Consider the following 144179-nt stretch of genomic DNA (forward strand, 5'->3'; position numbering starts at 1 on the left):
TGCCAGTTTAACTTGTTCTTTGGCCAACGATGCGTCTTTTCGTGCTACTTGCGCTACCAATCGCACTGTTTTGGCATCGCGCTTCGCCTGGTCCGCGACGTCACGCGTTTCTGCTGTCGTTTTCTTGACATTCTCTAGTTCTTCCTGGATTCCTGCCATCTCTTTCTTCATTCCATCTATACCGTCTGTGACCGTTCTTGAATCGTGAATTTACTTTCAAAACTTTTCTTAAGAATTTACTTTATTTACTAGCTATTCATCAAGAACATTAACACATTTAATGTGAGCGTGGAAGTAGTTACCAGTGGGTAACTGATGAAAACAAATCAAATTTCTTTCAACAAATGGAAATTTTATTCCTAAAAGCTTTTTTTTTTTAGAAACAGATTCAAATTCAAAATTATAAGCAGAAAGCACCCTCTAAGTATCAACTTACAATTTATTCAGAGGCCGAAAGAACAAATTTTCACTGTATGAGCTTTCGGGCTGAGAACCTTGCCGCTCCCTTCTGACACGGCCGTAGTCACGACCGCTCACAACAACCTCCGAAAGACTACACTGGTGCAAATCTGCAACACGCCAGATTACTTTAAACTAAAAACTTTAACAACTCACACAAGCACATGAACTATGCACCGTGTAGGAGGGATGGAAATGGTACAAAACACTAATCTTTTGATTAACTTGCCACCGAAGGTGCAGCTTGATTTTTAAAAAAAGTCTTACGGTTGAAGGGTGATAACTTTATATACTAAAATCACCATTTAAATAAAAACCCATGAAAAGCAGTCTTACATAAATATACAAGGTTGGCCAAACATGCTCTACATTACACACATACCGCCTCTCAAGATGATAGGCAAGATAAAAACATATTTCAGGAATTCGGCCGTTACACATCAAGTAATAAATTCGTTAACACCGAATCCGACAAACATGACACAGGCAGCTATTAACGTACGGCAGGTCCACACACAGACAGACAAGACACTAACTGCCTAACAAATGCGGACGGCAGACAGACGAGCAAGCTGAAGACGAGAGACTGACCAAGAAAACAAGTAGAATTTAACAAGTAAATGAAACAACGTATCACGAACTTCTAACAAACTGAGATGTCTGGCGAAGACCTGGCGCAGAACCTCCCAAAACGCTCTCCCGAACCGTCCGCTGCCAGCCGCTTCAACGGACGCAGGAAGGCGCGCCGATCTCCCGTCTCACGGCGTCACAGCTCGCACGGGCCAGACCGAAGTCTTGGGTTGACTCCTGTTGCTCTCGTGTCGGCCGCGAAGCCACTACCCCTCGCTATACGGCGCGGCCCACTGGACACACGTGGGGACCTCACACGCGCCGACGCTCAAGACAGACAAGTCATCTTGTGTCCCAGTGCGCGACCGACCGACCGACCGATCGATCCAACCGCCAATGCCCATTGTCTGAACAAACTCGAGCAGACTGGAGGCCTAACACATACTAGCACTCCGGACAACAGACAGACACTGACTGCCCCACACTGACCCCACTGACCAACGGTTTATTGTTATTTTGAAACCTGTATTACAGGCAGGCCTGCAGCAGCATACGACGCCGCTCTTTGGCCGCAGAGAAACACAAATATACAAATGAAGACATTTAGATAAAAAACATGGTGGACATATAAACGGAGACAAACACTTTTTAAAATACAAGGTGCCGTTCACGGGCGTAGAGTCCAAGATAAAATTGTTCAGACACTTGGACACAGACAGAGACGAAAATTGTCACGCGTGAACGTAGGTGTACAAAACGAAAATGACTGAATCACTTAAGCACAAAACAACGGCACACACAGAACACGAGGCGTTGATCACCGGCGCGCGAATGTTCACTAACCGTGTACGAGTCGAGTGACCTGCCAAGAGAGGAGGAGGGGGGGGGTGAGAGAGGGGGAGGGGAGAGCAGATGCCACGGGCAGGGGAGATAGGGGGAAGGGAGGAAGGGGGAGGGGAAGCCCGGAGGAAGAGGGAAGGAGGGAGGGGAGGGGGGAAAAGGAAAGAGAAGGGAGGGAGGGTGCCTAAAGGAAAGGACACAGGAAGTGGGGGGGGGAGGATCAAAGTTGATAGGAGGGGTAGATGGAGGGGAGGAGGACATCATCAGGGAGGGGGAGCTGGCGGAAGCCACCTTGGGAGAGGGTGAGGAGGGTGGAGAGATGGAGACCGGGTGGGACGTGGGAATACAGGCGCGGCAGCGGGCGGGGGTGGGAGAGGATGGGTGAGACAAGCGGATGAGGAGGATCGAATTTGCGGGAGGTGTACAGGATCCGTATCCTTTCAAGAAAAGGAGGAGGTGGGGGAAGGGGATGAGATCGTACAGGATCCGCGTGGGGGAGGGGAGACGGATGCGATAGGCGAGGCGGAGAGCGTGGCGTTCAAGGATTTGGAGGGGTTTATAAAAGGTACGGGGGCGGAGATCCAGGCCGGATGGGCGTAACAAAGGATAGGGCGGATGAGGGATTTATAGGTGTGGAGGATGGTGAAGGGGTCCAGACCCAACGTACGGCCGTAAAGTAGCTTGAGGAGATGGAGTCGGGAGTGTGCCTTGGCTTGGATTGTCCGGAGATGGGGAGTCCAGGAGAGGCTACGGTCGAGGGTGACGCCAAGGTACTTAAGGGTGGGAGTGAGGGCGATAGGAGGGTAAGATAGAAATCAAGGAGGCGGAAGGAAGGGGTGGTTTTGCCTACAATGATCGCCTGGGTTTTGGACCCTGGCGAGCTCATAGCGCCCCTTAAATGCACGTGAACAGACAACCTTTCCCACCAAAGGGAGATACCAAAGCTGCGATTGCCACAGCGGCGCCACCGCCAGAAACGGAGGACGACTGCTTCACACGACGCGCTGCGGCGCGCTCTTCAAAACAGCACTTTTTACCACGGCTCAGTTCTTATGACTAATTTGTGTCTTTCCTCCTCCTCCTCCCGTCTCTTTTTCTCTGCCTCTTGCATGAATTGCACGAGAGCCTCAAACTGAGATCCACCGGTAAATCGGCCAGGATTAGATGAACGAGATCCCACCATTCTATGACATTTCGATCGTGATTCTGGTCTGTGAGTCTCGCTGATGGTGCGTCTCTTACCAGCAGCGCCTACATCTCGTTCCGCTCCGGTCTCCCGCTCACTTTCGTCACCTGACTGAGGCATGTCGTCATACTCTGCAGGTTCTACGTTCGACATTTCTGCCCAGTCTGCAACCGCATTCACCTGAGAATCCAGTGTAATATCCGCGCGGTCACAGCTAATAATCTGACGTGGATCCATGGTTCACAAAACACAATTACTTCCGCTACTCTGTAGCAGACGTGCCTTGCTTCTTGTAAGTATGCGCTCTAATTCTGACCCAAACGAATTTAAACACCACACATTCCTACGCCACACAGATTATACTCTAAATTACACTCCCGTGAGCTACTAATTGCTAGTTCCTGACAACGAATTCAAATAACAGCACGGCTGTCTATACTCACAAACGAAAATCTCAATCCTAACAAATCAGCACAACGCCGTTCGCCATCATAAACAAACAATCAAGTGACACAGAAGCCTCAACCACAACATGAAAATACACACACACACATAATGAAACGTCCCTTAGAAAAATTAATTAATTACTGTGCTGATAAACCTCTTACATTATTTGCTTTTCAAACAGCTGAGCAGAACTGAACGCACTCAGACATTTCGCTCTTTTTTTATTCTGATCAACACTACACAATATTTTTAGCGCAACGGAATGTGACTTCGAAAAATCCGTGCAAAAGAATGGCCCTGACTAACATTAACCTATACCTTTCACAAATCACTAACCTCACCAAAAATCTTCGTTACTCGAACAACTGCAATACAGTGAGCGCCACTACTGCCAGCTAAATAAAAGATTCAAACTGCTGAAGGCACTAACTACTGATAGGGATAGTTAGCAAATGAAAGATTTTAATAGAGAACAAACAATGTATTTACCTTAATAGTGTTGAAAAATCATAATATACATAGCAGTTCAAGACATCCAGTCTTACAAATTTCAAAACTCCGCCATTTCTCTCCCCACATCCACCACCGCTGGCGGCTCACCTCCAACTGCTCAACGCTACGCGCTGTTCACATCCAACTGCCCAACACTACAATGGCAGACAACTATGCAAACTAGCCACAGACTGCACACAGCACAGCCAGTGATTTTTCATACAGAGCGCTACGTGGCGTTACCAATAAGAAAACCTAAACAGCCTACTTACAATAATAATCAAATATTAGTACTACATCTAGGCGCCAGCAACGGGTATCAACTCTACCCCGTGCCCCACATTTAACATAGGAAACATAAACTCCACTAGGCCATCATGTGTAGGCACATCTGTAGTGTCATCAACTCAAAATTCTGCGCAAGGGACGTTAAATTGAATGACTACGCTAGGCAACGCTATCTGACGGTCACAGAAGGTGCCATCAATCCGAGATCCTGGCATGGGACGCCACAATGAAAGGTAACCCAGCACTTTTGGTCGAAGCTGTGGCATGTGTGGATGGTACTTGGGACCTGTCCTAAGACTGACTTCACTTGCAAGTAGTTTGGACTGTGATGAACTTCTTACTGTACCGACAGTGTGACTTCAAACGTCTAGGGCTACTCGTTTGCCGAGGGCACAATTATTCCTTTTTTGTTTACCAGTCTTGACGTTCGGTATCGTTGTGCGTTCTGTCGTATAAGTGGGCCAAATTGATCCTTGGTACGACCAGCAAACGGGTGTGTCACACACGGAAATCTACCGTGATTTCAGGACTCAGGTAGAGAGTAAATTGCGATCCGTCTGCCTGATCGCTAGACCGTGAGATTTTTGCATTTCTTTTGTGGCCGCGATCGATTCACAGGTGCCGCCTCCACGTCCCACCTCCTCCGCACACGCCTCGCCATCTGCAAGCTACATCGCCGCACGAAGCAGACAGGCCAACGTACTGCCACTCTGGCATTGTCAGGGCGTACAGATCTCAATCACAACTTGCTCTCAGCTGCATCTGTGTAGAGAAACTTCAGTAGATTTGATCAGTCAAAGTCCGCTCAGCGTCAGATGAATTCAGATTGCGCTATCCACATCATTAGGGCCAGAGTACTTGACTCACTCCACTAGTTAAACTATCTCTGCCACCCAGGATCCTTGTCCAGTGTAGTCTTAAAACAACTGTTAGTTGTTTACGGTATTCAATCAATACCTTCTTTAGCATAATTTATGTCTGGTTCTTTTTGGAAAAATAAATGTTGTTGTTGTTGTTGTTGTTGTTGTGCTCTTCAGTCCTGAGACTGGTTTGATGCAGCTCTCCATTCTACTCTATCCTGTGCAAGCCTCTTCATCTCCCAGTACCTACTGCAACCTACATCCTTCTGAATCTGCTTAGTGTATTCGTCTCTTGGCCCCCCCTACGATTTTTACCCTCCACGCTGCCCTCCAATATTAAATTGGTGATCCCTTGATGCCTCAGAACATGTCCTACCAACCGATCCCTTCTTCTGGTCAAGTTGTGCCACAAACTTCTCTTCTCCCCAATCCTATTTAATACCTCCTCATTAGTTATGTGATCCACCCATCTAATCCTCAGCATTCATCTGTAGCACCACATTTCGAAAGCTTCTATTCTCTTCTTGTCCAAACTATTTACCGTCCATGTTTCACTTCCATACATGGCTACACTCCATACAAATACTTTCAGAAATGACTTCCTGACACTTAAATCTATACTCGATGTTAACAAATTTCTCTTCTTCAGAAACGCTTTCCTTGCCATTGCCAGTCTACATTTTATATCCTCTCTACTTCGCCCATCATCAGTTATTTTGCTCCCTAAATAGCAAAACTCCTTTATTACTTTAAGTGTCTCGTTTCCTAATCGAATTCCCTCAGCATCACCCGACTTAATTCGACTACATTCCATTATCCTCGTTTTGCTTTTGTTGATGTTCATCTTATATCCTCCTTTCAAGACACTGTCCATTCCGTTCAACTGCTCTTCCAGGTCCTTTGCTGTCTCTGACAGAATTACAATGTCATCGGCAAACCTCAAGGTTTTTATTACTTTTCCATGGATTTTAATACCTACTCCGAATTTTTCTTTTGTTTCCTTTACTGCTTGCTCAATATACAGATTGAATAACATCGGGGAGAGGCTACAACCCTGTCTCACCCCCTTCCCAACCACTGCTTCCCTTTCATGCCCCTCGACTCTTATAACTGCCATCTGGTTTCTGTACAAATTGTAAATAGCCTTTCGCTCCCTGTATTTTACTCCTGCCACCTTTAGAATTTGAAAGAGAGTATTCCAGTCAACATTGTCAAAAGCTTTCTCTAAGTCTACAAATGCTAGAAACGTAGGTTTGCCTTTCCTTAATCTTTCTTCTAAGATAAGCCATAAGGTCAGTATTGCCTCACGTGTTCCAGTATTTCTACGGAATCCAAACTGATCTTCCCTATGCCAACATTCACAATCATTGAAACAGTCCCCACCGAGCTACCTTTCATACTCAAGCGCCAAAGAAATTTGTACAGGCATGCGTATTCAAATACGGGGATATGTAAACAGAATTAGGCGCTGCCGTCGGCAACGCCTATATACGACAACATGTGTCTGGCGCAGTTGTTAGATCGCTCACTGCAGTTACAAAGGCAGGTTATCGAGATTTAACTGAGTTTGAACGTGGTGTTATAGTCGGCGCACGAGCGATGGGACACTGCATCTCCGGGGCAGCGATGAAGTGGGGATTTTCCCGTACGCCAATTTCACGAACGTACCGGCAGAGTACCAAATCTCTGATATCGCTGCGACAGGAAAAAGATAATGTAATAACGGGACCAACGACGACACAAGTGAATCGTGCAACGTGACAGAGCGGGCCGTGGTGGCCAAGCGGTTAAAGGCGCTACAGTCTGGAACCGGGCGGCCGCTACGGTCGCAGGTTCGAATCCTGCCTCGGGCATGGATGTGTGTGATGTCCTTAGGTTAGTTAGGTTTAACTAGTTCTAAGTTCTAGGGGACTGATGACCTTAGAAGTTAAGTCCCATAGTGCTCAGAGCCATTTGAACCATTTGAATCAACGTGACAGAAGTGCAACCCTTCCGCAAATTCCTGCAGATTTCAATCGTGGGCCATTAACAACTGTCAGCGTACGAGCCATTCAACGAAACATCATCGCTATGAGTTTTCGGAGCCGAAGACCCGCTCGTGAACCCTTGATGTCTACACGATACGGAGCTTTACGCCTCGCCTGGGCCCGTCAACACCGGCATTAGACTATTGATGACTGGAAACATGTTGCCTGGACGGATGAGTCTCGTTTCTTATTGTATCGAGCGGATGGATGTGTACTGGTATGGACACAACTTCATGAGTCCATGGACCCTGCATATCACCTGGGTACTGGTCAAGCTAGTGGAGGCTCTGTAATGGTGTGGGGCGTGTGCAGCTGGAGTGATATGGGACCACTGATACGTCTAGATACGACTCTGGCAGGTGAAACGTAAGTGAGCATCCTATCTGATCACCTACATCCATTCATGTCCATTGTGAATTACGACGGGCAATTCCAGCAGGACAATGCGACACTGCACACGTCCTGAATTGCTACAGTCTGGCTCCAGGAACACTCTTTTGAGTTTAAACACTTCCGCTGGCCACCGAACTCCCCACACATGAACATTATTGAGCATATCGGGGATGCCTTGCAACGTGATGTTCAGAAGAGATCTCCACCCCCTCGCACTCTTACGGATTTATGGCCAGCCCTGCAGGATTCATGGTGTCAGTTCTCTCCAGCACTACTCGAGACATTAGTCGAATCCATGCCACGTCGTGCTGCAGCACTTCTCCTTGATCGGGCGGGCCCTACACGATGTACCAGTTTCTTTGGCTCTTCTGTGTACTATTACGTACATGAGAAAATGTACCATCACAGCTGTACATTGAGGACGTCTTTATTGTCCCACAGGACTAGTTTCGGTGGAACATTAAAGCCGTCCTCAGGCCCTACCACTCCCAAAAGAGCGTTAGATTTCCTTGGCGCATTCATTGTGGAGTCCTTGTTACTAGAACACGTGGGCTAGCTTTCATCAGGAGTCTCTGTTCAGTACCGCGTTGTCTCGAATCAAACAACACGGCGTCGCCGAAACTAGTAGTGTAATAGAATAAAGACACTCTCAAGATATGGCTATGGTGATAATTTTTCTAATACATACATCAAAAAATGTTTTGCATCACTTCGGTTCCGAGAGTTCCGGAATCTGTATAGAAAATTAGAATAAAGATCAACATAAACATCATTTCCGCCCTTTCTATTGCTCATGAAAATCACACATTGCGTGTTGTACCACCATACAGTGAGACCTTCAGACGTGGTGATCCAGATTGCTGAACACACATCTAATACCCAGTAACACGTGCTCTTGCATTGATTCATGCTTGTATTCGCCGTGGCATCATCAAGGCACTGTTGGTCCAGAATGTCTCATTTCTCAACGACGATTCGGCGTAGATCCCTCAGAGTGGGTGGTGGGTCACGTCGTCTGTAAACAGTCATTTTCAATCTATCCCAGGCATATTCGATAGGGTGCATGTTTGAAGAACATGGTGGCCACTCTAGTCGACCGATGTCGTTATCCTGAAGGCAGTCATTCACAAAATGTGCACGATGGGGGCGCGAATTGACGTCAATGAAGACGAATGCCTCGCCAATATGCTGCCGATATGATTTTACAATCTGTCGGAGGATGGCATTAACGCATCGTACAGACGTTACGGCGCCTTCCATGACCACCAGCAGCGTACGTCGGCCCCACATAATGCCACCCCAAAACAGCAGGGAACCTCCACCTTGCTGCACTCGCTGGACAGTGTGTCTAAGGCGTTCAGACTGACCGGGTTGCCTCCAAAAACGTCTCCGACGATTGTCTGGTTGAAGGCATGTGCGACACTTCTCGGTGAAGAGAACGTGATGCCAATCCTGAGCGGTCCATTCGGCATGTTGTTGGGCCCATCTTTACCGAACTTCGTGATGCGGTGGTTGCAAAAATGGACCTCGCCGTGGACGTCGGGAGAGAATTTGCGCATCATGCAGCCTACTGCGCACAGTTTGAGTCGTAACACGACGCCCTGTGGCTGCACGAAAAGGATTATTCAACATGGTGGCGTTGCTGTGAGGGTTCCTCCGAGCCATAATAAGTAGGTAGCGGTCATCCACTGCAGTAGTAGCCCTTGGGCGGCCCGAGCGAGGCATATCATCGACAGTTCGTGTCTCTATGTTCTCCATGTCCGAACAACATCGCTCCGGTTCACTCTGAGGCGCCTGGACACTTCCCGTGTTGAGAGCCCTTCCTGGCACAAAGTAGCAGTGTGGTCGCGATCGAACCACAGTATTGTGAAACGTCTGACTGTGCTGATAAACCTCTTACATTATTTTCTTTTCAAACAGCTGAGCAAAACTGAACGTACTCAGACATTACTCTCTTTACTTATTCTGATCAACACTAAACTGACACACAATATTTTTAGCGCAACGCAATCTGACTTTCAAAAATCCCTACAAAAGTATACCTTTCATGAATGACTTACCTCACAAAAATCTTCGTTACTCAAACTACTGCAGCAACGGCCTTGCCACAGTGGATACACCGGTTCCCGTGAGATCACCGAAGTTAAGCGCTGTCGGGTGTGGCCGGCACGTGGATGGGTGACCATCCAGCCGCCATGCGCTGTTGCCATTTTTCGGGGTGCACTCAGCCTCGTGAAGCCAAATGAGGCTCCGGTCACAGAAAACCATCGTAACGACCGGGAGAGCGATGTGCTGACCACATGCCCTTCCTATCCGCATCCTCAATTGAGGATGACACGGCGGTCGGATGGTCCCGATGGGCCATTTGTGGCCTGACGACGGAGTGCTGCTGTGCAAACTACTGCAATACAGCGAGCGCCACTACTGCCAGCTAAATAAAAGATTCTAACTACTGAAGTCACTAACTACTGATAGGCATAGTTAGCAAATGAAAGATTTTGATAAAGAACAAACAATGTATTTACCTTAATAGTGTTCAAAAGTTATATATATATATATATCAGTTCATGACACCCAGTCTTATAAATTTACTGTCTCTGATGGACACATGTCCAGATCATCCGCTCTCAAAACTCCGCCATCTCTCTCCCCACATCTACCACTGCTGGTGGCTCACCTCCAACTGCACAACGCTACGCGCTGTTAACAGCCAACTGCCCAACACTACAATAGCAAATTCCAACAATGCAAACCAGCCACACACTTCACACAGCACAGCCAGTGATTTTCATATAGAGCGCTACACGGCATTACCAACATAAATACCTAAACAGCCTAGGCATGGTTGAACTACAGACGTGTACCTCCTTCCTGGTGGAATGACTGGAACTGATCAGCTGTCTAACCCCCTCCGTCATTCATAGTTGTTTACATCTTGGGGCAGGTTTAGTGACATCTCTAAACAGTCAAAGGGACTGTCTGATACAGTATCCAAAGTCAATGTCTGTCTTCAGGAGTTCTGGGAACCGGGGTGATGAAAAACTTTTTTTGATGTGTGTATATATCATCAGCTGAAGTCTCTCGCCCATGCAATGGGGTGGACATCCATGTACTATGGCGTATCAATAACTGCTTTACGCCACTTGGCATTTCAGCTTGCTCAGAGGAATAGTATACCGCACCAAACCAACAACGAGAAAAAGAAGGTGGACATGGATTCGGTGACATAGTTTAGAAAGAGATACCCTAAAATAACCCAGATTCCACTTCATCTGAGTCTTATTTTACCTTTCGCTGTTTGTGGTCACTTTTCCCAACCTACTGGGCATAGCGCCTATTCGCAGACTGTCACTCACTTTTCTAGTACAAGAGGAAGTTTTGAGTAATAGTACAATTGTGTCATAGTTACAGGATACATGTAGTTTATACAGCTATATCTCTTATGCTGGTCTATGACATGACGTCAGAGAAAGACAACATTTTCCTTAGGATGGCCGCTTCCCCAGTTTCTCCCTATGTCTGTTTTTCTCACCTACAACGACCTCAAAATTCACGTGTGGCCCAACGTTTGCGCTTCAGCAGCATGCAGATTTTGAATGTCATTGCCGGTACACAGCCAGTGCACACAAATCGCACTGTACCGTGGATTCTGTACACGCGTCTCGTAGGCATCTTACTGCCTTGCATTCGATATGTGGAATGAAGTTGGGTTAAAGTTTTGATGACATAAACGCGAGGACATTTTGCTGGTCTCTTTTTGTTTATAGGCATAGAGGAGGTAGCTAAAACTTATTTTAGGCTACGTATTGAAGGTTATTGTATTGCCGAATCTCTGTTCTAAGAAATTATCCTACACTGTTAAATCCCAACCGGTGCGTATTGATCACCTTCATGTACAAAAACTGATAACTTCATGTAAATCGATTTATATGTGAACGATATTCTTTGTGAACTGCTGCCTTCTTTCGATATGAACAGAATATTTTTGAAGTTAATTAAAAATCAATTTAACTATGTAAATTTGATAATATTTTCGCTAAATTTTGTTCCGTTTACGTAGAGAAAATAGGTAAAGTCAATTTAAGCACTTTCGGTGTGAGCAATGTAAAAGATTAGATACTTCATGTACAGTGTAACATCTTATCCCTCTAGCTTGGAGGAACAGTCGATGAAATCTGACACGCTACTGCGGTCACAAATAGCAGTTGGAGTTTTTGAACTCGTGTGGGCAGATGGAAATTATTGTGGAGCATTTGTTTGAATGTCAAAGAATTACAGAAGCTTAACTGAATGAACTTTTATTATTTAGTATTTAATGGCATCCGCTGTAGTATTTTGATTTTGTAAAGCTTCAGATTTCTTCGTACAGAAAAACAAATCGGCACAACGAACACACGGGAGACAGCATAAAACCAGCTAAGTACCACATATAAATTTTATCACTTCGGGCATGAGTTTCAATTTTAAGCTGAATGACACATATCAGTGAAAGAATTGCATGTCATTACAGACATGACCACTTTTGAAAATACATGAAACAAGTGCCATTTCGAAATGGCACTGGGTATTTTATGATTGTTGTAAGACAAGCACAATTGCTTGAATAAACTGAATAATACGAAGGAAATGAATCAGACTTTCATATATAAATGTTATCTTCGAATGAATATTGCTTTAAACGTGTATACATGTAACAGAGTAACTGGCAGAACTACCAGATTCAACTAGCACTTGAGGATAAGATGATAAAGTCAGACAGTAGCCCTATAATTTTATACCTTAACCATACTGTGTCTCGATATTAAGGAATACATAAAGCCCTCTTATTAGTGTGGTAAGTATAAATACACGTTTGTGGTACTTACCGACGTAAAGAAACTCTTCCTCCTTTGACTAATTTCGTAATGGATATCGCTGCAGCAACCATTCAGAATCATTCCTGTTACAAATAAATAAATGAGTGAAAAGCGGTCATATAAGTGTAAGATTAAAGTTTGTGTGTTGGTGCAAAATGCAAACAAAAATGTCAAATCGGCGTCATGTCAATTTTAGGTTTGTGCATATGTTCGCAAAGTTTTTCATAAGTTTAATGATAAACACAACAGTACAGATTTTATGCATCAATAATATAGTCTCCTTCATTATCTACGACATTCTACCGAAGCAGGGGTAACTATTCTACAGGGTGAGTCACCTAACGTTACCGCTGGATATATTTCGTAAACCACGTCATCAAATACTGACTAACCGATTCCACAGACCGAACGTGAGGAGAGGGGCTAGTGTAATTGATTAATACAAACCATAAAAAAATGCACGGAAGTATGTTTAACACAAACCTACGTTTTATTAAATGGAACCACGTTAGTTTTGTTAGCACATCTGAACATATAAACAAATACGTAATCAGTGCCGTTTGTTGCATTGTAAAATGTTAATTACATCCGGAGATATTGTAACTTAAAGTTGACGCTTGAGTACCACTCCTCCGCTGTTCGATCGTGTGTATCGGAGAGCACCGAATTACGTAGGGATCCAAAGGGAACGGAGATGGACCTTAGGTACAGAAGAGACTGGAACAGCACATTACGTCCGCATGCAAACACCGTTTTATTGGTCTTTTTCACTGACGCACATGTACATTACCAAAACGTGGAGGACGCATAAATTGGCCAGCCCGTTCTCCTGATCTTACACCTCTGGACTTCTTTCTGTGGGGTACGTTAAAGGAGAATGTGTACCGTGATGTGCCTACTACCCCAGAGGATATGAAACAACGTATTGTGGCAGCCTGCGGCGACATTACACCAGATGTACTGCGGCGTGTACGACATTCATTACGGCAGAGATTGCAATTGTGTGCAGCAAATGATGGCCACCACATTGAACATCTATTGGCGTGACATGTCGGGACACACTCTATTCCACTCCGTAATTGAAAACGGAAACCACGTGTGTACGTGTACCTCACCCCTCATGGTAATGTACATGTGCGTCAGTGAAAAAGACCAATAAAAAGGTGTTAGCATGTGGACGTAATGTGTTGTTCCAGTCTCTTCTGTACCTAAGGTCCATCACCGTTCCCTTTGGATCCCTACGTAATTCGGTGCTCTCCGATACACACGATCGAACAGCGGAGGAGTGGTACTCAAGCGTCAACTTTAGGTTACAATATCTCCGGATGTAATGCAACAAACGGCACTGTTTACTTATTTGTTTATATGTTCAGATGTGCTAACAAAACTAACGGGGTTCCATTTAAAAAAACGTAGGTTTGTGTTGAAAAACATACTTCCGTGCATTTTTTATGGTTTGTATTGACCAATTACACTAGCCCCTCTCCTCACGTTCGGTCTGTGGAATCGATTCGTCAGTATTTGATGTGGTTTACGAAATATATCCAGCGGTAATGTTAGGTTACTCATCCTGTACTCGTATTCCGCGTCTGTAAAAATCACGTTGTTTAGAGGCGAGGAAGTCATCGAGCCATGTTCGGAGCACATTTTCATCCGGAAAGGAAGTTCCTTGAAGGTTGTTCGATAGAGATCGGAAAAGGTGAAAATCTGAAGGTGCAACATCATGTGAATAAGTTGAGCGAGGAATGACTTCCCAACCCGTCTCCTGTATAGTGTTTTCTGTCTTGCAGAATTTGGGCGGCCGTTGTCGTGAAGTAGCATCTCTTCACGCTGTCTTTCAGTTCGTCGTTCTTGGACTGCGTCTGGAAAACGTCTCAGTTGTTGACAATAAATATCAGCAGTGGCTGTTACGCCACCGGGGAGCAATTCGTAGTACTCCGCACCGTCGCTATTATCTTTTGTGGATTCGTGCAGGACATGAAATGTGGAGTTGCTTCTTTCTTTGGGTTCAACCATTCCTTTCTTTTCCTTGTGTTAAGGTTCAAATGGTTCTGAGCACTATGGGACTTCTGAGGTCGTAACTCCCCTAGAACTTAGAACTACTTAAACCTAACTAACCTAAGGCCATCACACAAATCCTTGCCCGAGGCAGGACTCGAACCTGCGACTGTAGCGCCTAGAACCGCTCGGCCACCCCGGCCGGCTTTCCTTATGTTAGAATAAAGACTCCGTTGGGGTTGGGTTCTTCGGGGGAGGAGACCAAACAGCGAGGTCATCGGTCTCATTGGATGAGGGAAGGACGGGGAAGGAAGTCGGCCGTGCCCTTTCAAAGGAACCATCCCGGCATTTGCCTGGAGCGATTTAGGGAAACCACGGAAAACCTAAATCAGGATGGCCGGACGCGGGATTGAACCGTCGTCCTCCCGAATGCGAGTCCAGTGTGCTAGCCACTGCGCAACCTCGCTTGGTAAAGACTCCGTCACGAGTAATGACACAAGATAGAAATGATCGGTGTTGGTTGCGGGCCACCTGATGACGAACAAGCAGAGATGCACATATGTGGGTCCCGGCTGAGTTTTATAATCTTGGCTTACAGCATGCGCTAGCCTTTTTTTTTTTTTTTTTTTTTTTTTTGGTCATCAGTCTACTGACTGGTTTGATGCGGCCCGCCACGAATTCCTTTCCTGTGCTAAGCTCTTCATCTCAGAGTAGAACTTGCAACCTACGTCCTCAATTATTTGCTTGACATATTCCAATCTCTGTCTTCCTCCACACTTTTTGCCCTCTACAGCTCCCTCTAGTACCATGGAAGTCGTTCCCTCATGTCTTAGCAGAAGTCCTATCATCCTGTCCCTTCTCCTTATCAGTGTTTTCCACATATTCCTTTCCTCTCCGATTCTGCGTAGAACCTCCTCATTCCTTACCTTATCAGTCCACCTAATTTTCAACATTCGTCTATAGCACCACATCTCGAATGCTTAGATTCTCTTCTGTTCCGGTTTTCCCACAGTCCATGTTTCACTACCTTACAATGCTGTACTCCAGACGTACATCTTCAGAAATTTCTTCCTCAAATTAAGGCCGGTATTTGATATTAGTAGACTTCTCTTGGCCAGAAATGCTTTTTTTGCCATAGCGAGTCTGCTTTTGATGTCCTCCTTGCTCCGTCCGTCATTGGTTATTTTACTGCCTAGGTAGCAGAATACCTTAACTTCATTGACTTCGTGACCATCAATCCTGATATTAAGTTTCTCGCTGTTCTCATTTCTACTACTCCTCTAGCCTAATAGCGTGCAAATGTCGCACGGAGCTGAATGATCACATTTCATCACACTTGCCAGTTCTCGAGTACGATGACCGTGGATCACTGTGGACTAATGCGTTTAGACGATCTCCATCAAACCCGTAAGGTGTTCCTGAACGTGTAGAGTCACTGAAGTCAAAACGATCCTCCTTAAAACGAGGAAACTATTTTCTTTCCGTGCTCTATCGAATGGCACTATCCTCATACACGGAGCAAATGTTTCTGGCTGCCTGAGCTGCTGTCACCCCTATACTGAATGCAGACATAAAAATATGTCGGAAATGTTCCTATTTATCCACTTGGCACTCCATTTTCTACCGTCCACAGCTGCACTCACTGTTTCCAAAGGACAAAACGACAGTATGTAAACTCAGATACCAACAGGGAACCACAAATTAAAAAATTACAATAAATAAATAAACCAATAGCAAGAGGAATACCAATATGCAAAACAAAAACGCTGTCACCTTATCCACCAACCTAAGGTTTCAGTTTGACGTAGCGACATATGCAGTTGGCAACGCTGACTCCATAATACTGTATGGTGCTTCCAAACGAAATTTGTAAGTGAGTGGAGAGTTTGTTGATAAGGAGGGCACAGCACGTCATCTAGAGATTCAGAAGAAAAACAAAAACGCTGTGACCTTATCCACCAACCTAAGGTTTCAGTTTGACGTAGCGACATATGCAGTTGGCAACGCTGACTCCATAATACTGTATGGTGCTTCCAAACGAAATTTGTAACTGAGTGGAGACTTTGTTGATAAGGAGGGCACAGCACGTCATCTAGAGATTCAGAAGATAGTCCAGGGGTGGCCCAGGGATGTGTGTTGTGAACCTTGCTGTTCACGATGCGTGCTACTGAACTGGCAGACAATATTAACAGTAACAGATGTTTTGCAGACGATGTAGTTATCTAGAAGGAAACACTATCTGGAGAAATCTACACAAATATCCAGCGAAAATCGGTAAGATTTCAAAGTGGAGCAAATATTGGCAATCTGCTTTAAATCGTAAAAAAGGTAAAACTGTACGCTTCACCAAACACAAAATCATCACAGCGTTTAGCTATTGACGACACAGTGGCTTGTCAAAATTACACTATTTGAAAGTAGCAGTAATAACATTAGGTTACATTTTATACAGGGTGGAAACGATAAATCTTTACAAGGTACTGCAGAGGTGTAAGGGATATCGAGACGAACTACCTACACTCCTGGAAATTGAAATAAGAACACCGTGAATTCATTGTCCCAGGAAGGGGAAACTTTATTGACACATTCCTGGGGTCAGATACATCACATGATCACACTGACAGAACCACAGGCACATAGACACAGGCAACAGAGCATGCACAATGTCGGCACTAGTACAGTGTATATCCACCTTTCGCAGCAATGCAGGCTGCTATTCTCCCATGGAGACGATCGTAGAGATGCTGGATGTAGTCCTGTGGAACGGCTTGCCATGCCATTTCCACCTGGCGCCTCAGTTGGACCAGCGTTCGTGCTGGACGTGCAGACCGCGTGAGACGACGCTTCATCCAGTCCCAAACATGCTCAATGGGGGACAGATCCGGAGATCTTGCTGGCCAGGGTAGTTGACTTACACCTTCTAGAGCACGTTGGGTGGCACGGGATACATGCGGACGTGCATTGTCCTGTTGGAACAGCAAGTTCCCTTGCCGGTCTAGGAATGGTAGAACGATGGGTTCGATGACGGTTTGGATGTACCGTGCACTATTCAGTGTCCCCTCGACGATCACCAGTGGTGTACGGCCAGTGTAGGAGATCGCTCCCCACACCATGATGCCGGGTGTTGGCCCTGTGTGCCTCGGTCGTATGCAGTCCTGATTGTAGCGCTCACCTGCACGGCGCCAAACACGCATACGACCATCATTGGCACCAAGGCAGAAGCGACTCTCATCGCTGAAGACGACACGTCTCCATTCGTCCCTCCATTCACGCCTGTCGCGACACCACTGGAGGCGGGCTGCACGATGGTGGGGCGTGAGCGGAAGACGGCCTGTCGGTGTGCGGGACCGTAGCCCAGCTTCATGGAGACGGTTGCGAATGGTCCTCGCCGATACCCCAGGAGCAACAGTGTCCCTAATTTGCCGGGAAGTGGCGGTGCGGTCCCCTACGGCACTGCGTAGGATCCTACGGTCTTGGCGTGCATCCGTGCGTCGCTGCGGTCCGGTCCCAGGTCGACGGGCACGTGCACCTTCCGCCGACCACTGGCGACAACATCGATGTACTGTGGAGGCCTCACGCCCCACGTGTTGAGCAATTCGGCGGTACGTCCACCCGGCCTCCCGCATGCCCACTATACGCCCTCGCTCAAAGTCCGTCAACTGCACATACGGTTCACGTCCACGCTGTCGCGGCATGCTACCAGTGTTAAAGACTGCGATGGAGCTCCGTATGCCACGGCAAACTGGCTGACACTGACGGCGGCGGTGCACAAATGCTGCGCAGCTAGCGCCATTCGACGGCCAACACCGCGGTTCCTGGTGTGTCCGCTGTGCCGTGCGTGTGATCATTGCTTGTACAGCCCTCTCGTCGTGTCCGGAGCAAGTATGGTGGGTCTGACACACCGGTGTCAATGTGTTCTTTTTTCCATTTCCAGAAGTGTATATTAATATCATAATTAATGCGAAACTCTTTTTGTCTGTTACCTTTTCAGAACCAAACCGCTGAACTGCTTTCCATGAAATTCGGAATGGATATAATTTGACCACAGGCTACTTTAGAAAGAAAGAAAAAAGGAAAAGAATAGACCGCTAGCAGGGAATGGAAGATGTATTTTTTACATTAGTTAACATAAAGCATGTTTAAAAAATTACTAAATTTCTTGCATAATGTACACGTTGCGTTCTGCGTAGCTACTTCAAGAGCACGATTCATAGATGCGCGCTCCTGTCCACGACCATAGCGTAAAATTAATAGTTAAACCGTTTTGTTTCTCTGTGCTTCTCACTATGAGACTATTGCGCCTATAAGAGTTAAGTACGAATTCGAAAGGTAAGTACTTTTTGTATGACATGATCGAAAATCATTTCCTTTCGTTACCCTCACAGGATAGGTTAACTTAGTAATAGTTTTCTGTTGAGGGCAATCGCAGCTGAAGTAACCCACGTTTCGTACTAATGTACAGAAAAGTTGGTGACAAACGAGGATGAGAGGATATTCATCTCGCGTCTCACGCATGTGCACTTGCTTGGGTGCCCTTTGCAGACAAATTTAAGTTGTTTCCCGGCTTGACAGACCGCAAGTGCACATGGGGAAGGACTGCATCATACCAATAAAACGTTGGCAAATGAGCGTACCGTATTCAAAGAGCTGAAGGCCAGTACACCAATGTAACATTATGCGTCCCCGCACAATAATATTGGGGCTGTAAGTAAGTTCCGAGTGAGCGTGAAATGAAAACTACTGTGATAATCAGAAATATTTTATCTGCAACAGTTAGCTACACATTCTAGCCACTGTTCTACATAGTCACCACTCCGACTTGGAAATCTGTCGTAGCGTTGTACCAACTTTCCAGTACCCTCGTCATAGAAGGCAGCAACCTGTCCTTCCCGCCAAATCTCTACCCTCGTCTCCAGCTCGTTGTCTGTGTGAAAAATGTTGTCTTCATAGCCAGTAGTTAATGTGAGCCGAGATGAAACACAGAGGGAGCCAATAACCGTCTGTAATGCGGGTGATCAAACACTTCCCATCGGAGACGCTGCAGGAGCATTTTCATTGCCCCTCCATATTGCGACCGAGAATTGTCACGAAGTAGGAACCGTATGACAGTTCTATAATGTGGGCTGCATAACATCAGGCGAAATCTCTCACCAGGACCTCATACTTGGTGGGCGACACTATTTTCTATGCATCTTTATGTGCTCACAAAGCGCTCAGAACTGAAAAGAGCGAAGTGATGCAACCGACAGGCATACTAGAGACACTGTCGAACACATATGCAAAGCTTTATTAAATTTTCACAGTGGTTTCCATTTCTTGACCGATCGGAACTTACTTACCGAATGTCACTCGTATGTAGACCAAATAGACCACGTTCCTGGGTGCTTTACGTGTTCCCTGCTCTTGGCTTAAAATGGTTCAAATGGCTCTAAGCACTAACGAACTTAATATCTGAGGCCATCAGTCCCCTAGACTTAGAACAACTTAAACCCAACTAACAGAAGGATCTAAATATTCTGCGTGATGTCTGTTTGATCTATATCGTGTCTCCCTACCACTTTCGCGCAACGACGCTCTGAGCGTGTTTTTTAGGGAATTGACTAGTTTGAACCTGGGACCTGTTGCTGGTAAGGAGACGCCAGACCACACATGACATGTAGAGTTCAGAAGAGTTCAGTGAGACTAGCGATGATATAACCAAATACTTAATGATTTCAGCGTCAGCTCCACTGCACTCCCTGTAAAAGAATCTTAATACTAAATAAATTTAGTGGAAGGGGTTCAAGGCTTTCCTTTTTTTAGTTAGCTGGGAAAATAATGTCGATAAATCAGTTAAGTTTACCATTGGAAATTTTATTCTACTCACAAAACATCGTTTATAAATTGCACTATTGATAAAAGGAAATGTTTTAATACAGGATGGTAAAAACCAACTGCGTTCAACACAAATGTGAACGAATATTCCCTGAATGGGTTTGCAAGTTCTAAAATGGGTCGAAGGATGACTTATGCCATATCACATCTATAATCTAGGTTTAAATTAAGTTTCACAAGAGAGAAAACTATCAAAATGGTCTACAGTGACCCTCAATTAGCTTTAATTACTTATCTAACTTGTCGTAAATTACAGTGGCTGATGTGGCTTCTCAATAATTTTATAACACAAAAATCATCGCGTTTCAGATTTTTACTTCAAGTGGCAAATGTGAACACCATGAGCTTTAACTGACGATCGACACTAGTATTACGCAAAAAGGGGTTGTAACAGATGAGACTTTTGCAGTTCTGAGTGAAACCTTATGCACTAAAAAATGTGGCATCGCGTGCGTTCATTACCTTGTCAGTGTTCGTCAGGGGGCGGCGGCCGGCGCAGCTCCGTCCAGCTCGCCCTCTCGGAAGCAACTCCTTAGCAACTCTCTCCTAACTTCTCCTTACTATAATTTACCGAAGTCGGTTTAAAAAAAACTATCTGGCTGTGTTTTAATCTGACCAATCATGGTCTCAATGTTAACCTTAAGCTCCGCCTACAAAAATTCTGTCTGTCCCATGAGAAACGTTATACTTTTCGTGGTGGGGCAATGTTTTTAAAGTTTGCAACGTAACAGAGAAGCGAAAAAGTCTCACGCTAAAACTTGCAGCTGGTGTGGTCCTTTTAGCGTTATCGTAAGATCTATACTGTTCTTCTGGAGGGCTCTATCTTTTAACATGGGCTGGGGGGTGGTCCTAACATAACAGACGCGAAAAAGTCTCACGCTAAAACTTACGGGTGGTGTGGTCCTAGCAGTTAGCTGGCGACGTGGGTGTCCGTCCGTCCCTTATCGTAGGGCCTTCCAGCTTAACAAGGTTCTGCTCTCGGCTTCTGTTCTCGTTTCTCCCCTCGCAACTGCGTCTGTCTCATGGTCGGAAGATATGACATGCATTTAGGCATTCTTGTGTTAGTCTGTGGTATTCCATTTGCTCACTCGTTACTCGTATTACTTTGGTTAATTTAATGTCACGATTTATTCGGAGCTATGTGACATACTACTGGATTTGCTTATCATGTCAGGGTTTTCATGGAAGGTGTTGGATTTGCCTGACACCTTACAAGGACATAACACACATCCATGCCCGAGGCTAGATTCGAACCTGCGACTGTAGCAGCAGTGAGGTTCCGGACTGAAGCGCCTATAACCGCTCGGTCACAACTGCTGGCTCTTGGCATATCGGTGTACTTCTATCATGTCTCACATGATGATTTGGTTGTCCAGGTGTTATGGTGTGGGCAGACAATGTTACACGCGTATAATGAGCTCCACAACAATGAACGCAGTACAGTCAGCTGCCAACATTATTGTGGTGCTCTAGTCCTTCCCTATGTCCGTCTTCTACTTGTCAGTTACTTGTGTCGTTACGCTTTTCTCACCAGTGTAATACTGCTGATGCTACCGTCTAATAACGAGTTTATTTAAGACGGTCACTGTAAAAATAAAGAACGTTTGTTTCCCCAGACACTTTTTATCCAAAGTAATGAAAGAGAAGTTATTCCACAACATATTTTGATACCTTTTTGTTTGTGCATAAAGTGGTTGTTCAAATAAAAACATTTATCGTGACACTGCATAAACTTTCCGATGCCTTCTGCACACTCAGATGACGTCAAATTGTTGAACTTGTCACTGACACCCAATTTCAGTCCGTTGTCATTTCTATAGGTGCTTTCTCAGTAAGAGGTCACTTAGTTTATGAAAGAGACAGTAATTACTCGCGGTCAAGTCGAAGCAGTAAGGCAGACATACAACAGGTCGCTAACAAAGCACACGCGAGATTCAAACAAATGTAACCTATGCTTAACAGGCATCGCAGATGAACAGGACGGTGTCGAGATCCGTGTGCATGTCACTCATTTGATCACACCTCCAAGATTTCTGCTCCATGTACAGGTCATACAGGGTAAGGTGCTACGAATCATAAGCAATGCTCCAAAATGCTCACACACTGCAGACTTGCATAACGAATTGCGCCTCTAAACTCTCATGGAGGTATTCAGAAACCTCGCCACACAAGTGTACAAAAACTCGAGATACTCGAACAAAACCTTTACCCAGAATCTGGGGATCTACGACCACAATCATAGATCGAAACTATGCTGGCGTATGCTGTCGCCAGCACACCGTTAAGCAAAGATGTAGTGCGAAGAACGATAGTAGGCGCTGGATGAAACGCGCCTGTCACAAGAGAGACCAGGGGCATGCTGACAAGCAACGTGCCGCCAACGCTTCTCGACAGCACGTATTTAGGGCGCTGCCGCTGACGGGAGAGCCTCATTAACTCTCACTCCAGTTTGACGTCTGTCAGTTCAGTTACGGAGCGGGTATAGTTCGTCGCAAATTACGATAGCACGTAGCGACCAGAATTGTACTGTACATCAGTCTGCAAGAGGACTCTTACGGCTGAGCTTGTACCACGAACATGAACCCTATTCAGTTTAAGTAGCAGCTTCATGTAAATAAAGAACCGTATTAATCAACATGTCCATTTGCGTTGTACAACGAGGATACCGGTCTCCCATAACAACATCCTCTCTCTTGCTTCCTACGGAACAAGACTCTACAGTGGCGACAAGGATACTACAGAAGCCCGATCGACAACCCCCCCCCCCCACCCACCCACAAAAAAACTTTTCCTTACGCGAAAGTAACCACCTATGGGCAGGCTTAAATTAAGAACACAAACAGCAATATCGGCTAACCCCTGCATCACAGCACAATTGACTGCCATTGCCAGCTGTGCCCATACAGCTTACGAAATAGCACAGACGGGGAAGGCCGAACACACGGAACACAAACAAAGACCGATTTATGACCAACTGACCACTCAGTGCGCAATCTGTCACGTTACAAGTATGCTGACGCTGCAGCTGGCCCAAGAGACATCATCAGACACCAGCTATAACTGTAATACAGTAAACCTTGCTCAGATCGGAATCGCCTGGGACTAAAATAATTTTATTGGACAAGTTTCCGGATTACACAAAGCTCACTGGACTACGTAAAATTTGTCAGGTATCACGCACAGAAGTACAGCAAAAATGTTTAATTATGCATATACTGTATTTCCATATCTTCACTCCAGCACAGTAGATGTTCATTTACTGTATATTGGACAACAGAACATTGGACGATTACACTAATTGATAAATAACACGTGTAAGACGTAGGATTTGCCGGCGATGGGCGACGCATGACAGAATCTCTGACCAGAGAGTAGTTTGTCGTTAGTTGTTGCTTGTCGCTAGTCTGCACTTGTCTGCGCGAGTCGACGGGAAAGGAATGATCACGCATTTGAAATTCTTTAAATTAAAATGAATGCTTTTCTTTAAAATATTTGCTTTATATTATAAAAATTATTATTGGGGCATTTCTTTGAATAAATTAAATTACAATTAACATACATTATTAAATATGCGCAAGGCTGCTCCTTTACCTTCTACAACAATACTCATCCTCCAGAGTCCTGACCAGAGTCGCGAGCAGAGAACACAGCCGACACATGCCGACTCCCGCATCATTAATTGTTTCACACGTTTTAAAATCGCACAATTTAACACTGAACAACCGTCGCCGCTCATTGTTGCCGGAATAGTGCCGTCGCTGATTATGGAGGTTTGAGAGGTCTCTGGGACCAGGATGGACATCTACATCTACATGGATACACTGCCAATCACATTTTGAGTGCCTGGCAGAGGGTTCATCGAACCACCGAGACGAGGAATTACGCGGTTTATCAGATCAAAATATTCTCTCCTTTTAGTATGACCCTCCTGTTTATCGTATACGTCAGAGGCCGTATAACGCTTCCATTGGGGCACACCCGCGGCAAATTCCTTCTTATCCAATACGTTTTCGAGAGAATAACATCTTTCTTCCACAGAAGCTCATGTAAATTCCCAAGTCACCACAATACTGTATATTATATATTCCGAAGGAAAAATTCACAGGTCTAAAAAGCAATTAATGTAGAGTAATAAAATTTCGGGAATACATTTGTCTAGGTAACATATTTAAGTGTATAATGTTGCAAGATCACAGGTTCACGTAAGCGCGAGATAAGCGTTGAAAATTTGAAATGCTGATACATTAATAACCCATATAACCATCAGGACGTTGAATGCAAGCATGAAAATGTGGATGCATTATGTTGCACAGGTGTCAGATGTCAGTTTGAGGGACGGAGTTCCATACCTGCTGCACTTGGTCAGTCAATACAGGGACGATTAATGCTGGTCGTGGATGATGCTGGAGTTGTAGTCCGGTGATGTCCCATATGTGGTCGATCGGAGACAGAGCTGGTGATCGAGCGGGCCAAGGCAACGTGTTCACACCCGGTGGAGAATGTCAACAACGGTATGCGGACGAGCGTTATCCTGTTGGAAAACAGCCCCCGGAATGCTGTTCATCAGTAGCAGCACTACAGGTCGAATCACCAGACTGACGTACAAATTTGCATTCAGGGTGAGTGGGATAACCACGAAAGTGTTCCTCCTGTCATACGAAACCGCACCGCAGCTCATAGCTCCAGCTGTAGCTCCAGTGTGTCTAGCACGAAGTCAGGTTGGTAGCAGCCCTCAACTGGTCTCCTCCTAACCAACACACTGCCACCACTGGCACCAACGGAGAACCAGCTTACATCAGAAAACACAACACACCTCCATCCTGCCCTGCAATGAGCCCTCACTTGAACCACTGAAGATGCGGTGGTTTGGTGTCAGTGGAATGCATGCTACAGGACGTCTGGCTAGGGGCTGTCATTGTTGCAAGCAATATTGAAACAGTTCGTTGTGTCTCTGCCGTGCCAACTGCTGCTCATACTTCTGCTACAGGTGAGTTATTATGCATCAGAGCCATACGCCGATGGTCTTCCCTTTCGGTAGTGTCACGTGGCTGTCCGGTTCCCGTCTACTTGCCACCATACACTGTGGCAACTACTGCTGCCAGCAATCAAGTACAACGGCTACATTCGTGCCAAGTCTTTCTGCAGCAGCCGGCCGGTGTGACCGCGTGGTCTAGACACTTTAATCTGGAACCGCGTGACCGCTCCGCTCGCAGGTTCGAATCCTGCCTCGGGCATGGATGTGTGTGATGTCCTTAGGTTAGTTAGGTTTAAGTAATTCTAAGTTCTAGGGGACTGATGACCACAGGTGTTAAGTCCCATAGTGCTCAGAGCCATTTTTTTTCTGCAGCATCACATAAGGACAGCCAGCTTCTTGTAGCCCTTCTACATGACCTCGTTCAAGCTCAGTGAGGTGTTGTTAATGGCGTCTTTCTCGCCTGGAAAGCATTCTTGACCAATATCAACTCACCTCCGATTTTTTTTTCTCCGGACTGGAAAGAGATAGAAACATGCGCATTGGTTTAAAATGAGGCCGCGTTCATTGTCAATACGTCCCAGAGATGGCAGCACCATACGGCAGATGGAATTTTACCGCCAGCGGCGAGAATGAGAACTGTTTTAAATACTTAAAATGGCGACGTTTTCCTTACTTGAACAGCGTGCAATCATCCGTTTTCTGAATTTGCGTGGTGTGAAACCAATCGAAATTCATCGACAGTTGAAGGAGACATGTAGTGATGGAGTTATGAATGTGTCGAAAGTGCGTTTGTGGGTGCGACAGTTTAATGAAGGCAGGACATCATGTAACAACAAAGCGAAACAACCTCGGGCTCGCACAATCCGGTCTGACGACATGATCGAGAAAGTGGAGAGAATTGTTTTGGGGGATCGCCGAATGACTGTTGAACAGATCGCCTCCAGAGTTGGCATTTCTGTGGGTTCTCTGCACACAATCCTGCATGACGACCTGAAAATGCGAAAAGTGTCACCCAGGTGGGTGCCACGAATGCTGACGGACGAGCACACGGCTGCCCGTGCGTTATGCTGCCGAGCAATGTTGACGCACAACGACAGCACGAATGGGACTTTCTTTTCGTCAATTGTGACAATGGATGAGACGTGGATGCCATTTTTCAATCCAGAAACAAAGCGCCAGTCAGCTCAATGGAAGCACACAGATTCACCGCCGCCAAAAAAATTTCGGGTAACTGCCAGTGCTGAAAAAGTGATGGTGTCCATGTTCTGGGACAGCGAGGGCGTAATCCTTACCCATTGCGTTCCAAAGGCCACTACGGTAACAGGTGCATCCTACGAAAATGTTTTGAAGAACAAATTCCTTTCTGCACTGCAACAAAAACGTCCGGGAAGGGCTGCGCGTGTGCTGTTTCACCAAGACAACGCACCCGCACATCGAGCTAACGTTACGAAACAGTTTCTTCGTGATAGCAACTTTGAAGTGATTCCTCATGCTCCCTACTCACCTGACCTGGCTCCTAGTGACTTTTGGATTTTTCCAACAATGAAAGACACTCTCTGTGGCCGCATAATCACCAGCCGTGCTGCTATTGCCTCAGCGATTTTCCAGTGGTCAAAACAGACTCCTAAAGAAGCCTTCGGCGCTGCCATGGAATCATGGCGTCAGCGTTGTGAAAAATGTGTACGTCTGCAGGGCGATTACGTCGAGAAGTAATGCCAGTTTCATCGATTTCGGGTGAGTAGTTAATTAGAAAAAAAATCAGAGGCCTTAGAGCTTGAATGCACCTCGTAATCCTGGGAACTAAATTCATGACCCATAAATGATTTAGGCGACACAGTTGCGATTTGGTTAGAATAATGTTTATTCAGAAACCAAAGGCAAAGGCCTTGCCGCAGTGGATACACCGGCTCCCGTCACTTGGATGGGTGACCATCCTGGCCTCCATGCGCTGTTGCCATTTTTCGGGGTGCACTCAGCCTCGTGAAGCCAATTGAGGAGATACTCGATCGAACAGCAGCGGCTTCGGTCAAGAATACTATCATAACGACCGGGAGAGCGGTGTGCTGACCCCACGCCCCTCCTATCCGCATCCTCAGTTGAGGATGACACGGCGGTCGGATGGTCCCGATGGGCCACTTCTGGCCTGAAGACACTTAGTTATAGCGAAACTAGTAGCATTTTACTGTTACACTCGAGCGCATATCCATCTGACACAGTTCGATCATTCACAATCACACCGTGAGTTATAAGTTCAGTACTCCATCTCGTTAACTACGCGAAAAGTTAGAGTGGCGCGGCAGCTCACCGCTCACAGACTAAGTCCCGCGATACCAAACAACGCGAAATTTTCTAAGTAGTTTCACTTCCTAGCTACCTAAAGACCGACGGTCCGCTTTCACGTCTCAGTCCGAACTGTCCTCTTTGCTGTCTCTACCAGAACTGTCCGCCTTCGCGTCTGCGCTAGCCGTGTCTCCCCTTGCGCCGAATATCCTCGCTCAACTGACTAGGGCAGTTCGCTTTCTTAAAGCCGTCCATCTGATTGGTTACAGCATATTCTACATTATTTTACATTTTAACATATTTAAATAATCAAAGCTTGACCACTTTCAAGCCCTAAGTAAAGTTACAATAATATCCATTACATGATGATGATGAGTTCCCAAACTCCGAGGAGCCTAGGGGACGATGCGGGAGATCCGCACCGCCGACTACGCAAGGTCGTAGCGGAGGTGGTTTGCCGTTGCCTTTCTCCGAGCGTAATGGGGATGAATGATGGTGATGAAGACGACACAACACCCAGTCATCTCGAGGCAGGGAAAAGCCCTAACCCCACCCCGCCGGGAATCGAACCCGGGACACCGTGCGCGGGAAGCGATAACGCTACGTAAGACCACGAGCTGCGGACAATCCATTACATAATAAACGTTACATTCTTTTACATAAAACCATTACAATTTCCTTCTTAACTTTAAATGCCACGACCAGTAGACTTGCACCAATGCGCTTCCTGCTAAATAAATAAAGAACAAAAGTAACTATTATGCACTAAGCTTAACAACAAATATTCTATTACCTAATGATTAAATAAGGTGTCATGCTGTCATCGGTCAATGTGTTTTGTGTGAAGGAAATGATGATCTGATGCTTAACTGAAAATACTGATAATTTAAATTTACTATATCTGTTAAAGAAATGAAGTTACAGAGTTGACATTTACAACATTTGTCATTTTAATAATTCGCTTCTATATGAAATGTCGACCGTTAAGATCGACTAAGGCGTTCAGATTTTAGCATTCAGGTCTTTGTTACAAAAGTTGTGAATTTCACTTTAAATGGTTCAAATGGCTCTGAGCACTATGGGACTTAACTTCTAAGGTCATCAGTCCCCTAGAACTTAGAACTACTTAAACCTAACTAACCTAAGGACATCACACACATCTATGCCCGAGGCAGGATTCGAACCTGCGACCGTAGCGGCCGCGCGGTTCCAGACTGTAGCGCCTAGAACCGCTTGGCCACCACGGCCGGCAATTTCACTTTAACAGTAAATCCTAAACTATTATAGATATGATCAATATTCAAGTTTCATTGGGATCACCATGAAATTTATGAAGGATCGTAGAATAAAATGTGGCTTAATTCCCTGCATTACTACAGAATTTAATAGTTCTCATAAATAATCAAAATATCCACGGGTATGCTGCCGGTCTATAGTGTCCAACGGGCACAATATTTCGGCGATCAAACATGTCGCCATCATCAGGTGAACTGACGGACTGAGCTCCTGTGAACGTACCGGCACGGAGATCCGTACGCTATGGCTGCTCAGAGGGAACTGGGTTCGGTCGCGGCGGCGGCCGATTTAAATACCCTCCGCCCGCGGCGCGCTCCCTCCGCCGTCCGCGCCCAGCGCCACGGTCGCGCGGTGGAACAGATTGCGACGGCGTCTGAGATGACGTCGGTGTGATGGCTCTGTCCGCCGTGGTCGTCACAACTATACGTCTGCTCGATTTACTCTTGATTAACCCGATCGCTGGTTCCCAAGCCTTGCTAAGATTATAGCCACAGTCCCGGTTTATGAGGTCGTCATTGGTGCGAATTTCGATGGCCTCTCTAACAACGCTGTCCCAGTATCTCGACGTCTGTACCAGAATCCTCGTGCGGTCATACTCCATGGCGTGATTTTCCGACAAACAATGTTCAGCGACCGCCGACTTGCTCGGATACATCAGTCGAGTGTGCCTCTGGTGTTCACGGCATCGATCCTCGACGGTACGCATCGTCTGACCAATATACGACTTGCCACATTGACACGGAATCTGGTACACGCCGGCCTTCCTCAAACCGAGGTCATCTTTGGCGCTCCCCACCAGTGCACGAGTTTTATTTGGAGGACAAAACACAGTTCCGACCCGGTGTTTCTTCAGAATGCGGGCGATTTTCCCCGAGAGTGCGCCTGTGTATGGAATAAATGCAGTGCTTACCTCCTCCCTCGTGACTTCATCCATCTCAACAGGTTGTGCTGCAGTGGTTGGGCGGAGAGCACGTTGAATCTGCCACTCTGAGTACCCATTTTTTCGAAATACAGTTCTCAGATGTTCCAATTCCTGGGGTAGACTCTCTGCGTCAGAGATAGTGCGCGCCCTATGTACTAGAGTTTTAAGTACCCCATTCCTCTGTGAAGGGTGGTGGCAGCTGTCTGCATGCAAATACAGATCAGTGTGCGTAGCCTTCCGATACACCCCATGACCTAGGGTGCCGTCAGCCCTTCTCTTGACCAAGACGTCAAGGAAAGGTAATTTACCCTCCGTTTCAGTCTCCATAGTGAATTTGATGTTGGGGTGTATGGAGTTTAGATGTGTAAGGAAGTCAAGGAGTTTATCCATACCATGTGGCCAGATGACGAACGTGTCGTCCACGTAACGGAAAAAGCAAGTAGGTTTCCATACGGATGACGACAGGGCTTCCTCCTCGAAGTTCTCCATGTACAAATTCGCTACCACCGGTGAGAGTGGGCTACCCATGGCGACTCCCTCCGTTTGTTCATAGTATTCTCCATTAAAAAGAAAATACGTGGAAGTCAAGACATGCCTAAAAAGTTCAGTGGTCTTCTCATCAAACTTCTGACTAATCAATTCTAGTGACTCTCGCAGGGGTACCCTCGTAAACAAGGAAACGACATCAAAACTCACCATGATATCTGACTCATCCAACCTGAAGCTATCAAGGCGTTTAACAAAATCCACGGAATTACGGATGTGATGAGGGCATTTGAAATTGTTGTCTTACCAGCTGACAAAGGCAATGCTACAGTTGTTGTCTCCCATAAGGACTACACTGATAAGATGCAGAGCCTGCTAAATTACGCGTAATGGTACCCCCTCTTTGTGAACCTTCGGGAGTCCATATAGTCTAGGCGGTACCGGACCTTGGGGTAACAATTTCTTAGCGTCACCCTCCGGTAAATCTGCGTCTTTGAGAAGCGCCCTCGTCTTGTTCTCCACCTTCTTTGTAGGGTCAACGCTGATCTTCCGGTAGGAATCGTCATTTAGCAGGCTCTGCATCTTATCAGTGTAGTCCTTATGGGAGACAACAACTGTAGCATTGCCTTTGTCAGCTGGTAAGACAACAATTTCAAATGCCCTCATCACATCCGTAATTCCGTGGATTTTGTTAAACGCCTTGATAGCTTCAGGTTGGATGAGTCAGATATCATGGTGAGTTTTGATGTCGTTTTCTTGTTTACGAGGGTACCCCTGCGAGAGTCACTAGAATTGATTAGTCAGAAGTTTGATGAGAAGACCACTGAACTTTTTAGGCATGTCTTGACTTCCACGTATTTTCTTTTTAATGGAGAATACTATAAACAAACGGAGGGAGTCGCCATGGGTAGCCCACTCTCACCGGTGGTAGCGAATTTGTACATGGAGAACTTCGAGGAGGAAGCCCTGTCGTCATCCGTATGGAAACCTACTTGCTTTTTCCGTTACGTGGACGACACGTTCGTCATCTGGCCACATGGTATGGATAAACTCCTTGACTTCCTTACACATCTAAACTCCATACACCCCAACATCAAATTCACTATGGAGACTGAAACGGAGGGTAAATTACCTTTCCTTGACGTCTTGGTCAAGAGAAGGGCTGACGGCACCCTAGGTCATGGGGTGTATCGGAAGGCTACGCACACTGATCTGTATTTGCATGCAGACAGCTACCACCACCCTTCACAGAGGAATGGGGTACTTAAAACTCTAGTACATAGGGCGCGCACTATCTCTGACGCAGAGAGTCTACCCCAGGAATTGGAACATCTGAGAACTGTATTTCGAAAAAATGGGTACTCAGAGTGGCAGATTCAACGTGCTCTCCGCCCAACCACTGCAGCACAACCTGTTGAGATGGATGAAGTCACGAGGGAGGAGGTAGGCACTGCATTTATTCCATACACAGGCGCACTCTCGGGGAAAATCGCCCGCATTCTGAAGAAACACCGGGTCGGAACTGTGTTTTGTCCTCCAAATAAAACTCGTGCACTGGTGGGGAGCGCCAAAGATGACCTCGGTTTGAGGAAGGCCGGCGTGTACCAGATTCCGTGTCAATGTGGCAAGTCGTATATTGGTCAGACGATGCGTACCGTCGAGGATCGATGCCGTGAACACCAGAGGCACACTCGACTGATGTATCCGAGCAAGTCGGCGGTCGCTGAACATTGTTTGTCGGAAAATCACGCCATGGAGTATGACCGCACGAGGATTCTGGTACAGACGTCGAGATACTGGGACAGCGTTGTTAGAGAGGCCATCGAAATTCGCACCAATGACGACCTCATAAACCGGGACTGTGGCTATAATCTTAGCAAGGCTTGGGAACCAGCGATCGGGTTAATCAAGAGTAAATCGAGCAGACGTATAGTTGTGACGACCACGGCGGACAGAGCCATCACACCGACGTCATCTCAGACGCCGTCGCAATCTGTTCCACCGCGCGACCGTGGCGCTGGGCGCGGACGGCGGAGGGAGCGCGCCGCGGGCGGAGGGTATTTAAATCGGCCGCCGCCGCGACCGAACCCAGTTCCCTCTGAGCAGCCATAGCGTACGGATCTCCGTGCCGGTACGTTCACAGGAGCTCAGTCCGTCAGTTCACCTGATGATGGCGACATGTTTGATCGCCGAAATATTGTGCCCGTTGGACACTATAGACCGGCAGCATACCCGTGGATATTTTGATTATCAAATACGCCGGGAGAAACTCAAGAATCACAGTTCTCATAAATGTTTCCCTTTATAGCCGTGTTTAACACTGCTATGTCTCCTCGGCCACAAAGGGCTTGTACTGGGTTTCCCTATGACGTAGGTCCTCGTCTGTCTCACTTGCGCACTACAGCGCTTAGGTCTCATTGAGACAGTTTCCCCATCTAGTGGTGAATATGTTCGTTTCACAATTCCTGAAGGCTGGCCGTTTCTGCCCTGTACTTAAAATGAGAGCGAAATGCTCGTTAACTCACAACGTCCAGTCCCAAAGGTGACTAACGCTAACGACAGTTACAGTGTGTATTTAAAACAACCCACCTTTGTATCCTCATAGTGGCGCAACTAACGTTACTCTTATCCGACTGCCCTGAAATCAGAGTAGACGTCTTTCAGATATACACTCCTGGAAATGGAAAAAAGAACACATTGACACCGGTGTGTCAGACCCACCATACTTGCTCCGGACACTGCGAGAGGGCTGTACAAGCAATGATCACACGCACGGCACAGCGGACACACCAGGAACCGCGGTGTTGGCCGTCGAATGGCTCTAGCTGCGCAGCATTTGTGCACCGCCGCCGTCAGTGTCAGCCAGTTTGCCGTGGCATACGGAGCTCCATCGCAGTCTTTAACACTGGTAGCATGCCGCGACAGCGTAGACGTGAACCGTATGTGCAGTTGACGGACTTTGAGCGAGGGCGTATAGTGGGCATGCGGGAGGCCGGGTGGACGTACCGCCGAATTGCTCAACACGTGGGGCGTGAGGTCTCCACAGTACATCGATGTTGTCGCCAGTGGTCGGCGGAAGGTGCACGTGCCCGTCGACCTGGGACCGGACCGCAGCGACGCACGGATGCACGCCAAGACCGTAGGATCCTACGCAGTGCCGTAGGGGACCGCACCGCCACTTCCCAGCAAATTAGAAACACTGTTGCTCCTGGGGTATCGGCGAGGACCATTCGCAACCGTCTCCATGAAGCTGGGCTACGGTCCCGCACACCGTTAGGCCGTCTTCCGCTCACGCCCCAACATCGTGCAGCCCGCCTCCAGTGGTGTCGCGACAGGCGTGAATGGAGGGACGAATGGAGACGTGTCGTCTTCAGCGATGAGAGTCGCTTCTGCCTTGGTGCCAATGATGGTCGTATGCGTGTTTGGCGCCGTGCAGGTGAGCGCCACAATCAGGACTGCATACGACCGAGGCACACAGGGCCAACACCCGGCATCATGGTGTGGGGAGCGATCTCCTACACTGGCCGTACACCACTGGTGATCGTCGAGGGGACACTGAATAGTGCACGGTACATCCAAACCGTCATCGAACCCATCGTTCTACCATTCCTAGACCGGCAAGGGAACTTGCTGTTCCAACAGGACAATGCACGTCCGCATGTATCCCGTGCCACCCAACGTGCTCTAGAAGGTGTAAGTCAACTACCCTGGCCAGCAAGATCTCCGGATCTGTCCCCCATTGAGAATGTTTGGGACTGGATGAAGCGTCGTCTCACGCGGTCTGCACGTCCAGCACGAACGCTGGTCCAACTGAGGCGCCAGGTGGAAATGGCATGGCAAGCCGTTCCACAGGACTACATCCAGCATCTCTACGATCGTCTCCATGGGAGAATAGCAGCCTGCATTGCTGCGAAAGGTGGATATACACTGTACTAGTGCCGACATTGTGCATGCTCTGTTGCCTGTGTCTATGTGCCTGTGGTTCTGTCAGTGTGATCATGTGATGTATCTGACCCCAGGAATGTGTCAATAAAGTTTCCCCTTCCTGGGACAATGAATTCACGGTGTTCTTATCTCAATTTCCAGGAGTGTAGAAACATGCGAACCAACCTTCGTTTACGTCGCACAACTCCTTTTAATGTTGCGTTTCTCTTTACCGTCAGTGCACGAGGGTAATCCCAAAAGTAAGGTCTCCTATTTCTTTATAAGTACATAGACCTGTTTATTTCTACACTGGTTTACGTCCGTTTACAGCTTGAACATTTAGGTATTTTTCTACATAATCACCATTTATATCGATCCATTTTTGTAGACGCTGTGACAGTTTTTGTATGCCCATTTCATACCAGCTCGCCTCCATGCTCTTCAGAAAGTTATGAACCTCTTCTTTCACCTCGTCGTCGGAGCTGAATCACTTTCCGTCCAAATGTTCTTTTAACCTAGGGGACAGGTGATAGTCGCTGGGCGCCAAGTCAGGACTATACGGTGGGTGGGTGATTGTGTTCCACTGAAACTGTTGCAGGAGAGCAGCGGTTTGCCGAGCAATGTGTGGGCGAGCGTTGTCATGGAGAATGTGTACGCCCTTGCTCAACATTCCTCTTCTCCGGTTCTGAAATGCCCGCTTGAGTTTTTTCAGAGGCTCACAGTACCTGTCAGCGTTGTGTTCCCAGCGATTCAGCTCCGACGACGAGAGGTGAAAGAAAAGGTTCATAACTCTCTGAGTAGCATGGCGGTGAGCTGGTATGACATGGGCATACAAAAACTGCCACAGCGTCTACAAAAATGCATCGACAGAAATGGTGATTATGTCAAAAAATAGCTAAGTGTTCAAGCTGTAAACTGACTTAAACCATTGTAGAAATAAACGGGTCTATGTACTTATAAAAAATTAGGAGACCTTACCTTTGGGATTACCCTCGTATTTCAGCTTGTCTCATTGACAAAAATCGACGCCCGCTGGCAGCTAATGTCTTTAATTTCTTCGTGGCTTATCCGTAACTATTGACGAGAGTTTAATTGTAAGTCCATAATATGACAGCCGTGTCTCAAACCTTTTACTATGCAACATGTATTTCCGTCACACTTTCCTATGGGCTATACGCACCTGTTACCTACCTAGAATTTTGCTTCAGTATCTGTTCTAATTTTTCTATCGTACCAACTTGATAAGGACTCTAAGTGGCGAGAAAGAACTCTCGAACAGGCTGCACCCCCGTATTGTGTGATTTTCTCCTTTACAGATGCGCACCACTTTACGAGATTCCTGCCAAAACTCTGGTTTAGTTTTGTGTATTTCGGGAGGAACGTCGTAGCAGAGGGCGGATATCTAAGGTGGTTGCCAGCTGCGTCGTGTGGTGTGTTCACCCCTGATGGCTGAGCGATCCACCCCTGGCTTTTGCCTCCAGTAGCAGCCGTTTCTAACCACCCTCCCCACTGTCGCAAAACCTCGCACCCCTCGCCAAACAGACACACAGCAAAAGGGCGACTTCGTCAAGGGTCGTACATCATCTACATCTACATCTACATCCATACTCCGCAAGCCATCTGACGGTGTGTGGCGGAGGGTACCTTGAGTACCTCTATCGGTTCTCCCTTCTATTCCAGTCTCGTATTGTTCGTGGAAAGAAGGATTGTCGGTATGCCTCCGTGTGGGCTCTGATCTCTCTGATTTTATCCTCATGGTCTCTTCGCGAGATATACGTAGGAGGGAGCAATATACTGCTTGACTCTTTGGTGAAGGTATGTTCTCGAAACTTTGACAAAAGCTCGTACCGAGCTACTGAGCGTCTCTCCTGCAGAGTCTTCCACTGGAGTTTATCTATCATCTCCGTAACGCTTTCGCGATTACTAAATGATCCTGTAACGAAGCGCGCTGCTCTCCGTTGGATCTTCTCTATATCTTCTATCAAACCTATCTGGTACGGATCCCACACTTCTGAGCAGTATTCAAGCAGTGGGCGAACAAGCGTACTGTAACCTACTTCCTTTGTTTTCGGATTGCATTTCCTTAGGATTCTTCCAATGAATCTCAGTCTGGCATCTGCTTTACCGACGATCAACATTATATGATCATTCCATTTTAAATCACTCCTAATGCGTACTCCCAGATAATTTATGGTATTAACCGCTTCCAGTTGCTGACCTGCTATTTTGTAGCTAAATGATAAAGGATCTATCTTTCTGTGTATTCGCAGCACATTACACTTGTCTACATTGAGATTCAATTGCCATTCACTGCACCATGCGTCAATTCGCTGCAGATCCTCCTGCATTTCAGTACAATTTTCCATTGTTACAACCTCTCGATACACCACAGCATCATCTGCAAAAAGCCTTAGTGAACTTCCGATGTCATCCACCAGGTCATTTATGTATATTGTGAATAGCAACGGTCCTATGACACTCCCCTGCGGCACACCTGAAATCACTCTTACTTCGGAAGACTTCTCTCCATTGAGAATGACATGCTGCGTCCTGTTATCTAGGAACTCCTCAATCCAATCACACAATTGGTCTGGGATCATCAGTGTGCGTCCTAGGACTTGAGAGAACATTCATTTCCTCGATTATACATTCTACATTATAAATTAACAAAGAAGTCACAGTATCAGATGATCTGCTTTGTAATTAGGGACACTGAGAGAAACTACTGAATGCACACCGACAGGAAATAATGACGACGATATAAGTGGCGTGAACTACTTTTCATACAATAACCACTCTTTTCCTGACCGCAAGATTGACGATCAGTATGTGTTACTAGTTTACATTAAGACAAATGTAGACATCAAATTTGAAAAATCATTAAAAATTGCGGTTGCTTAGTAAGCAATGGTGAGATGCGTGCTGGGAATTATTAGAGGTCACTGGAAGACAAAAAGAAGGATGCGACATAGGGATAGCCGTTACCGATTAAACAGCCGGTTTTCAGCTGTATCGGATTAGACTGACTGTTACAACCGCTCAAATAACTGGTTTCTCAAATAACCGATTTTCGGTTATTTACATCAACATCTTCATCCACATCTACATGGATTCTCTGCAGATCGCACTTAAGAGCCTGGCAGAGGGTCCATCGAACCACCTTCACAATAATTCTCTATTATTCCAATTTCGTACAGCGGGCTGCAAAAACGAACGCCTATACCTTTCCGTGTGAGCTCTGATTTCCCTTAGTTTAGTATGGTGATCGTTTATCAGTACATTTTTGCATTCGGAGGAGAATGTTGGTGATTGAAATTACGTGAGAAGATTCCGCCGCAACGAAAAACTCCTTTCTTTTAATAATGTCCACCCCAAAACCTGTATCATTTCATTGACACTCTGTCCCCTATTTCACGGTAATACAATAATTTATTCCTATTATTCCCTGTAACAAACATAAAAACAGAACGAAGAATGGATTATTTTTATCTCTTTTAGTTTCAAGACACATAGAATCAAAATATTAAATTAAATGCGCAAATAAACGAAATCTTAGTCCGTTCACCGTTTGTTGTTTTTTTTTCGAAAATCGGCAATTGGTTGACCTCTACAGAAAAATCACCAGTGTTCTCGTATTGATTCTAATTTCTTGAAACTCTGCTCAAGAAACATGTTGTAATAGAGGATCGTATCAGTATTTGGGCATGTCGAATAGTCAGTGCCAAAATGTGAAAACTTAGGTTGAAGAAGTATATTTTTCGTGTTAATTTACCCGTCTTCAAGGGCGGAAAGTCGATAGACTTGTAGGGCCCCCGTGACGACGCAGAAGTGCCGTAACACGACGTGTCATGCACTCGACTAATGTTTGCAGTAGTGCTGGAGGGAGCTGACACCATGAATCCTGCAGGGCTGTCCGTAAGTCCGTGAAGTAAGAGGGGGCAGAGATCTCTTCTGAACAGCACGAAACATGGCATCCCAGATATGTTCATGTGTGGATATTTTGGTGGCCAGTGGGAGTGTTTAAACACAGAAGAGTGTTCCTGGAGCCACTCTGTAGCAATTCTGGACGTGGGGTGTCGCATTGTCCTGCTGGAATTGCCCAAGTCCGTCGGAATGCACAATGGACATGAATGGGTTCAGGTGATCAGACAGGATGCTTAAGTACGTGTCACCTGTCAGAGTAGTATCTAGACGTATCAGGGGCCTCATATCACTCCAATTGCACACGTCCACACAATTACAGAGCCTCCATCAGCAGGAACAGTCCCCTGCTGATATGCAGGATCCACGGATTCATGAGGTTGTCTCCATACCCGTACACGTCCATCCGCTCGATACAATTTGAAACGAGACTCGTCCGACGAGGCAACATGTTTCCAGTCATCAACAGACCAATGTGTGTCGACGGACCCAGGCGAGGCGAAAGCTTCATGTCGTGCAGTCATCAAGGGTACACGAGCGGGTCTTCAGCTCTGAAAGCCCATACGGATGATATTTCGTTGAACGGTTCGCACGCTGACACTTGTTGATGGCCTAGCATTGAAATCTGCAGCAAATTGCGGAAGGGTTGCACTTATGTCACGTTGAACGATTCCCTTCAGTCGTCGTTGGCCCCCCTCTTGCAGGATGTTTTTTGGTCGTAGCGATATCAGAGATTTGATGTATTACGGGATTCCTGATATTCACGGTACACTCGTGAAATGATCATACGAGAAAATTCCCACTTCATCGCTACCTCAGACATGCTGTGTCTCATCGGTCGTGCGCCGACTATAACACCACGTTGAAACTCACTTAAATCTTGATAACCTGCCATTGTAGCAGCAGTAGCAACAGAACTGCGCCTTTTTTTCCTTTATTGTAAGTTCATGCCCCTGACCAATACGGATAGGGGAAGGCTGGCAGTGGCACAGTCCACTGGTCTTCAGCTAAATGGTATTACATAAATACATGAGAGGGGCACTCTTATATAAAAAAAGAAGAGAAAAGAGGGACATAAAAACACAGTAAATGGAGATTGTGGGAGTTAAAATATACACTAATACAGACATGCAAAGGGAGTCCGCCCCTGGTAGCTGAGTGGTCAGCGCGACGGAAAGTCAATCCTAAGGGGCCGCGTTCGATTCCCGGCTGCATCAGCGGTTTTCTCTGCTCATGGATTGAGTGTTGTGTTGTCCTAGTCATCATCATTTCATCCCCATCAACACACGTCGCCGAAGTGGCGTCAAATCGAAAAATTTCCACCCAGCGAACGGTCTACCCAACGGGGGGTCCTAGTCACACATGCACTGGGGTACAATTAAGAAGTCGACATAAAGTTAAAAGAACAGAGCTGGCAAATCGGTGAGCACTTAAAATTACTTGGGTCAAACACAAGTTAAAAGTCGGCCACATATAAAAATCACACATACCGAGACACTTAAAAAACCACAGGAAATTTCGGACCATGCACAAGGAATAAAAACCACTGTGAGGGGCCTGTCGAGGGACTGGAGTCCGCAGAGGAGGGAGAAAGAGGCAAGGAAGGTGCGGATGGGGCTAGGGGGAGGGGGGCAGAGGAAAAAGTGGGGCAGGAGGCGCACCAAGAGGCAGGAGACAAAGAGGGAAGGCAAGGTAGGAGGGAGTGCAGGAATACAAAAGGAGCACAGGTGAGGGATTGGGTGTAGGAGGGGGAAAGGGGAACGGAGGGGGAGACATGAGGAGGAGAAAAGTGGGGTTAGAGTTGGTAGGAGGCATAAATGTCAGGGTGGAGCTCATTATGTGGGAGGAATAGGTGCTGGAAGTTGCGTCGGGAAAGGAGGTGGAGGGTGTGGAGATGGAGAGACGGCAGGACACAACGGTAAAGGCGCGGCAATGGGCTGGGGGTGCAGAGGAAGGGGACACCAGGGAGTGTGGGGGGGATTGAGTCAGCAGACGATATACAGGGTGCGGATGTCTTCGAGTAAAAGAACGAAGGTGGGGGAAGGGGATGAGGTCACAGAGGATGCGCATGGGGGATGGAAGGCATATATGGAATGCAAGGCGGTGTGCCTGGCGTTCTAGGATTTGGAGGGCTTTATAGAATCTGGAAGGGAAGAAATCCATGCGACGCTGGCATAACAAAGGATGGGTAGGTGTGAACGATGGTGGAAGGATGTAATCCCCATGTCTGGCCAGACAGGAGTTTTAGGAGATGGAGTCTGTTGTGGGACTTGTGTAGGATTGTAAGGAGGTGGGGAGTCCAGGTGAGGTGGCGTTTAAGGGTGAGGCCAAGGTATTTTAGGGTAGGAGTGAGTTGGGTAGGTCAACCATAAATGGTTAGACAGAAATCATGGAGATGGAAGGAGCCAGTGGTGCGGCGTATGGTGATTGCCTGTGTCCTAGAGGGGTTGATACGAAGACGGGTTCATCAGCAAACTGGAGGAGATGAACAGGTGGGGGAGGTGTGGGCTTATCAGCAGTATACAGGAGATAGAGGGGCCTTCGGGCATGCTGGCGGAGGTATGGAATGTACGGGAGTTGGAATTGTAGATAGTGACATGGGAGGGACGATGGGAGAGGATGGAAGCAACGGACGAAATTGGTAGGGAGAGCATAGGCGTAGAGTTTGGAGCCAGGGATGCCAGACAGGGTCATAGACAGTCTGGAATTAGAGGGAAACAAAGATAGCAGAGCGACAGGAGTTAAGTTGGAGGGAAAGAAGATTGGTAAGTTTAAGGAGCTGGTCGTCGGTTAAGAAGGAGTGCTAGAAGCCACAATGGGTAAGGGGGTGGTGCTCAATCTGGCGATGAATAAGATGGGAGAGGATGGACTGTAAGACCTTAAGGTGAGGCAGATGGGATGATAGGGTGTCAGAGGTGGGTATGTTTGGCTTTGGGAACAGCAGGACACAGGAAGACTTCCACGGGTCAGGGTAAAAGCCGAACTGCGCCAGACACTTGTTGTCCTATATAAGCGTTGCCGTCCGCAGCGCCGTATTTCTTTGGCGCTTCAGTGCAAAGGCATGTTATGTAGACGCAAGCAGCAGATCTGCTACTTTCTATTTTTATTGCACACTAAGAATGAACTGTTGTTAAGTTTTTAATTCACTACTGTGACCATAATTTCCTTCCTCTTTTATTATTTCACAGAAATGGCAGACAAATCTTTTAATCTTTTAAAGAGAATGAAGCATTGTAGTTGATTGCTACGACACTTCATAAAAATACTTCCGGCCTAAGTTTGGTGCCATCCTGCAATACAACGGATGTTTAGCAACAACAGTGAGAAACTACCGTATAGATAAAGTGGTGGCAAGTCTTATTCTCTGCACGTTTGTTACTTGTTGCTTGTTTCTGTCAGCATTATTATTAAAATAGCACTGACTACTTTCCCATTTTCTGAAACAGTGCAATATTTTAAACCAATGGAAATGTTATGAACAAAAATGACCTTTTTTTTTCGAAATATTCCCTTGAAAACAAAAAAAATTTGGTACTGCTGCTACGGCTAATTGATATTCCGGTCTTTTCACTCGGTTAATAGTAAAAAATAAACAACATCTGTTATAGCCACGATCAAACAAATACCGAAAAACAGCGGTTATTCACTATCAAAATACCTGTAAAGGTTTTGACTGTTCGGCTTTTTCGATCCCCAGTATCCCAATGAATTAGGATAGAATATGTAATTATGAGTATAATGAAAATGAAATTGAGGTTGGGGGGGGGGGGGGAGGAATTCATCCAGTCAAATGAATGGTAAATGGACCAAGGAAGTTGGATACTGGATTTCAGAGCTAAGAAAAGACTGCGACACTAACTTAAAAGAAGATAGGTATGCGACTTCGAAAACATAAAGGAATACAATGAGGAGCCATTTACCCAGCACTAGCTGTTGACTGGATGATGATGATGATGATGATGGAGAAGAAGAAAGAAACGTAGATTGTTAATGTGGTCTCCAGTCCAGAGACCGATACGACACAGTCCTCCACACTTCTCTGTCCTATACATTACTCTTCATCTCCGAATAACTACTATACTTGCACCTGTTTACTGAATTCCTCCCTCCTTTTGTCTCTGCAATTTTTAGCGCTCAAACTTCCATCCATTTCCAAATTCACAATTCGTTGATGCATCAGGATGTGTCATATCAACCGATCCCTATTATCAGAGATTTGTCATAAACTTATTTTCTCCCCAAATTACGTAGCTCCTCTTTACTAATCCGATGTACCTACCTAATCTTCAGAGTTCTCCGTCAGCACCGTATTTCAAAAACTTCTATCCTCTTCTTGTCGCAACTATTTACCAACCACATTTCGTTTTCGAACGACGCTAAGCACCTTATGAATATCTTCCAAAATAAACTCTCACACTTGAATTGACATACAGCTAGCGACTCGAGCCGGCTTCGCACGGATACTGCTAAGAATTTACACCTGGACGATTTGTCTGGCGTAGCGCTAATAAATTATGTACACAAACCTTCCTCGTCAATAAGTTTATGTATTAGTAAAAAAACCTCGAAATTAAGCTTTCCCTCCTGTCTGTTGTCAGCTTACGAGCCAGCAGCCGCTGCTTCTCAGTCAAGCAGTGCATCAGTCGGCTTCACAACAGCTGAGTGCGTACCGCTTGGCAGACGCGGATCGCCAGCCGACAGCGCTTAAAGTTGAGTGATTTTTTGCTGTCCATGGGGCCTAGCAAAAAGGGCATTCATGGCCAAGAGAAGTCTACTAGTATCAAACATAGGCCTCGACTGGAGGATGAAATTTCTGAGAATGTACGTTTGGAGCACAGCTTTGTATGAATGTGAAACGTGGACTGTTGGAAAACTAGAACACAAGACAATCGAAGCACTTGAGATGTGGTGCTAGAGAGGAATGTAGAAAATTAGGTGGAGTGATAAGATAAGGAACGAGGAGGCTTTGCGCAGAATCGGAGAGGATAGGAAAATGTGGAAAACACTAACAAGGAGAAGGGACAGGATGATAGGACGTCTGTTAAGACATCAGGGAATGACTCCTGTGACGTCTCCGGCAATACATTTACGAAATCGTTAGAATATATAAAAAATAATAAAAATAAACATTTATCTATATGAATGGTTGTAGATTATGTATAAAAGGAAATAACAGTTTTCAGTTTTATGTTTGTGCAATATTTATGTATTTATATTTCACAAATAACGTCTGTTGTAGGCGACTGTATGTATAGAAGCTGACAATGATAATTCAAAGAGACAACAAAGATGCATATTAAATTGCCTATAAATAGAGGAGGTTAAAACATTACTCTCTCTGTCTTCTCGTAGCCGTTAAAGTTGTAAGAGCCTGTGACGCTCGCTTGAATGCTTCGTTTGTCCTTTGATCAAGAAAGACGCCATTGGAGGCTGATATTTGTAAAAGGTGTGTACGTTCAATTTATGTTTTAATTTTTGAATATAGAAATTGTTAAAATTATCACCTGTAATAATTTGTTGCTAGCTCACCCAAGATTTCATTGCACATTCTTAGCCGTTTTCAGCATGTTAGGAATTTTTCATGACTCAGTGCCGTACAGCGATCGCGGGAGCCGCTGCCGCGGCAAATTCAAATTAAATTGAATGAATGCAGTTTTCCCGCAATATAGCGGGCAGGTAACGGTACATTAAAATTATCTCTTTCAGCTTCCTGGAGACTTCAGAGGGAAATTATGGATTTTATTATGTCATTTTCAGGTGGACATGGGCAGCTCCTATTATGTTATCAGTAACGCAAATAATTCATGAGTGATAAAATTTTACTTGTGTGTGATCAAGGACTGCTGTGCAAAACCTGTTCTGGCTAATAACATAATAATCAAACTTCATTTTTTTTGTTTCATGCTCTCATGTTAGTCGTGGCAGTTAATAGTGTTCATATATTTAAAAAGAAAATCCACTGCACCTTGTACGTTTAGTAACTGTAACTTGCGTACAGGTAATAAGATTAATTTTCTGTACATTCAAGAGATGAAAGTAGCTAACGGCATTTTCTTTTACTCCATACTTAGTTAATGATACCATGTTCCATATAAAACAAGCAAGATCAGTGTTATATAAAAATAATTTGCAAATTAAAGATCGTACGTCCACAGCAGGAAATTTTTCAGTGTTGTGCGTATCCCCACATAATAAGTCAAAGTGCATAAAGTTAAAATATTTTCAACTGCAGAAACTAATAGTGAGAATCGTATTTTATCTGTAGTGCTCGCAACAATAAGCAATATAAAATTAATTAAAATTTTGTGCCATATACACTGCATATAAAGTAAAAAGAGTGTGCGGTGGGGATTACGCGACGCGCCCATGGTACTAGAGGGAGCTTTAGTGGGTAAAAACTGTAGAGGAAGACAGAGATTGGAATACATTCAGTAAGTTCAAAATGGCTCTGAGCACTATGGGACTCAACTGCCGAGGTCATTATTCCCCTAGAACTTAGAACTACACTCCTGGAAATTGACATAAGAACACCGTGAATTCATTGTCCCAGGAAGGGGAAACTTTATTGACACATTCCTAGGGTCAGATACATCACATGATCACACTGACAGAACCACAGGCACATAGACACAGGCAACAGAGCATGCACAATGTCGGCACTAGTACAGTGTATATCCACCTTTCGCAGCAATGCAGGCTGCTATTCTCCCATGGAGACGATCGTAGAGATGCTGGATGTAGTCCTGTGGAACGGCTTGCCATGCCATTTCCACCTGGCGCCTCAGTTGGACCAGCGTTCGTGCTGGACGTGCACACCGCGTGAGACGACGCTTCATCCAGTCCCAAACATGCTCAATGGGGGACAGATCCGGAGATCTTGCTGGCCAGGGTAGTTGACTTACACCTTCTAGAGCACGTTGGGTGGCACGGGATACATGCGGACGTGCATTGTCCTGTTGGAACAGCAAGTTCCCTTGCCGGTCTAGGAATGGTAGAACGATGGGTTAGATGACGGTTTGGATGTACCGTGCACTATTCAGTGTCCCCTCGACGATCACCAGTGGTGTACGGCCAGTGTAGGAGGTCGCTCCCCACACCATGATGCCGGGTGTTGGCCCTGTGTGCCTCGGTCGTATGCAGTCCTGATTGTGGCGCTCACCTGCACGGCGCCAAACACGCATACGACTATCATTGGCACCAAGGCAGAAGCGACTCTCATCGCTGAAGACGACACGTCTCCATTCGTCCCTCCATTCACGCCTGTCGCGACACCACTGGAGGCGGGCTGCCCGATGTTGGGGCGTGAGCGGAAGACGGCCTAACGGTGTGCGGAACCGTAGCCCAGCTTCATGGAGACGGTTGCGAATGGTCCTCGCCGATACCCCAGGAGCAACAGTGTCCCTAATTTGCTGGGAAGTGGCGGTGCGGTCCCCTACGGCACTGCGTAGGATCCTACGGTCTTGGCGTGCATCCGTGCGTCGCTGCGGTCCGGTCCCAGGTCGACGGGCACGTGCACCTTCCGCCGACCACTGGCGACAACATCGATGTACTGTGGAGACCTCACGCCCCACGTGTTGAGCAATTCGGCGGTACGTCCACCCGGCCTCCCGCATGCCCACTATACGCCCTCGCTCAAAGTCCGTCAACTGCACATACGGTTCACGTCCACGCTGTCACGGCATGTTACCAGTGTTAAAGACTGCGATGGAGCTCCGTATGCCACGGCAAACTGGCTGACACTGACGGCGGCGGTGCACAAATGCTGCGCAGCTAGCGCCATTCGACGGCCAACACCGCGGTTCCTGGTGTGTCCGCTGTGCCGTGCGTGTGATCATTGCTTGTACAGCCCTCTCGCAGTGTCCGGAGCAAGTATGGTGGGTCTGACACACCGGTGTCAATGTGTTCTTTTTTCCATTTCCAGGAGTGTAGTTAAACCTAACTAACCGAAGGACATCACAAACATCCATGCCCAAGGCAGGATTCGAACCTGAGACCGTAGCGGTCTTGCGGTCCCAGACTGCAGCGCCTTTAACCGCACGGCCACTTCGGCCGGCTACACTCAGTAAGTAATTGAGGTCGTAGGTTCCAAGTCCTAACCTGAGATGAAGAGGTTGGGTCAGCAGAGAAATTCATGGCGGGACGCATAAAACCAGTCAGAAGACTGATGAGTCAAAAAAAAAACCGGGGTGTTGCAGCTCGGTTTGTAGCTACACTCATCGCTGAAGACAGTTCTACTCCCATCAATGAGATTACCGGCCGAACAAGTGTCTGGAGACTCACTGGACAGCGGTGGGTTACTAATCTCACTGTGGCCCGCCATATAGCCGACAGCCGGGAGTGATGGCCCGGGATGTCATTTCTTTTCGTAGCGACACCCCTTCGGTTGTCATACGGAGCACAGAGGTACGTTGACGGTATTCTACGCCCCTTTTTTGCCCTTCATGGCAAACCATCCTGGGCTTAAATTTCAGCAGGATAATGCGTGCCCGCACATTGCGAGAGTTTCTACAGCTTGTCTTCGGGCATGCCAAACCTAACCTTGGCCAGCAAGGCCGTCGGATATCTGCCCATCCATCAAACCACGTAACAGCATGGAACATAACAGCGTGTAACGGTGATTTTGTACTAGCTTCTAACTTTTATATCAAATAGACACTGGGCGAATTGTAATGTTGTGCAGTATGTCTCAAGACCAACAGTCGGGGAGGAAAGGGCATCGTTATTGCGCCTTGGTCGTGAACTACGGCGTAACAGTTCGCTTGGGGAGGGGGGGGGGGGAGGGAGGGAGGGAGGGAGAGAGAGAGAGAGAGAGAAAAAAAATGGCTCTGAGCACTATGGGACTTAACATCTGTGGTCATCAGTCCCCTAGAACTTAGAACTACTTAAACCTAACTAACCTAAGGACATCACACACATCCATGCCCGAGGCAGGATTCGAACCTGCGACCGTAGCAGTCGCGCGGCTCCGGACTGAGCGCCTAGAACCGCGAGACCACCGCGGCCGGCAGAGAGAGAGAGAGAGTGTACTTCTCACTAGCTAAGCGTAGCATGTCTGTATGTGGTAGCTTTGCTTTTTCTGGACGCCTGGACACCAATTGGTGGAAACGTTTTAGAAAGATACTGGACCGTCCCTTACGAGAAAGCTGGGTGGCGGCGGCCGAAGTCAACACTCATGTGTACGATGCCACACGTGGCGTTTATTATTCATCTGAGGTCTTAACTGCCACGAACAGTTGCGACTGCTCGTTAAAATTGATGCAGTGATATGAAACTGTGATCGATATTGTAATCGACAAGAAAAGTACGTAGTTTACTAAGCAGTCAGTCGTAATCGTATACTGGTGTGAAAACGTAAGAACGAAAACAATTTTCACATGACGTGTCATTGCCGAGTATAGTTCGATGAAGCACAGAACCACACATAAAAGCAACTGCTACACTATAGTACAGAACCCAACTCAAAGAAATATGCAATGAGGCGAACTGAAATGACATTTCTATTCGAAGACAGTAATCGATTTATCACGGTCCACTCCACATTACACACTGAAGCGCCAAAGAAACTGGTATAGGCATGAGTACTCAAATACAGAGATATGGTACCGCGGTCGGCAACGTCTGTATAAGGCAACAAGTGTATGGCGCAGTTGTTAGATCAGTTACTTCAGCTACAACGGCAAATTATCAAGATTTGAGTGAGTGAACGTTGCCTTATAGTCGGCGCACGGGCGATGGGACACAGCATCTTAGAGGTAGCGATGAAGTGGGAATTTTCCCGTACGAGCATTTCAAGAGTATACCGTGAATATCAGGAATCCGGAAAAACATCAAATCTCCGACATCGTTGCGGCCGGAAAAATATCCTGCAAGAACGGGACCAACCACGACTCAAAAGAGAATTGTTCAACGTGACAGAAGTGCAAACTTTCTGGAAATTGCTGCAAATTTCGATGCTGGGTCATCAACAAGTGTCAACTTGAGACCCATTCCACGAAACATCATCGATAAGGGCTTTCGGAGCCGATGGCCCACTCGTGTACCCTTGATGACTGCACGACACAAAGCTTTACGCCTCGCCTGGGCCCATCAGCACCAACACTGGACTGTTGGTGACTGGAAGCTTGTTGTCTGGTCGGACAAGTCACGCTGCATGGACCCTGCATTTCAGCAGAGGACTCTTGAAGCTGGTGGAGGCTCTGTAATGGTGTGGGAAGTGTGCAGTTGTAGTGATATGGGACCCCTGATACGTCTAGATACCACTCTGACAGGTGACACGTACGTAAGCATCCTGTCTCATTACCTGCATCTATTCATGTGCATTGTGCATTCTGACAGACTTGGGGAACTCCAGCAGGACAATGCGACATACAACACGTCCACAATTGCTACAGAGTGGCTCCAGGAACACTCTTCTGAGTTTAAACACTTACGCTGGCCATCAAACACCCCAGACGTGAACATTATTGGGGATATCTGGGATGCCTTGCAACGTGCTGTCCAGAAGAGATCTCCACTCCCTCGTACTCTCACGGATTTATGGACAGCCCTGCAGGATTCATGATGTCAATTCCCTCCAGCGCTGCTTCGGACATCAGTCGAGTCCATGCCACATCGTGTTATGGCACTTCTGTCTACTTGCGTAGGCTCTACACGATATTATGCAGGTGTACCGGTTTCTTTGGCTCTTCAGTGTATTTCTGTTCTTGTTTGTTGTACTAAATCTTGGCGGTAGTGTAGTTGTAGATCGACAGTCTTAGCGAGAGAGCTGTTGTAAATGAAGCTGGTGCGCCTTTGTAGAACCGCTGAAGACAGATGTATTTTGTGTTATAAGTTCAGAGAGTGAAACATCACTGAATACAAGTGTTTCAAAGTTTATAAACTTTATTTTATTCTGGAATCTTCAGAAGCCAGTTTAATATCACAATCCTTGATCCGTTGATATTCCTTTGGATGAGAGTAGAATCCACAAATCATGCTCTATAGAAGACAACGAGACCACCAAAGAGATAATGAGCTAAGTAATAGCCTATAAACTGAGAATTGTATGCGCGATTCGACGCATCCTACTTCAAAATGAGGAAGTATTGAATAGGATTGGGGAGAAGAGAAGTTTGTGGCACAACTTGACCAGAAGAAGGGATCGGTTGGTAGGACATGTTCTGAGGCATCAAGGGATCACCAATTTAATATTGGAGGGCAGCGTGGAGGGTAAAAATCATAGGGGGAGACCAAGAGATGTATACACTAAGCAGATTCAGAAGGATGTAGGTTGCAGTAGGTAGTGGGAGATGAAGAAGCTTGCACAGGATAGAGTAGCATGGAGAGCTGCATCAAACCAGTCTCAGGACTGAAGACCACAACAACAACTACTTCAAAATAATAATCGACGACCGATTCGAAGAGAGATCATTGAATATTGAGCATTGAAGAGATGTGTTACAAGTGGAAACAGTCGAACACGAATTGCTGCTGCCAGGTATTCGTGACGGTGTCATATTTCCTTGTTCCCCCTCCGCACATCGTCATATTGTGCACATAAAATGACGTGGTTGCTAGATGCGCTGTCAGCTGGAAAGTGTGGGGAGAGTGACAGTGGTGGGGGGTCGCTCAGAGAGCTGTAGGGGAAATGCCGAGCGCTGGAGGGGAAAGTGCCATTCTAAACTGAAGCCCATCATCACATCTCTCATAAATATTAAGTGGGGCCCCTCCATGCTCACATTTGCATGGTGACCATTCAAACATATCTATTGTCACCTCTGCTTTCGTTAGTATCTAAAAAGAATTCCCCCTAAAATGCAGCGATTTATTTTCGCCTGGCTTGTTAACCATTTGTAATTTGCAGAGAAGCGTCTTGAGTTGCGAATTTTGAGTAAAACCTACACATTTCTCTGGCTGCCACATCAAAATTTGCTCCTTTTGCCAAAACACAGTGGAGTTTGCACTGTCTCATCTCACTAACATGTTGTGCAAGCACAATTATGAGAGAATTCTCAAACAGTGGTCTATTAAGTTTATTAAGTGAGGAACTGAGGAAAAGTAAGGTCAGTAGCTCATTAAAAAGCACATCCTCGATACAAAAAAAACGTGCATTGTCTTCAAATATGTTTTTCCAAAGCCCATAGCATTTCTCGTTTCACCAGCTGTTGACAGCCCTTAAAAATTACATTTTTTCACCAAATAAGTCTGTAGTTATTGAAAGTAACACAGTAGATAATGAAGTTTTACATAACAACGATATGGTAAAATGCTCTCCTCTTTGCATACTGCCATTTGCCAAAATTTGATTTCAATATCTGAAACAGTTTATGAAGTATGAGGAATTTTGTGACTATTTCACTCTGGCTTTCTTATGGCGCAAGCCGATCAATAACGAGTGCGCTACATCAGATCAATTTTCTCAAGATTGCTGACAGATACGTACCTCTACCAAAGTCTTAAGAAAAATTCAGTATGTTAGCTAAATTGCATATGCTGAAACGTATTACAGTATGTAATATACACCAAAAGCAAAATTATGGTGACCCCTATTATTCATCGCACACTTTTCAAAATTTCGCGTGGTGGCTTATTTTCACATAAATATCACGATAACTACCAGGGCACAGCATCGTGAACCTGACATCAAATTTTTTACCGAATAGCTTCTGTAAAATCGTTTGAGAAAGACTGAAGGGCGCGCGCCTCGATTCTGTCATCCCTGACCGGCCGAAAGATGGAAAACACTTTGTAACCATAACGACTCTGTACTATTGTACATATAAGTAATTCTTTTCATCTGATTTTACGATAAACTTGTTTAATTGATGTTCTGATTTCATTTCTTTTTGTTTCATGCCATTATGTTAAGAAAACTGTAAATAAATTTCAATGTGAATATTAATGTTTATGTCAAATGTCAAGTAATATTGTAATAGAATTGAAATGTAACAATTGTTGAAAGTGGTGTAAGATGTTTAAAATTGTAACTGTGTGTCTGGTCCATACGTAGGCAATGTGTTAGGATATGTAGAATGCAAAACCTCGGGTGAATACCCGGTCTGTCAGGGAGCGGTAAAAGGTGGATGGCAGGCGAGCGCGGGAAAATGCACGCAGGCACTTCACGGCACAACGGACACAGTAATAGTTGGAGTTTGGCACTGGTTTGAGCAACACCTTCTGGAGCGAGGAGGTTCTCCTGGAAGACATAGCTTCACTGAGCCTCGGGTATGCCGTTCCAACGCCCACACAGCATGGGAAAATTCCATAGGTACTAAATGGAAAAGTATTGCGACGCTAAGAAGAATTAAAGTGCCGATACATCAAGAGCCATAGCTGTGGTTGTATGTGTGCTGTGTGCCTCGTCATCTTGCCCCCCGCCAACCGGCGTATCGATACTAGCAGATTGAAACTTTTAGTACTGTATTCGTATGGATCAGAGTGTGAACTGTGATTGTTTGGTTCAATAATAACCTAAATTTTACAAGAACTTTTCCATCATTCAATTATCCTCACAACTAAACTAGACAGGGTCCTTTCCAAACGTTGTGCAATCCGAGGGTCCCGGAATGAATATTAAAAATTGTGATAATAATAATTATTTGCAAAACTAGCTATATTAGAATGGTGTTTAAAGAAATGTTTTGTTAATGAACTAGTAAACGAATAGCAAAGGTCTAACGAAGTTGGAAGATAACTTGAGTATTGATATAGTAATGAAGTTTATTATTTCGAGACGGATTTAAAGGCATTTAAATGAGCAGTAAATGAGATGGAAAGAGTAGTAACTTATATACTGGAAATCTTGAATGAATAACAAATTTAGTAATCATTTTTTTAAAATACAGCGATCATTACAGTTTCAGGGTCCCCTCCTCATTCATTTGAATTCTGAAATGTTCTACATTCGTTTGACCAGCAAAAGTTGAAGTCAATATAAAAGTCAAAATTTATCAGTGTTTTATCTTTATCAAAATTGGCATTTTGTGTGTGGCATGAAAGTACAATTTCTAGGGTAACCTATGCCCAATTTTAATCAGATTAATAGACAGTATAAAGTTTTGTAGCAAACGTTATAGTGTAGTGTTATGCATTCATGATTTTCCATATCAGTACAGAACGTGAAACTATCAGTTCAATAGATTTTCTGGTTCCAAAATTCTACTATGTATATTATGCAGTGTTAAACTTGTTGTTTTCCATGAATATATACCAACTTGTACAGGGAAGAAACTCAGTTAATGCCTAATTAGACTGGCGACCGTATTATTGTCACGTTGGTAGCATCATCTGGTTTGCTTTTGATCCATCCTGACGTGCGATTGCTTTTCGAACTTACTTGACGGATCATTGTTATTACAGAGTGGATGTAAGTCTGATTTGCCACCATTCAGGTACACACGGTGGATATCTATGCGAAAATCCTTTCTCATAAGATGAATCCCGGTCACTTACCATAGCACAGGCTTTAACGAGTGCTGTGTCAGGGATTACAACTTATTGGTCTCCCCTTCTGAACAAACGAATGAACTCGCCTAGCGCCTTGGACGAAAACTGCTCACTGCACATCGGCCACCGTAACCTGCGCGAGCTATAGCCTCTTTCCATAAACCTTATTTTTTTATGTAGGATGGTTGCTGCATGTTATACCACGGCTGCGGCAGAAACTGTCGAGACACTAGAACAGGACCAAAGGAAAGCTTCCAGTTCGAAGTATTCTGTCGCGACATGACGATTTCGTTCGCAGTTTTTTTTTCGTCGTTCTTTCGCTCTGGCCGGTCTGTCGCTTTTAAAAGCATCTGCTCTCTATTGTCTGCCGACGGCAGAGGTCCGCACCCCGTTCGCCAATAAATCCAGATATATATGTGTGTATATTTATTTCTGTTTTTCAGCTGCCGCGCTCGTCTGGAATCGCGCCGTCCCACTTCTCGTGCCGACGGAGCGCCGGCGGGGCTAAAAGCTGCGCCGTAATGCCGTTTACGGCTTTCGTCCCGGGCTGAGCCGAGCGACTGCAGCAAGTGGGTCGTCGTCGTCGCCGCCGCCGCCGCCGTTTTACGGGCGGTCGTATATCCGCGCTGAGGAAATGATTTAATGCCCGGCGGGCAACTTCAGCGCTTCTCGCTGTTTAAGACTTGTCTTCAGCTGCCGGCACCGTCGTCTCGCTATCTCGGATCTCCCGTTTTCCTGGTGGGCTGCTACGGGCGGCCAGTAGAGACTGGGAGAGGAGGATTGTCCTGAAAACCTCCTAAGGCGGTCTCTTTCTGTGTGCTTACGAACTCTAGAAGCTACACCGCCTGACGACGTGTAACGCCCAGAAGGGGACGAGGTAAGGAAATGAAGCCTCACTGGTTCAGAAGATGCGTCATGTTACTTCAGCGGTTGCAAAATCGAGCCACAGTTACAGATATCTAGCCAGCACCAGCCCACATATCAGTATGACGTTGCACCCGTTTGGCTTGGATGCATGCACTGATTCGCTTGGGAAGGATGTCTTATTGCTGTTGTAGCCTGCCCTGAGACAAGCTGGCCCACAGCTGTCACCACGACACTATCTATGAGAGACATCACAGGAGGATTGTCCTGTTGAAAAATTTCACCATGACACTGTCGCAAGAGAGGCATAACACGAGGAATGTCCTGTTGAAAAATGTCAACACGACACTGTCGCAAGAGAGGTACCATACGAGGAATGTCCTGCTGAAAAAATGTCAACACGACACAGTCTCAAGAGAGGCATCACACGAGGATTGTTGTGTTGAAAAATGTCACCATGGCACTGTCGCAAGAGAGGTACCATACGAGGAATGTCCTGTTGAAAAATGTCACAATGACACTGTCGCAAGAGTGATATCACACGAGGATTGTCCTATTGAAAAATGTCACCACGACACTGTCCCAAGAGATGTACCATACGCGGAATGTCCTGTTGAAAAATGTCACCATGCCAATGTTGTATAAGAGGTATCACACGGTAATACAGGATGTCGGTGATGCACCGTTTTACCATCCAAGTTCTCTCAATCATTACCAGGTGTCACCTGACGTCATACCTGATGGCTCCCCACCCCATGATGCCAAAAATAACACTTCTGAGCCTCTCCAAAGCATTGGAAGAAAGGGACCTCACCGCAGGTAGTCGCCACACTGGCCGACTACGGTCATCCAGGGTAGTGGACAAGCACGATTCATCACTGGACGCTATAAGACGCCATTCATCGGCAATCCATGCTCCCTGGTCACGGCACCTCTCCAGACCCAGCCGTTTGTCTTCTGGCGTTACTGGCAGCCCAGACATCGGATGATATTTCTCTTGTCCGGCTGCTGGTAGTCTATGACCAGTTGTGTTGGTTGGTTGGTTGGCTGATTTGGGGGAAGAGTTCCATGGTGTTAGGGAAGCAAGGGAAGAAAAGCGGCGGTGCCCTTTCAAAGGAACCATCTTGCCATTTGCGCAAAGCAATTTGGGGAAATCACGGAAAACCTAAATCAGGATGGCTGGACGCGGATTTGAACCGTCGCCCTCCCGAATGCGAGTTCAGTGTACTAAGTACTCCGACAGCTCGCTCGGTGGTGCTAGGTGACATAGAATCATATAAATGGGTGTCCGCCCGGATAGCGGAGTGGTCAGCGTGACGGACTGCCGTCCTAGTGGCCCGGGTTTTATTCCCAGCTGGGTCGGGGATTTTCTCCTCTCAGGGACTGGGTGTTGTGCTATCATCATTTCATCCCCATCCGGCGCGCAGGTCGTCCAATGTGGCGTCGAATGTAGTAAGAGCTGCACCAAGGCGGCCGGACCTGACCCGTAAGGGGCCTCCCGGCCAATGACGCCAAACGCTCATTTCCAATATAAATGCGCGGTCTCTCTTCTTTCGGACATGTCCGAAATAACAGACATCACTTATTCATGTAACTGATTCGCCCCAATGGGCAACGAATCCGCCTTCTTCAGTGCGGATGCACTAGTACGTCTGACCCCGTGAGGAAATCTGACAAGGGAACCTCCCCATCGCACCCCCCTCAGACTTAGTTATAAGTTGGCACAGTGGATAGGGCTTGAAAAACTGAACACAGATCGATCGAGAAAACAGGAAGTAGTTGCGTGCAACTACGGAAAAATAAGCAAAATATACAAACTGAGTAGTCCATGTGCAAGATAGGCAATATCAAGGCTCAGAATCTTTGAGCTCAGAAGCGCCGTCGTCCCGTGGTTAGCGTGAGCAGCTGCGGACCGAGAGGAACGTGGTTCAACTCTTCCCTCCAGTGAAAACTTTAATTTTTTTTCAGTTTATGTGACAAACTCTTATGTTTTCAACACTTTTTTGGGAGTGATTATCACATCCACAAAAAAACCTAAATCGGGCAAGGTAGAAGAATGTTTTTACCCATTCGCCAAGTGTACAAGTTAGGTGGGTCGACAACATATTCCTGTCATGTGGCGCACATGCCGTCACCAGTGTCGTATAGAATATATCAGACGCGTTTTGCTGTGGAGGGATAGGTTTACCTATGAACTTGCGATCAAATGTTTTCGGTTCCCATTGGAGAGGCACGTTCTTTCGTCTACTAATCGCACGGCTTACCGGTGCGGTCGCAAAACACAGACACTAAACTTATTACAGTGAACAGAGACGTCAATGAACGAACGGACAGATCATAACTTTGCGAAAATAAAGAAATTAAATTTTTCACTGGAGGAAAGACTTGAACCAAGGACCTCTCGCTCCGCAGCTGCTCACGCTAACCACGGGACCACGGCGCTCCTGAGCTCTAGTAACCTTGATGTTGCCTATCTTGCGCATGGACTACTCAGTTTGTACACTCCTGGAAATGGAAAAAAAGAACACATTGACACCGGTGTGTCAGACCCACCATACTTGCTCCGGACACTGCGAGAGGGCTGTAAAAGCAATGATCACACGCACGGCACAGCGGACACACCAGGAACCGCGGTGTTGGCCGTCGAATGGCGCTAGCTGCGGAACATTTGTGCACCGCCGCCGTCAGTGTCAGCCAGTTTGCCGTGGCATACGGAGCTCCATCGCAGTCTGTAACACTGGTAGCATGCCGCGACAGCGTGGACGTGAACCGTATGTGTAGTTGACGGACTTTGAGCGAGGGCGTATAGTGGGCATGCGGGAGGCCGGGTGGACGTACCGCCGAATCGCTCAACACGTGGGGCGTGAGGTCTCCACAGTACATCGATGTTGTCGCCAGTGGTCGGCGGAAGGTGCACGTGCCCGTCGACCTGGGACCGGACCGCAGCGACGCACGGATGCACGCCAAGACCGTAGGATCCTACGCAGTGCCGTAGGGGACCGCACCGCCACTTCCCAGCAAATTAGGGACACTGTTGCTCCTGGGGTATCGGCGAGGACCATTCGCAACCGTCTCCATGAAGCTGGGCTACGGTCCCGCAGGCCGTCTTCCGCTCACGCCAACATCGTGCAGCCCGCCTCCAGTGGTGTCGCGACAGGCGTGAATGGAGGGACGAATGGAGACGTGTCGTCTTCATCGATGAGAGTCGCTTCTGCCTTGGTGCCAATGATGGTCGTATGCGTGTTTGGCGCCGTGCAGGTGAGCGCCACAATCAGGACTGCATACGACCGAGGCACACAGGGCCAACACCCGGCATCATGGTGTGGGGAGCGATCTCCTACACTGGCCGTACACCACTGGTGATCGTCGAGGGGACACTGAATAGTGCACGGTACATCCAAACCGTCATCGAACCCATCGTTCTACCATTCCTAGACTGGCAAGGGAACTTGCTGTTCCAACAGGACAATGCACGTCCGCATGTATCCCGTGCCACCCAACGTGCTCTAGAAGGTGTAAGTCAACTACCCTGACCAGCAAGATCTCCGGATCTGTCCCCCATTGAGCATGTTTGGGACTGGATGAAGCGTCGTCTCACGCGGTCTGCACGTCCAGCACGAACGCTGGTCCAACTGAGGCGCCAGGTGGAAATGGCATGGCAAGCCGTTCCACAGGACTACATCCAGCATCTCTACGATCGTCTCCATGGGAGAATAGCAGCCTGCATTGCTGCGAAAGGTGGATATACACTGTACTAGTGCCGACATTGTGCATGCTCTGTTGCCTGTGTGTATGTGCCTGTGGTTCTGTCAGTGTGATCATGTGATGTATCTGACCCCAGGAATGTGTCAATAAAGTTTCCCCTTCCTGGGACAATGAATTCACGGTGTTCTTATTTCAATTTCCAGGAGTGTATATTTTGCTTATTTTTTCATAGTTCCACACAACTTCTTCCTGTTTTCTCGATTGATCTGTGTTCAGTTTTTCAAGGCGTATCCAGTGTGCCAACTTATACCTAAATCTGAGGGGGGTGCGATGGGGAGGTTCCCTTGTGAGTAGCGAGCGTGGGGGACACGGGCAGGGACGGCGGACAGGTGGCGCTAAGTGGGAATGTGGGTCGGCTGTGAGGCGTACGAGATGGGTCGGCGCAGTTGTGATAGACACTGTGTCCGGGTGGAGCAGTGGTTACCGCATCTACGTAGTAAGTAGAAATCCGGGTTCGATTCCCTGTCCGGCCCACATTTTCCCTCGTCGTCGCTGATTCCGCGTCAAGTCCAGAAGTAGCTGACATCACTGGTCACCTCCCTTCCCTTTCTCCCCCCCCCCCTTTCAATTCACACATAGTGACACAGAATGTTCCATGGCGTCCACTACTTTGTCTCAGAAGGTAGCCGCAAATGGCTTTACGAAGTGTTTAGTGTACATTACAGAGTGCTGATGCCCTCAGGTTCAGACGCAGTCCAACATGTGACCATTGTCGCATCTGAATGCCCTACAAATCTGTATATTGCACGATGCGACCATCCAGCCAGCCTGATACCTGCAATGGGACGCTTTTCAAATTCTGTGAGAGCTGATTTTGTGAATTGTAAATTTGTGCCGGCCGGAGTGGCCGAGCGGTTCTAGGCGCTACAGTCTGGAACTGCGCGACCTCTACGGTCGCAGGTTCGAATCATGCCTCGGGCATGGATGTGTGTGATGTCCTTAGGTTAGTTAGGTTTAAGTAGTTCTAAGTTCTAGGGAACTGATGACCTAAGAAGTTAAGTCCCATAGTGCTCAGAGCCATTTGAATCATTTTTTGTAAATTTGTGGAAAGATATTACGAAACTAAACTGCTTCGGTCATCGGTCCCTAAACTTACGCACTACTTTAACTTACGCTATAGACAACACGCGCACCCATGCCAAAGGGAGGACTCGCACCTCCGCCGAGGGGGAGCCGCTCAGATGCTGACATCGCTGCCTCACAGCAGTATGCGGAGTCTCCGTGTCCTTCGCAGTCACAGTTTAATAGATGACGCTGCTCATGATCTCATATGCCCTACCCTTACAATGCCTGGCAACAGCACTAAACACGAACAACACTGGTGTGGCCGAGCGGTTCTAGGCGCTTCATTCTGGAACCGCGCGACCGCTACGGTCGCAGGTTCGAATCCTGCCTCGGTCATGGATGTGTGTGATATCCTTAGGTTAGTTAGGTTTAATTAGTTCTAAGTTCTAGGCGAGTGATGACCTCAGAAGTTAAGTCGAATAGTGCTCAGAGCCATTTGAACCATTTTTCTTATCTGGAGTGGAGCCTTGTAAGGAAGTGAAGTTTGGAGATAAGCAGGTCACACAAGAAGAGAATAAAAGTTTTTCAGATGTAGTGCTGCAGTAGAATGCTGGAGGTTAGGTGAGTATATCACGTGATCAATTGAGAGGTACTGAATAGAATTGGGAGAAAAGAAATTTGTGGCACAACTTGACTAATAGAACGGATCTGTTGGTAGGATTCATTCTGAGACATCAAGGCATCATCAATTTAATGTCTGACGGAAGTGTGGGGGGTAAAAGTAAAGGGGGACCAAGAGATGAATACATTCAAATGGATCAAATGGCTCTAAGCACTATTGGACTTAACATCTGAGATCATCAGTCCCCTAGACTTGTTGTTGTTGTTGTGGTGGTCTTCAGTCCTGAGACTGGTTTGATGCAGCTCTCCATGCTACTCTATCCTGTGCAACCTTCTTCATCTCCCAGTAACTACTGCAGCCTACATCCTTCTGAATCTGCTTAGTGTACTCATCTCTTGGTCTCCCCCTACGATTTTTACCCTCCACGCTGCCCTCCAATACTAAATTGGTGATCCCTTGATCATGTCCTACTAACCGATCCCTTCTTCTGGTCAAGTTGTGCCACAAACGTCTCTTCTCCCCAATCCTATTCAATACTTCCTCATTAGTTATGTGATCTACCCATCTAATCTTCAGCATTTTTCTGTAGCACCACATTTCAAAAGCTTCTATTCTCTTCTTGTCCAAACTATTTACCGTCCATGTTTCACTTCCATACATGGCTAAACTCCATACAAATACTTTCAGAAATGACTTCCTGACACTTAAATCTATACTCCATTTTAACAAATTTCTCTTCTTCAGAAACGCTTTCCTTGCCATTGCCAGTCTACATTTTATATCCTCTCTACTTCGACCATCATCAGTTATTTTGCTCCCCAAACAGCAAAACTCCTTTACTACTTTAAGCGTCTCATTTCCTAATCTAATACCCTCAGCATCACCCGATTTAATTCGACTACATTCCATTATCTGCGTTTTGCTTTTGTTGATGTTCATCTTATATCCTCCCTTCAAGACACCATCCATTCCGTTCAACTGCTCTTCCAAGTCCTTTGCTGTCTCTGACAGAATTACAATGTCATCGGCGAACCTCAAAGTTTTTATTTCTTCTCCATGGATTTTAATACCTACTCCAAATTTTTCTTTTGTTTCCTTTACTGCTTCCTCAATATAGAGTTTGAATAACATCGGGGAGAGGCTACAACCCTGTCTCACTCCCTTCCAACCACTGCTTCCCTTTCATGTCCCTCGACTCTTACAACTGCCATCTGGTTTCTGTACAACTTGTAAATAGCCTTTCGCCTCCTAGACTTAGAACTACGTAAACCTAACTAACCTAAGGACATCACACACATCCACGCCCGAGGCAGAATTCGAACCTGCGACTGTAGCAGCAGCGCGGTTCCGGACTGAAGCACCTAGAACCGCCCGGCCACAGATGCCGGCGATGAATACATTAAGCGGGTTCAAAGGGAAGTAGGCTACAGTAGTTATTCTGAGATGAAGAGACCTGCACAGGATAGCGTGGAGAGCTGCGTCAAAGCAATCTGAAGACCAAAAAAATATTCCACGTAAGTTTTCCGCTTCGTAATGCAGCTCTACTGTTCCGACTGTTAGCTGCAGCTGTCGTTTATCCACATTTCAAGAGGGCTGACGGCTAGAGAGGTCCAGACAGCAGGCACCGAGAACAAAGACCCGGGGATAGAATGCCTCGTTAGACGCGCGGCCGAGATAAGCGCACGTGAGCGACCTTGCCACAGAGAGGGCGGTGCGTGTGCAGACGCAGTAGCGGCCCGACCGGCGTCGTTTATCTCGATGGCAGAGGCGTAGGCGCAGGAGCATCGATCTCCCGCCGGAGTGAGTCAGCCAGGTTTCGCGGGTTGCCCGCCTCGCAGGGGCCACAAACTCCGACGCCTCCCACCCGCAAAGTGCTTGCGTCACGAACGTCGACTACACGTGTCCACCAATCAGCTGTTTAACCACTTGTCTCCTCCACCTGTCTAGGTTATCCTGACTCTCTCGCACCCCACATTTTATTTGAAAAGGGGTATAAAGCCAATCCATCGCCGGCATCCACCATATAAAAGACAGTGAATGTAATATGAATGCTGATACATCTCAATTGATTGACGTGCTTCACTAGCAAACTGGTTTCCTTTGTGGCCGTACTGATTTTGCCTTGGCTGCTGTAGAAGTTACTATTGGCCAAGCATGCCTTACTATTGCTGTTGTTCGAGTGAACTCTGTTTTATGTTGATTTGTTTTTGGGCTAGTGCCGCGCACCTGCATGTCTTACCCAGCCACTTGCTTTGACATCGTATTTTAGCCTAACCGACCTGCTTCTTACCTTTCTTGTCGAGATGTATTTCTGCCATTACCCTGTTGAAAGCCCAGGCCGGCCGCGGTGGTCTCGCGGTTCTAGGAGCGCAGTCCGGAACCGCGCGACTGCTACGGTCGCAGGTTCGAATCCTGCCTCGGGCATGGATGTGTGTGATCTCCTAGTTAGGTTTAAGTAGTTCTAAGTTCTAGGGGACTGATGACCACAGCTGCTAAGTCCCGTAGTGCTCAGAGCCATTTTTGAAAGCCCAGTTATCTATGGTGTGTTGCGAGTGAAGTAGTGCGGGGGCTGACAATACATCAGAGAGAAAAGCAGGTTAACTGAAACTTCCTGGCCGGCCGGAGTGACCGAGCGGTTCTAGGCGCTTCAGTCTGGAACCGCACGACCACTACGGTCGCAGGTTCGAATCCTGCCTTGGGCATGGATGTGTGCGATGTCCTTAGGTTAGTTAGGTTTAAGTAGTTCTAAGTTGTAGCGGACTGATGACCTCAGAAGTTAAGTCCCATAGTGCTCAGAGACATTTTTTTGAAACTTTCTGGGGGATTAAAATTGTGTGCCGGATCGAGATTCGAAATTGCAGTCCGAGTTCAAATCTCGGTCTGGCAAACAGTTTTAATCCCCCAGGAAGTTTCGTCTCACCACACACTCTGCTGCAGAATGAAAATTCCCTTCTCGGTAGGTTAACTGTGATTGTACACGTGCTGTCGAAAATGCGACGCATCTACACTAATGAAGAATATGCAGACGTGGTGTATGTTTGCGGGTTCTGCGATGGTAGTGCTCCTGCTGATCTCACAGAATTCTGTTAGCGCTTTGCTACACGCTTTCATGATCGTAGAGTGTTTACCAGAGCTTAGGGGAGATTACTTGAAACAGGTGTTCTTCCAAGTTCCCATTTTCTTTCTGAACACGTCGGTTCCTCAGATGCTACAGATGGTAGCACGCGAGCAGATGACTAACTTCGAGAGCCATGTTGGCTTGTCGAGATTTTTCTCGCTCAGATATTGGATGCTGTGGCAGAGTGGCTCTCGCGAATGCGATTCGGTGGGCCAGTTTCAGTTCTGTTTATGAACTGCATTTATCTAGCGATCGGGTGTAGGAAGTCGGTATTTCATTCACCGAAGAGGTTTTGTATCTTACGTGGTTTTCCAGTGTTCGCTGTGGAACTGATCTTTGTATGGCTGTACTGAAAACAGCACGTGTATCATGTAACCTTAATCCATGTGGGCTATCCAAATGTTTGTGCGTTAGTGGCACAATAATAACCCAAAGGTAACGCAAAACTTGTACTTTTATTCCGAAACTATGCCACTCATATAATCGGTTAAATGAAATCAATGGTGATTTTTTCCGCTTTGTACAAATTATGGTTGGGTTGTTTAGGGGAAGAGACCAAACTGCGAGGTCATCGGTCTCATCGTATTAGGGAAGGAAGTCGGCCGTGCCCTTTCAGAGGAACCATCCCGGCATCTGCCTGGAGCGATTTAGGCAAATCACGGAAAACCTAAATCAGGATGGCCGGACGCGGGATTGAACCGTCGTCATCCCAAATGCGAGTCCAATCTGCTAACCAGTGCGCCACCTCGCTCGGTTACAAACTATGGATTGGTAGATGACAGGATAGGGAACAAAAAAAAGTCTAATGAACTTATGTCGGGAAATACATGGTTACCATGCTAGAAAACATTTATTCAGTCATAATTTGTTACAGAGAATGGGCGCTGTACCATGCAGCTACAGTCGCAGTATGCATGGTTTAGCCCGCCCGGTTAGCCGATCGGTCTAACGCACGGCTTTCCGGAGTGGGAAGAAGCGCCTGTTCCCCGGCACGAATCCGCCCGGCGGACTTGTGTCGAAGTCCGATGAGCCGGCCAGTCTGTGGATGGTTTTTAGGCGGTTTTCCATCTGCCTCGGCGAATGCGGGCTTTTTCCCCTTATTCCGCCTCAGCTACACTTTGTCGGCGATTGCTGTGCAAACAAGTTCTCCACGTACGCGTACACCATCATTACTCTACCACGCAAACCTAGGGGCTACGCTCGTCTGGTGCGAGACGTTCCCTGGAGGAGGGGCGGGGGGGTGGTTCCACTGGGGGCCGAACCGTACAATAACCCTGAAAGAGTGGTTCGGTGTTGGGCGGCGGAGGGGTGAAGTGGACTGCGGTAGTCGTCGTGGGGTTGTGGACCATTGCGGCTGCGGCGGGGACGGAGCCTCTCCGTCGTTTCTAGGTCCCCGGTTAACATACAATACAGGGCTACTACAAATGATTGAAGCGATTTCATAAGTTCACTGTAGCTCCATTCATTGACATATGGTCACGACACGCTACAGATACGTAGAAAAACTCATAAAGTTTTGTTCGGCTGAAGCCGCACTTCAGGTTTCTGCCGCCAGAGCGCTCGAGAGCGCAGTGAGATAAAATGGCGACAGGAGCCGAGAAAGCGTATGTCGTGCTTGAAATGCACTCACATCCATCAGTCATAACAGTGCAATGACACTTCAGGACGAAGTTCAACAAAGATCCACCAACTGCTAACTCCATTCGGCGATGGTATGCGCAGTTTAAAGCTTCTGGATGTCTCTGTAAGGGGAAATCAACGGGTCGGCCTGCAGTGATGGAAGAAACGGTTAAACGCGTGCGGGCAAGTTTCACGCGTACCCCGCGGAAGTCGACGAATAAAGCAAGCAGGGAGCTAAACGTACCACAGCCGACGGTTTGGAAAATCTTACGGAAAAAGCTAAAGCAGAAGCCTTACCGTTTACAATTGCTACAAGCCCTGACACCCGATGACAAAGTCAAACGCTTTGAATTTTCGGCGCGGTTGCAACAGCTCATGGAAGAGGATGCGTTCAGTCGAAACTTGTTTTCAGTGATGAAGCAACATTTTTTCTTGATGGTGGAGTGAACAGACACAATGTGCGAATCTGGGCGGTAGAGAATCCTCACGCATTCGTGCAGCAAATTCGCAATTCACCAAAAGTTAACGTGTTTTGTGCAATCTCACGGTTCAAAGTTTACGGCCCCTTTTTCTTCTGCGAAAAAAAACGTTACAGGACACGTGTATCTGGACATGCTGGAAAATTGGCTCATGCCACAACTGGAGACCGACAGCGCCGACTTCATCTTTCAACAGGATGGTGCTCCACCGCACTTCCATCATGATGTTCGGCATTTCTTAAACAGGAGATTGGAAAACCGATGGATCGGTCGTGGTGGAGATCATGATCAGCAATTCATGTCATGGTCTCCACGCTCTCCCGACTTAACCCCATGCGATTTCTTTCTGTGGGGTTATGTGAAAGATTCAGTGTTTAAACCTCCTCTACCAAGAAACGTGCCAGAACTGCGAGCTCGCATCAACGATGCTTTCGAACTCATTGATGGGGACATGCTGCGCCGAGTGTGGGAGGAACTTGATTATCGGCTTGATGTCTGCCGAATCACTAAAGAGGCACATATCGAACATTTGTGAATGCCTAAAAAAACTTTTTGAGTTTTTGTATGTGTGTGCAAAGCATTGTGAAAATATCTCAGATAATAAAGTTATTGTAGAGTTGTGAAATCGCTTCAATCATTTGTAATAACCCTGTACAATGCGTGCTTTCCATCTTGGGGGAGGGGGGGGGGGTGTACCGTTCCTCATACGTCATGCCCTAGCACCCTGTCCTGCCATAGTAATTGGTAATGCTGTGTCCGATTCACTTCTTTTGTTGACTTATCTAGTTGTGGATGTGATACAGTGTCGTACACAATGGTTCCATATTGAATCGAGAGCTTGTCGACATACTCTTTAATGACGGATAGGCAAATGTCAACGGGCGGTGCGCAGCTAGGTTGTACCAGGCGACCTATCCCCGCCGACAACAAACACAGCATTCAGTGTTTGCAACAGTGTTTCGCCCTTTGCATGAGACAGGGTCGTTTCAGGAAACAGGAAATCATGAAGGACGTACCCGCAATGTTCGGACACCAGACTTCGAGGATAATGTGGTTAACACTGTGAAAGGTTACCGCCGTGTCAGTACCAGGCAGTTGGCCCGCCAGTACAGAGTAAGCCAGACGACCGTGTTGAGCAATCTCCATGACAATTGCTACTAGCTTTATCACTTACAGCGTGTGCAGGGCTCACTAGCGACAGATTTTCCACATCGGCTGCACTTTTGCCACTGTATTCTTCACCTGGCAACCACGATTCCGGGACTTGTGTTATCCATCCCATTCACAGATTAGGCCACCTTTACGCGGAGGGGTATCTTCAACTTTCATAACAGTCATGTGTGGGATAGTATGCAGAATCCCTGCGGTATGGTGAGAGAGAATCAGTCACCATCGGTGCAGTCGGATAGTTTGGGCTGGGATTATTGGCGACCGTATTTTTTCCTTCCACGTCACGTAACAGGTCTGAACTATCGACGTTTCTGGCGGGTGACTTTGCCTCTCCTGGTGGAAGAAGTGCCACTGTTGATTCGAAGGGTTATGTGGCTGCTACATGATGACATGATGGTGTTCCACCCCACCGCCGTTAACGTCCGGACGCATCTCAATTGTGCCTTCCCTGGTCGATGGATCGGACGAGGGCGTCCAGTTGCACGGCCCGTTCCTTACCAGATCTGAACCAGTGCGATTTCTGATTTTGTATCGTGTAGGCAGAGAATGCGCTAGGTGACGATCAGTTTGGCTTTAGGAAAAGTAAAGGGACGAGAGAGGCAATTCTGACATTACGGCTAATAATGGAAGCAAGGCTAAAGAAAAATCGAGACACTTGCATAGGATTTGTCGACCTGGAAAAAGCGTTCGACAATATAAAATGGTGCAAGGTGTTCGAGATTCTGATAAAAGTAGGGGTAAGCTATAGGGAGAGACGGATCATATACAATATGTACAACAACCAACAGGGAATAATAAGAGTGGACGATCAAGAACGAAGTGCTCGTATTAAGAAGGGTGTAAGACAAGGCTGTAGCCTTTCGCCCCTACTCTTCAATCTGTACATCGAGGAAGCAATGATGGAAATAAAAGAAACGTTCAGGAGTGGAATTAAAATAGAAGGTCAAAGGATATCAATGATACGATTCGCTGATGACATTGCTATCCTGAGTGAAAGTGAAGAAGAATTAAATGATCTGCTGAACGGAATGAACAGTCTAATGAGTACACAGTATGGTTTGAGAGTAAACCGGAGAAAGACGAAGGTAATGAGAAGTAGTAGAAATGAGAACAGCGAGAAACTTAACATCAGGATTGATGGTCACGAAGTCAATGAAGTTAAGGAATTCTGCTACCTAGGCAGTAAAATAACCAATGACGGACGGAGCAAGGAGGACATCAAAAGCAGACTCGCTATAGCAAAAAAGGCATTTCTGGCCAAGAGAAGTCTACTAATATCAAATACCGGCCTTAATTCGAGGAAGAAATTTCTGAGGATGTACGTCTGGAGTACAGCATTGTATGGTAGCGAAACATGGACTGTGGGAAAACCGGAACAGAAGAGAATCGAAGCATTTGAGATGTGGTGCTATAGACGAATGTTGAAAATTAGGTGGACTGATAAGGTAAGGAATGAGGAGGTTCTACGCAGAATCGGAGAGGAAACGAATATGTGGAAAACACTGATAAAGAGAAGGGACAGGATGATAGGACATCTGCTAAGACATGAGGGAATGACTTCCATGGTACTAGAGGGAGCTGTAGAGGGCAAAAACTGTAGAGGAAGACAGAGATTGGAATACGTCAAGCAAATAATTGAGGACGTAGGTTGCAAGAGCTACTCTGAGATGAAGAGGTTAGCACAGGAAAGGAATTTGTGGCGGGCCGCATCAAACCAGTCAGTAGACTGATGACCAAAAAAAAAAAAAAGGCAGAGCCTGTTCCAGATGTGGAGACACTGGAGCAGCGTATTCGTGGTGCCTTCGACACTGTTCGGATGCAGCCTGGCCGATGTGAACGTGTGAGACAGAACATGCTACTGCGGGTACACGCATGGGTTTGGCACATTGAAACCATTTTCAACACATACTGTAACAGTGCTTGCATGGTACATAGCGTATTAGACCGCAGTCTCTGTAACAATGTATGATTGAATAAATGGTCTAGCATGGAAACCAAGCATTTCCGGACATAAGTCCTTTTGACTTTTTGTTCCGTGCCCTGTCATCGATCAATACCTTGAGTTTGTACACGGTGCAAAAATATCGCCCTATATAAAGGATGTAAACAACTGTAAGCCATTGCAGAAATGCTTTATGCGGCAATAAATTAAGAACGTTTAAGAACTCGCTGCAATCACAATTTACAGGTATTGAAATTGAGTGGCTTCAAACAAGGCAGAAGGTATCAGACACCAGGAATGGCAATATACACTCCTGGAAATGGAAAAAAGAACACATTGACACCGGTGTGTCAGACCCACCATACTTGCTCCGGACACTGCGAGAGGGCTGTACAAGCAATGATCACACGCACGGCACAGCGGATACACCAGGAACCGCGGTGTTGGCCGTCGAATGGCGCTAGCTGCGCAGCATTTGTGCACCACCGCCGTCAGTGTCAGCCAGTCTGCCGTGGCATACGGAGCTCCATCGCAGTCTTTAACACTGGTAGCATGCCGCGACAGCGTGGACGTGAACCGTATGTGCAGTTGACGGACTTTGAGCGAGGGCGTATAGTGGGCATGCGGGAGGCCGGGTGGACGTACCGCCGAATTGCTCAACACGTGGGGCGTGAGGTGTCCACAGTACATCGATGTTGTCGCCAGTGGTCGGCGGAAGGTGCACGTGCCCGTCGACCTGGGACCGGACCGCAGCGACGCACGGATGCACGCCAAGACCGTAGGATCCTACGCAGTGCCGTAGGGGACCGCACCGCCACTTCCCAGCAAATTAGGGACACTGTTGCTCCTGGGGTATCGGCGAGGACCATTCGCAACCGTCTCCATGAAGCTGGGCTACGGTCCCGCACACCGTTAGGCCGTCTTCCGCTCACGCCCCAACATCGTGCAGCCCGCCTCCAGTGGTGTCGCGACAGGCGTGAATGGCGGGACGAATGGAGACGTGTCGTCTTCAGCGATGAGAGTCACTTCTGCCTTGGTGCCAATGATGGTCGTATGCGTGTTTGGCGCCGTGCAGGTGAGCGCCACAATCAGGACTGCATACGACCGAGGCACACAGGGCCAACACCCGGCATCATGGTGTGGGGAGCGATCTCCTACACTGGCCGTACACCACTGGTGATCGTCGAGGGGACACTGAATAGTGCACGGTACATCCAACCCGTCATCGAACCCATCGTTCTACCATTCCTAGACCGGCAAGGGAACTTGCTGTTCCAACAGGACAATGCACGTCCGCATGTATCCCGTGCCACCCAACGTGCTCTAGAAGGTGTAAGTCAACTACCCTGGCCAGCAAGATCTCAGGATCTGTCCCCCATTGAGCATGTTTGGGACTGGATGAAGCGTCGTCTCACGCGGTCTGCACGTCCAGCACGAACGCTGGTCCAACTGAGGCGCCAGGTGGAAATGGCATGGCAAGCCGTTCCACAGGACTACATCCAGCATCTCTACGATAGTCTCCATGGGAGAATAGCAGCCTGCATTGCTGCGAAAGGTGGATATGCACTGTACTAGTGCCGACATTGTGCATGCTCTGTTGCCTGTGTCTATGTGCCTGTGGTTCTGTCAGTGTGATCATGTGATGTATCTGACCCCAGGAATGTGTCAATAAAGTTTCCCCTTCCTGGGACAATGAATTCACGGTGTTCTTATTTCAATTTCCAGGAGTGTATAAGGTTTTAAGACTTACTGCTAAAATACAAATATAGAATTATTTTTTTCAAACCAAATGACGACAGTCACGGTTGAAGGCCTTACACGGCAGGAACGGCAATTATGTAAAAAAATTAGAAGCTTGCTGTAAAACAGCAAATACAAGCAAAGGTTAATTAAAAGACACAAGCAACTGACCACCAAACGGGTGAAATAAGATGATGGTAACGTTGTAACACACCCCTTGCAGTGCTAGATTCATTCCAGAAGGCGACCAGAACTATTAACTAGACATACATAACCTTTAATGCAGACATTACAAGGTATGGTAATAAATAACACAATAATAAAATACAAGGACCAGTCGCAGACGGTGCTCCAGGAATCTACCTCTGAGAAGGTCCGGCAACAAACACCTTCGCCAGCGATGAGATAGGCAGCCAAGTGTTGCATTCATTTCACAAGATTGTAAAATGGTTCAAATGGCTCTGAGCACTATGCGACTTAACTTCTGAGGTCATCAGCCGCCTAGCACTTAGAACTAATTAAACCTAACTAACCTAAGGACATCACACACATCCATGCCTGAGGCACGATTCGAACCTGCGACCGTAGCGGTCGCTCAGCTCCAGACTGTAGCGCCCAGAACCGCACAGCCACTCCGGCCGGCCACAAGATTGTAACCCAGACTAGTGACAATCTAACGAATGACTAATGATAGTCTTACTGAAGCTACCTGACCTCTAATAAACTAAATGCAAGAATGGAACGACACGGCAAAGCCGGAACCGGCGGACTGCACTACGCCCCCAGAATACAGTGTTTAGAGCGCCCGGAACGAGAAAGGAATCACTACCACCATAGTAGAAGAATCACCAACCGGCCTACAATCAAGAAAGCTGTGAAAACTACACGCCTCAGCGGACAGCAGCGGCAAGGCGAGGAAACGTACACTGCTGTTACATACACTAGCCCCCATGGGAGGCAACTGGAGCGTTAGCGGCCACCAGGCAGAAAAAAAAAATCGCTGGTCGAACTTAACAAACTGTAATAAGCTGAACGCTGCAAATAGTAGTAAGAAGTCGAGGAAAGCTAATCAGATCCACTTTCCCCGACCACTCCACTCGCTGCTCTTCGCCTCGGCGAGACTTCTGTCTGTCTCTATGCTGTTCATTTTTGGAACACAACCTACGACCAGCTTACGGACAGAAACGATGACACTTTCTGCAGGACCTGACCATCATTTTGCAGGACAATGCTCAAGCACACACAGTACAATCTGTTACTGATTTGTTTGACTGATGGGGCTGCCAAGTGCTATACCACCTACTGCGCTCCCCTGACTTAAGCTCTCGTGAGCTGGACTCGATTTCTGAACTGAAGGAAACACTTCACAGCATTCGCTTCAGAACTGCTATCAATTCGTCGGGCAATAGACCGCGCCGCTCCGACTGTCAACACAACTGGCACTGCTAAGAGTATCCTACGACTTCCACATCGCTGGCAACGGGTTATACACTATGCTGGTGACTACTTTGAAGGTCAATAAAACTTTGAAACACGTTTCTATTTTGTGCGAGCTGTAAATCAATAGTTACCACTATTAAAGTTCCAATCCTCGTACATACCCACGCCCCCAATTTATTATAACGCACAGAATGTTCACACAGCCACGTAAAACGGCTACAAAAGTCTTCCTTTAGGATGTTGTTGAACTCGTGGAACACAATGACTTTGAACGTCGGTTGTGTCGTCAAAGCGCTAACACTTTATGTGAATTTCTGCGCTTTGTCGTGTTATCATATATTCACATTGACAACACCAAGTTTCGTAGCCCGTGATATAACGCTATTTTAGAAAAAAAAGATTGTCCGCATTTTGCATTTCAATCGAGTTATGGCGGGCGTGCACGCGTCACTCATTTTTTAAGGGATCAAGATGTGCTGGACGAATTTTGCACACACATACAAACACTAGTCGTCTTCAAAACAAAACGAAAAATATCTCGAACACTTAGAGATGGTGTACTACTGCCAGCAGCAACAACACAACAACGTTGACACACTACCGTCGCACTTCCACTACATAACAATGCGTGCACACAACTCAGTGGTCGAGTTGTCTGTTGTTTACAGTTGTTAGTTCAAGGTGGCATCGCTACGTCGGCGATGAAATCAGTCTATGAGACTAAGATGGCGTACACCACACTGCATTTGCGTCTGTCTGCGTTTTGTTACAACACGCTGTATTTAATGATGTACGTTTTGGTAATTGCGTATTTCCAGATTATCTATCTTGTTTTTTTTTTCAGAGAAACAAAGGTAACTGACATAACAAAGCAAATATATCAAAGTTACATTATTAGTCTGTAACAAGCTACCAGAAACTTCCGGTCCCTTGAACTCAAATCCTAAGAATATATCCATCAATAACGTCCGGAAGTTTCGGTTCGCAACGTATATAATACAAAGAAAACAGTAATTATAATTTATGTACAACGCAAAAGATTCTACCCATGCATTCACTAGAACATAGGCTAGCGCTACAAACGCCTAACTAAGCAGATGAAATATCACGATTTAAGTTGACTTGGAACGCTCTGTCCCGACAATGTTAAATTTAGTGACTTGGCTTCCCTGTATTTCAGGAACCACTGTAGCCATTGACATGAAACTTTTACAGGACATTAAACTATATGTTCTGAGTCTACTGAACTACAATAATTGCATTTCAGCTACTGCTTTCGGAAATACAAATTTTTAATTACACGGCTAAAATTTTGTTTACTTTTTTGTACATTAGCCTAGATAATTTTAATTATACATAACATTATCTTCTTTTTTTAGTTCAGTAGACTCAGGATATGTATTTTATTACTCCCTGAAATTTTTAATACTGTACTCGATGTGGTTTCTGAGATTTAGGGAAAAATGCAACAGAAAATGCAAATTTTCAGGAACGGCTTCTAAAGTTTCAAAAGACTGTAACTCACTTAATATACGCTTAATTTTTTTTTTATTTTTAGTCATTCAGAAACACACTGCGCCATACTTGATATCATCTTCTTGATCTTTTTCCAAGTTTTTCTTCTTTTCTTCTTTCTGGACTCCTTAGTGGCGAATTGCGCTGCATACTCTGCTTTATCATTGCCAACCTTGTTCATCTGTTCAAGTTCTCTGATGCAGTTTGCTCCAGGATTGCTGTAGCACTTTCATCCTACCAATGTTGCCATCATTAAAAGCAATAACAGCATCACTGACCCCCACTTTAGTGTCTTCATTCCAACAAGAACATTTTTTGGTAAGCGATTCCATATAAGATTATTGACATATAAGATTATTGAACGACTCGTTTTGATTTCGAGTCTGACCATGCAGACATCTCTTCAGTAATTCAAGATTTGACAGGCCTCTGTAAATAGGTTTCATGATATCCATGACTGCTGCTGGGATGGAATGTTTATGGCTGTATGAACTGTTTGAGTACTGGGCATTGCGGTACTTGCATCACGAATCAGGTCCAGGAGGGGAAAGGTGGTCTACTGGGTTTTCGTCAGTTGACAGTCTGTGGAAGAAGGTAGCTCATTCTGCATGCTTCATTTTCAAGAAATTCTCATTATTATTTCTAATGGCCATCCCATAATACTGCTGTAGTTCATCAATCATTATGTCTGTCAGCCTGTCTCTTATGGTTTTACCATCAGGAAGTTTCTTATCTCTCCAACTTTGTTTCAGCTTCCTCAACCTGACACCCATCCTCTTCTGGACATGACCAACACATTCCAGTTTTGTGATAATCTTCTCACCGTAAGACTGAGCGGCTACTATACTGTTATATGCTTTTGATTCTCCATCACCTAAGAAGTTAGTGTAACACACCCCTTTCGTTCACAGATCGACTAAAAATTTCAATAGCTGCAGAGATGCCGCCATACCACCACTTGTTCCTTCATAATTTCTGTCACAGATATGCCCTTCTTCATTCCCTGATTTACACTTATAACAATGTTTGGTTATAATCTGGGAATCTATTACCTTTCCAGTATCCACACTGGTCACCATAGCAACAGAATTCTTAGAACCGTAGCCGGACTTCTGCCAAGTGCCACCAAAAGATACTGGTATGTCAGTCACACCATCATCTATTTCAATAGCTCCGTTTTCAGCACCCTTCATTGACTCACATGCAACAGATTCCACAGCAGCTCCAATAAAACCTGCATACTTGCGCTTTTACAAGGTGAGCATGGCATATTCATCACGGCACACGTTGTTTCTGCTGCAGTGTGTCCTTTGCCGATAGGTATCAATTCATAAAACCACCTAACATTTACATCAAAATAATTATCTTCACACTTATCAGAATTCCAAAATGAATGAGTATATTTATAACTGGCAGAATTAATGATATGTTTCCTGGCTAGTCCATTTGATACCTCACTGTCTCCATGAAAACTAACTGGCCCTCCACATATTTTCCAAAACGGACATTCACCTAACACCCTTTGTTACGATGAGTAAGTCTATCAGAATACAACCTAGCCTACCATTTACATCACTTTAATTTGAGAAAACTGTGTATCACAACGTTTTACTTTAATCTTCGAAGCAGTAACGGGTCTTTCTCTAGATACTGACGAGTTTGCCTGTATTTCATTGTCTGTAACTTTACACGCCACATGTTGAACACAATGTTTTCCTTTATTCGAAAATCTATTACCATAAAACCCATTTTTCTTAAAAACGCTTCGTTTTGGCATCGTACTTTACTTTTTGAGAGATATACAAATCTATTCCTCAGTTTTCCTCGGAAAAACGTTAGCACTTCGACATGAAACGCGTTTTTACACTATGAAACGATACGATACTGTTTCTGATAGCACTACACATACAAACACTTAATTTAACCTTTATACCACAACAATCCACAGCCTTCTATATAAAAAAATTACCTATTTTATTAGACTTTGAAGTAATGCACGTAAAAAACTTTTACATTTTCAACCCGTGTAGATTATATTTAAAAAATAAAACAAAATACTTTCCATGTGAGTTCTTACGTGATGTATATACCAATTTATTCGGAAAACAGCAAATTTTATAATGAGGAAAAAAACTCGAAAATGTGAAAAAAGTTTTCTTCCTATTCCAACTCCCCTTAAGGAAATGTAAACATTGACTAGACGGACAATCTGAACAGACGTTACAGGGCCATACAATACTGAAACATTTATGACACCTGGTGATAAAAACGAGCGAGGAAATTAAAGCTGAAGACACACGCACGTGTGAAATGTACACGTTGACATCACTTCCCTGTGCACGCGATATACATAGCCCAGTCACTTAAAGGGCGGACAAGGGGAAAAAAAATTATGTAGTCGCATATTTTTGTACAGTGGTAGGGGGGAGTCCCACGAATAACCTACACTTCTCAGCCTTAGTATATAGGAAAGTATTATACGTGAAAGCTCGCTTAAAAACTGCAAATAAGTACACATTTCTTCTTCTTTCGTTTCACCCTCTTTGGGGTACGCTGGATCAATCATTTCTTTGTGCGTTGTTCTTTTTTTAGCGCCCAGTATTTCTTCATTCTTTCTGATCTTCTTTTCCTCTCTTCTTCCGAGATGAAGGGTCTGGACTTTGGTGTAGATTTGTCTTGGAACTTTATGTTTTCATCTTTAGTAATTAATTTAGCTGTTCGATCAATAAATGAATTTTCTGAAATCTTTAATTTTACTATGTCTCTCTCAGTTTCTTTAAACCAGTTTGGTTTGGTTTTGCGGTTACGGAAAAAGTCAAAGATTTGTTTAGCTAATCTGCTGGAATTCATTCTGAGAAGATGACCATAAAAATTTATTCTCCTTTTTCGCATAGCATGTGAAAGTTTTTCAATTTTCTTGTAGAGAGTTTCATTTTTGATGTATATGATCTTATTGTCTTGAAATTTTGGCCCTGTAATTTTTCTTAAAATTTTTCTTTGCTTTAGCTCAAGTTTCTCCATTTGGCCTTTGAAATTCATGTTAAGTGTTTGTGCTGCATACAGTGCTTCTGGCTTAATCACTGTCTTGTAATGTATAATTTTGGACCCCCATGAAAGGGATTTTTGGTTGTATGTTGGAAGGCCAGTTCAAGTTTATTTTTTCTGGATTCCATTGCTTTGCTTTCCCCAGCATTCCAACTAATGCATTCTCCAAGATGTTTGAATTCTTTTACTATTTCCATCTTTTGTTGTTGAACTTTGAGGTATTTACATGAGTGCATGATGTTTGTCAATATCTCAGTTTTTTCAAAGGAGGTGTGAAGACCTATCTACTTGTTTCTTTAGTTCAAGGATTTGCTCCCGTGCTTCTTCGTTTCAGCAAGCAGGTCCATATCATTTGCAAAAGCTACGCAATTTACTTTAAGGTTCTTCTTTTTGCAACCCTGCCTTATACCAGTCTTAATACTTAGTACTCATTTAATAAAATGAGAATAACTGCATAATCACAGGTTCATTGAAGTTATTTTGCCGACTGACATAAGAGAACCAGATAAAAATTGCCTGTGAGGTATTGTTTGTCTGCAAAACGGATAGCAGGCACCGCTCGTGGTGGGGAAGTTGTCTCTCCTGGAAGAACGTCAGAGGTGCCACATGACTACGAATCAATTTGTATTCTAGCAGCATAGAAAAGTGTGAAGAAATTTACGTAGATTTTGTCTATGTGCGTTTGTGTGAAATCTTATGGGACTTAACTGCTAAGGTCATCAGTCCCTAAGCTTACACACTACATAACTTAAATTACCCTAAGGACAAACGCACACACCCATGCCCGAGGGAGGACTCGAACCTCCGCCGGGACCAGGCGTACAGTCTATGACTGCAGCGCCCAAGACCGCTCGGCTAATCCCGCACGGCCTCTATATGCGTTTCTTGCGTTAGAATTATAAGTAACGCATACCTGGATTCCGTGTAGTGTTAATGCATTTTGTGGAAAGTAAACACACTCTGGAGAAGTCTGCAAACTGCGTCCCCAACGAGACATAAGGCGCGCTGTGGAATGTCTGTGTAGAACACACAGTGGTTGGATTCTGTGACGCACTGGGGTAGATGGACCGTGGAATCCCTTTCTCGCTATTCAGTTTGCAGACCTCTGAACAAGGGAAGTGCACGAAGACATTCCGGCGACTCGCGTTCCCTCGCACTTCTACCCACCACCCCCTCCCCCTCCACCCTGTTACACTCCCAGAACGCAGTTTATCTCTCGATACGGTTCTACTGCACTTAGACGGGGTACACACATTTAATATTTGCTCTTAACCCTCTTTATTTAAAGATAAACATTAATTTTATACCATTAACGCACTATTTTTAATAATTGCTGTTTTTTTACCCTATGAAAGCCAGAAACTGTAAGTCCTAGAGAAAATAATTAATAGTGCCTTTTTGTAGATATTCTCACTATTAGGAATAAGAAGGAGCGATCTCTAATTGCTATGAGGAAAATTTAGTAGCCAAAATCGCATTCACTACTATGTATTTCTGATTACCAGTTTCAACAGTTAACACTGTCATCATCTTATCTGTAAAAAAACTTGTTAATATACGATTTGCTCCATTATGGCTGTATCACGCACGCCATATTGACATGACAGTGGATAGTGTGTAGTACATTCCACACAAGTCAGTTGAAACGTCCCCTTTGTATGTAAAGAATGATAGTGCTGGAAAAACTCTTAACGTTATTTGATTTTCAAACAGCTGAGCAAAACTGAACGTACTCAGACAGTTCTCTATTTTCTCTCTTTACTTATTCTGATCATCACTAAATTGACACACAATATTTATAGCGCAACGCAATCTGACTTTCAATAATCCCTGCAAAAGAATGGCCCTAACTAACAATAAACTATACCTTTCATGAATCACTTACCTCACAAAAAAATCTTCGTTACTCGAACTACTGCAATACAGCGAGCGCCAATACTGCCATCTAAATAAAGATTCTAACTACTGAAGGCACTAACTACTGATAGCAAACGAAAGATTTTGATAGAGAACAAACAATGTATTTACCTTAATAGTGTTCAAAAGTCATCATATATATATCTACAAATTCATGACATCCATCTTTACAAATTTCCTTTTTCTGGCGGACACACGTCCAGGTCGTCCGCTTCTAGCAGCCTCTCAAAACTCCCCACATCCACCACTGCTGACGGCTCACCTCTAACTACCCAACGCTACGCGCTGTTCACATCCAACTGCCCAACGCTACACTAGCGAATATTTCAACAATGTGTCCAACCAGCCACAGACTGCACACAGCGCAATCAGCGATTTTCATACAGAGCACTACGTGGCGTTACCAACATAAAAACCTAAACAGCCTACTCACACAGTTAAAAATAAAAATAGATTCGTCAAAAAATAAAAACAATATAGTTAAAAATCACCTTCTGTAACTAGAGACGTCCACACACAACGTTCCACAGATGCTTCTTGTATGTTGAATTGCTTAACATTGCACATTTGTGCACTTGTTTATAGTTACATAGCGAGTTACACTGATGAGCCAAAATGTTGCGAGCACGTAGCGAAAGAACTGGCACCTAGGCTCCGACACCTAGTGCATCAAACCGAGTCCTACGTTAAGGATTCCACTCACTTCGTGTCTCTCCTAAAGGAAATGCGTGTTGCGGACCAAGATCTGATGGTTAGTTTCGACGTCAAATCCCTATTCACGAATGTCCCAGTGTCAGATACTGTGAACATCCTAGAAGAACGCGTGGCACCTGATATATGTGAGCTTGTGCGCCACTGTCTGACGACCACCTATTTCAAGTGGAGAGGTCAATTTTATGAACAAACTGACGGTGTAGCTATGGGCTCACCCCTATCGCCTATCGCAGCAGAAATCTTCATGGAGGCATTTGAGGAAACAGCCCTCCAGTCCGCACCATTACGTCCAAATTGTTGGCTTCGCTATGTCGATGATACTTTCGTCATTTGGCACCACGGAGAAGAGGAGTTACAGAACTTCCACAAGCATCTTAACCAACAGCGTAGGAAAATTCAGTTTACAATGGAAACAGAGAAGGAAGGGGTGCTGCCTTTTCTCGACGTGGAAGTTTATCGAAAACCTGATTGTAAACTTGGCCACAAAGTGTACAGGAAACCAACCAGTACGGACAGGTACCTCCACGCCCCCTCCCACCATCACCCCACGCAGAAGAAGTCCGCCCTGCACACGCTAACGAAGAGAGCGTACAGTATAATCGACGAAGAACATCTGAAGACAGAACTTGAACGCCTCAGGTCCATCTTCGGAACTAATGGCTATGGGAAGCAGACGATAGATAGCACCATGTCGACAAGGGAGAAGACTAATAGGGAAGAGGAGAAGGAGGCACAGAGCATTGCTGTGTTACCATATGTATAAGGGGTCACCGAACGTATTGGCAAAATTCTACGAAAAGCCGATATCAAACCAATTTTCCGAAGCAGAAACAAAATATCAGACATGCTCGGTTCTACCAAGGATGCAGTTGACAAACTACACACAGCAGGCGTGTATGAAATTGGTTGTGCGTGTGGATTAGTCTACATAGGTCAGACGGGACGTCCGATTAGCACAAGGCTCTCGGAACATGAAAGATATATCCGCCTGAAACAACACACTAAGTCAGCAGTGGCGGAACACCGAGACGAGTGCGGGAAACCAATATTTTTTCAAGAAGCCCGCGTCCTGGCGAAACAGCCTCTCAGTTTCAAAAGAAAGATTAGAGAGGCGATAGAAATAGCCAAAAGACCCGCCAACATGAATAGAGAGGACGGGTACAAGCTTCCGAGGTCTTGGCTGCCTGCTATAGCAGGGCTACGGAGCGGCGGCAGAGCCGTGGCGGCCCCTGCAGACACGCCGAGAGCCGCAGTAGTGGTCGCGAGCACACAAAGCAATGGCACGCCGCAGCCGGCTTCTGGACAGCATGTAAACAGTGTGACGTCACAGCCATCACCTGTTCGCTATTCGTCCGTCTCCTCCAATGGGGCGGATTAATATAAAGACCAATAGAAAACAGCTATTTCAGCCAATGACAGATAATAAAGCAAACACCAATAAAGCATACCTTTCACCCCTCCTCCTCCTCCTTTTACAGCCAATCAAGTAACGACACGGTTTTCTCGTGCAGCTATTTAAGGAACCAAGTGTGTTTCATTTAGCAGTTTAACGTAAGGCCCTGATGAAGGCTAGCTGCAACGCTGGCCGAAACGTTGGCGCATTTTAAATTATGACGATGCGGTCTGATACCCTGAAGAATTTTATTGAAGATGGTTGATAGTTTGTTTGTCCATCTTTCGAACAAAATACTTCACTGATTCCGCGTATGTGGGATTCGACAATTTGTTGGCAGCTTTATGGAGGTATGTGGCATTAGATGTCAATGCACAGATCATGTAATTCCCGTAAATAGCGGGCCGCTGATTTGCGTACGCTGTGATGGCGCCCGATAGCGATCCAAATGGGTTTCATAGGTTTTACATCAGGCGAATTCGGTCGTGGAGACATCAACGTGAGTTCGCTATAATGCTCCTCAAACCTCTGTAGCACAGTTATAGCTCAGAGACACGGACAATCACACTGCCGAAAGATGACATCGGCGTTCGAGAAAACATCAAGCACGAAGGGTTGGGGTTGTTTGGGGGAGGAGACCAGACAGCGACGTCATCGGTCTCATCGGATTAGGGAAGGGCGTGGAAGGAAGTCGGCCGTGCCCTTTCAAAGGAACCATTCCCGAATTTGCCTGGGGCGATTTAGGGAAATCACGGAAAACCTAAATCAGGATGGCCAGACGCGGGATTGAACCGTCTTCCTCCCGAATGTGAGTCCAGTGAGCCAACCACTGCGCCGCCTCGCTCGGTCAAGCACGAAGGGATGCAGGTGTTTCGCAGCTGTCAGAGTGTCCTCAATTACTACCACAGGTTCCGTGCAAGCGTAGGAGAATGTCTGCCACGGCATAATACGGCTCTCACCAGCCAGCGTCCGTGGCGCGCTGCACGTTTCGATCCGCCATTCACCTCGATGACTGCGTTTGTGGAGACGACCAGCGACCTGTTGCAGCAAAAATGTGATTCACTCGAAGAGCCCGCACGTTCCCTCTGATCGAACGTCGAAGCCCGATTATCCAGTGCCCACAGCAAACGTGATTGACGATGTCGTTGCGTCATCACGCCAGGACGTAGGGGTGGTATGTTGAGGACTCCATGTTCAACACTGAACGATGAGCGGTTTTCTCTGGAACACCTGTGCCTGTACCTGCATTGTGGTCTTTCGTCACAGATGCCACAAATCATCCACCCTGCTTTACAGAGCAGACAGTTCTCCGACCCCCACGTTCTGTATAGAGACGTGAACGTCCAACCAAAATGGTTCAAATGGCTCTGAGTACTGTGGGACTTAACATCTTAGGTCAGGGCCGGCCAGAAATTCTGTACGCGTGTGGTGCTCTTGCACATGTGCAACTTACGGGTCACAGCGTGCACGCCGCAGCCGTCAACGTTCATGTAGTGCATATTTCTACGCACAGACGTCGCTCCTCTGTTACACAAAGTGCGTTATCGACACGTCGTATGTATATCACAACCTGCGCTGTATCTGTAAGATCTGTTGATTCATCGAGCGCAACAGAGAAAGCAACAAAGTACACTCCTGGAAATGGAAAAAAAAACACATTGACACCGGTGTGTCAGACCCACCATACTTGCTCCGGACACTGCGAGAGGGCTGTACAAGCAATGATCACACGCACGGCACAGCGGACACACCAGGAACCGCGGTGTTGGCCGTCGAATGGCGCTAGCTGCGCAGCATTTGTGCACCGCCGCCGTCAGTGTCAGCCTGTTTGCCGTGGCATACGGAGCTCCATCGCAGTCTTTAACACTGGTAGCATGCCGCGACAGCGTGGACGTGAACCGTATGTGCAGTTGACGGACTTTGAGCGAGGGCGTATAGTGGGCATGCGGGAGGCCGGGTGGGCGTACCGCCGAATTGCTCAACACGTGGGGCGTGAGGTCTCCACAGTACATCGATGTTGTCGCCAGTGGTCGGCGGAAGGTGCACGTGCCCGTCGACCTGGTACCGGACCGCAGCGACGCACGGATGCACGCCAAGACCGTAGGATCCTACACAGTGCCGTAGGCGACCGCACCGCCACTTCCCAGCAAATTAGGGACACTGTTGCTCCTGGGGTATCGGCGAGGACCATTCGCAACCGTCTCCATGAAGCTGGGCTACGGTCCCGCACACCGTTAGGCCGTCTTCCGCTCACGCCCCAACATCGTGCAGCCCGCCTCCAGTGGTGTCGCGACAGGCGTGAATGGAGGGACGAATGGAGACGTGTCGTCTTCAGCGATGAGAGTCGCTTCTGCCTTGGTGCCAATGATGGTCGTATGCGTGTTTGGCGCCGTGCAGGTGAGCGCCACAATCAGGACTGCATACGACCGAGGCACACAGGGCCAACACACGGCATCATGGTGTGGGGAGCGATCTCCTACACTGGCCGTACACCACTGGTGATCGTCGACGGGACACTGAATAGTGCACGGTACATCCAAACCGTCATCGAACCCATCGTTCTACCATTCCTAGACCGGCAAGGGAACTTGCTGTTCCAACAGGACAATGCACGTCCGCATGTATCCCGTGCCACCCAACGTGCTCTAGAAGGTGTAAGTCAACTACACTGGCCAGCAAGATCTCCGGATCTGTCCCCCATTGAGCATGTTTGGGACTGGATGAAGCGTCGTCTCACGCGGTCTGCACGTCCAGCACGAACGCTGGTCCAACTGAGGCGCCAGGTGGAAATGGCATGGCAAGCCGTTCCACAGGACTACATCCAGCATCTCTACGATCGTCTCCATGGGAGAATAGCAGCCTGCATTGCTGCGAAAGGTGGATATACACTGTACTAGTGCCGACATTGTGCATGCTCTGTTGCCTGTGTCTATGTGCCTGTGGTTCTGTCAGTGTGATCATGTGATGTATCTGACCCAAGGAACGTGTCAATAAAGTTTCCCCTTCCTGGGACAATGAATTCACGGTGTTCTTATTTCAATTTCCAGGAGTGTATATTTAGCCTTATTTATTAGCTGCCTGTGCAGATCGCCGGCCATAGCACTGATACGTCTGGTCACTGTTTGTTTGGATAGACTGATTTCTTGAAACCTGATAACGTTCGTGGGACACACAAGTTCTGCAGCATCTATCAGACACCCTTTCACAAACTCCCCTTCGGAAAAGGGTTTCCCAGATTGTGCAATTCTTAATGCGATTTTAAAACTTGCTCGCAGTGAAGATTTAGTGTGGTTGTCATTCTGGACAATTGAAAACAGTACACTGTACAGCGTACAGTAAGACAGACGTAAATGTAACACAAGAAACTAAGAGTTCAAGAAGTATCAGTTACTGCTTGTTGAGTACACTACACTCGTCTTTGTGATATGTATTATCTTTCAATTGAAAACTTATGCTGGACGCCTATTACTCGGCGGCACAGCAAACACTGTGAGTTTTCACCAACGGCTACAAGAAAGAATTGCAGTTCCCAGTCATTTTTAAACGACTGAGAACATAGATCTCCCGTCCTTTGCTTTCCACAGTACTTGCCATTTCTCAGTACTTCTCTGTTAAGGTTACGGTTACTAGGGGCAGACGAGACTGGGTTATGTTGCGCTCTTGCTTGCACCACATAAACAGGGAAGTGGAGCCGCCGCCGTTCATTTAGGACACAAGTCTAATAACAGATGTCGCTGTCGCTCGCTGTCGCACACGTGCTCACATGTGCAGCGCTTCCGCACGTCTGCACACTGTGCAGCGTTTGGCCGGCCCTGTCTTAGGTCATCAGTCCCCTAGAACTTAGAACGACTTAACCCTAACTAACCTGCCCGAGGCAGGATTCGAACCTGCGACCGCAGCAGTCCCGCGGTTCCGGACTGCAGTGCCTAGAACCGCACGCCCACCGCCGCCGGCGGACGTCCAACCATTTAGCGCCTAGTGGTAGTTTCACTGCCTTTCTACCTCTTTCCGCAGACGCTCACGATAGTAGCACGTGAACATTCGACCAGCCTCGTCGTTTACGAGACACTCGTTCATAGACACTCAAATGGTTCGAATGGCTCTGAGCATAATGGGACTAAACATTGAGGTCAGCAGTCCCCTAGACTTAGAACTACTTAAACCTGACTAACCTAAGGACATCACACACATCCATGTCCGAGGCAGGATTCGAAGCTGCGACCGTAGCAGTCGCGCGGTTACGGACTGAAGCGCCAGAATCGCTCGGTCACAGCAGCCGGCCATAGACACTCCATAATGATAATCTGCCCTTTGACAAAGCTGCTCGTATCAATAGATTTCCCCATTTGCAGCCGATATCTTTGCTAGGTGAGTCCCCGTCCGTGTCTGCTCGCCTTACATAATTTTGTCACCGCGTCACGCGCCCGCAACGCCATCAGACTGCATCCAATGTCGCGGTGGGCAGTCGTCATAATGTCTTGACTTATCGGTGCAAATACATGACGGATCCACATTCTTTGAAGGAGACAGTTCAACTCACAGGTGTCGTGACGAAGTAGTAGTCGCTGCGTAGGCGGTTCGTGCTGTAAGTGCTTATAAGGATCAGCGAGTGGAGAATTGGAGCGGCCCTTCCTGAGAGACAGAAGACAAGCATGCAGAGGCTTGTGGGCTGGGGCGGCTCTTTCTGCCCCCCCCCCCCCTTCTCCATGACGACCGCTCGACCTCTGCCGACCTGCCGACACCTGCTACCCACCCCAGACAGTAACGACCTCACTACACGCTTCTGCGCTAGCAGCGACAAGGCACGAGGGCCACGCCCTTCCGGACGCCCGCGGGGCACGCACAGTGCGTCACGCACAAACTCAGGGCCCTGATTGTTCACTCGGAGCATCTACATCTGTACTCACACTCCGCAAGCTGTCTTGTGGTGCGTGGCCGAGGGTACTTTGTAACACGGCCAATCACTCCCTTTCCTGTTACTTGCAAATACAACGAGGGTAAAAGGACTGTGTAAGGTGTCCGTAGGCCCTTACTATAACTTTGCACTCGGCACAGGTCGATAGGGCGAACAATCGATTGTGACGGGTTGCGAGATCGAGTGTTCAGATGCGCCAGTGTGGTTGGCGGGTATATGTGTGTGTGTGTGAAGGCCATTGTTGAAATACAGAGTCTTTAACCGAGAAGGGTGTCACCATCGCCGTGGTTACACCCCTAAGTAATAGATTAATACCGGGAAATGGATGAAATGTCATTATATAAGTGATCAGCGACGTTACTAGTACCGATATTTGGTTTCACGTCTACCGCGCCGGCTTGACCTTGGATTGCAGTGTTGGATGCAGTGATGGATTAGCGTGTGACGATAATGGAAAATGAAGAAAGCCTGTGCTGAGATTAGCCGTAATTAGATATGTACGACGAAGGCAGTGGCTATCTCCTTTTTGTGTTTTGAGAAGAATATAAGTTCATAATTGGTCAACTCTGTTGGTGTTCCTTATTACCAGACATTCAGTATTATAGTATTGAACAGGACGAACTGGAAAGTAACAACTTCCGTAGCAGTCAATTCCGATTACCAGCCCCATTAGGTTCACGGTCATGTTAATAATGAATATTGTGCTGCTATTCGATCAGATCAGGTCGGGATAATAAACGGAGGTGTTGCAACTGTCTTCGCACGCATTTGAATTTCTCTTACCTTTGAGGTCCTTACGCAAAATGGACGGTGTTGACAGTAGAATCGTTCTGCAGTCAGCTTCAAATGCCTGTTCTCTAAATTTTCTCAATAACGTTTCTCGACAATAAAGTCGTCTTGCCACCAGGGTTTGCCACTTGAGTTTCCAAAGTACTCGCGTGTTCGTCGAACCTACCGAATTAATTTGATATCTTCCTCCAATCCGAACTGGTCGGGATCCCAAACAGTTGGGCAGTACTCAAGAATGGGTCGCACTAGTGTTCTATACGGCACTTCCTTTAGATACGAGTTACACATGCCCAAAATTACGTTTCATATCGCTCTTCAACGCTACGCCTAGATATTTAATCGACGTAACTGTGGCAAGCAGCACAGTACCAACGCTGTATTCGAACGTTGCAGCATTCTTTTTCTTCCTCATTTGCATTGTACTCTGCAGCACTGAATGACGTCACCCTCCAGTTCACCAAAGCATCATCAGCGGAGAGACACAGACTGCTGCTCACGCTGTCAGTCAGATCATTTGTTGTTGTTGTGGTCTTCTGTCCAGAGACTGGTTTGATGCAGCTCTCCATGGTACTCTATCCTGTGCAAGCTTCTTCATCTCCCAGTACCTTCTTCAACCTACATCCTTCTGAATCTGCTTGGTGTATTCATCTCTTGGTATCCCTCTACGATTTTTACCCTCTTCGTTGCCCTCCATTACTAAATTGGTGATCCCTTGATGCCTCAGAACATGTCCTACCATCCAATTCCTTCTTCTAGTCAAGTTGTGCCACAAACTCCTCTTCTGCCCAATTCTATTCAATACCTCCTCATTAGTTACGTGATCTACCCATCTAACCTTCAGCATTCTTCTGTAGCCCCACATTTCGAAACCTTCTATTCTCTTCCTGTCCAAACTACTTAACGTCCATGTTTCGCTTCCAAACATAGCTACACTCCATACACATACTTTCAGAAACGACTTCCTGACACTTAAATCTATACTCGATGTTAAATTTCTCTTCTTCAGAAACGCTTTCATTTCCATTGCCAGCCTACATTTTATATCCTCTCTACTTCGACCATCATCGGTTATTTTGCTCCCCAAATAGCAAACTTCATCTACTACTGTAAGTGTCTCATTTCCGAATGCAATTCCCTCAGCATCGCCCGACTTAATTCGACTACATTCCTCGTTTTGCTTTTGTTGATGTTCATTTTATATCCCCCTGTCAAGACACTGTCCATTCCGTTCAGCTGCTCTTCCACGTCCTTTGCTGTCTCTGACAGAATTACGATGTCATCGTCAAACCTCAAGATCATTTATGTATATACAAAATAATAGCGGTCGTATCACGCTTCCCTGTGACACTCCAGTCTCTGATCAACACTCGCCGTCGAGAACAACGTACTGGGTTCTATTACTTAAGAGGCCTTTAAGCCCCTTACGTACCTTCGTTAACAATCCGCGGTAGGGCACTGCGTCGAACGCTTTTCCGAAATCTAGAAATATCGAATCTGCCTGTTGACCTTCATCCATGGTTGGCACGCTATCACGTGAGAAATCGGGCAAGCTATGTTTTGCACGAGTGACGCTTTCTGAAACCTCGCTGATTCGTGAACACAAGCTTCTCAGTCACAGTAAAATTTATTATGTTCGGAGTGAGAACACGTTCAAGAAATCTACAGCAAACCGATGTTGAGGATATTCGTCCCCGCACCCGAAAGCTACTTACCAGATACCGCGAGTATGTGACTTGAAATGCCCTGCTAAACGTAAGTACTACTTATACACTTAAAAGAGCGCACTGATCGCCTAGGAGAGCTGCATTTGGTGTAGGACTGACCCCAAAGCAAGGTGCTCATGTGATCTTCCATCGTGGCACACAAGTGATGTTTAAAGTTGTCTGCTACACAGGGATACTATTAACGATTTCTTCGTTTTCAGAGTTCTGTATCACGGCATGTGATAGTGTGCTATTAAAAGTGGCTGCATTTAAGTTTGTTGAGAAGGAGTGGAGAGGGTTTTGAATATTGAGTTTGTGGGTTTCCAACAGTGAGGCGCCATATAAAATTATAAAGTTCTTTTCATACGACGAGAGGTTGTAACACATACTGCACTTCGGAACATTGTCTACCATGATCGTTTGGGTGGTCCAGCTGTTGCGGTGTTGTGGGACGACGGGTGGAATTTATTATTGTTGTTATATATTGGAGAAACACTGCATTTCCCGGCCGATGCACCAGTTGTGGGGCGGCGGGTGGAATTTATTCTGTTGTTTAAACGTAGAATGTTATGTAGAAAAGAAAAGATGTTTTTCCCTGCCGTTTAACCATATGTGGGGCGGCGGGTGGAATAATTATTGTTATTTAAATGTTCCTATTATTTATGCTGTCTTTTGCCGTTCTCAACACTGGCTCTCTAACTACAATATTGGCAACCAGAAAGTGATTAGCAAAACGTGAAGCCTGTAATTAGAATTCCTAGTGCCCACTTCATCTGAGAAATACACTTATAGCTACAGCTTAAAGCTCTGAGGAATTAGGAGATTGTCTGGGATTCATAATCAAAAACGATCGTGAAAAAACGTTCGATATATTCTGAAAGTCACAGATTAAAAAAAAGAATCCACACTATCCAACTACCAGAGCAGTTCAGCATCTAATGCGCTGATATAACTATAACTGTTCAAATTAAATGTATAAGTGAATGCTCGCCATAATTTGATGATAATGTTCATCAAACGCCACGCTAATTAATGGTAGAATGTTTGTCCCGCGACGGCACGTGAAAATACGGCATACGCAAACTGAAGATGGATCATTAAAGTCATTCCAGAATTAACACTTCACTTGAAAATGATTTCGTGGTTACGCGTATCCCGAGTAACTTAATACTGCATCCGAGGCTGTTTATAGCAATGATACCGATTCGACGCGACTCCCGACACAGGCGGTGTGCTAATCAGCGTCTGGAGAGAACTGGGGCCTTACTTCCTCGCGCAGCGTTCTTATATATAAAGCCGCGGTGCGGACGGCTAAGGGAACGCCTGATCAAATCGGCTCTCATAACTAGCCGCTGGGCTAGTAATGCACCACATTAAGTCATTGAATAAATCATCGCTTCCTCAATTTTTTAAGACAAAAACCAGAAAATATTGAATTTCAACTAAAATCTTAATTTGTGAGATCCAGAAGACTGTTTCTACTAAATTATTATGAAAAAGGAATCTAAATATAAAATTTTAAGTCTCTAGCTCTTTTCTGTTGCGCCGATGATTTTTACAGAAAAACGTCCAAATTTCGGAAAAGGTTAGAGTTATTGAACTGATATTCAACACATATTGATTTAGTATTACTCCTGACATGCTAGAAACGTTTCAGGTTATTTACTTGATTTTTAAAGTATTGCGCAACATTTATGACGTCAGAGCTAGTTAGTGCGGACTAGGCTGGCGCACAATGGAAAGACTCCTGGATCTAGGGTGGAGAGATGGAAGCGGTCGGGAGAAGGGCACTGGATGGAACCAAAGGAAGAATTGGCACCAGGCTACGATGAGGACTGGGTGATCTGGAGATCACTAAACAGGCTACGCACCAACACTGCACGGTCAAGAGATAACCTTCTGAAGTGGGGATATTCTACAACATCTAATCTCTGCGACTGTGGAGAGGTGCAGACGACCCAGCACATGTATAACTGCCCTGAATGTCCTTCACACTGCACTTTAGAGGATCTGATGTTGGCAACCCGAAATGCTGTCGACGTAGCCCGCTTATGGGCCAAATGCCTATAACATTTTGTTTCCGTGCACACATATTTGTATATATATATTTATATGTATATTTTTTCATATGCCTGTAATTAATTTTTTTCTGTGTGCTATTCATTTTTTTATATTCCTGTATCCATGGTGCTTCTGACACGAATAAAAAAAAAATGGAATGAGAATTTTATAAGGCGTGAGTAGGCTGCTTCCCTGCAGTGTGGGGAGGCATATGTTGCATGGCCGTACTCAGCTCCAAGTCTCTGAACGCCAACGTCACTGAGAAACTGTACTTCCCTAAGTGCGTCTTTTCAGGGGTGCATTTCACCCTCTCCATTTTTAGGGATGACAATACGCGACTATACTGAACAGGACAGGTAGAGGAGCTCTTGGAACGAGAGAATATTCGGTAATAAAAACGTAAATGTCATACGACTAGGGCCTCCCGTCGGGTAGACTGGTGCAAGTCTTTCGAATCGACGCCACTTCGGCGACTTGCGTGTCGATGGGGATGAAATGATAATGATTAGGACAACACAACGCCCAGTTTCCCAGTTTCTGAGCGGAGAAAATCTCCGACCCACCCGGAGCCCTTAGGATTGACAATCTATCACGATGACCACTTTTTTTTTTTTTTTTTTTTTTGCATCTTGTTCGTTGTTGATCGTTGTGTTTGGTCGTTGCGGACGTCACATGACATCCGTTCAAGTTCGTCGTTGATCCTTTCACTCAGTTTTTTATTACAGAGGCCAACCAGCTCTCTGACCGAACACGCTGAGCTACAGTCCCGGCGCCACTCAGCTACCGGGGACGGACAGGATTTTCGGTGAACGGACTGGACTACCACACGACTTAAATTCCGTCCAGCACGCCTTGAATGGGTTGGGGAGAAATACCGCACCACGTCCACACGAACGAACGACTACCCAGCAGCTGCAGACCATGGTCGTGGAGGAATGGAACGCCCTACCACAGGAACTGCTTACCAGTCACGTGGCAGCATTGCACAGCATGCTGTCGGTTAAGAACCATGTCCCGCGTTTTGTAATGCCCAGGTGACCATCATTGATCTATCTACATCTACATTTATACTCCGCAAGCCACCCAACGGTGTGTGGCGGAGGGCACTTTACGTGCCACTGTCATTACCTCCCTTTCCTGTTCCAGTCGCGTATGGTTCGCGGGAAGAACGACTGTCTGAAAGCCTATGTGCGCGCTCTAATCTCTCTAATTTTACATTCGTGATCTCCTCGGGAGGTATAAGTAGGGGGAAGCAATATATTCGATACCTCATCCAGAAACGCACCCTCTCGAAACCTGGCGAGCAAGCTACATCGCGATGCAGAGCGCCTCTCTTGCAGAGTCTGCCACTTGAGTTTGCTAGACATCTCCGTAACGCTATCACGGTTACCAAATAACCCTGTGACGAAACGCGCCGCTCTTCTTTGGATCTTCTCTATCTCCTCTGTCAACCCGATCTGGTACGGATCCCACACTGATGAGCAATACTCAAGTATAGGTCGAACGAGTGTTTTGTAAGCCACCTCCTTTGTTGATGGACTACATTTTCTAAGGACTCTCCCAATGAATCTCAACCTGGTACCCGCCTTACCAACAATTAATTTTATATGATCATTCCACTTCAAATCGTTCCGCACGCATACTCCCAGATATTTTACAGAAGTAACTGCTACCAGTGTTTGTTCCGCTATCATATAATCATACAATAAAGGATCCTTCTTTCTATGTATTCGCAATACATTACATTTGTCTATGTTAAGGGTCAGTTGCCACTCCCTGCACCAAGTGCCTATCCGCTGCAGATCTTCCTGCATTTCGCTACAATTTTCTAATGCTGCAACTTCTCTGTATACTACAGCATCATCCGCGAAAAGCCGCATGGAACTTCCGACACTATCTACTAGGTCATTTATATATATTGTGAAAAGCAATGGTCCCATAACACTCCCCTGTGGCACGCCAGACGTTACTTTAATGTCTGTAGACGTCATTCCACCGTGATTTTTGTCTTTGAATAAAAGTATCGCTTCAGTTCGTTTCATAGCGTATTCCTGTTACCTTCTGTAATACACTGTAGCAGTTGCTTCTGTCCATGGTACAACACTCATCAAGCTATGTTACTGGGCCGTGATACATAATGCGAAACTTACCTTCATCCTTAAGGTGATTTCAGAAAGACAATTAGTGTGTCTCTGGCTTTGTCGCTACGATGTTGCCTAAGAGAAGATTTATTACAGAAGTATTAGCACGCGTAATGTTAGTGTTAGGGCTGAGCGAAAACTTAATACGTCAGGAATAATAGAGCGGTAAATAAGTAACTTTCATGTGAGTAAGATGAAATCTGAATTATCAAAAAATGGTTCAAATGGCTCTGAGCACTATGGGACTTAACATCTCTGGTCATCAGTCCCCTAGAACTACTTAAACCTAACTAACCTAAGAACATCACACACATCCACGCCCGAGGCAGGATTCGAACCTGCAACCGTAGCAGTCGCGCGGTTCCGGACTGAGCGCCTAGAACCGCTAGACCACCGCTGCCGGCAAACCTGGATTATCGATCTCGGTATTAGTAACTGAGATCAGAAATTAGTCTGGGATTACAGTAATTACTACCGACAGTATTCCATCTTTACAGCACGCTAAAATTTTTAGTCCATATTATATTGTCTATAAGTGAATTATGAACAAGGTGACACATAAAGTTGTATTGTACTGTATGTTAACCGGAGGCCTAAAAACGACGGAGAGGCTCCGTCCCTGCCGCAGCTGCAGCGATCCACAACCCCACGACGACTACCGCAGTCCACTTTAGCCCTCTCCCGACCCCCACCGAACCACTCTTTCATGGTTATTGCGTGGTTCGGCCCCAGGGAACGTCTCACACCAGACGAGTGTAACCACTACGTTTGCGTGGTAGAGTAATGGCGGTGTACGCGCACGTGAAGAACTTGTTTACGCAGCAATCTCCGACTTAATGTAGCTGAGGCCAAATAAGGGGAACCAGCCCGCATTCGCCGAGGCAGATGGAAAACCGCCTAAAAACCACCCACAGTCTGGCCGCCTCACCGGACCTCGACACAAGTCCGCCGGGCGGATTCGTGCCGGGGAGCAGGCGCTCCTTCCCAATCCGGAAAGCCGTGCGTTAGACCGCACGGCTAACCGGACGGGCTCACATAATGTTAGTAATTGCTTTAAACTAGAATCAGATTATTATATTCTTATTAGGCAATATAACTAAACTGTACATGGCAAGATGTACAAGGGTTCGAACTTTAATACTGGCAACTATTTGTTTACAGCTCGTACAAAATAGATACGCGTTTCAAAGTTTTACTGACCTTCAAAGTAGTCACCAGCATTGTGTATGACCCGTTGCCAGCGATGTGGAAGTTGTAGGATACTCTTAGCAGTGCCAGTTGTGTTGACAGTTCGAGCGGAGCGGTCTATTACCCGCCGAATTTGTAGCAGTTCTGAAGCGAATGCCGTGAAGTGTTTCCTTCATTTTAGAAATCGAGTTGAACTCGCGAGGGCTTATGTCAGGGGAGTGCAGTAGGTGGTATAGCACTTAGCAGCTCCATCAGTCAAACAAATCACTAACAGCTTGCACTGTACGTGCTTGAGCATTGTCCTGCAAAATGACGGTCAGGTCCTGCAAAAAGTATCATCACTTCTGTCTCTATGCTGTTCATTTTTGTAACACAACCTACGACCACCACGCCGCTCGAACTGTCAACACAACTACCACTGCTAAGAGTATCCTACGACTTCTACATCGCTGGCAACGGGTCGTACACAATGCTCGTGACTACTTTGAAGGTCAGTAAAACTTTGAAACACGTATGTACTTTGTACTAGCTGTATATAAATAGTTGCCACGATTAAAGTTCCAACTCTCGTACTAGACGACCACAATATTATTGAAGCTGGTGTGACTAACCTGTTCCTACAAGTTATTACGTTATTATTGGGTCGGCACCGACTCCGTGTGACTCACTTGGTTACTTCTTACTGTTAAACTAAAGCATAGGCAAATGGTCGCTGCACGCAGTCGTCGCGCGGCACCTGTGAATGAATCGTGTCAGACAGCCGTGTACTTGTTGCGTTCTGCGTAAGTGGCCTTTGAGTCAACAAAACGTAGCGCTCGGAACTGTGTCCGAATATTTAAATGAACCTGATGCAAATGGAAATGCTTATTCATTATGAAATTAACGTGAGGAGATTAGGGTCACCACCGACTCTAACCATACAACTAATCGAAGGCTTGGCCGAGTCGGAAAATTTATTCATTTGTTCACAGACCGAAAAGTCATAGCGGATGCGATGTAATTAATAGTATTTCCCGTGCACTGTTCGCGAGAATCAAACATTTAAAATAAAATAGGAAGTGCATCTTCACTGTGCATAATATCAGCTCCCGGCAACACACCTTGTAACGTTCCCTGGCAAACTCACACATTAACAAACTGAAATTTATTTGTACCATATACGCCACTCTGAGCAATTTGTATATAATGTAATTATTTAACAAAAAATGTTATTGAATTTTGCGTAAAAGACATTTGTTATTATTGTAATATTTTTTGTAGTGATATTCTCTCTGTATTTAGGATGGTAATATTTCTATATTAAATATGTAATTGCGAAATGTGTCAATATCTGAAATAACAGAGATGTGAAATTCAGCCAGAGGGAAATAATGTCGTGAAATTACAAAGAAATGTTAATAGTCAGCAATACTATAAAAGCACAATGCACTATGTATTCTTTGGTCTTCCTCGTTTAGATCTGAAAGCGGTAGGAAACTGTATCGATGTATTTGGTGACTGGGTAGACGTCATTTGTCTGTATCTAGATTTAGCCGCCATTGAAGGAGAAATTACGAACTAATGTGAGTTGAATTATTGCTTGATCTAAATATATCAGAATTTATAAAAAGTGTGTATTATTAATGTAAATTAGCTTGCCCATGTCATCTATAATATTTCTTTAAAGAGTTTTCAGCAATTTTTAGCGGTGTTGCTGGGCTGTGCCGCGACCGATCGATTTGCAGCGGCGGCACATTTAAAAAATTGTTCCGCTAATGGAAAAATCAACCAAACCCGTAAATCGGGAACAGATAGATAAACATTAACAGTGAACTAAGAGAATGTTCTTCTTTTACAGCGATCCAGAGACTGACTGAGATTTAAAAAAAAAAAAAATAGTTACACATTTGTGCATTCTTAGACGGATAGTTAACATTGAAATTTAACAATTTTGGTTCTTTCAAATAACTTTAATGTATAGCGAAGTAGGTTTGATCGGTGACAATTAAATGTTGGCTTGGTAATAATTAACCATTTTCTGCTAATAGTGATAATCTTGTGTTCAAAAGCTAACGCCGGGAAAGAATTCAGTAAAAATATTTAACAAAAAAAATCCACTGCATTTAGAAAATGTGTGCCAAGGCCGAATGATGTAGAGAATTTAATTTTCAACCAAATATTCTTAATCAGTTAATATGAGTTCACGTAATTTGTAAATGTACGTAATTATTTTGAAAGTGAAAATTTTTATTACCACACGTAAATAAGAGAGAGGTTCTACAACAAAGTTTGCACGCAAAGAAAGTAAGGTAAAGAAAATTAACTTAAAAGTAAATAAAAATTCTTTAACGAAATTCACACAGTAAAATTTCGTTAAAACCTGAAAATAAGACTTAATCTAAAGCATTTGTTTTAAAATAAAAGGGGAAACTAATCACTGGACCTGTGCCTAAGGAAACGCGTTGGATGTGCTAACGGGAAAGCTACGAGGTGAGTGGCTTGGGTGCAAAAACGTAACCTCGGAATACAAGAGAAAATGGTGGATAAATCATTTATTTCTAAGACATGGATGTGAGGCATGTACACAATTCCTGATAACATTAATTCCTAAAATATTAAAGAAAAGCATCGATACATCCACTGTTATAATCTACACCTAAAATCATTGGTGTGAAACATTCATACAACTGCGGTTGTCTGATAACTGATTGCAATAGCTCGTGGAACGGTACACGTTTCGCAGTACACCCGCGTGTCCACCTGGTTTGTGGAGACGCAATTCCTAGGTATCGTGGCCAAGTGGCAACAATATCACACACGCAGTCATGAACAGTTAACATTCTTTAAAACACACATGAGATCGGACAGTTAGTGATGATGACAGCCCAATAAACTCTAATGTTCAACACTTGGTTGGCTCCCCACGAAAGAAAAATACATAAAGCAAAGAAAATCTACGAGAAGGCAAAGCTAGTAATATTTAGAAAAATAAAAGCGTATACAGCCACACCTGAAGGCAAACAGACATTAATACAGAAGCGAGGGCTCACTTCTTATCGACACCTTTGTGTAGCGCTCTTCCGGCGGATACAAGTCTGCTATAGAAATTTACTAAAAGAAAAATCTGCCAGAGTTTTGCATTCCTTGCTGCGACAAGGCAAAGCAATCTTTCAGAGTTGAAGAGCGAGACCAAAAGCTACCAGCTCTCCTCTCGCCAAGTAACAACACGCCACGCGGTCAGTTTAACTCACCCTCCTTCGACTGGAGCTCAGCTGTGGACGCTCCCGTATCGGCAGCAGACTGCCTCCCTTTCTCATCTCCAACCTCTTCCACGCTCCGCGTGGCTCGGAAAACCCAAACATGCCATTTCCGCCACCATCCTAACGCAGGTAGACTTCTCACAAGTAGCGCAAACTTCTTTGCCTACTTGACCACTATGAGAGTTGGCTATTCTGTACAACTGCTGCTGAATCTGTATGACTACCGCAGACTTTATGGAACGGACTACGCCACCGTCTAGCAACGTGACACACAACTACATTCATTTAATCAGTTATAAAAAAAGAGAAACAAGGAAAAGAAAGAGAAATGCTAGCGAAAGTGGGCTACAGGACTAATGAAAGGTGGCTACAGGACCCTTTCACTGGGAGGGCGCAGCGGTTGGCTTAACCTGAGTTTTTATCTTGATATTTGATGGGGAGACACTGAATCACTTGACTGTATGCGCACAGCTCGCCTTGGTCAGCACTGTACTTGTTTAATGTATGGTCCAAAAAATGGTTCAAATGGCTCTGAGCACTATGGGACTCAACTGCTGAGGCCATTAGTGCCCTAGAACTTAGAACTAGTTAAACCTAACTAACCTAAGGACATCACAAACATCCATGCCCGAGGCAGGATTCGAATCTGCGACCGAAGCGGGCTTGCGTTTCCAGACTGCAGTGCCTTTAACCGTACGGCCACTTCGGCCGGCCAATGTATGGTCCTCACGTGCTTCCAATAATGGTCAAGGGGAGTCCAACTAGAGTAATATCGCGGTCGTGTAGTGGACAGCAATACCACTAGAGGACACCAGCACGCAGACTCAGCCAAGTGACAGGCGCCTTCTCCGGCTACCTGGGACTACACTCTGCCGTCACGTCGCGTCCTTCACCGCGTCATATTCGTCTCCCAGCGAGAGCGATGTCAACAGTGGGCTGTTTCACTGCTGCCTTGTACTGGCATGGACAGAGATCCTTCAGACAACGGGCAGTGAAGTCGATGCGTCGTGGACACACTCCCAGTTCTTGCAGCTTCCCTACTTTCTACACTGCCAGCGTTTCCTATAATTACACTACGTATCAGAGTTCAGCATATTCTGTTCGTAAGTGTACAGTTTCACCTTACGCGGAGAACACGACAAGTGCCACAATCCGATTTCACAGAAACTTCACTCAACGGAAGAGGGATCGAAATAAGTGAACGCTTGTCTCGGCTTATCCACAGATACCACGCCGTTTCTGAGAAAACGACAGTCAAATTTTTCCAGGCACTTTATCTACCTTTCAGAGAGCAAATAGCTGAATCTAAGCTGTGGCACAGGGGCGCGTTGCAACTTCACACTTATGCTCTCCATGTTCTAAACCTATTATTTTTCTTTTGTATTTATCTACCCACGTCCTTAGCCTGACAATCCACCAAGACATTGAGGCTGCTAACACTAATAGGCTTCGATTTAGGAACCCGCCAACAAGAACAGCAAGGAACTGTGTACAAGAAGGTTTCAGTATCACAAACGCATGGTTTGAAAAATGAAACGCATGGGAAAATCATAACAAGCCTTGCATCACACAAAAGCCACCTGGTTTTGACCTACCACGCAAAACGTGGTCCACTCTAAATAGGATTAGAACTCGTCATGGCAGATGTGCTTACTCCCTGTATGTTGTTGTTGTGGTCTTCAGTCCTGAGACTGGTTTGATGCAGCTCTCCATGCTACTCTATCCTGTACAAGCTTCTTCATCTCCCAGTACCTACTCCAACCTACATCCTTCTTAATCTGTTTAGTGTATTCATCTCTTGGTCTCCCTCTACGATTTTTACCCTCCACGCTGCCCTCCAACACTAAATTGGTGATCCCTTCTTTTTGTCAAGTTGTACCACATACTCCTCTTCTCCCCAATTCTATCCAATACTTCATCATTAGTTATGTGATCTACCCATCTAATCTTCAGCATTCTTCTGTAGCTCCACATTTCGAAAGCTTCTATTCTCTTCTTGTCCAAACTATTTATCGTCCATGTTTCACTTCCATACATGGCTACACTCCACACAAATACTTTCAGAAACGACTTCCTGACACTTAAATCTATAGTCGATGTTAACAAATTTCTCTTCTTCAGAGACGCTTTCCTTGCCACTGCCAGTCTACATTTTATATCCTCTCTGCATCGTCCATCATCAGTTATTTTGCTCCCCATATAGTAAAATACTACTTTAAGTGTCTCATTTCCTAATTTAATTCCCTCAGCATCACCTGACTTAATTCGACCACATTCCATTATCCTAGTTTTGCTCTTCATCTTATATCCTCCTTTCAAGACACTGTCCATTCCGTTCAACTGCTCTTCCAAGTCCTTTGCTGCCTCAGATAGAATTACAATGTCATCGGCGAACCTCAAAGTTTTTATTTCTTCTCCATGGCTTTTAATACCTACTCCGAATTTTTCTTTTGTTTCCTGTATAAATGGGGTAAAATATCATCCCCTCAGTGTGACTGCGTATAACGTCAAACCATCAGCCACATTGTTGAACAATGTTCCAGAAGAGCCTATAATGGGAGCTCCGACTACTTCCTGCTCGCAACTCCAGAGTCGATATATTATATTAATAGACTTGATGTTTGTTTGTAATCCGGAAGCTTTGTTATATTACTAATGTTGGTTTGCAATTATTAACGTTTGTTATATTAGTGATTTGTCTGTTTCTTATCTGTCTGTATTGCCATACGATAAATAAAATAAATAAATACTACACGAATGTTTACCAATGTGTACTCAGATAATGTTGAAATGATAATTAAGTCAATACCTGAAGCTATCCACAGGCTTTGATATACATCAAAGGGGACAGTTGAAAATGTGTGCCCCGACCGGGATTCGAACCCGGGTTCTCCCGCTTACGTTGCAGACGCTCTATCCATCTGAGCCACCGAGGGCACAGATCATAGTGCGACTGCAGGGATTTATCCCTTGCACGCTCCCCGTGAGACCCACATTCTCAACTTATAGGCCACACACTACATTCGTAGTGCCCCTGCCCACTACAAAGGATGGTTCAAATGGCTCTGAGCACTATGGGACTTAACATCTTAGATCATCAGTCCCCTAGGACTTACAACTACGTAAACCTAACTAACCTAAGGACATGCACACACATCCAACCCGAGGCAGGATTCGAACCTGCGACCGTAGCAGTCGCGCGGTTCCGGACTGAAACGCCTAGAACCGCTCGGCCACAACGGCCGGCGTTCAGGTTGGGCCCGCGCTGTCTTGTTTATCTGCCGTGGCAGAACACCCACAAACGACATGGGCCACAGCTCGCCGTCAATTGCGTCCATACAATTGCAGAGCTCGCGGCTTATCGTTCCACAGCAGCGTTGAATTCCGAAGCGTCTCGGTTTCACCATCAGTCCACAACTACAGAGTGCCAAAATTATTAGATGCACAGTTCGGACCATCCGGACCCCATCACTCTGTCCTCGTTGCTTGGTACTGCCTAATCCTCCGCTCCTCGTCGCCAGAGAGCCACTTGCTGCCAACTAGGCGTCCCCAGTATCTCTGGCGAGGCCAATATCGACCTTAACACTCGCGGCCGGAACACAATCGTGCCGAAAATCGTTACATTACTTTCAATGATACTGTCAATATCATAGCCTCCCAATACACGGTAAAGTTACTTGGATTTTATTGTATTAGGTAGAACATAAGGACTGATCTGTAGTCGAATTAAGTCGGATGATGCTGAGGGTATTAGATTAGGAAATGAGACACTTAAAGTAGTAAAGGAGTTTTGCTATTTGGGGAGCAAACTAATTGATGATGGTCGAAGTAGAGAGGATATAAAATGTAGACTGGCAATGGCAAGGAAAGCGTTTCTGAAGAAGAGAAATTTGTTAACATCGAGTAGTATAGATTTAAGTGTCAGTAAGTCGTTTCTGAAAGTATTTGTATGGAGTGTAGCCATGTATGGAAGTGAAACATGGACGATAAATAGTTTGGACAAGAAGAGAATAGAAGCTTTCGAAACGTGGTGCTACAGAAGAATGCTGAAGGTTAGATGGGTAGATCACATAACTAATGAGGAAGTATTGAATAGGATTGGGGAGAAGAGAAGGTTGTGGCACAACTTGACCAGTAGAAGGGATCGGTTGGTAGGACATGTTCTGAGGCATCAAGGGATCACCAATTTAGTATTGGAGGGCAGCGTGGATGGTAAAAATCGTAGAGCGAGACCAAGAGATGAATTCACTAAACAGATACAGAAGGATGTAGGTTGCAGTAGGTACTGTGAGATGAGGAAGGTTGCAGAGGATAGAGTAGCATGGAGAGCTGCATTAAACCAGTCTCAGGACTGAAGACCACAACAACAACAAGGACTGATCGTCACGAAGTAGATGAAGTTGAGGGATTCCACTACTTAGGCAGTAAAATAACCAAGGTCGGGGCAAGGAAAACATCAGAAGCAGACTAGGACTGGCAAAAAGGGCATTCGTGGCCAAGAGAATTCTATAGTTTAAGACATAGGCCTTAATTTGTGGAAAAAATTTCTGAGACTGTACGTTTGGAACACAGTGGTAATGAAACATGGACTGAGGGAAAACCGGAATAGAAAATAATTGAAGCATTTGAGAGGTGGTGATACAAAAGAATGTTGAAAATTAGGCAGAGGGATAAGATAAGGAATAAGGAGGTTCTGCGCAGAATCGGAGAAGAAAGGAGTTTGTGGAAAACACTGACAAGAAGAAGGGACAGTAGGGTAGGATGTTTGTGAAGACACCAGGGAATAACTTTGATGGTACTAGAGGGAGATGTAGAGGGTAAAAGCTGTAGAGGAAACAGAGACTTTAATACATCCAACAAATAATTTAGGACGCAGGTTGCAAGTGCTTCTCTGAGATGAAAAGGTTGACACAGGAAAGGAATTTGTAGCGGGCCGCATCAAATCAGTCAGAACATTGACGTGAAAAAAAGTAAAGGATATGCCTCAAACTGCTGCCAAAATTAAACGAAGTTTTGTGTCGTCACTCCTAACAAATGTTATTAGTTATTTCTCTCTCGTACCACCCTCTCAAACAGGTTTTAAATAGTTTCCAACTAGAGTGCATACTACCACTCCTTGTAGTGAACTGTAGTAGAAATACGTTTTCTGCTACTGCGGATGTTTGGACTCAACTCCTAGTGACATTCAGTGACAACATCCGAACATGAACCTACAGAAAAGTCCAAGTGCCTCACAAAAATTTATGATCTACCATTGACGACGTGTACTGCACTTACACAGTAAACATATTTGTGTTCTGCTTCCAAAGGTAAAAAGAAAGTGGAGACGCCTCAGTGCACGATTTGGGGCATAACTGGATGCATTATTGTTCGATTACACTTTTGGCAAGAGATCATAGGCAAGTAAGCGGAAACGTATCATCCGGATAATTGTTTGAAATAATTGTGCAGACCGACCTAAAGTCGATTAATTACCAGAAACTAGCCGTCCGGTGTGGCCGAGCAGTTCTAGGCGCTTCAGTCTGGAACCGCGCGACCGCTACAGTGGCAGGTTCGAATCCTGCCTCGGGCATGGATGTGTGTGATGTCCTTAGGTTACTTAGGTTTAAGTAGTTCTAGTTTGAACCATCTTTTGAACCAGAAACTAATTGTAGGTAAAGCAGATTCCAGTCTGAAATTGACTGACCTAATTTGTCAGCGAAAGAAGAAGCTTACGAAACAGTCGTTCGACCGATTCTTGAATATTCCTCGTCAGTATGGGACTCTTACAACAAGGAGCGGTGCGACTCGTTACTTATTCGTTAAGTAACCACGACAAAATTACGGAGTTGCTCAAGAAACTGTAGTGATGATGATGAGGTCCCATACTCCAAGGAGCATAGGGGATGATGCGGGAGATCCACACCGCCAGCTAGGCAAGGTCCTAGCGGAGGTGGTTTGCCATTGCCTTCCTCCGACCGTAATGGTGATGAATGATGGTGATGAAGATGACACAACAACACCCAGTCATCTGGAGGCAGGGAAAAGCCCTGACCCACCGGGACATCGTGCGTGGGAGGCGAGAACGCTACCACAAGGCCACGAGCTGCGGACAGAAACTGTAGTGGCATACCCTAAAATAGTAACGCTGTGCATGTGAGATGTGGCAGGAGCCCACTCTCATATTTCTATCTTACTCTGAGTAATTCGATTACCCTCTCCAATTGCATGTGGTGAAAAGTTGCTATTCATTCACACGCGGACTTCCCACACAGCGTCTCTCGTCACCCGGGTGGTCCGGTAACCAGCGGGCTCTGCTGAGCTTGAAAGGCTTAAGCCGACGGGTGGGAGGGAGTCGAGTGGATGCTTTCCAGATGCCGACATTGTGATAAGAGCGGGGGCGACACGCCCACAGGGGTCTGACGGAGCGGCTGGGCTAGAGATTCCGTTACTTCGCAGAAAGTTAGTGGAAACACTTTCTGGCGGGCTGCCAGCGAGGCGTGGGAATGACTTGTGTTCCCAGGCAGTCTTGGCGGGCAAATTCCCGCGTTTTCTGCAAAATCGTAACTGTGATTGGCTTGCTCAGGGCATAGCTCCGTGACGTAGCAAATTCGGCGCAGAAATTGACGCCAACAATCTCCATTGGTGAACTAGTAGTGCTTCGGCAATAGAATGGAATTTTCCGCCGGTTTTAGAGTTGCTGATTGGAACGTTTAAGCACGGCCACTGTCGTGGGGGCGGGAATGTTCTGTGTTCGGCCTGTATGGGTGCTCTTGAGAGACTCGGCTCTCGCCTTTTTGTCGGAGTAGGTTACAAGACTGAGCTCTCGCTGCTCTGGACAGCCTGCCTTCCGTGGCTGTCTAATATACGTTTATTTAATTTTAACTGTTTGACAAAGTTGCTGAAGTTTTGACTTCAACGTAACTTTCTGAGTGCAGTTGGCAATTGAGCGTTCTGGGTACAAGCGGCCTATGTTGTCTGTCTTGAACAGCTTTGGCTAAAGTTGACTGTATCAGAGTTACTGTGTGACTTCGCTTGTTAAAATCAATCACTGTACCGTCAGTGATTGTGTGGTGAGCCTTCTTCGTCTCCCCCAGAGGCGCATTTGTATTGCTAGACCAGGATAATTTCTTTCGGGCTATACTCGCGACAGTATCATCACCACGATGGGATGTCAAAGCAACCAGCCATCGCCTCCGGTACGCCAAATCGTGTTCTTGCAGTTAAGAAGACAGCTTGGTAATGTATGTCTGCAGCACCGACAGATTAGGGATTTTTCTAGGTGATAATCAGAGCTCAGCAGAGCGCGCCTGTTCGTCTTTTTCTAACTTTGTTCTGTCTTGGGTGTTCATTGTCTGAGTTCTTACTACTGTAGCAGCAGTTAATGTTGGGTTGGCTGTGTGTTTCTCTTAAGATCTGAGTTGCAAGGAATTGCCTCCACATACCACTTCGTCATAAATGTCACAATCTAGTTTAGGGACAACTTCACCTTCACAGCATTTATTTGAGTATCCAATTTGATGTATTATAAATGTTTCATGTGTTTTGTTTACTATTTTGAGTTTAGTCATAATAAATCATATTGTTATTTTGGACAGAACTTTCATTCTGTTAATCGGTAGAGCAACCCTTTCATATCTCACTACATTAATGAAACTTTCCTTTATTTAACTTATTTATCAAATTAAATTATTGCAGGTGCCAAACTCTTTTCTACTCCACTTGCAGGGTCGATTACAGTCAGTTCGCGTTTCTTTTTAATCCATGTGCAACAGCAAAAGTCGGAGTTAGAATAGTGGGGGGCTTAGAGCATCATTTACATTTGAAGATTCCAGAAGAATTTAGTGTTAAATACACTGCTACCCCGGCACCTCGCACATGACGGAGAGGTATAATCTTTAAATTCCGAGCACGTATGTTGCGAGAATATAACATCCTTTCACAGATATAACACCAAACGAAATCGACTAAAAAGTAAGACTTTATTCATATGGGGCTCATCGACAGTCAGTCTCCCACGCACTATTCGGAATGGGATGGGGAATAGTAGGAAATGATAGTGACTTAAAGTACCCTCCACCAGACGCCGCTAGGTGACTTACGTTGTGTAGATATTCATGTAGATGCAGATTAAGTTTCATGAGACTCTTTTGATAACATGTTTGGATTTTCCGTTGTTAATAAATATCAGTTGTTTACTCTCCGAATGACCACAAGAGTATACGTAAACGTGAGGGAAATAACAGTTTGGAGCGAGGGAAAAAAAAGAAAAATTGTGGAGGGGGGAGGGGGGAGGTGGGAGGGGAGGGAGACGTGAAACGAAACCACAGGATTGTTGACGCTCTGCCAATACTGTCAGATCGAACGGGGCTAATTTGTAAATGTGAGTTACCGCGCTTTCCATTCCTATCTCTCTGCCTTGATTAGAAGCGGACGATGGATGGCGAGCGGGGGGGGGGGGGGGGGGGGATGGACGCCGCCTACAAATGTCAGGCAAAAAAAAAAAAATCCGTGGTCCGGCTTCTGTGTTGATCGCGAAACGGGCGACTACGCATGCGCGAGACATCTGACAGCTGTCCGGGGCACTCAGCAGCTGCGCGAAACAGGCGTTAGAAAAAACATGATTCCAAGTAAACACAGAAGTTTCCACTAACTAATTGAAAAAATCGCAAACACAATCTTAATTCAAAACGTTATCTCACATACTCACATGAAAGAAGTTTTGAAATAGAAAAACTGCAAATAGTCATCATCATCATCACCATGGTTCAGGAGGAGGATCCTTTGTTCATCATAAACTAAATTTTTCCGTAATAAAAGCTGGCTCCGACGTAATATCACATTCAGTTTTGAGCTACTACATGAAATGCGTCTCTGTCCACATCGATTTACATAACTTCGTTCACCAGCTTTCGTCAAGTAACTTGAAACATCCCCTTAGAAAAATTTTATAAATGACTGTGCTGGTAAACCTCTACGTTATTTGAATTTCAAACAGCTGAGCAAAACTGAACGTACTCAAACATTTCTCTCTTTACTTATTCTGATCAACACTAACCAGACACACAATGTACGATTATTTTTTTCTTAGCGCAACGCAACCTGACTTTCAACAATCCCTACAAAAGAATGGCCCTGACTAAAAATAACCTATACCTCACATAAATCACTTACCTCACAAAAATCTTTACTCAATTTACTGCAATACAGCGAGCGTCAAAACTGCTAACTAAATGAAAGATTCTAACTACAGATAGGCATAGTTAGCAAATGAAAGATTTTGATAGAGAACAAACAATTTATTTACCTTAATAATGTTCAAAAGTCATCATATATATCTATCAATTAATGACAACCATCTTTAAAAATTTCCTTTTTCTGGCGGACACACGTCCAGATCGTCGCTCTTAAAATTCTGCCGTCTCTCTCCCCACATCCACCACTGCTGGTGGCTCACCTCCAACTGCGCAACGCTATGCGCTGTTCACATGCAACTGCCCAACACTACAATAGCAAAATATTCCAACAATGCAAACTAGCCACAGACTGCACACAGCACAGTCAGTGATTTTCATACAGAGCACTACGTGGCATTACCAACATCAAAACCTAAACAGCCTACTTACATAGTTTTCATACAGAGTGCTATGTGGCATTACCAACATAAAAACCTGAACAGCCTGCTTACAAACACAAGTCTTCGCATTTAGCTTCTTTTTCAAGAATTATCGCCAGCATTACTAACAAGTATCAGAAGTATCTCTTACTCTCAGGACATATGTCTTGTCGGGTATAGCTTGCACTAAATGAGGTAACATGTACTGTAGCTTTGAAACCCTGGTCCGATGGAACAGGGGGCCTGACGGCCCTAAACAGATCAGATTAAGCTAAATATATAACAAATAATCTCGCGACGCCTGACATGGCAGCTCTGCTCAGCCCAATGATTCCCAGCCGCACAGAGCACAATGGCAATACAAAGGCGCGAGTTGAGAATTTGTGCCATGCCAGGACTCGATCCCAGATACTCCGCTTCTCTAGACCGGGTGTCTTACATGTTTTCAGTCAAAATTCCGAACTTGCCACTTGCCACACCACAACGACCCCCGCCCATTAACCCCGTACTAGTAGATGTCTGATTCCCGTTGGAGTTTGGACGATAGTTGTGCATCTGCATTGAAATTTTCATCGAACAGCTGTCGCACCCGTAGAATTATAGATATGAGTGGCATATGTTTTGTCGGACATTTTTAATGGCACTGCCACTATCGCAGATTACCTAGATAAGCCTCAAAAAGTATTGTTACAAGTGGAAAATAGTCCACTCGTTGAACATCTGCAATCGTTTGGTAAATAGTTGATGTGGCAACAAGGTGGAGCATCCCTGGATTATGGTGTTATTGTAAATGAAAACTTTGATGAATGGATTCCACACGGGGGACTACTGAATGACCTCCACGATCCCTAGATGTCACACCCATGGATTTCTCAGTCTAGGGTATACTTGCCCCATGAACTATGGACCATGCCGTTGGTTGGGAGGCTTGCGTGCCCTAACGATACAGATAGCCGTACCGTAGGTGCAACCACAACGGAGGGGTATCTGTTGAGAGGCCAGACAAACGTGTGGTTCCTGAAGAGGGGCAGCAGCCTTTTCAGTAGTTGCAGGGGCAACAGTCTGGATGACTGTCTGATCTGGCCCTGTAACACTAACCAAAACGGCCCTCCTGCACTGGTACTGTGAATGGCTGGAAGGAAGTGGAAACTACAGCCGTAATTTTTCCTGAGAGCATGCAGCTTTACTGAGATCTGCATCAAACCAGTCTCAGGACTGAAGACCACAACAACAACAACAGGGTATACTAAAAAATGATGTTTACTCCGTCAAGATTCGTGATGATGTGCGCTTGAAGGAAGGAATGCGTTCAGAATTTGAAAATATACAGTCCAGAAAAATATGTAAATCACTGTTAGAAATATGCAATGTTTGCTTCGAAGATCATGGAAAGCACTTTGAGAATCTTTCGTAGGTTCATTGAACTTTGGATGTATTTCCGTGTTGATAACAAAATTTGTATTTCCATTTGTTCATTGTTATGCAACAAATGCGTTTTTTGCAACATGCTTTTGGCCCACGCTTTATTTTAACCATTTTTAGACAGTTAAGCTCATCATTCCACGTCATGCATTAAATTACGAAAATGTAGAATTTAAAACTTCAAGTAAACATATTTCCAAAACTGGTTCAAATGGCCCTGACCACTGTGGGACTTAAAACCTGAGGTCATCAGTCCTCTAGAACTTAGAACTACTTAAACCTAAGTACATCACACAAATCCATGCCTGAGACAGGATTGGAACCTGCGACCGTAGCAGTCGCGCGGTTCCGGAATGAAGCGCCTAGAACCACTCGGCCACTCTGGCCGGCAAACACATGTCACTTCAGTCCAATTTTTCATTTTAACGTCCATTCAATGGAGAGGCTATGACACGCGTGGATGCATATCTCCAGATCTAGTCTCATAGTCGCTTATAAAGTGCTGGACAAAAAGCAATTGCGTAATGGGGTCTCTGTTGCAAATGATTATTTTTATGTGAAGCCCACTAATTCAGTCTCAGGCCGGCAACTTTTCATCTCGCCATTCCATTGTCTTTAATACAAGAGCTATTCAGAAAGTAAGGAACGATAGGTCGCGAAATGGAAACCCCAGTGAAAATCAAAACTTTTATTTGCAACGGTTAGCTACAACTTTCAGCTACTTATCTCCACAGTCGCCGATCCGAATTAGACGTTGGTCGTAGCGTTGTACCAACTTTCCAATACCCTCGATGTAGAAGGTAGCCGCCAGTGCTTTGCGCCAATTCTCTGCGCTGGCCTACAGCTCGTTGTCTGTGCCAAAATGTTGTCTTCATAGCCAGCGGTTCATGTGAGCAGAGATGAAACTCAGAGGGAGACATTTACGGGCTGTTTTGTGGGTAATCAAACCTCTCCAATTGGAAACGACCCAGGAGCATCTTCACTGCCCCTGCAGAATGCAGCTGAGAATTGTCTTGGAAAAAGAAAACGCATGACAGTTTTGTAATGTTGGCTGCATAGCTTCAGGCGAAATTTCTCACCAGGCCCTCGTACTTGGCGAGAGACACTACTGTTCTAGGTATCTTTATGTACTGCCTGCGTGCTCAGAACTAAACAAGATCGAGGGGCATACTAGAGACACTGCCTAACACACCTGTGCAAAACTTCATCGGATTTTCACTGTGGTTTCCATTTAGCGATCGATCGTTCCTTACTTTCCGAATATCCCTCGTAATACCGGAAGATAGTTACAAAAGTTTCAAGGAATGGAAAAAAAATCATGCAAGCATTACACTGCGTCACTTCGGAACTGAAATTAAGAATTGAAACAGGCGTTTCAACGTCTTTGCGGCGATTCTATAGAAGGCAATCAAACTACTGGGTAATGAACATGGCCTTTCCTACAGCGATACAGCCCTAAGATGACAGATGTGAGGAGAGACCACTAAGCGAATATCCTTTAACACAGAACCCAGTTCCAAAAATCTGGTTATCAATTGTTGAGTAATTACTGAGCGAATTTAAAAATGTAAAATAGTGTCATAATATAGTCATTAACGGGTGTAATCTTACGTTACAAGTTTAACACAACAAGACTAGTATTGCAGTTAGAAACTGTGTGTTTGTGTCTCGAGGAAGTGCAGCTGACGGCTCGCAAATACCCGGACTTTACTCGTCCAGTATTTGAGAATATGAGCACTTGGTGACTTCCTGCAAACTTTACACATAATTTCAAACCTTAATGAAACTTTTTGTCTCTGAGAAATCCCACAAAATGAGGAAAGGAAAGAGGTTTTTCGTTTACTACATTTTCTTTTTTCATATAGCAGAACTTCAACTTTAAGCATGACGACTTAATTTAATACTCCTATATTACTAAAACTGTTTTCAATACACTTTGCAGACAGTATCGGTGTTTACCACTGAATCTACCTGCAAAATTGTATCATTTTACGATATGTAGGTCATGTGATAAGACGACATAAACATTGAGATTATGAAAACCTAGGTTTTACTTAAAACGGAGCGTAAATTATCCAGACGACAAATGGGTCTGAGCACTATGGGACTTAGCATCTAAGGTCATCAGTCCCCTAGAACTTAGAACTACTTAAATTTATAATATTACTTGAAAATACAGCTCTTCGGTTGCACAGGTAAAAAATTTTCAACTTTACCTAGGTTTCAACTGCTCTAAGGCAGCCTTCATCAGAAGTAAAAAAAATTTACATTACCTATAACAGAGTTTTGGAATAATATAAAAATTATTAAATTAAACATATGTAATAAAATTACATTATAGCTAACTGTTAACGTACAGTAGACAAAGAAAGCATACTTACATAGAGTAAATAGTTATGAAATGGTTTAGAGCAAAAGTGCTCACGTTAAAGATAAAAATATATTTGTACACTCTAAAATTTTCCTAGGAATGCACAACTTGATTAAAACGCGTCGCTAAGGGTCGCGTGTGCGGCCGGCACTGTAAGCAGCATCAGACTGACAGGCGCGCGCGCAGTCGATGTTAGCAAGTCGGCACCTTGTATCGCGCCATCTAGTATTGAATGCTTGTAATTTACAGTGACAACAGCTGTCAGAAGTATTGGAACAGGAGTGCACGTAACGCACTGATTACACTATGTCAGATAGTATGTAACAGATCGAAAGCTGAACAAAATATTATACTGTAAAACAGGGAGAGAGAGAGAGAGAGAGAGAGAGCAATATTTAAGGCTACAGTACGGGAAGCATAATAGCAATATTCCGGGTTAAGTGATTTTAAGCAAGGGCTTTACACCATCAAAGAAATTTTTATCACGTAATTGTAATTGCTCATTGAGGATTAAATGGTCGTTACGGGAAAAATGTTTGAAAATTTCCAACTGTTCAAAAATATCAAGTCTGAAGCCTTTCTTTTCCGTATGTAAGATACTAACATCATGAACATCTTTAGGTTCGTGTCCTGTGATAAGAAGGTGGTCAGCGAGTGACGAATTATGTACGTTCGTACCTTTTTTCCCTAATAGATGCTCTTTATATCTAATCGAAAAAGCTCGTCCAGTCTGTCCTACATAATAAGCTGAGCAAGTGCCACAGGTGGTTTTATAAACGCCTGAGTTTTGCAGAGGAGACCGTCTTGGTTTTAAATTACGGATAAGATTATTTTTGAGAGAGTTGTTGGTAGAGAAAACTATGTTGCAGCCATATTTATTTTTAAGGAGACGTTGCAATCTGTAGGTTATTGGCCCTACATACGGTAACGTGAAGTATTTCTTCAAATCGCTAGGCTCGTCAATAGTGGTCCGAAGCGTGGTAATTCTGATATTGGTTTTCTGTCTGAAGACATCATCTACTATATTTGGTTCGCAACCATTATTAACTGCAATGGTTTTAATTAGATTCAATTCGGTTTTTAAATTTTCAGAGGACAAAGGGGTAGAGATTGCTCTATGAACAGCAGAGTGAAAAAATGTTTTTTTTGTGAGATCGTGGTTGTGTGGAACAGGCTGGCATAATTTGGTCAGAAGAAGAATCCTTACGAAAAATATTGAAAGAGATTTTGTCATTCACTATTGTCAAAGTTAAGTCTAAATAATTTAACTGACTGGAGCTGTTTTCAAGTTCACATGTGAAGGTGATTTTTTTCATGTATTTTGTTAAAGATCTCGAACAGGTGCTTAATGCCATCGTTCGTTCCGTTGTTTCATATTCTAGGTACGTCGATGACATTTTAATAGTCTATAACGGAACCTAAGGATATCACAGACATCCATGCCCGAGGCCGAATTCGAACCTACGATCGTAGCAGTCGCGCGGCTCCGGACTGAAGCGCCTAGAACCGCTCGGCCACAGCGGCCGTCATCCAGACGACACTCCGAGTTTTTCATAGTGAGAAGACCTGCCTTTTTTTAACAAAAAATTATGTATGGTTTCAAACTGTTGCGAAAATTTTTTTCGCTTAATATTAAGCTTTTAACACAGTAAATAATGTGTAGTCAAACGTTTGAAGCTGTTTTATACGTAGGAGTTGTATTCTTTAAAGAATCGGGCGTTTACTGTATCATTCTGTTTCGGTTATCAGATGACAGTCGATGTACAGGCCGAAGATTTCCCGTTACCTGCTAGAGCAGGACAGTACAACCACCTCTCCACATGCATGATAGTTCCGAAGTGCCCAATGACATATTAATGTACTGACAAAAACAGAACGAACGATATGTGTGGAAGACGTATCGCAGTCACGCTGAAGAGGACTGCTGCAAAGACGATAGAACCGGCTGTTTTAACAGTGAATTTTGGTTTGAAAATGACGCGGTTTAATCCCCAAAATGATTTTATTCGGAGCAACACTGCCCTGGAAATTTGGATGTTTTTTTACTTACTTAGAGGAACGGTTTTGGCGAGTTCCATGTGTGCGAATTACTCGGCTTGCTACCAATAATAGTGAATGGTTTCTGTGATTTCCACAAAGGTCATCCTTCGCAGCTATGCACGTTTCCAGGACGTTGCTACCCATCCGACGGCCTAGCGACCGCAATAAATAAAGTCCGGTAACTTTCGCAGCGCAATATCACAGAAGACCACAAATTCCGATAAAAGCATTACAGTGTTTGCCGCGTTCACGCCCTGGGCCATCAGGCACGCCCCTCCCTGCTACCCCTTTTATCCCCCCCCCCCCACGTCCCTCCCCCCCCCCCCCCCCCCCACACACACACACACATCCCGCCCTCTCTCCGCGCCCCACGGCCACAGTGGCAGCAGCAGCTATCCCCTTCGGAAATCGACTGCGCTACATAAAATTCGCATTAGCGGTCGCGCGAAATCTGCCCGCCTTCATAAATTCGCCGTCCGAACGCGCTGGGACCCTCAGCTGTGGCCACACGGCTGTGTTATTGTGGCCGTCCTGAAAGGGTCCGACACAGGGGTTTCCATACTGCATACTCACTACTGCCGAGTCGCCGATTTTCCCTTGAGAACCTGGAAATCACTGCACCAACTGGTATAGATAGTATTAAGCCACGAGTCAAGCGTAACTTTTTATAAAAATACGAGGGTTATTCAAATGAAAACCTTAAAGGTACTACACTGAAGAGTCAAAGAAACAGGTACCACTGCCTAATATCATGTTGGGCCCCCGCGAGCACACCGGACTTCCGCAGCACTACTTGCCATGTGTGAAGTAGTGCTGGAGGGAACCGACACCATTAATCCTACGGGACAGTCCGTAAATCTGTAAGAGTACGAGGGGTTGGAGTCATCTTCTGAACAGCGCGTTGCAAGGCATCCTTGATATGTTCAATAATGTTCATGATTGGGAGTCTGGTGGCCAGCGGAGGTGTTTATACTCAGAAGAGTGTTCCTGGAGCCACTCTGTAGCAATTGTGGACGTGTGGGGTGTCGCATTGTCCTCCTGAAATTGCCCAAGTCGGATGGAATGCACAATGAAAATTAATGGAAGCAAGTGATCAAACGGGAACCTTACGTACGTGTTGAAACCTTCCCGTCTCCTCTATATCTCTCTTGTTACGCAACCTTCCCTTGTACAATATCCTATGACACCTTGCCTAAGGATTTCTATCTCTTGCTTAATAACAACAAATGAAATCTTCTCTTTGAAATTAATTCCCTTTCTCAATCTTCGCATACAAATTTAAATGCTGCTTATTAAAAGTTATTTTCTGATTATTTCGACGAAACGTAGAATGTGTCGTCGTCGTGACCCTCAGTCGTTACCTGCAATAACCCAAAACTGTTCCTTACCTTTTTTTAATGTTACTGGATCGCCATCTGACTGCGACATGAATATACTTACTCTGTTTTACTATACTCTATTAGCTGCTGGTGGGCTGTCATAATAAGTGGCGGTATTTATTACCAAAGCTGTCAATCTTTAATGGCAAAGCCGACGTTATCCTTTAATTAATTTGACTATAGTTACGCAATTCATAGTTAAACTTTTTCTTGACAACGATAAAATTTTGCAAAGGTTTACGTTGGTGGTTTTGGGATGGATTATAGTCAGTAATGCAATATTGCTGGCAAAAATTAATTATATTCTGAATGAAATGATTTTACAAACGTTCAAATAGGACTTTTTACAATAATCTTACAACTTGCATTGCGCAAACATACCTTCAGTAGTCTTGAGTTTCTCACAAAAATAATTCAGTGATATTAGTTCCTCTTATGATAATAGCTGATGTCTCTGTAGATCCGTTTATAATCTCTTACAAATCACAGCTGGTGGCTGGCAGGCACACCGCTCCTCTCAACCTCTCGCTTCAGACCTGCTACAGTATCGCTTCACATGTCGCTCACTACTGACTTCCTACGAACGCTAAAGCGCGTTCTCTACCACCAACAATGCTTTTTGGTGCAGGCAATCCCTGCTACCATTACAAAATGTATCAATGTGCGGTCTTTCCCGATATTTTCTTAAAATGTATCCCTACGCGGTCTCTCCCGCCCATTTTAAAGTTATATCAATGTGCGGTCTCTCCTGCCAACAATACTTTTGTGCAGACATTCGCTGCTACCACAATTATTTCCAACATGACAAATATTAATTATTCCTACTTAATCCTATTAATAAGATATAAACATCTTTCATAAATTGTGGTTTGACAATAGAAATATACACGTCTTACAGTGTCACCTGTCAGATTTGTATCTAGACGTATCAGGGGTCTCATATCACGCCATCTGCACACTCCCCACACCATTACAGAGCCTCCACCAGCTTGAACAATCCCGTGATGAAATGCAGGGTCGATGGATTGATGAGGTTGACCCCATACTCGTACACGTCCATCCGCTCGAAACAATTCGAAACGAGTCTCGTGCGACCAGGCAATATGTTTCCAGTCATCAACAGTCACATGTCGGTTTTGATGGGCCCAGACGAGGCGTATAGCTTTGTGTCGTGCAGTCATCAAGGGTACACGAGTGGGCCTACGGCTCCGAAAGTCCATATCGACTATGTTTCGTTGAATGGTTCGCTCGCTGACACTTGTTGATGGCCCAGCACTGAAATCTGCAGCAAGTTGCGGAAGGATTGCGCTTCCGTCATGTTGAAGATTCTCTTCAATCGTCGTTGGTCCCATTCTTGCACGATCTTTTTCGGGCCGCAGCGATGTCGGAAATTCGATGTTTTACTAGATTCCTGATATTCACGGAATGTTCGTGAAATGGTCGTACGGGAAAATCCCCACTTCATCGCTACCTCGGAGATACTGTGTCCAATCGCTAGTGCGCGGACTATAACACCACGTTCAAACTCATTTAATTCTTGATAGTGTGCCATTTTAGGAGTAGTAACCGATCTAACAACTGCGCCAGAAACAGGTTGTCTTATACTGGCGTTGTTGACCGCAGTACTATATGCTGCCTGTTTACATATCTCTGTATTTGAATATGCATGCCTATACCAGTTTCTTTGGCACTTCAGTGTGTAACATTTATAATTGTAACAATGACCAAAAACTTACATACGAGGTGCGACAATAAAGTAATGAGACTGATTTTCTTTGCAAGATGTGGCAACCCTGCAGGCTTGCGTAGGCACAATATCTTTGACCTTGGTCTATAAGCTGCTTCTGGTCCAAGTGGCTCATCGATGCAACTGCTCAGTCGTGACTTGTGCTGTAATAAGTTAACACGTGTTTGTGTCTCTCGTCACGGAAATGGAACCGCATAATACTGCGCAACAGTACGCCATTTCTTTTTGCTTAAATTGAGTGAAAACGCGATGCCACCTTACGGTAAGCTTCAGAAGGCTTTTGGAGAGGAGGTTATATCAAGAGCTAAAGTTTTTCGTTATCATAAAATGTTTAGTGAAGGCAGAACGAATGTTGAAGATGAAGACCGCAGTGGACGACCATCAACCTCACGGAATTGTTCACAAAGAGTGGGTGTCTCCTGGACAAACAGTTAACCAATATTACTACAAAGAAATTCTAGAAAAACTTCATAAAACAGTTCTTCGTGTCCATGCCAACATTGCTGATAATTGAATCTGCATCATGATAGTGCGCCTTCCCATACTGCTCTGTCAAATTTCAGTACTACCACAGCCACCTTATTCACCAGATATCGCTCTGTGCGACTTTTTTCTATTTCCAAGAATCAAAACGGCGGTCAAGGTCCACCATTTTCAAACAATACAGGATGTCCATAAAGCTGTGACGAGGGTCTTGGAGGATATTACAGAAGATGAGTTCCAGAAATGTCACCATCAATGGCAGAAGCGCTGGAAAAAGTATGTGCAATCAGAAGGGAACTACTTTGTGTGAGAAAACACTAAACTTGACTAAAACGGTAAGTAACATTTTTTGTCACATCAGAACTACTTTGAAGGAGAAAACACTAAACTTGACTAAAACGGTAAGTAACATTTTTTGTCACATCATTCTCATTATCGTCGCATCTCGCATCTTTTTTCGACGTAGTCTACCTGACATTGAAGGCACATATTCCACCGCTTCGAAACTGAATAGGTACCACGATGAAAGACTAATACTGGTCGCGTGTGTGTCCATTCGTGCTCTGCGGCTTTCACCTTTTGGGCACTTCTGAAATGCCTGCCTCCCGTTCCTTCTTTAAGTGCACCGAACGGATGGAAGTTATCAGAAGTGACGTCTGGTGACTAAGGAGAATGTACCAGACATTCAAATTTAGTTTCCTGAACTGTCTTATGTGCTGCGTGTGGTAGAACATTGTCATGCTGTAACAATACTCCTGATGTCAGAAATCCTCATCTTTACTCCCCATTTTAGGGCGAAGTTGATTTTTCAGCATGTCTGAATAATAAGTACTGGTTATCGTCAGTCCCCTATCCATGTAATGCTCAAAATTACCCCATTTGCAACCCAAAGAGAATAAACATGACTTTTCCAGCGGACGGTTGAGTGCAGAATTCTTTTGTTTCGGTTATGAGCCGTGGAGCCATTCTGTGCTTGGCCTTTTCGTTTCTGGTTGGCGATAGTAGACTCAGGTCTCATCTCCCTTCACAGTTTTTCCCAGAAATGCATCACCTTCAACGTGGAAACGATGCTGAAGTTCTTCACAGTTCTTTCAGTTTGGCAGTCGACCTATCTTACAGACACCCTTTCAGTTTGGCAGTCGACTGACGTGGCACCCATCTTACAGATACCGTATTGAAGTGTAGCACATTGTGAACAATATTCTCCACTAAACCAATACTAAACTTGAGGCTGTTTCGCCCAGAGTTTCACGTCTGTCCTCCTTTGGAAGGTACTCCAATAACACAGTGTTCTGTCGCTGCGTGGTGAATCTGCTCTGGTCTTGGGGCATCTTCCACAGAAGTTAAACCGCTTTTAAACTTCCTACGTCACTTGTACTCTTGCTGCAACGACAAACATGGACTACCGTACTGCGCTGTAATTCTGCGATTAATTCCGATTGGTTAGACACCGTCACTACACAAAAAACACGTCACAGATCGGTGTTGAATCGCGGTGCATGTCCACACCGGGGTGGCCATCTTGTTGCGGATGCTGCTGCATTCTTCTGCATTGTATCATCACTCTGCCACCTGTCGGCCACTTTCTGAACCTCTAGGAACACGACTGCCATCTACAAAACGAATTAAACAACTTTTAGAAATTTTATGGATCTTTTACGATTTTCGTTTGAATCACCCTCGCATTATCAGATCCAAAACATATTAATGAAGAAGTTTCTCAAGGGTGCACCTTTGGACCATTCTTGTTGCAGTTCTACGTCAATGACATGTCCGGCATGGAGAAATAATCCCCTTGGAGAAAACAGCAACACTGTAATTGAACATTTACATCCATACTACTCAAGCCACTTTTCGGAGTACGACAGATGATATTTCATGCAGCAATCTCATTGCGAATGGCATGCGGGAACAACTAACGTATTGGCTCAAATTTCTCATTCGCAATGCATCTCTTGTACTGTCTGCTACTGGAATTCGATGAGCATCCCCAGGACGCCTTTCCCCCTTTCTAAACGAATCCATGAAGAAACGATCTGTTGCTTTTTTCTATCTTTTCTGTTTCCTCTATCATTTCTAACTGGCAAGGATCCCACGTTTTTGTCTAAAAGGGTTAGTATCTTTGACTAGTAACCAAAAGGTGATGGGTCCTGGGTCGGAAGAAAGCTACTGTTTAAATTTTGAATAAAGTAATGGAATGGCAGCCGAAGACTTCTAGCCATTTTCGTTCCGCTAACAGTCTTGTCGAAGACAGAGGTTCAGGGCACTCTCCTTGCTTTGGGGTGGGAAACCGTCCCTAAAAGGCGGAAGAATCAGCAATGATCAATGAGGATTCAGAAGGCAATGGGAACCACTGCATTACAAACACATAACCTGTATCCTCAGGACATGTGGCCTGGAACCGAAAAACGTTTTTGACAATCTTTCCCCTGGAAAAATGTTCGAGACTACTCCCCCATCCGGATATCTGCGAGGGGACTGCCAAGGGAGAGGCGACCTTGAGGAAAAGACTGAATAACCAACGAAAGGGTAAAGTTACACGAGTCGGTGGGGCGTGGGATATCAGAAGTCTGAACTTGGTTAGGAAGCTAGACAATCTGAAATTAACTCACTCAAGATATGGTTTCGGTCAGCGAAGCGAAGTGGAAGAAGACAAGGATTTCTGGTTAGATGAGTGTAACAACAGCGGTATAAAATGCTATAACGCGGGTAAGATTGGATGTGAATAGGAAAGCAGGGCGGAGAGTTGGTTATTGTGAGCTGTTCAGTTCGGTGATAGGGTTGTCCTCATCTGAATCTACAGCAAACCAACACAGACAACGACGGTTTGGAAATACATGCCATGTATGGTTTGGAAATACACTCCTGGAAATTGAAATAAGAACACCGTGAATTCATTGTCCCACGAAGGGGAAACTTTATTGACACATTCCTGGGGTCAGATACATCACATGATCACACTGACAGAACCACAGGCACATAGACACAGGCAACAGAGCATGCACAATGTCGGCACTAGTACAGTGTATATCCACCTTTCGCAGCAATGCAGGCTGCTATTCTCCCATGGAGACGATCGTAGAGATGCTGGATGTAGTCCTGTGGAACGGCTTGCCATGCCATTTCCACCTGGCGCCTCAGTTGGACCAGCGTTCGTGCTGGACGTGCAGACCGCGTGAGACGACACTTCATCCAGTCCCAAACATGCTCAATGGGGGACAGATCCGGAGATCTTGCTGGCCAGGGTAGTTGACTTACACCTTCTAGAGCACGTTGGGTGGCACGGGATACATGCGGACGTGCATTGTCCTGTTGGAACAGCAAGTTCCCTTGCCGGTCTAGGAATGGTAGAACGATGGGTTCGATGACGGTTTGGATGTACCGTGCACTATTCAGTGTCCCCTCGACGATCACCAGTGGTGTACGGCCAGTGTAGGAGATCGCTCCCCACACCATGATGCCGGGTGTTGGCCCTGTGTGCCTCGGTCGTATGCAGTCCTGATTGTGGCGCTCACCTGCACGCCGCCAAACACGCATACGACCATCATTGGCACCAAGGCAGAAGCGACTCTCATCGCTGAAGACGACACGTCTCCATTCGTCCCTCCACTCACGCCTGTCGCGACACCACTGGAGGCGGGCTGCACGATGTTGGGGCGTGAGAGGAAGACGGCCTAACGGTGTGCGGGACCGTAGCCCAGCTTCATGGAGACGGTTGCGAATGGTCCTCGCCGATACCCCAGGAGCAACAGTGTCCCTAATTTGCTGGGAAGTGGCGGTGCGGTCCCCTACGGCACTGCGTAGGATCCTACGGTCTTGGCGTGCATCCGTGCGTCGCTGCGGTCCGGTCCCAGGTCGACGGGCACGTGCACCTTCCGCCGACCACTGGCGACAACATCGATGTACTGTGGAGACCTCACGCCCCACGTGTTGAGCAATTCGGCGGTACGTGCACCCGGCCTCCCGCATGCCCACTATACGCCCTCGCTCAAAGTCCGTCAACTGCACATACGGTTCACGTCCACGCTGTCGCGGCATGCTACCAGTGTTAAAGACTGCGATGGAGCTCCGTATGCCACGGCAAACTGGCTGACACTGACGGCGGCGGTGCACAAATGCTGCGCAGCTAGCGCCATTCGACGGCCAACACCGCGGTTCCTGGTGTGTCCGCTGTGCCGTGCGTGTGATCATTGCTTGTACAGCCCTCTCGCAGTGTCCGGAGCAAGTATGGTGGGTCTGACACACCGGTGTCAATGTGTTCTTTTTTCCATTTCCAGGAGTGTACATTCCATGTATGGAATGTGAAAATGAAGATATAGACAAAGTATCCAAGGATACTGAACGGGAAATTTAGTAAGCAAAGGCAGATGAAAATCTAGTAGCCAAGGTGGATTGTAATGCAGCTGTAAAGAAAGGAGTGCCCTACAACTGAAAAATTGGAGAAATGGAAGTAAGACTTGCGCACTGAGCGTTTCGTTCAAACTTAATTATGTGCGTGGAGTGTTCATCCATCATGGGAATCGAAGAGCTCAGCGATTTTTCCCTGTTACTAATATCGATACAGGGAAAATATTAGACCTGGGAATTGCAAGAACTTATCAAAATCTCTACAGTAATGTAAATAAGTTATACACAACTGCAACCAGTCACTTTTTTCAATAATAATGCTTTATTACATTAACCGGTTTTCGAACCCTTTCAGGGTCATCTTCAGATGATTTCGGGAGGATCCAGGAAGTTACATCATTACTGGTAGTAGCATAATGCTGGGTGCTGGTTCTATGGCGGAAAGATGGGTCATACTTTAATGTATCGCCATGACTATAGCTTATCTGTCGATATGGACGTAAATTTAGTTTTTACTTACTGCGACAGTATAGGCAGCATTTTTCGTATCTGTCTGCCTCCATTTTGATGTCCAGAACACTTTCACACGAACTATATTAGTTCACACTTTGACAGTGACGCTTTACCAGCATCCAGCATGCGCTTTACAACTGTTGCTTGTAACAAAGATCTTGACAGAGAGATATGGCATAAGCCTACTTTGTACAGAGATGTAATTTGTTGTTCTTTACATGTGTTAAAGTCGATATAAGGGCAAGTTTTTTTATCAGAATAGCGATAACATGAGAGCACTAGATAAAGTAATAATAAATTACTACAAGAACAAATTTCAGGTGATCTGATATGTTATTTCTACTTGTATGTTACAGGCAGGTTTTTTTTAATAGCAATTATCATGTTTGGCATTAACATGAATCCCAAGGAATCAATAATACAGTGTTATTGTATCTGCAGTGAGGTGCAGCTGTCTGTATGACTAGCACCTGTATATTTAAATTAATAACAAATCTTCAGATGAACTGTTGGCTTATTTCTGTTGTTACGTTAACGTGATCTAGAGTATAATCAAGAGCAGATTCTGTTTATTTTAGCTAAAGGTATATGTATAAGAGTTATAGTGATTGTAATGGATTAAAGTTGTTTGTATGGCTGTACATTTAACATTTTAAAAATCATGAACAAAAATTCTGTAACTGTTGACTTATTTTTATTCTAACATTAGAGTGATCTGGGATATCGGTAAAGGCAGCTTCTGTTTGTTCCAGCTAGAATATATATAAAGTACTGATTTATGTTCGCAATGGAGGGCTTTAACATTTAGAGATATGGTACACGTCTTATTCTGTGGTAGTATATTACATTGACACTGGTGTGGTTAGGATGTAAGGAGAGGGAGGGGGTGGGACATTGGGAGGGGGGGCGGAGCCGGTGTAGGGTTCGTTGGGTGGTTACTTGTTTTGAACTAGTAGATCTTCAAAGTTCTGAAGGAAAAACTTGTTTCTCATTTCAGTTTGATCATTGAGTAGGTAGTCAGGTGCTGTATTTGTGTAGATAAATATTTCAATTTCTTCAAGAAGGTCAAGTATTGTGCCTTTGTTGGCAAAATGTAGTATTCCGAGATTCTGTTCTATGTTGTTTGCAGAATGATTGTGTTGGGCAAGATGTGAGGCAAAGCTGGACTTGTTAAGGTTGTTAAGACGGAGTGCATCCATGTGTTCTTTAAATCTTGTTGTGAAGCTTCTACCAGTTTGTCCAATGTAGAAGCTTGGACATGAGTTGCAAGTGAGCTTGTACACACCTGACTTTTGATATTGCTGTATAGTGGTTTTGGTGCTGTGTATGATTTTATTTTGTACTTTGTTGTTGGTGAAGAAACTTATTTTTATGTTGTATGTCTTGAAGAAGTTGGCAATTTGGTGAGAAATCTTCCCTAGGAAAGGCAGGCTAACAAATGTGGTTTTCTTGTTTGTGGGTGTTTGTTCAGCAGTCGGTTGATTTAGTTTTGCTGTATGGATTAGTTTATCTATTATTGCAGCAGCAAAGCACTGTATAGCGATGAACCCTTCAGCACGAAAACTGAGACCTCAGCCTAAGATCCACAAACCAGAATGTCTGATATGTCCCATTGTGATCAATAGCCCAAGCTATAAAATCACCAAAAAACTTAATGATATTATCTGCAAGGCATATGTATTTGAAAATAACTACTCCATTAAAAACAGTTATGAGCTCATCAATAGTATAAAATATATCCCCATCCCAGTCACAGCTAAATTTGCATCTCTTGACATAGTAAACCTATATACAAACATACCTCTGAAGGAAACAATTAGTTTAATAAGGAATAACTTACTGAAACATGGGGCAATGGGTAGAGCTGAAATCTATGAACTCATAGATGTCCTGGAACTCATATTGTCACACAACAACTTCCTGTTCAACAACAAGTTTTACATTCAGGAAGATGGACCGGCAATGGGTAGTAGTATTGCAGGCTTGCTAGCAGACATATATATCAATAACCTTGAAAATACCTTTTACAGGTCCCAAACCCAACTAAAAGATAAGCTGCTTTATTACAAACACTATGTTGAAGACATATTCATTCTGTTCAATGGAGCAACAGAAGAAATAGATAATCTAGCCAAAGAACTTAATAAAATACACAATAAAATCCAATTCACAGTGGAGCATGAAACACCAGAAGGCATTAACTATCTTGATCTAACAATCTCAAATAAAAATCAGAAGCATAAATTTCAAATTTTCAGAAAGCCAACAACCACCAATGTTACCATACACAAATCCTCTTGCCATCCAGACCAACATACAAAAGCATTCTTCAGAACAATGGTTAATCGCATGCTTAAAATCCCAATGGACACAAATGAAAGACAAAAAGAAACAGAAATTATTAAATCAATTGCCGCCACCAATGGGTACAACCCTGCAATAATAGATAAACTAATCCATACAGCAAAACTAAATCAACCAACTGCTGAACAAACACCCACAAACAAGAAAACCACATTTGTTAGCCTGCCTTTCCTAGGGAAGATCTCTCACCAAATTGCCAACTTCTTCAAGACATACAACATAAAAATATGATTCTTCACCAACAACAAAGAACAAAATAAAACCATACACAGCACCAAAACCACTACACAACAATATCAAAGGCAGGTGTGTACAAGCTCACTTGCAACTCATGTCCAAGCTTCTACATTGGACAAACTGGTAGAAGCTTCACAACAAGATTTAAAGAACACATGGATGCACTCCGTCTTAACAACCTGAACAAGTCCAGCTTTGCCTCACATCTTGCCCAACACAATCATTCTGCAAACAACATAGAACAGAATCTCCAAATACTACATTTTGCCAACAAAGGCACAATACTTGACCTTCTTGAAGAAATTGAAATATTTATCTACACAAATACAGCACCTGACTACCTACTCAATGATCAAACTGAAATGAGAAACAAATTTTTCCTTCAGAACTTTGAAGATCTACTAGTTCAAAACAAGTAACCACCCAACAAACCCTACACCGGCCCCGCCCCCCCCCCTCCCAATGACCCACCCCCTCCCTCTCCTTACATCCTAACCACACCGGTGTCAATGTAATATACTACCACGTACCATATCTCTAAATGTTAAAGCCCTCCATTGCCAACATAAATCAGTACTTTATACATATTAATTCTAGCTGGAACAAACAGAAGTTGCCTTTACTAATATCCCAGATCACTCTAATGTTAGAATAAAAATAAGTCAACAGTTACAGAATTTTTGTTCATGATTTTTAAAATGTTAAATGTACAGCCATACAAACAACTTTAATCCATTACAATCACTATAACTCTTATACATATACCTTTAGCTAAAATAAACAGAATCTGCTCTTGATTATACTCTAGATCACGTTAACGTAACAACAGAAATAAGCCAACAGTTCATCTGAAGATTTGTTATTAATTTAAATATACAGGTGCTAGTCATACAGACAGCTGCACCTCACTGCAGATACAATAACACTGTATTATTGATTCCTTGGGATTCATGTTAATGCCAAACATGATAATTGCTATTAAAAAAAACCTGCCTGTAACATACAAGTAGAAATAACATATCAGATCACCTGAAATTTGTTCTTGTAGTAATTTATTATTACTTTATCTAGTGCTCTCATGTTATCGCTATTCTGATAAAAAAACTTGCCCTTATATCGACTTTAACACATGTAAAGAACAACAAATTACATCTCTGTACAAAGTAGGCTTATGCCATATCTCTCTGTCAAGATCTTTGTTACAAGCAACAGTTGTAAAGCGCATGCTGGATGCTGGTAAAGCGTCACTGTCAAAGTGTGAACTAATATAGTTCGTGTGAAAGTGTTCTGGACATCAAAATGGAGGCAGACAGATACGAAAAATGCTGCCTATACTGTCGCAGTAAGTAAAAACTAAATTTACGTCCATATCGACAGATAAGCTATAGTCATGACGATATATTAATGTGATCCATCTTTCTGCCATAGAACTAGCACCCAGCATTATGCTACTACCAGTAATGATGTAACTTCCCGGATCCCCCCAAATTCATCTGAAGATGAACCTGAAAGGGTTCGAAAACCGGTTCATGTAATAAAGCATTATTATTGAAAAAAGTGACTGGTTGCAGTTGTGTACAATTTATTTACGTTTAATATACAGTCACGGTTCTATAATATCCGTAATGGATAAGCATACTCTACAGTAATTCCGCAGACTAGCCTGGACATACAAAAAGAAGCGAGAAAGTGACTTGAGCTTATAGAAGTAAAAAAAGAGTAGATTTTTCAAACAAATTTTATTTACTTACTAAAACGATTACAGCTTACATTTTTTGTTTGCTTGCGGTGCTGTTTGTTTATTATGTTTTTCATGGATGACGAATAAAATGTATGTTCAAATGGCTGTCATTCTGCCAGCCTGTTAAGAACCGTTTTTATTAGGAACAGGCGGACGTATGATGTTGAAATTTATGTAATACTTTTATTTGATATAATTTCAGTTTAAAAAGTTTCAAATGGTTCACTTTACTTGCACTGTGAAGCGTTTCTCATTACCGAATGGTTTTGATTAAGGAGGCAACGGACCTGCCGCAGTGGATACACCGGTTCCCTTCAGCAACAGGCAGCAAAATGTCATTATTCACAATGTTGATAACTGCTGTGATGTGGGGTCTGAGTGGGGTAATGTCGAATGGGGGGTGCCCCAGGGATCAGTGTTGGGGCCACTCCTGTTGCAGCCGGCCGGGGTGGCTGAGCGGTTCTAGGCACTTTAGCCCGGAACCGCGCTGCTGCTACGGTCGCAGGTTCGAATCCTGCCTCGGGCATGCATGTGTGTGATGTCCTTAGGTTAGTTAGGTTTAAGTAGTTCTCAGTTCCCATAGTGCTCAGCGCCCTTTGAACCATTTGAGCTCCTGTTCCTTATTTATATAAATGATATGCCCTCTGGTATTACAGGTAACTCTAAAATATTTCTGTTTGCTGATGACACTAGCTTGGTAGTAAAGGATGTTGTGTGCAACATTGTCTCTGTTTCAAATAGTGTAGTACATCACAATCCCACCCCACACCATCAAACCACAACCTCCACACAGGTCCCTTTCAAGGACATTAAGGGATTGGTATCTGGTTGCTGGTTCACTCCAGATGAAAACCTGGCGAGAATCAGACTATACCTGGACTCGTCCGTGAACATAACCTGGGACCACTGTTGCATTGACCATGTACTGTGTTCTTGACACCAGTTCTGTGACCAGGGGTCGGTGGCATGCACCTTACCGGTACCTGGGCGAATAAACCATGTCTGTTCAGTAGTCTGTGTGCCTGGAGACAACTGTTCCAGTGGCTGCGGTAAGGTCCCGAGCAATGCTACCTGCAGTACTCCGTAGCCGTCTGCGGGCACTGATGGTGAGATATCGGTCGTCTTGTGGTGTTGTACACTGTGGACGTCCCGTACTGTAGCGCCTGGACACGTTTCCTGTCTGCTGGAATCGTTGCCATAATCTTGAAATCACACTTTGTGGCACACGGAGGGCCCGTGCTACGACCTGCTGTGTTTGACCAGCCTCCAGTCGCCCTAGTATTCTACCCCTCACAACGTCATCAATATGTGTTCTTTGAGCCATTTTCAACACACAGTCAACATTACCACGTCTGAAAACATCTGCACACTTACTCGCTACACCGTACTCTGACATGCACCAACACACCTCTGTGTATGTGGACTGCTGCCAGCGCCACCGTGCGACGACTGCAGGTCAGATGCATGGCATGGTCATACCCTGAGGTGATTTAAACCCGCAAACCGCCCACCAGAGCTTTGTTTCACCATGTATCAGCATTATCCTTAATTTATGAGCATGAGTGTATATACCGTCCTCGCAACAGCCAAGTACGAGAGACTTTCACTAAGTAGTGCAACATATCTTTTTTATCGGTCAATTTCGTATGAAAAAATGCGAAATTAGCCGTGGGGCATGTTGCAATATTCCCGCTTCAAACCCTGCGCTGTAGTTTCATGAAGTTCCGTTGGGTAACGGCGCTGTACGCAGCCTTCAAAATGGCGCCTGTAGCGGAGGTGCATTCCAAGCAGAGAGCTGTCACTGAGTTTCTTTTGGCGGAAAACAGAGTATCGCAGATATTCATAGTCCCTTGGAGAATGTCTGCGAAGACCTGGCAGTGAACAAAAGCGCGGAGAGTCGTCGGTCGAGGCGTTTGTCATCACCGCAACAAGGTTGCGCAAACCTGTCCAATGCGTCTGACGTCAACAACTACCACCCAATCTGTATTCTGACTGCCTTATCCAAAAATTCTTGAAAAAGTAATGCATTGTACAGTAGCTTCACACCTTTGTAAAAATAACGTTTGAACAAAATGTCAGTTTGGTTTCCAGAAAGGTTTTTCAACGGAAAATGCTATATATACTTTCACTAATGAAATATTAAATGCTGTGAGTAACCGGAAGTCATCCGTTGGGATTTTTTTTTTATCTATCAAAGGCTTATCTTATAGATAAGCTCACGTACTGTGGTATGAATCTGACAGTACTCAAATGGTTTAAATCATACCTAACTGGAAGAGTGCAGAAAGTTGAAAGAAACAGCTCAGGTAATATGCAAAAAATTGGTGATTTCTCAAACTGGGCAACAACCAAGAATGGGATGCCACAAGGTTCGGTCTTGGGTCCGCTGCTGTTCTTAATATATATTAATGACTTGCCATTCTATATTCACGAAGATGCAAAGCTGGTACTCTTTTCCGATGATACAAGTATAGCTATCACACCCAACAGACAAGAATTAACTGGTGAAATTGTAAACGATGTTTTTTTCAGAAAATCATTAAGTGGTTCTCTGCAAATGGGCTCTAATTAAACATTGACAAAACAGTATGTACAGTTCCACGCAGTAAATGGAATGACACCATTAGTAACTATAGACTTCGATCAGAAATCGGTAGCAAAGGTAGAATATTCAAAATTTCTAGGTGTATGCATTGATGAGGGGTAGAACTGGAAGAAACACACTCAGGATCTGCTGAAACGTTTGAGTTTAGCTACTTATGCAATTAGGGTCATTGCAAATTTTGGCGATATACATCTCAGTAAATTAGCTTACCACGCCTATTTTCATTCCCTGCTTTCGTATGGCATCATATTCTGGGGTAACTCATCATTGAGTAAAAGAGTGTTCATTGCACAAAAGCGCGTAATCAGAATAATTGCTGGAGATCATCCAAGTTCATCCTGCAGACACTTATTTAAAGAGCTAGGGATCTTCACTGTAGCCTCACAATATATATATATAGTCACTTATGAAATTTGTTATTGACAATCCGAACGAATTCAAAACTAATAGCAGTGCACATGGCTACAACACTAGGATAAAGGATGATCTTCGCTACTCAAGGTTAAATCTAACTTTGGCTCAGAAGGGGGTAAATTATGCTGCCACAAAAGTCTTTGGTCAGTTACCTAATAGCATCAAAAGTCAGACAGATAGCCATATAGCATTTAAAAGGAAATTCAAAGAATTTCTGAATGGAAACTCCTTCCACTCATTAGATGAATTTTTGGACATAGTAAGTGGGTAATTTCCCCACCCCCCACAAAAAGAAATTAAAAATATTACGTGTCATATTTTGTGTAATGTAATATCTTGTATAGACACCTTTTATTAACCTGACACGTTCCACATCATTACGAAGTGTCGTATTCGTGATCTGTGGAACAAGTACTAGTCTAATCTAATCTATCGTGAGCCGGCCAGCAGCACACAGCTGTGACTCCTGCGATACTGCAGTGTGCGGACAGTTATTTGGAGGTGATAGTCGGATCACAAACACCTCGCTGCGCAACTGGACGTCGCTGTTGGTAGTTCAAATGGTTCTAATGGCTGTGAGCACTATAGGACTCAACTTCTAAGGTCATAAGTCCTCTAGAACTTAAAACTACTTAAACCTAACTAACCTAAGGACTTCACACACATACATGCCCGAGGCAGCATTCGAACCTGCGACCGTAGCAGCAGCGCGGTTCCGGACTGAAGCGCCTAGAACCGCTCGGCCACAGCGGCCGGCCTGTTGGTAGTGCTGACACATCCGTCCACCCGTTGAAGAACTCAGAGGAGTGTGCCCAGTGGATTCCTCGCCACCTAACAGAGGAACATAAGGAGCAACGAAGGACGGCCTGTGCGGAATATCTTGTGGCATTAAGAGGCTCATCCTGACAGTTTTTTGTGGAACATTGTCACAGGCGATGAAATTTAGGTTAATCGCTTCGAACGGCAATTCATGCAGTGATGCCAACCAGTCCTCCTCCCAAGAAAATGTTCAAAGCCACACCTTCAGCCGGAAAAGTCATGGGTTATTCTGTTTTATGTCCTCTCTCACGGTGCAACGATCAATTGAAGTGTATTGTACTAACTAAAACTAAACTAAACTCCTCCCGCCATGAAGGCCCAAAGTCACCGACTGGCCGCCGTGTCATCCTCAGCCCACAGGATGCGGATATGGAGGGGCATGTGGTCAGCACACCGCTCTCCCAACCATATGTCAGTTTACGAGACCGGAGCCGCTACTTCTTCAGTAGCTCCTCAGTTTGCCTCACAAGGGCTGAGCGCACCCCGCTTGCCAACAGCGCTCGGCATACCGGATGGTCACCCATCCAAGTGCTATCCCAGCCCGAAAGCGCTTAACATCGGTGATCTGGCGAGAACCGGTGTTGCCACCGCGGCAAGGCCGTTGTCTGTGTATTGTACTACCCTCAGGATACTGAAGAAACTGCGGGGGCGGTTCAGAAAGTAACCTCCGATCGGTCACAGTGCGGGTTGTGGGGGGAGTAGCGACGCCATCAGTGCGTTCACGCACTCAACAGGTCAGTCGGCATCAAGCCGTGGTCGAGTGAACGTCGTACCTGCGCTAGTTTAGTGTTTGTGGCAGTTTGAAATGTGTGCTGCAATAGAAAACCCCGCCAAATGTGAAGTGCGTGCTGTCATAAGGTTTTTTACAGCCAAAGGATATTCTGCAGCAGCTATTCATCGTGAGCTTTGTGCCGTGTACGGACCAAGAGTTATGAGTGAAGGAGTTGTCCGTGAATGGGTACGTTTATTTAAAAGTGGACGAGAAAACGTTCATGATGAAGAGAGGAGTGGTAGACCATCATTGGTGACTGACGAACTCGTTCAGACAGTTGATGCAAAAGTTCGTGAAAATCGACGTTTTTCAATGTCGGAGTTGTCTACTGGTTTTCCACAGATTTCTAAGACTCTCTTGTACGAGATAGTGACAGCAAGATTGGGTTACCGTAAGTTCTGTGCACGATGGGTGCCCAAAATTCTTACCGACCACCACAAAACTCAAAGAATGGCCTCTGCATTAGACTTTCTGTCACGTTATGAGGACGAAGGAGAACCATTGTTAAACAGAATCGTGACCGGTGACGAAACCTGAGACAAAAGAACAATCAAAGATGTGGGCACATCCAAATTCGCCTACCAAACCAAGAAAAGCCTCGCAAGATTTTTCTGCCAGAAAACTGATGGCAACGGTGTTTTGGGATGCCAAAGGGGTGTTGTTGGTTGAATTCATGGAACGTGGTACGGCCATTAATCAAGACATGTACTGTGAAACAATAAAAAAGTTACGACGGGCTATACAGAACAAACGCCGTGGTATGCTGACTTCCGGTATCGTTTTTTTGCACGATAACGCCCGTCCTCACTCTGCTCGCAGAACAACGGCCCTTCTCGAGTCCTTCAAGTGGGACGTTATCAACCATCCACCTTACAGCCCAGACCTGGCGCCAAGTGATTATCACCTCTTCATGCATTTGAAGAAATGGCTCGGGTCACAGCGGTTTGATGACGACGAAGAGCTCAAAGATGCGGTCACAGGCTGGCTCCAGGCACAAGCGGGTGATTTTTATGCAGAAGGAATTTCAAAGCTTGTGAAGAGATACGATAAGTGCCTCAATCGCTATGGAGACTATGTAGAAAAATAGTGCAAAGATGTAATTGTAAGATGTATATATTAAAATATTTTTATTTAACTTGGTGTATTTTTTTAAATCAACCGGAGGTTACTTTCTGAACGGCCCTCGTATTTCAGCGTGTTTGACGCCACAAAAATGAAAGGAACCACCTCTTCTCCGTGACAATGCAAGGCCTCACAGACGCCTGCGCTCCCGAGACGAGCTAACAAAACGCCATCTACATCTACACGGATACTCTGTAAATTACATTTAAGTGCCTGGCAGGGGGTACATCGAACCACCTTCACAATAGTTCCCTATTATTTCAATTTCGTGTAGCGCGTGGAAAGAACGAACACCTATATCTTTCGGTACGAGCTCTGATTTCCCTTATTTTATCATGGTGATCGTTTCTCCCTATGTAGGTCGGCGTCAACAAAATATTACCGCATTGGGAGGAGAAAGTTGGTGATTTTAATTTCGTTGAGAAGATTCCTCCGCAACGAAAAACACCTTTGTTTTAACGATATCCATCCCAAATCCTGTATAATTTCAGTGACACACTCTCCCCTACTCCGCGATAATACAATACGTGCCGCCCTTCTTTGAATTTCTTCGCCGAACTCGGTCAGTCCCATCTGGTAAGGATCCCACACCGCGCAGCAGTATTCTAAAAGAGTACGGACAAGCGTGGTGTAGGCAGTCTATTTAGCAGATCTCTTACATTTCCTAAGTGTCCTGCCAAAAAAACGCAGCCTTTGGTTAGCCTTCCTCACAACATTTTCTATATGTTCCTTCCAATTTAAGTTGCTAGTAATTGTAATTCCTAGGTATTCAGTTGATTTCACGGCCTTTAGATTTGACTGATTCATCGCGTAACCGAACATTAACGGATTCCTTTTAGTACTCATGTGGATGACCTCACACTTTTCGTTATTTAGTGTCAACTGCCAATTTCCGCACCGTACAGATATCTTTTCTAAATCGTTTTGCAATTTGTTTTGGTCTTCTGATGACTTTACTAGTCGATAAACGTCAGTGTCATCTGCAAACAACCGAAGACGGCTGCTCAGATTGTCTCCCAAATCGTTTATATAGTAAGAAACAGCAGAGGGCCTATAACACTTCCTCGGGGAACGCCAGAAATCACTTCTGTTTCACTCGATGACTTTCCGTCAGTTACTGCGAACTGTGACCTCTCTGACAGAAGATCACGAATCCAGTCACATAACTGAGACGATATTCCTTAGGCACGCAATTTCACTACAAGCAGCTTGTGTGATACAGTGTCAAAAGCCCTCCGCAAATCCATAAATGCGGAATCAATTTTAAATCCCTTGTCGATTCCACATCAGAATGTTGTTCTTCGTATTCCCTACAGCCCGGATCTCGCACCTTCCGACTTCCATGTGTTTGAACCAATGAAGTGTCCACTTCTCGGGGAGCAGTATGTGGTTGATTTGGAGGTCACTGAGTTGGCTCACACATCGACCAGTACGGTGGTGCCCTACGGTCGTAAAGGTCCTCCCCTAAGGTGACGTAAGACCGTCACATTGAACGGTTAGTATATTGCTAAATAGACTTTTGTAGCCAAAAGACTGGGGAATAATACGGTGTATTGGAATCCTCAATAAAATCAACCTGCTTTCAGAAAAAAAAATATGTGTTACATTACTTACAGAACACCACTCGCAGTAATGAAAAACGTATACACAATAAATGACAAAACACAGTTGTCAGTTATGATAAAACTAATTAAGTGGTGTGCTCGTGAGTAGCGTTCTATCACCGTACGTAAATAACCAACTGTAAAATATAATCCAATCGTTAACTATAGTAAGGCAGCTACCATTGTACCAGCTTATATCAGACGAATATCAATCACCAGAAAATGGTGCCACATTAGAAGAGCGTAAAACTTGTATTTTCCGGAATTGGGTGTAGATTTGAATATGTAACACAGGCTTAGGTGAACCCTTACCGCTGACGGAAAAAACTATGATAGAGTACGGTATGTGGGGCACATTACTCTGTTTAGCACACGCAATCATACACGCAGTATTGAACTGATTTTGAGGGAATGTAGGTAGTTTCTTGCATAATCAAGGGCAATAGACGACTTAAATGAAGGTGCCACACACGAAAAGGTTTTACGCCGTGTAACATTTCTATCATAAGCCAGTGTGAATAAACGTACGTTGTAAGGGATTACCAGAACTTCAGATTTGTACTACGTAAGTGGAAGCAATATGTGTATGTGTTGCGAGTAACAGTTGGATAGGTGGTAAATTTTATGTAGTGTGGAACACTGTACTGCATAGAACAAATGCAGTGCGAAACCTATCTATGTAGTATCGTAACACGATCCGTTTCGCTTTGCCCAACGCAGAAAATCTTTTTGCCACCATTACAATCAAGACCTACTGTACCGTCGAAGGAAGACTTTATACACAAACAACCAATCTCCGTAGCGTCTCTTAACAATCGTACAATTGGAAATATTTAGTCTCTACCATGGAATCATTACGTCATACAAAACTCTTACGTATAAATGAGACCAGTACACAACGTTTTACACAAACACTGAAAACCATTTTACGGAATTCCATTAAGGATGACCACTTATTATCTCTGTACACAGAATTCGGTTACTAGCCATATACGGAAGCTAGTCATGACCAAATTAGAAATCTGGCTCACGTGCAAAGCATCAGCAAAGCTAAAGAAACCTATACGTATAATGACGATAAAACTACTCACCTTTGTACCAAATAGCGCCTGCATTTCCTCAGTTACAACAGTATGTGTGTCACACGTTAAAATATCCGGACTTTACTCCTAGTGAAGAAGTGCAGTTATGTAGTAAAGAACAGAACAAATCAAATACTAGTGAAACACACACGTTACTAGCTCTTGCTCACACTGCATTTACACACGACAATACCCCAGGCACAACTAGCGCTAGGGAAATGCCCCGTGAAGAAGATAAACATCACAGCCAATGGTGTATCCGCTACTGCCTTAATCGACTCACTGCTCAAGTTTTGGAGTCATGACATCTTTCACGTACAAAAGCTGTCATTGTGCGCTAAAAAACCACGCAACTAATCACGCACATAGTTAGTGGATCCCCTATGTAGCGACATTACATAAAAATGAAATAATTCGCATATGCACAGGTCTGACATTGAGATCTACACGGCCGTGCATACGCCACTATGATTATAGAAAACGAATACAAAGGACTAAAAATTACTACTACTACGTTTATCACAAAATTTATCAGAAATAGTCAAAAAACACATTATTCTTAAATTCTGTTCGCTCTTTCAGTAACTTCTCAGGTTTCTTGAAGACGCTCATGTAGATTTCTGGTTCCTCCTCTACGTCTGTAGTACCTCATTTGCCAAATAATTGCAGTATATAGAGATTTCTATCAATACTAGTAACCGTATGGTTTTCTGTACGTAGATGTTCTCTGAAGAACGAAAATTTAATTATGTTCATAGCTCATGGTGTATCTTTCGTTAAAGGTCCTACCCGTCTGACATAGCACACAGGATCACAGAAGTTACATGTTATTTTATAAACACCTCATTTCTGAAACCCATCGAACTGCCCAGTAGAGTGTTTAAGTTGAAATGGTTCAAATGGTTCTAAGCACTATGCAACTTGACATCTGAGGTCGTCAGTCGCCTAGACTTAGAACTATTTAAACCTAAGTAACCTAAGGACATCACACACAGCCAAGCCCGAGGCAGGATCCGAACCTGCGACCGTAGCAGCAGCGCGGTTCCGAACTGAAGCGCCTAGAAGCACTCGGCCACAGCGGCCGGCAGCCAAGCTGATCTTGTTCTGAAAGGGCACACCAACGCTTACCTTGCGGAATGCTTAGGCTATCTCTGCATAAATCGCACCCTTATAACGAGTACGGGACAGTACATGTTTCTTTTTTACCTTTTTTGCTAGGTTAGTTTTACTCAGTATACACAGAAGTGACAAAAGACATGGGGTAGAGATATGTGTGGTGTCACCGCCAGACACCACACTTGCTAGGTGGTAGCTTTAAATCGGCCGCGGTCCATTAGTACATGTCGGACCCGCGTGTCGCCACTGTCAGTGATTGCAGACCAAGCGCCACCACACGGCAGGTCTAGAGAGACGTACTAGAACTCGCCCCAGTTGTACGACGACTTTGCTAGCGACTACACTGACGAAGCCTTTCTCTCATTTGCCGAGAGACAGTTAGAATGGCCTTCAGCTGAGTCCATGACTACGACCTAGCAAGGCGCCATTGACCACTTCTGGAGAGAGTCTCACTTGTATAGTCAAGAGCGATGTACCACAATGATGGAATAAAGTTAAGTATGAACGCCGCTACGTACTTTTCTTTATAGCATTAATTACGTATCCTGTTCCAGAATTCCCGCCAGTCGGCGTGATTTGACGCGTGCCCTTTCGGTATCTCCGCCTTGTGTCTAGACTGACTTGTCTAGACACAACAATATGTACATGTACAGATGTCGGTATTATCAAGTACACGAGGTGCAAAAGAGCAGTGCAAGGGCGGAGCTGTCATTTGAGCTCAGGTGATTCACGTGAAAGGGTTTTCCACTTGATTATGACCGCACGTTTCTAGCATTTGTAGACTTAGAGAAAACTTTTGACAATGTTGACTGGAATACTCTCTTTCAAATTCTGAAGGTGGCAGGGGTAAAATACAGGGAGCGAAAGGCTATTTACAATTTGTACAGAAACCAGATGGCAGTTATAAGAGTCGAGGGGCATGAAAGGGAAGCGGTGGTTGGGAACGGAGTGAGAGAGGGTTGTAGCCTCTCCCCGATGTTTTTCAATCTGTATATCGAGCAAGGAGTAAAGGAAACAAAAGAAATATTTGGAGTAGGAATTAAAATCCATGGAGATGAAACAAAAACATTGAGGTTCGCCGATGACATTGTAATTCTATCAGAGACAGCAAAGGAATTGGAAGAGCATTTGAATGGAATGGAGAGGGTCTTGAAAGGAGGATATAAGATGAACGTCAACCAAAGCAAAAAGAGGATAATGGAATGTAGTCTGTAACAATAATGTACCTATAATAATTTTTTTTCTTTGTGAATTTAGATAAATTTATCTTTCTGAATTTATGTAAAGTAATATAAATAATGTTTTGAATGTCTTTTTCTTTTCGTGTCATGTTAAAGAAACTGTAAACGACTTTTGAAATGAATGTTATTATTTATGTTAAATTTCAAGCAATTTGATAACCGAAGGGAAATGTATTTAATGTTAAAACTATTATAAGATGTGAAAATTGTAATTTATACACTTGGTCCATACGTAGGTAATGCATTAGGATATGTGTAGTAGAAAACCTGTGGTGAATACCCTACCTGTAGGGGAGCGGGAAAAGGTGGATGCAGGCGAGCGCGGGAAAACGCACACTGGCGCGGTGGGGGTCCGGATGGGAGTTTGTCGGGGACGGCCAGCTCGTCCCACGCATCCCCCGATCGGGCTACGACTGTGGTTGCCCGGGATACTGCCCGCATTGAGGCTGATCCCTCACCTGTGGTAGAGTGGGAGGTCGTCTCAAGGTGTGGCAGGGGGCGAAAGACATTCCGGAGGGCTGAACGGAAGGCCTCTCCAGTTTGTCTGACGAACCGGTTTCAGGCTCTGTCTCTGGCTGATACTCAGGCTGATACTGATCTTCGGCCTGACATGGCTGCCTGTCCTGTTCCAGAGGTTGCCCCTCAGTCTGCAAGATCCGGGCGGTCGCAGAGGGTGGGCTTACTGGTAGTTGGGAGCTCCAACGTCAGGCGCGTAATGGGGCCCCTTAGGGATATGGCAGCAAGGGAGGGGAAGAAGACCAAAGTGCACTCCGTGTGCATACCGGGGGGAGTCATTCCAGATGTGGAAAGGGTCCTTCCGGATGCCATGAAGGGTACAGGGTGCACCCATCTGCAGGTGGTCGCTCATGTCGGCACCAATGATGTGTGTCGCTATGGATCGGAGGAAATCCTCTCTGGCTTCCGGCGGCTATCTGATTTGGTGAAGACTGCCAGTCTCGCTAGCGGGATGAAAGCAGAGCTCACCATCTGCAGCATCGTCGACAGGACTGACTGCGGACCTTTGGTACAGAGCCGAGTGGAGGGTCTGAATCAGAGGCTGAGACGGTTCTGCGACCTTGTGGGCTGCAGATTCCTCGACTTGCGCCATAGGGTGGTGGGGTTTCGGGTTCCGCTCGATAGGTCAGGAGTCCACTACACGCAACAAGCGGCTACACGGGTAGCAGGGGTTGTGTGGCGTGGGCTGGGCGGTTTTTTAGGTTAGATGGCCTCGGGCAAGTACAGAAAGGGCAACAGCCTCAACGGGTGCGGGGCAAAGTCAGAACATGCGGGGACCAAGCAGCAATCGGTATTGTAGTTGTAAACTGTCGAAGCTGCGTTGGTAAAGTACCGGAACTTCAAGCGCTGATAGAAAGCACTGAAGCTGAAATCGTTATAGGTACAGAAAGCTGGCTGAAGCCAGAGATAAATTCTGCCGAAATTTTTACAAAGGTACAGACGGTGTTTAGAAAGGATAGATTGCATGCAACCGGTGGTGGAGTGTTCGTCGCTGTTAGTAGTAGTTTATCCTGTAGTGAAGTAGAAGTGGATAGTTCCTGTGAATTATTATGGGTGGAGGTTACACTCAACAACCGAGCTAGGTTAATAATTGGCTCCTTTTACCGACCCCCCGACTCAGCAGCATTAGTGGCAGAACAACTGAGAGAAAATTTGGAATACATTTCACATAAATTTTCTCAGCATGTTATAGTCTTAGGTGGAGATTTCAATTTACCAGATATAGACTGGGACACTCAGATGTTTAGGACGGGTGGTAGGGACAGAGCATCGAGTGACATTATACTGAGTGCACTATCCGAAAATTACCTCGAGCAATTAAACAGAGAACCGACTCGTGGAGATAACATCTTGGACCTACTGGTAACAAACAGACCCGAACTTTTCGACTCTGTAAGTGCAGAACAGGGAATCAGTGATCATAAGGCCGTTGCAGCATCCCTGAATTTGGAAGTTAATAGGAATATAAAAAAAGGGCGGAAGGTTTATCTGTTTAGCAAGAGTAATAGAAGGCAGATTTCAGACTACCTAACAGATCAAAACGAAAATTTCTGTTCCGACACTGACAATGTTGAGTGTTTATGGAAAAAGTTCAAGGCAATCGTAAAATGCGTTTTAGACAGGTACGTGCCGAGTAAAACTGTGAGGGACGGGAAAAACCCACCGTGGTACAACAACAAAGTTAGGAAACTACTGCGAAAGCAAAGAGAGCTTCACTGCAAGTTTAAACGCAGCCAAAACCTCTCAGACAAACAGAAGCTAAACGATGTCAAAGTTAGCGTAAGGAGGGCTATGCGTGAAGCGTTCGGTGAATTCGAAAGTAAAATTCTATGTACCGACTTGACAGAAAATCCTAGGAAGTTCTGGTCTTACGTTAAATCAGTAAGTGGCTCGAAACAGCATATCCAGACACTCCGGGATGATGATGGCATTGAAACAGAGGATGACAAGCGTAAAGCTGAAATACTAAACACCTTTTTCCAAAGCTGTTTCACAGAGGAAGACCGCACTGCAGTTCCTTCTCTAAATCCTCGCACAAACGAAAAAATGGCTGACATCGAAATAAATGTCCAAGGAATAGAAAAGCAACTGGAATCACTCAACAGAGGAAAGTCCACTGGACCTGACGGGATACCAATTCGATTCTACACAGAGTACGCGAAAGAACTTGCCCCCCTTCTAACAGCCGTGTACCGCAAGTCTCTAGAGGAACGGAAGGTTCCAAATGATTGGAAAAGAGCACAGGTAGTCCCAGTCTTCAAGAAGGGTCGTCGAGCAGATGCGCAAAACTATAGACCTATATCTCTGACGTCGATCTGTTGTAGAATTTTAGAACATGTTTTTTGCTCGAATATCATGTCGTTTTTGGAAACTCAGAATCTACTATGTAGGAATCAACATGGATTCCGGAAACAGCGATCGTGTGAGACCCAACTCGCTTTATTTGTTCATGAGACCCAGAAAATATTAGATACAGGCTCCCAGGTAGATGCTATTTTTCTTGACTTCCGGAAGGCGTTCGATACAGTTCCGCACTGTCGCCTGATAAACAAAGTAAGAGCCTACGGAATATCAGACCAGCTGTGTGGCTGGATTGAAGAGTTTTTAGCAAACAGAACGCAGCATGTTGTTATCAACGGAGAGACGTCTACAGACGTTAAAGTAACCTCTGGTGTGCCACAGGGGAGTGTTATGGGACCATTGCTTTTCACAATATATATAAATGACCTAGTAGATAGTGTCGGAAGTTCCATGCGGCTTTTCGCGGATGATGCTGTAGTATACAGAGAAGTTGCAGCATTAGAAAATTGTAGCGAAATGCAGGAAGATCTGCAGCGGATAGGCACTTGGTGCAGGGAGTGGCAACTGACCCTTAACATAGACAAATGTAATGTATTGCGAATACATAGAAAGAAGGATCCTTTATTGTATGATTATATGATAGCGGAACAAACACTGGTAGCAGTTACTTCTGTAAAATATCTGGGAGTATGCGTGCGGAACGATTTGAAGTGGAATGATCATATAAAATTAATTGTTGGTAAGGCGGGTACCAGGTTGAGATTCATTGGGAGAGTCCTTAGAAAATGTAGTCCATCAACAAAGGAGGTGGCTTACAAAACACTCGTTCGACCTATACTTGAGTATTGCTCATCAGTGTGGGATCCGTACCAGATCGGGTTGACGGAGGAGATAGAGAAGATTCAAAGAAGAGCGGCGCGTTTCGTCACAGGGTTATTTGGTAACCGTGATAGCGTTACGCAGATGTTTAACAAACTCAAGTGGCGGACTCTGCAAGAGAGGCGCTCTGCTTCGCGGTGTAGCTTGCTCGCCAGGTTTCGAGAGGGTGCGTTTCTGGATGAGGTATCGAATATATTGCTTCCCCCTACTTATACCTCCCGAGGAGATCACGAATGTAAAATTAGAGAGATTAGAGCGCGCACAGAGGCTTTCGGCACAACGGGCTCAGTATAACAGTCGGAGTTGAGTATCGGTCAGAGGAACATGTACTGTACCGAGGAGGCTATCTAGGAAAAGTGGATTCCATTGAGCCTCGGATGAGCCGATTCCGACGACTACTTGGCATGGCTGTTTCCTCAGGCACAAAATTGGAAAGATTACGACGCAAAGAAGAAGGAAGTGCCGATACTGTGAGAGCCTTAGCCGTGCTTGTATGTGTGCTGTGCTGCCCGCTATCTCGCTGCCCGCCACCCGCCACACCGACGTACACAGGTCAAACATTTTTCTCATCTTTAGAAGTGTATCTGTGTGGACCAGTGTCGAAACTGTTCTAACTGTTCAATAATAACGTGACTTTTACCAGAATTGCCTTAGCCATCACTTATCCTTATCATCGACCTAGACAGGGTCCTTACCATATATTGTGCAACCCGAGTATCCCGAATTGAAAGTTTACAGTTAGTATTAAATTATCTGCAGACCAATCTATGCTATAAAGACGTTTAAATTTAGGTGTGTTAACGCAGATGTTAGTAAAGAACAACAGTGTGATTAAATTGAAAGATAAATTGTGAATTGAGCTAGCGATGTTATTTAATTAATTTGAGACAGAAAGAATGATAACTAATTAATTCAAAAAATAAGAGAAAAGAGTAGTAATCCATAGATTGATAATTTTGAGTGTTAATTTACCTTCAGGACTTACTAGATTCAGTATAACAACCATAACAGTTTCAGGGCCCCCCCCCCCCCCCCCCCATTCTCTTGCCCATTCTTTCACATCTAGAAGTGTACTGATCAGATTTGAACAGCAAAGTTAAGTTCTATGTTTAACTTAAGTGTATTAGTGTTTTTTCCAATTTTAATGGTGACATTGTATGTATGCTTTCAAAATTGCTAATTCTAGGGTAATCTATGCCCGATTCCAGTCTGATCAATATACAAAGTGCAGTTCGTAGTAATCATTGCTGTGTGGTGTTGTGTAATTATAGCTCGTCCAATTTAGTACAAAAGGAAAGAAACTTTAGTTCAGTGGATTTTGCCTATGTCAAACTTTGCCATATAACGCAACAGTATTACGTGTTGTTATGCTTGTACATGCCCACACTTGTACAAGGAAAATCTCACTCAATGCCTAATTAGGCTGGCGACCGAATTATTAATCATTGGTAATATCTACTGTGTGTACTTCTTGTCCATGCGAACGCGTAATTGTACTTTACATTTGCTTGACGCATCACTGTAGTTACTGACTGAATATAAGTCCGGATTGCTTCCATTAGGTACACGCGGTCAACTTATGTACTAAAATCCTTGTTTACAAGGTGAAGCCCGTGAACTTATTACAGTACAGGCTTTATAGAGCTAACGCACGTCCGACAGGGCGGTAGTGTTACAAGTCGAATTAAGTCGGGTGATGTTGCGGGAATTAGATTAGGAAATGAGACGCTTAAAGTAGTAAATGAGTTTTGCTATTTGGGGAGCAAAATACACTCCTGGAAATTGAAATAAGAACACCGTGAATTCATTGTCCCAGGAAGGGGAAACTTTATTGACACATTCCTGGGGTCAGATACATCACATGATCACACTGACAGAACCACAGGCACATAGACACAGGCAACAGAGCATGCACAATGTCGGCACTAGTACAGTGTATATTCACCTTTCGCAGCAATGCAGGCTGCTATTCTCCCATGGAGACGATCGTAGAGATGCTGGATGTAGTCCTGTGGAACGGCTTGCCATGCCATTTCCACCTGGCGCCTCAGTTGGACCAGCGTTCGTGCTGGACGTGCAGACCGCGTGAGACGACGCTTCATCCAGTCCCAAACATGCTCAATGGGGGACAGATCCGGAGATCTTACTGGCCAGGGTAGTTGACTTACACCTTCTAGAGCACGTTGGGTGGCACGGGATACATGCGGACGTGCATTGTCCTATTGGAACAGCAAGTTCCCTTGATAGAACGATGGGTTCGATGACGGTTTGGATGTACCGTGCACTATTCAGTGTCCCCTCGACGATCACCAGTGGTGTACGGCCAGTGTAGGAGATCGCTCCCCACACCATGATGCCGGGTGTTGGCCCTGTGTGCCTCGGTCGTATGCAGTCCTGATTGTGGCGCTCACCTGCACGGCGCCAAACACGCATACGACCATCATTGGCACCAAGGCAGAAGCGACTCTCATCGCTGAAGACGACACGTCTCCATTCGTCCCTCCATTCACGCCTGTCGCGACACCACTGGAGGCGGGCTGCACGATGTTGGGGCGTGAGCGGAAGACGGCCTAACGGTGTGCGGGACCGTAGCCCAGCTTCATGGAGACGGTTGCGAATGGTCCTCGCCGATACCCCAGGAGCAACAGTGTCCCTAATTTGCTGGGAAGTGGCGGTGCGGTCCCCTACGGCACTGCGTAGGATCCTACGGTCTTGGCGTGCATCCGTGCGTCGCTGCGGTCCGGTCCCAGGTCGACGGGCACGTGCACCTTCCGCCGACCACTGGCGACAACATCGATGTACTGTGGAGACCTCACGCCCCACGTGTTGAGCAATTCGGCGGTACGTCCACCCGGCCTCCCGCATGCCCACTATACGCCCTCGCTCAAAGTCCGTCAACTGCACATACGGTTCACGTCCACGCTGTCGCGGCATGCTACCAGTGTTAAAGACTGCGATGGAGCTCCGTATGCCACGGCAAACTGGCTGACACTGACGGCGGCGGTGCACAAATGTTGCGCAGCTAGCGCCGTTCGACGGCCAACACCGCGGTTCCTGGTGTGTCCGCTGTGCCGTGCGTGTGATCATTGCTTGTACAGCCCTCTCGCAGTGTCCGGAGCAAGTATGGTGGGTCTGACACACCAGTGTCAATGTGTTCTTTTTTCCATTTCCAGGAGTGTAACTAATGATTGTCGAAGTAGGGAGGATATAAAATGTAGACTGGCAACGGCAAGGAAAGCATTTCTGAAGAAGAGAAATTTGTTAACATCGAATATTGATTTAAGTGTCAGGGAGTCGTTTCTGAAAGTATTTGTATGGAGTGTAGCCATGTATGGAAGTGAAATATGGACGATAAATAGTTTAGACAAGAAGAGAATAGAAGCTTTCGAAATGTGGTGCTACCGAAGAATGCTGAAGATTAGATGGGTAGATAACATAACTAATGAGGAGCTATTGAATAGAATTGGGCAGAAGAGGAGTTTGTGGCACAACTTGACCAGAAGAAGGGATCTGTGGTGTCACAGCCAGACACCACACTTGCTGGGTGGTAGCCTTTAAATCGGCCGCTGTCCGTTAGTATACGTCGGACCCGCGTGTCGCCACTATCAGTGGTTGCAGACCGAGCGCCGCCACACGGCAGGTCTAGAGAGACTTCCTAGCACACGCCCAGTTGTACAGCCGACTTTGCTAGCGATGGTTCACTGACAAATTACACTCTCATTTGGCGAGACAATAGATAGCATAGCCTTCAGCTACGTCATTTGCTACGACCTAGCAAGGCGCCATTACCAGTTACTATTGATGCTGTAAAACATGTACCGTCTACAGCGATGTTCACCAATTATGGATTAAAGTTAAGTATTCTACCAGTTACCTCCTTTTTTGCTAGTGTCAATTCCTTGTCCTGTTACAGACCTCACGCCAGCCTGCGTGAGCTTAACGCGTGCCTTTCGGCTTCCTGTCATAGTGGATTGGCTGTCTTGCCAATCCACAACAGGATCGGTTGGTAGAACATGTTCTGAGGCATCAAGGGATCACCAATTTAGTACTGGAGGGCAGCGTGGAGGGTAAAAATCGTAGAGGGAGACCAAGAGATGAATACACGAAGCAGATTCAGAAGGATGTAGGTTGCAGTAGGTACTGGGAGATGAAGAAGCTTGCACAGGATAGAGTAGCATGGAGAGCTGCATGAACCAGTCTTCGGACTGAAGACCACAACAACAACATGGCGACACGAGGGGAATTAACAGACTCAACGCAGAATGGTAGTTGGAGCTAAATGCATGAGACATTTCATTTCGAAAATCGTTAGGGAGTGGAGAATACCAAATTTCAGGCTTTAACTCGCACCACGGACAACACAGTGGCCAACGGCATTCACTTAACGACAGAGCAGCGACGTTTGCGAAGTGTTGTCAGTGCTAACAGACATGCAACATTGCGGGAAATCAATGTAGGACGTACGACGGACATATCCGTTAGAACAGTGCGGCGAAATCTGGCCTTAATGGACTACGACAGCAGACGACCGACGCGAATGCATTTGCTAACAGCACGACATCGGCTATAGCGCCTCTCTTTGGCTCTTGACCATACCGGTTGGACTCTAGACGGCTGGAAAACCGTGGTCTGGTCAGATGAGTACCGATTTTAGTTGGTAAGAGAATGTGGTAGGGTTCAAGTGTGGCGCAGATCCCACGAAGCGATGGACCCAAGTTATCGACAGACACTGTGCAATCTGGTGGTGGGTCCATAACGGTGTGGGCCGTGTTAATATGGAATGGGCTGGGTTTTTATTTAGTCGTACGGCTAGGACCCCCCGTTGGGCAGATAGTTCACCGGGTGCCGGTCTTTCAAGTTGACGTCACTTTGGCGACTTGCAGTCGATGGGATGACAGGATGATGATGATGATGATGTAAGTAGGCTGTTTAGGTTCTTATATTGGTAACGCCGCCGCGACGTAACGCTCTCTGTATGAAAATCACTGGCTGTGCTGTGTGCAGTCTGTGGCTACTTTGCATTGTTGTCTGCCATTGTAGTGTTGGGCAGCGGCAGCTGGATGTGAACAGCGCGTAGCGTTGCGCAGTTGGAGGTGAGCCGCCAGCAGTGGTGGATGTGGGGAGAGAGATGGCGGAGTTTTGAAATTTGTTATACTGGATATTATGAACTGCTATGTATATTATGGTTTTTCAACACTATTAAGGTAAATACATTGTTTGTTCTCTATTAAAATCTTTCATTTGCTAACTACGCCTATCAGTAGTTAGTGCCTTCCGTAGTTTGAATCTTTTATTTAGCTGGCAGTAGTGGCGCTCGCTGTATTGCAGTAGTTCGAGTAACGAAGATTTTTGGTGAGGTAAGTGATTTGTGAAAGGTACAGGTTAATGTTAGTCAGGGCCATTCCTTTGTAGGGATTTCTGAAAGTCAGATTGCGTTGCGCTAAAAAATATTGTGTGTCAGTTTAAGCACACTCATGTAAAATTGTTCTAAGGGGACGTTTCATAATGATGACAGCACAACACCCAGTCCCTGAGCGGAGAAAATTCCCCGACTCACCCGGGAATCCAACCCGGACCCAGAGGATTGACAATCCGTCACGCTGACCATTCAGCCACCGGGGGCAGACAATGGACTGGGTACTCCGGCCCAAGTGAACTTGGCTCTGAGCACTACAGGGCTTAACATCTGACGTCATCAGTCCCCTAGAACTTAGAACTACTTAAACCTACCTAACCTAAGGACGTCACACACATTCATGCCCGAGGCAGGATTCGAACCTGCGACTGTAGGGGTCGCGCGGTTCCAGACTGATGCGCCTAGAACCGCTCGGTCACATCGGCCGGCTCCAACTGAACTGATCATGTACTGGAAATGTTTATGTTCGGCTACATGGAGTCCATCTGCAGTTCCCAAACGACGATGAAAGGAGGAATCGGGATTAAGGCAGCTGGGTTCCCGGTTTTCTATCAGTTTCTTTTAGAGAGGAGCCGTATCTGCCATTCTTGTACTTCAATAGGAGCATTTTTTCCGCTGGTCATAATGCAACCCGTTGAATTAAAGTCCAATATCAATTACGTCGATTTGCAGTAGAAGTTTAGAACATATGCTGTGTTCGAAAATCGTGAATTACCTTGAAGGAAATGATTTACTGACAATTAGTCAGCACGGATTAAGAAAATGTCGTTATTGTGAAACACAACTACCTCTTCATTCTTGCCGACCTCTGTGGCCGAGCGGTTCAAGGCGCTTCCGTCCAGAACCGAGCTGCTGCTGCGGTCATAGGTCAGAATCCTGTCTCGGGCATGGATGTGTGTGATCTCCTTAGTTAGGTTCAAGCAGTTCTAAGTCTAGGGGACTGATGACCTCAGATGTTAAGTCCCATTGTGCTTAGAGACATTTTGCCTTCTTCATTCTCACGAAGAAATGAGTGCTATCGACGTCAGGGGATCTCAAATTCACTCCATATTTCAAGATTTCGAGAAGGCTTTTGACACCGCTACTCACAAGCGACCTGTAATCAAATTGAGTGCCTACGCGGTGTCGTCTCAGTTGTGTGCTGAATTCG

This window comes from Schistocerca cancellata, chromosome 12 (assembly GCF_023864275.1).
Source record: "Schistocerca cancellata isolate TAMUIC-IGC-003103 chromosome 12, iqSchCanc2.1, whole genome shotgun sequence".
NCBI lineage: Eukaryota > Metazoa > Arthropoda > Insecta > Orthoptera > Acrididae > Schistocerca > Schistocerca cancellata.